Source organism: Euprymna scolopes, chromosome 46, assembly GCF_053919585.1.
Source record: "Euprymna scolopes isolate OS-2025 chromosome 46, ASM5391958v1, whole genome shotgun sequence".
Classification (NCBI taxonomy): domain Eukaryota; kingdom Metazoa; phylum Mollusca; class Cephalopoda; order Sepiida; family Sepiolidae; genus Euprymna; species Euprymna scolopes.
Genome location: NC_136527.1, coordinates 115849947 through 115994125, shown reverse-complemented (window position 1 = coordinate 115994125; position 144179 = coordinate 115849947). Strand labels below are relative to the sequence as shown.

Below are 144179 nucleotides of genomic sequence, written 5' to 3'. Positions count from 1 at the left end.
AAGTGGCAGCTGTACAACCATCACAGGTTGGATTGCAGGACCTGAGCACAGCTACAGCCTGCTATAAGTGTGGAGGACCCAACCATTTGGCCCGTGATTGTCTTTTGTCATGTCAACCAACTCGGAAACTTGATGGGCCGCAGTGCTACAAGTGCAAAATACGCGGACACCTGGCCCGCACCTGTCCGGGAAACGGGCAAGGGGAAGAAGCTACAGCGCCAGTCTTCTCCCCAGATCGTCATTGAGCAGGGCGCTACCCACTGTAAGCATACACATTAATGGAAGCGAGCGCCTCGCGCTTGTGGACACTAGGTGCACCCAGACTCTCGTAAGCAAGATATGCTGTGCCACTTGGAAAGCAGAGAGAATTCTGGTACTAACTGTAGGCGGAGGTTCACTAGCCTCTTGTGGGGTGAGCATTATCCGCGCAAGCATCAACGACGGGCCTGCAGTAGCCGTGTGAGCCCTGGTGATGGAGGGAGAGCTTCTCGGGTACGACCTACTTCTGGGTATGGACTTGATTACACAACTGGGTGGAATTACCGTGGACAGAACTGGCAAGGTACAGTTCTTCCGATGTGAGGAACATGTTTGTGCTGCCATAAATCTCGACGAGCCTGACTTTCATGCAGAGTATGATAGAAACACCAATGCATGGACGGCGTCTTGGAAGTGGTCAAACGATCAGCCACCAATATCCTTGCGAAACCGGTTACCGGAATATCCACCACCCATATGGCTAAGGGAACAGTATGAAGAAGAACTGCAAACGTGGATCGACAATGACTGGCTTCTTCCTAGACTACCGTGAGCTCAATGAGCATGTCGACCCATATACAGCAAGGGCTGATGTGTGTGCACTCAAATTAAGGGAGTGGCGACAGCAGGGATCGAACGTGGCAACTCTGGACCTACGCAGGGCCTATGTGCAAATATGCATTGAGAAGTTGTGGCCATTTCAGACTGTGGAAATTAGAGGAATCCGATATTGTCTAACCAGGCTAGAGTTCGGTCTAAATGTGGCCCCAGGCATTATGACAGCAATCATGCATGCTATCCGGCAGCAAGATGAGGCAGTGCAACAGGCAACATCCTCATACATCGATGATATATTCGTCAATTAGAACCTCATGTCAGCGCAATCGGTTAGAATGCACTTTGAAAGCTTTGGACTGACATGTAAAGAACCAGAGCGTCTGTGCGATGGAGCAAAAGTTCTCGGCCTGCACGTGCGCAATAGCAAGGAGGGACTTTGCTGGAGAAGAGGAAGTCACGTTCCCAAGGTCCCATCAAACATCACTCGACGAACAGTGTTTTCACTTTGTGGAAAGATGGTAGGCCATTTCCCTGTGTGCGGTTGGCTCAGGGTGGCCATGGCAGCCATAAAGAGACGTGCAACAGCCGTGTCGTCGGGATGGGACGATGCAGTACCCGATGTCACCCTAAGGAGCATGTTGACAGAGACTGTGTCCAGGGTGACCAGTGATGACCCCGTTCAGGGAAAGTGGTGCGTCAGCGGGAATGAGTTCACGGTCTTGGTGGATGCTAGTTCACTGGCCCTTGAAGTTGCCCTGGCAGTTAATGATTCCATTATTGAAGATGCCTGTTGACTTCGGCCAGAGAATGATTCGAGGCACATAAACCTGGCCGAACTTGATGCCACATTGAAGGGCGTTAACTTGGCGCTTCAATGGCAAGCCAAGGTTCTACATATCATGACTGACTCGGCATGCACTCATCGGTGGATAACCAATGCCTTAAGTGGAAGAGCACGGCTGACGGCACGAGCATCGAGTGAGATGTTAATTCGAAGACGACTTGCCACCTTGGTCGACACCATCACAGAGTACAACCTAACTGTGGATGTAGTGTTGATCAGGTCTGCACTCAACAGAGCAGATGCTCTGACAAGAGTCCCTCAACGATGGCTTCTGGCTGGTGCTCGGAGAGATTCTGATAATCTGCAACACACATGTGCAGCAGTTGTGTAATGTGGATGCAGCGCGCATCATGGACATTTATCGACAGTGTGGACATCCTGGCATCAAGCAGACACTGTACTTTGTCAAGATGATTGATCCAGGAGTAGAAAAAAAGATATCCGAAGAGTGGTGGAAAGTTGCTTGGCCTGCCAATCCATCGACCCAGCTCCAGCACGATGGAAGAAAGGGGAGTGAGTGGTAAGTGGCAGAGAGTGGGCATGGATATCACACACTACGGTGGCAACCACTTCCTTACCCTCATCGATTGTGGGCCTACACGTTTTGCAGTCTGGAGACTCCTCGGGCGCCATGACTCTTGCAACATTATTCGCCAGCTGTCATCCGTGTTCTGTGAAAGAGGTGCGCCTGATGAAGTGCTGACGGACAACGACCCAGCCTTTTGCAGCCATCAGATGAGGCAGTTCTTACAAGAATGGGGTGTGCGGCTTCGGCTTAGATGCGCTTATGTGCCTTCTGGCAATGGTATAGCTGAAAGTAGCCATCGCAGCATCAAAACAATTGCAGCCAGGAACAGGATGGCGTCTCTCCAGGAACAGCGCCTGCAAACGCAATCTATCAGTACCATGTCCGAGAAAAAGGAATCCACCCCGATACAACTGTGGCCACTGAGATAGAACGGAATCGATATGCCAAAGGGGATGCTGTCTGGGTGAAGCCGCCAGGAAACCGATGTACTGACAATATAAATGGGGAACAGTGACTGATGTGGTGAGTCAGCAGTGTGTCCAGGTTGATAGCGTACCCCGTCACATTAGGGACCTACGGGCAGCGACACATGTACCACCTCCAGTGGACGATAAGAGTGACTCTGACTCTGAGACGAGTGGGCCATCGCTTTGGTTTGCACCATCCCTATCAAGCAGTGACTCTGATATCAGTAGCCTCCATGGAGATGAAGCCTTCCCCAACCATCAGGCAGTGGATGAGAGCGCACGCGAAGACGAGAGCAGCACTGTCCCCTTCACAGAAGCACCCGACGGCGGCGATCGCCTCCCCCCTGCAGGCTTTGAGATCATGAGATCAGGGGGAAGTGTGGAGAAAGAAGTGGCTTACCGTTAAAGCGGCCGCGTGTTTGTGCATGCAAAGCACAAATTGAAAATCAAGATGGCGGCAGCAGGCAGCATGCGTTTATGTGGAAAAAAGTCGCATGGAATCTCGGGGAATCTCAGAGAATCTCGTACCCTGATTCCATAAATAACGAGGAAAGGAAAGCGGGAGGACAGACGATTTTTAGTCACTAAAGCGAACGGACGTGTGTAAAAGAAGAGGTAGAAGAAAAGAGTGTGGTGAACGAAACAAACAACGACTCAGTTGAAAGTAGAGTTGTAACGATCACAGTTTTTTAAAAAAAATATTTAATTCAATATCTTAGGAGTTTACTTTACTAATCATCTTTTGAAATAGACTCAGAAAACTAATATTTATCTTTTAAAGGATTTTTACAATGAATTTCTTTAACTTGTCGCGGCTTGGCCGCTAACAAACAACAACAACAACAACGACGGCATTACAAACGACCAGCAATTAATAGACTCTACCAAAATCAGCAGTAGCAAGTAAACAACAACAACAACAACGACAGCATTACAAACGAACAGCAATTAATAGACTCTACCGAAATCAGCAGTAGCAAGTAAACAACAACAACAACAACAACAACAGCGCAACAGACGACAACCAATTGAGGGCCTTTCGCCAAAATCATCAGCAGCAGCAATGTCGGCGGCTGTCACGTGATTTCAGGGCCCCGTTGTAGAAAAGAAATTTAAAAAAAACATCTTTTCTACAACAAAAACAAAAACAACAAACTTTAATTTCCTGAAAAAAACTTTGAAATACAAACAACGAAATCCTTCAGCATCGACTGCTCGTAAAGAACACATCCGGGAATTAATATTAACTGTTGTTTATAAATAGAAACAATTTCCTGCCCGTCCCCGGTATCTAGCAGCCCTCTGAATATTTTCGGCGATATTTTCGCCGCTTGTTGGCTTGGTTTCGGCAAAGCTCTGCACTTGCTCACGGTTCCCTAACCGTTCGACGCTCGCGCAATCACTGTGACTCCAGTCTCATTACTGTAGCAGTCCAGTCTACCACCACTACAGTGGCTCCGGTCTCCACGCCGTAGAAGTCCACTACCACTACAGTGGCTCCGGTCTCCACGCCGTAGAAGTCCACCACCACTACCGTGGCTCCGGTCTCCACGCCGTAGAAGTCCACATCATCACCACGACTCCGTCCTCCATGTCGTCTGTACCTTTCATACACTGACTCCTCCCTCAGTGTCAGTCCGATCCGAGCGTCCGTCCGTACTTGATAAACACTGAACCCTCAGTGTTGCTAATTCGTTCGTCTGTACCTCTCATACACTGACTTCTTCCTTCAGTGTCAGTCCGATCCGAGCGTCCGTCCGTACTTGATGAACACTGAACCCTCAGTGTTGCTAATTCGTTCGTCTGTACCTTTCATACACTGACTCCTCCTTCAGTGTCAGTCCGATCCGAGCGTCCGTCCGTACTTGATGAACACTGAACCCTCAGTGTTGCTAATTCGTTCGTCTGTACCTTTCATACACTTACTTCTTCCTTCAGTGTCAGTCCGATCCGAGCGTCCGTCCGTACTTGATGAACACTGAACCCTCAGTGTTGCTAATTCGTTCGTCTGTACCTCTCATACACTGACTACTTCCTCAGCGACTGCCCGATCCGAGCGCCCGTCCGTACCTAGTGAATGCTGAAACCTCAGTGTTGCCATTTGTCCGTCCGTTCCTCTCATAGCCTGAGGCTAACGTATCAGTAACATCCCAGTCGGACCCAAGTCAACCAATCACCCGCATCAGTTACCACGCCGATTCCTCCGACGTCATTCCAGCTTACGGCGAACCGACAAGCATCCCCCTTACAGAATACACCGGCGACGGATCCCGGACCAACGTCGCCCAGTGAGAAAATTTACATTTGCCACCCTTTCGTTTGCTTAAATAAAAGGCGAATCTTCGTCTTTAAACTAAACCACCCGAGTTTGTCATTTCTTCTTTGTCCTGTTGTTTCCTTCCTTGTCCTTGTGTCTGATATATATTTAGTTGCACGGTCAGTTGGCTAACCACCTTCAGGCCTCACCGCAACAAGTGGTGACCTCGACGTGATTACTACAGACACAGGCTTGGAAAAACAGTCAGGCAGAGAAGATGGCAGAAAGCACAGAGCCGGAGATTAACTTTTCTGCCCCGCTGGTCCAGTTACCGCCTTACAATCCAGTGAACCCCAGGAGTTGGTTCATCCAGCTCGAAGCAATTTTTGCAGCCCGGAGGGTCGTTCGCCAGGACTCGAAATACGCCTCAGTGGTGCAGGCACTACCTCCATCTATGGTAGAAGAAGTAGAGGACATCCTCCTCAACACTCCAGAGCAACTCCCATATACCTGCCTAAAGGAAGCAATCCTCAAGCGAACCGGCCGTTCAGACGAGGATCTCATCAGAGACCTATTTTCGAATGTGACTCTCGGGGACAGAACCCCATCCCAGCTCCTGCGACTGATGAAGAGCCGACTCGGCAACAACAGCATGGCAGAGCCCATTCTCCGCGGTCTTTGGTTGGATCGGCTTCCGCAAAACATTACCCAGGTCCTGGCACTAGTACCCGTAGAGACGCCCCTGGAAATAGTGGCAGACTCGGCCGACAAAGTATACTCACAGGCCCACCAACGGATACATCATGTCGAGAGTGACCCCGGGCATCGCTCACGACGATTGGAAGACGAACTTACTCGACTGCGAGCAGAGCTGAGAGAGCTCAAACTCTCCCTACGCCAGAGACAACGTAGCCCAATACCCCACACCCGGAACCGAAGCCGTACCCGCTCCCCAAGCCGAGGACGAAGGAACCTCCCAGGCACATGTTGGTACCACCAATCCTTCGGTGACCGGGCCCAAAAATGCCAACCTCCTTGCAATTACAATAAGGCCCAGGGAAACGAATAAACCGACAGACAGCGACGACTACTCCTGTCGGGACACATCCACACAGTCGTCTTTTCTATGTGTGGGACCGTAATAACGGTCTCAAATTCTTAGTGGACACCGGCGCCGCTATCAGTGTTATACCACCCACCAACAGACCCACCCTGAAACCCACCTCCTTTCAACTTCGAGCAGCAAATGGATCAACCATACAAACCTTCGGCAACAAGGAACTAACCCTCAACCTCAACCTCAGACGGGACTTCAAATGGTCATTTACATTGGCCGATGTGAAAACACCATTACTCGGTGCCGATTTCCTGGCCCACTACAACCTGTCCGTCCACATGAAGACAAGGACCCTGTCTGACGGCGTGACCTCGATAAAAATCACAGGAACCCCTTCAAGCCTCAACACGACGGGAATCAGCGTGGCAACACAACACGATCCACAGTACGCAACCATCCTGCACCGGTACAAGGACCTAACTCAGCCCATTAAATCTACCGATGCAGGGGAACACCAGACGCAACACCACATTAAGACGACCGGACAACCAGCATTTTCCCGACCCAGAAGACTACCTCCACACAAACTAGCTTACGCCAAGAAAGCATTTGAAGAGATGTTGGCGGACAACACCATCCGCCCATCGGACAGCCCATATGCTTCACCACTGCACCTGGTACCCAAACCGAACGGCGAGTTCCGTATATGCGTGGACTATCGGAAACTAAATTCATCCACGGTCCCCGACCGGTACCCCGTTCCTCACATCCATGACTTCGCCGCCGGCCTACAGGGGGCCAGAATTTTTTCGAAAATAGACCTGACTAAGGCCTACTATCAGGTCCCAGTGGCCCCAGAGGACATCCCAAAGACAGCAGTGACAACTCCCTTTGGACTCTTTGAGTTTACCAAAATGCCTTTCGGATTACGCAACGCAGCCCAAACATTTCAGAGACTCATAGACGTAGTCTTGCGTGGACTACCTTACGTCTATGCTTACATTGACGACATCCTGGTGGCTAGCAGAGATGCTGACCTACACGAGAAACATCTGGATGAAGTGTTCCGCCGCCTAGCACATTACGGCCTCCGGATCAACCCAGACAAATGTGAATTCGGAGCACAACACATTGACTTTTTAGGCCATCACACCGACGCTCGTGGAATCACCCCTCTGCCAGAGAAAGTAGAAGCTATCCAGAATTTTCCGGTACCCACATCAATCAAGCAGCTGCGACGTTTCCTGGGAATGATAAATTTTTACCGAAGATTCATCCCAGGATGCTCAAGTCTCCTCACCCCTCTGACGAATATCATACAGAGAAAACACAAACCCATCTCTCTGGAAGGCGACCAGCTGAAGTCCTTCCACACAGCAAAAGCATCACTGGCTAACTTCACGAAATTAGCACACCTTGACCAGGACGTCCGAACGCGGATATTCCTCACGACAGACGCTTCAGACACTGGAGTCGGGGCCGTGGTAGAACAAGAAATCGATAATCAGCGAAGTCCAATCGCATTCTTCTCAGCTAAATTATCGTCGGCACAGTCGAGGTACAGCACCTTCTCAAAAGAACTCCTGGCAATATACCTTGCCATCAAGCACTTCCGGCACCTATTGGAAGGAAGACATTTCACGGTTCTTACAGATCACAAACCGTTAACAACCTCCCTGTCAAACAACTCTGACAAGTATTCAACACGCGAAATCAGGCATTTGGAGTACATTTCGCAGTTCACGTCCGATATCCAATACGTGAAAGGAAGAGACAATGCTGTTGCCGACGCCCTGTCCCGCTCTGACGTCACCTCTATTGAAGACGGCCCACTCAGCCAAGAGATGATAGCGACAGCTCAGGAATCCGACACAACCCTCCCTGAGGCCTTAGAAAACACATCTCTGCAACTAAAGGAATTTCCGGCACCGTTCAGCAGTAAGACCTTGTACTGCGACACAAAGTTGAGCAATCCCAGGCCCTACGTACCACCGGCACTGAGGAAACAAATCTTCGACCACTTTCATGGATTATCACACCCCAGCAAACGGGCAACCGTTAAACTTATCGCTGACCGTTTCGTCTGGCCTAACATGAACTTCGATGTCCGGAACTGGGTAGCGACTTGCCTTGAGTGTCAGAAATGCAAGGTCCAACGACACACGAAATCTCAACCAGGCACATTCAACAACCCTGACGCACGATTTAGCCATATTCATGTCGACATCGTCTGACCCCTCCCGATGTGCCAGGACTTTCAATACCTCCTCACCATAGTCGACCGATTCTCCAGGTGGCCAGTAGCAGTACCCATCAGTGACACCTCTGCTAACACTGTAGCAAAGACAGTACTGCGAGAATGGATAGCCATCTTCGGTGTACCCGGTATCATTACCACAGACCGAGGTGCGCAGTTCCAATCCTCACTTTTCCAGGGATTTACGCAGATGCTCGGCATTAAACATATAAAAACCACCGCCTATCACCCATGCGCCAACGGTCTCGTCGAACGATTTCATCGAACACTCAAAGTTTCTCTATCTACGAAACACCCCACTAACAACTGGGTGGATGAACTCCCCCTAATACTCCTATCTATCCGGAACTCCCTCAAAGAGGATTTGGAATGTTCACCAGCGGAAATAGTATTTGGCACACCACTCTCCTTACCCGGTCAATTTTTCGATGATACGAAGCTTGACCTCACTGCTACAAACTCTTTCACCCAAGAACTACGCCATAAAATGGCCCAGTTAAAGTACTCACCGCGAAGGCAACCCACACCAAACACCCACGTTCCACAACAGCTCCGGGATTGCGAATTTATTTTCATCCGTAATGACGCGGTCAAGAAGCCCCTGACACCGACATACCAGGGTCCCTTTAGAGTCCAGAAACGCTCGGACAAGCACCTCACCATCAAGCGAGGAAATCGAACAGACACCGTCTCGATCGATAGAGTAAAACCTGCTCGACTAGGGAAATCCATACACGAGCCTGAACGCAGCTCAATCCATAGAGATCCCCCATCTGCACCAGAAAGAATCCGGGTACAACCTGCTCCACCAGAGCCAGCAGCGGATCGTGAAGCACACACCATTCCACCAAGAAAAACCCGTGTAAGAAGGAAGGTCACCTTCCCAGAAAAATACAAATCGTACATTTACTTTAATTGATAACGATCAATTATCCAGGGAGGGGGCCTTGTCGCGGCTTGGCCGCTAACAAACAACAACAACAACGACAGCATTACAGACGACCAGCAAGTAATAGACTCCGCCGAAATCAGCAGTAGCAAGTAAACAACAACAACAACAACGACAGCATTACAAACGACCAGCAATTAATAGACTCCGCCGAAATCAGCAGTAGCAAGTAAACAACAACAACAACAACAACAACAACAACAACAACAGCGCAACAGACGACAAGCAATTGACGGCTTTCGCCAAAAAATCAGCAGTAGCAGTAATGTCGGCGGCTGTCACGTGATTTCAGGGCCCCGTTGTAGAAAATAAATTTAAAAAAAAACATCTTTTCTACAACAAAAACAAAAACAACAAACTTTAATTTCCTGGAAAAACTTCGTGAAATACAAACAACGAAATCCTTCAGCATCGACTGTTCGTAAAGAACACATCCGGGAATTAATATTAACTGTTGTTTAGAAATAGAAACAACTTCCTGCCCGTCCCCGGTATCTAGCAGCCCTCTGAATATTTTCGGCGATATTTTCGCCGCTCGTTGGCTTGGTTTTCGGCAAAGCTCTGCACTTGCTCACGGTTCCCTAACCGTTCGACGCTCGCGCAATCACTGTGACTCCAGTCTCATTACTGTAGCAGTCCAGTGTCCACCACCACTACAGTGGCTCCGGTCTCCACACCGTAGAAGTCCACTACAACTACAGTGGCTCCGGTTTCCACAGCGTAGAAGTCCACTACCACTACTGTGGCTCCGGTCTCCACGCCGTAGAAGTCCACATCATCACCACGACTCCGTCCTCCATGTCGTCTGTACCTTTCATACACTGACTCCTCCCTCAGTGTCAGTCCGATCCGAGCGTCCGTCCGTACTTGATGAACACTGAACCCTCAGTGTTGCCAACTCGTTCGTCTGTACCTTTCATACACTGACTCCTCCCTCAGTGTCAGTCCGATCCGAGCGTCCGTCCGTACTTGATGAACACTGAACCCTCAGTGTTGCCAACTCGTTCGTCTGTATCCCTCTTACACTGACTCCTCCCTCAGTGTCAGTCCGATCCGAGCGTCCGTCCGTACTTGATGAACACTGAACCCCCAGTGTTGCTAATCCGTACCTCTCATACACTGACATCTTTCTCAGTGACAGTGCGATCCGAGCGCCCGTCCGTACTTGATGAACACTGGACCCTCAGTGTTGCTAATTCGTTCGTCCGTACCTCTCATACACTGACTTCTTCCTCAGTGACTGCCCGATCCGAGCGCCCGTCCGTACCTAATGAATGCGGAAACCTCCGTGTTGCCAATTGTTCGTCCGTTCCTCTCATAACCTGAGGCTAACGTAACAGATACTATCCCAGTCGGACCCAAGTCAACCAATCACCCGCATCAGTTACCACGCCGATTCCTCCGACATCATTCCAGCTTATGGCGAACCGACAAGCATCCCCCTGACAGAGTACACCGGCGACGGATCCCGGACCGACGTCACCCAGTGAGAAAATTTGCATTTGCCACCCTTTCGTTTGCTTAAATAAAAGGCGAATCTTCGTCTTTAAACTAAACCACCCGAGTTTGTCATTTCTTCTTTGTCCTGTTGTTTTCTTCCTTGTCCTTGTGTCTGATATATATTTAGTTGCTCGGTCAGTTGGCTAACCACCTTCTGGCCTCCCCGCAACAAGCTATTAATTCACAATTAGTTTCAACTTCAGACCTATTTACTAATAATGTACTATTAATCTAAAAACTAAAATTATTAGCGATTTATTTACAATTGGTTTCAACTCCAAACCTATTTATTAATAATGTACTATTAATCTCAAACCCAAAATGATTAGCGATTAATTTACAATTAGTTCCAAATCCAGAAATATTTACTATAGTTTACAATTATCTCAAAACCAAAAACTAAAATTATTAGCAATTAATTTACAATTAGTTTCAACTCCAAACCTATTTACTAATAATGTACTATTAATCTCAAACCCAAAATGATTAGTTATTGATTTACAATTAGTTTCAACTCCAGACTTATTTACTAATAATGTACTATTAATCTCAAACCCAAAATGATTAGCGATTAATTTACAATTAGTTTAATCTCCAAACCTATTTACTAATAATGTACTATTAATCTCAAGCTAAAAATTATTAGCGATTGATTTATAATTAGTATCAACTCAAATAAATGTACTATTAATCTCAAACCCAAAATGATTAGCGATTAATTTACAATTAGTTTCAACTCCAGACTAATAGTTTACTAATTATCTCAAAACGGTATTCCGGCATAAAGCTCGAGACAATAGTCTATAACCCCCTTTCACAACAAAAGGAACTAACTTCCCTATACACCGCTTTTGGTTACTATGGGAACAGCTAATTTTTGTGATGATTCGATTTTTAATAATTTTATTATTTTAAATATTAATATTTATTTTTAATAGTAAACACATTTTATTTTATTTTAAACAATATACAGGACATTTTAAAAGTAAAACAATATTTGTTTAATAGTAATTATTAAAGAAAAAGTTAAAATTTGACTTTTTTGGCCTTTTTTTATCTAAAAAATGTGGTTTTGTCTTTGAATTTGGCCTTTTTTGCTGAAATATTTGGCTTCAAACAATTATTTTAGCCTACAATATACAGGATTTTTTTAAAGTATAAACAATATAATCACATATTTATTAATTTTTGTGATTCGAGGAATAAACCAATAAAATCTATTTTGTTTTTATTATTGTTGTTGATTTTTTTTTATTAATGTTGATTTTTTTTAAATTATTATTGTTGATTTTTTTTAATTATTATTCGATCCGAAAAACCGCGCAAATTATTAGTATCCTTGCCGCTAATTAATCGAAAATTCGTACGCGTTCTGCTGCTGCACTCATGGAGAAAATTGTTGATGCTGTGTTTTTTGGAGTATTCATATTAAGCAATGTAATTCTTTGTTATGTGGCCATTTCTATACATGCAAGCAAGCGCATTGAAATTTGTCACAAAAAAGTAGTTTTTGGGATATTAATCAATGTAGTTCTTTATGTTATCAGGGGTGGGGCGTGGGGCGTGGGGCGTGGGCGTCAAAAACATGCTCGTGCTTGCGCGAATAGGAATGCCCGTCCGCCCCAATACTTATAACATAAAGAACTACATTGATTAATATCCCGAAAACTACTTTTTTGTGACAAATTTAAATGTGATATTCGTTTTCAGCATACTCCAAATTATTACTATTAAACAAATATTGTTTTACTTTTAAAATGTCCTGTATATTGTTTAAAATAAAATAAAATGCGTTTATTATTAAAAATAAATATTAGTATTTAAAATAATAAAATGTGTTTATTATTAAAAATCGAATCATCATCAAAAATTAGCTGTTCCCATAGTAACCAAAAGCGGTGTATAGGGAAGTTATTGTCTCGAGCTTTATGCCGGAATACCCTCAAAACTAAAATGATTAGCGATTAATTTATAATTAGTTTCAATTCCAAACCTTTTTACTAATAATGTGCTATTAATCTCAAACTAAAATTATTAGCGATTAATTTACAATTAGTTTCAACTCCAAACGTATTTACTGATAATGTACCATTAATCTCAAACCCAAAATGATTAGCGATTGATTTAATTTATTTTGTTGATGTTGTTGTTGTTGTTGTTGTACTCGTCCTTCTTCTTCTTCTTTTTCTTCTTTTTCTTCTTCTTCTTCTTCTTCTTCTTCTTCTTCTTCTTCTTATTATTATTATTATTATTATTATGAATTTTATTATTGGATTATTATTAATTTACAAATTTATACATAGTTTCAACTCCAAACGTATTTACTAATAATTTGATATTAATCTCAAAACCAAAATGATTAGCGATTAATTTACAATTAGTTTCAACTCCAGACTTGTTTACTAATAGTTTACAATTATCTCAAAACCAAAATTATTAGCGATTAATTTATAATTAGTTTCAATTCCAAACCGATTAATGTTCAATTCCAAAGCTACAAAGGGGGGGGGGGTGCTACAAAAATAAGTTTCAACTTCAAGCCTAGTTACTAATAATTTACCATTTATCTCAAAAGAAAAATTATTAGCAATATTTTTTTTTTATTACATTTTCACCCAATACAAGTTGCATTGCCTCTTTGGTGTAGGGGGCTACTATCAGGGGTGACAACTACTGGGGTACTATTTATGGATTTGGGCAGCAAGATGTTGGTTCACCTTGTACTTGAACTTCTGCACGTCAGTACCGTTGGGGAAGCAGGGACCTGGAATGGAATTCCAAAGTCTAGCGGTTCTGGGGAAGAATCTACCGGAGTAGAAAGATCTTTTACATCTAGGGATCTCATCAGTGTGCGGGTGGGATTTTGCAGCCTGTCGGGTCTGTTGAGTGTGTTCACGTTGTGGGGGCACAAGTGCTAGCAGTTCGTCAGAGCATTAATCATTATAATACTTGTAGAACAGGCAGAGGGATGCAACGTTTTGTCGATGGGACAGACGCTGAAGCTTAGTGCCAGTTCAGGGCCTATCAGATCTGCGACTCTCTTTTTAACCTTGTCAAGGAGCGAGAGACTAGTAGCCGATGCACCAGCCCAAATATGACAGTGATACTCCATACATGGGCGAATGGTTACCTTATAGAGGTAGAGGATACGTTTGGATTTTAGCAGTTCTCTAGCATGGTGGAGGGAGCCCACCTTCCTTGGCAATGCCCTCCAGGTAATTGTTCCAACTCATGTTTCCTGTGATTTTGTTGTTGTTGTTGTTGTTGTTGTTGTTTTACTCGTCCTTCTTCTTCTTCTTCTTCTTTGTCTTCTTCTTCTTATTATTTTATTATTATTATTATTATTATTAATATTATAATAATAATAATAATAATAATAATAATAATAATAATAATAATAATAATAATTATTATTATTATTATTATTATTTTTATTTTTATTATTATTATGAATTTTATTATTGGATTATTATTAATTTACAAATAGTTTAAACTCCAAACGTATTTACTAATAATTTGATATTAATCTCAAACCCAAAATGATTAGCGATTAATTTACAATTAGTTTCAACTCCACACCTATTTACAAATAATGTACTATTAATCTCAACCCAAAATGATTAGCGATTAATTTACAATTAGTTTCAACTCTAGACTTATTTGCTAATAATATACTATTAATCTCCAACCCAAAGTTATTAGCGGTTAATTTACAATTAGTTCCAACTCCAAATCTATTTACTAATAATGTACTATTAATCTCAAACCCAAAGTTATTAGCGATTAATTTACAATTAGTTCCAACTCCAAATCTATTTACTAATAATGTACTATTAATCTCAAACCCAAAGTTATTAGCGGTTAATTTACAATTAGTTCCAACTCCAAATCTATTTACTAATAATATACTATTAATCTCAAACCTAAATTTATTAGCGATTAATTTACAATTAGTTTCAACTCCAAACCTATTTACTAATAATGTACTATTAATCTCAAACCCAAAATGATTAGCTATTGCGTTACAATTAGTTTCAACTCCAGACTTCTTTACTATAGTTTACTATTAATCTCAAAACCAAAATCGTTTTACCCTTATCCGGGAATAGAAAGCACTGATGTTCAATATAAAAACCAGAGACACAGAACCATCGGAACATACCCTCCGCGAGTTACAGGAGGACATCGACGAAATGTTGTCGGCTATGAGGCTATCAACCTCAACAACACCCCACACAAACCGATCGGAAGGCGACTACAGTCTAGTTATATGGCAGCAGACGATACGGGACATTATGAGGCAGCAAAAGTCCTTCCGACCGGGTAACGATGTCAACCAGTTTATCACAGCACTGTCCAAGGCTTACGCCATCCACGTCGCACCGGAATTAGACAACTACCCCAGTCTAGAGGGCGAGTTTGTCAAATCTGCGAAGGATCTCCTCGACCAGGGAATCTTTCAACAAATGGTCGATTCGAAGGCTGACACATCCACGTTCAACGCGTTGAAAGACTACCTACAGGCAGCACGCGGCAGCCAGATGACGAATTTTCAACACCTTAGCCATGCCTGGGACCTGGAGCGACTGGATGGCGAGAGACTACCGGACTTCGCATCTCGCCTAGAAAGCACCCTCAGAGATGCGGCCGTCCACATTAAAAACAAGTTTAAAAAAGATAAAAACACCGAACTAACAGTGGACGGCCTTGTTTCCATCATAGGCGCGATGTTGATGAGCGAGAAGGTGAAGGCTTGGAGCCCAAGTCTTTACCCCCACTTGGTCAAAACTATGGACTCCCACTACAACGCGATCGGTATAGCTTGCGAGGCCCAAAGGTACCTCGATCGCGGTATAAAATCTGATCTCATACACGCGACTCCCCAGGAATCATTTTACACTCAAAGACCATGACAGTCAAATCGGGAGAATGCGTCACCCAAGTCGAACCTATCACCCCGATCTAGTAGGCAGCCACACCCTCAACAAACTGGCCCAACCAACCAACAACAAAGACAGGACCACCCTCAATACCACAAGAAGCGCCAGCATAGACCGCCACTGTGTCAGAATTACCTCGGAGGTCGACCCTGCTTCCGTGGGCGTGACTGCCCATTTCGTCACCCACCTCATACTTAAGCTCAAGCCCACGTCGCCATGACAGATGACGACCCATCAGCCGATAGACCCACATCGCCGCAACAATCCACAAACCTCCAGGATTTTCACTTCGGGCAGGACGAGATGTGATGGCTCGTTCACCAGACCCCCACATCAACCATCACATGTTCAATCATCAAGGACCTGACCACCAGTCACCACTCGTCCAGTCTGTTTTCAGAATCGAAGATATTTATTTCTCTGCCATCGTGATGCTAGACTCGGGATGCTCTACATGCATCATCCCTTTATGTCAGCTTCCAAAAGAAGCTAAGAAACACATTGCCCACACTGACGTTCGAGTGAAAGGCATCAACGGCAGCATCACCGCCTTCGGCGAATTAACCAGTGACGTCACTATTGGCAGTTTTGACTCCCCCACTTTTAGAGGGGTGAACGTACTCGTAACAACCCAAAACACTCCAATTCTGATCGGCCAAAATATCCTGCGCCATAACACGCTCAACTCATACGTAATTGACAACCAGAACTCTACCATAGAATTCAGACGTATACTTCCCTCGGGACACCTAACACACTCAGCGCCCATCACACCGCCGGCTTCGTTAACCCACATTTCGGCATTTGAACCCCAAACCGCTGTCTTCTGAAGTCACTTAACTATGAAACTCCAGCCCAACAACTGGACACTAGAGGAAAACCTTACCTGGCTGAAGTAAAACACCGGACTGTCATTACCAAGCCACCCTCGTCGTGACGAATTGGGGGCTACAGCTGACCTACTCATTAGATATGCAGACATCATTGGTACAAATAACAGCGAAAAGGGGACATTTATCCGACCCGTCCGCATACCAACCAACGGTCAGTCCTGCAGTCAAAAGCAACACCCGATCGCCCAGGCCTTAGAAGCGGATGTCGACGCGGAAATCAATAGCATGGCAAATGAAGGCGTCATTGAAAAATGCACCGACCCCAAAGGCTTCAATAGCCCAGTGTTCGCCGTGCACAAGAAAAACGGTTCGGTCCGCATAGTAGCCAATTTCAAAAGGACACTGAACAAAGTCTTGGTCGATCTAGACCCTTACCCAATACCGAGAATTGACCAGTTATTCAACAAGATCGGCAAAGGCAACACATACTTTGCTTCCCTAGATATACGCAGCGGATATTGGCAAATTGAAATCGACCAGCAAGACCGACACAAAACCGCATTCACGTGGAAAGACCAGTGCTACCAATACACTCGTTTGGCTTTCAGTCTTACTTTGGCCGGACAGATCTTTTCCCGCTGTGTAGCAGAAGCTCTGGCTACAGTCACGTCGCGTGATAACATCTCATCCTACATCGACGACAATTTGGTTCACGCAAGAACTTTTGACGAATACTTACTCGCTCTAGAACAACTTTTCACCACCCTCCGAAATTTTGGACTCAAACTAAACCCTGACAAGTGCTCATTCCTCACAACCGAGGCAAAATTCCTGGGTCGCATTATAACCAAGGAAGGCTTCAAGCCTGACCCTGAATACGTTCGAGCTATCCGAGAAATGAAGCCCCCAACATCAAAGAAGGAGTTACAAAGCCTCATCGGCCGACTGGTATGGATCAGACAGTCCCTTGAGACGTGCCTGCAGGAACAAATCAGGTCAGGCACATTCTCAAAACTCATGTCTCCCATACATGATCTCAACAAGATCAATAAACCCTTCATATGGACAGAGAGCGCCGACAAAGCCTTCAAAAAAATTAAAGAACGACTCTCTTCACCACCCATCATTTCATTTCCGGATTTTTCCAAGCTGTTTACACTCACCACCGACGCTAGCGACGTGGCATGTGGTGCGATACTAATGCAAGAGACTGACAACGGGAAGAAAAATATCGTCGCTGTTGCCTCCCATACTTTTAACTCCACAGAACAGAACTGGTCCACGACGGAACGGGAGGCCTACGCTGTCAAGTGGGCGATAATCAAATTCGATTATTTCCTCCGAAGCCGCCCTTTTGTTCTCTTCACTGACCATCGATCATTAACATATTTGAATCAACGAGAATTCAATAACGCCAAAATACGAAGATGGCAGGAAGAAATTTCATGCTATAAATTTGTCCTGGAATACATCGAGGGTGAATCCAACATTTGGGCCGACATGCTCAGCAGAGGTAATGGACAAAGAAAAATCAAAACTCCACACGACCCGACCCCAGCAGGCCAGACTTTCGAGTTAAGTGGATCAACCTTATGCATATACATCCCATCTTGGTGCCTCAATTACTCACACAGTCTACAACTCATTCCCAAGACACACACAACACGGGACGCCCACACCCAAGAACATATCAGCAATGCATTCTTCGCATACCACTCATCTCCCATCCCTACGGAGAAAATCTGCAACCACCTAGGCGTTGCAAACGAACAACAGAAGGATGAAACCTTAGCAAAGATCATCAGTGCCCTCCAGTCAACCAACCCCAGTGAATCATATTTTGATCCTAGCGATCACCGAGCTACGCTCTTCAAACATAACTTCCAACAATTTTTTCTGGAACCGGGTACCGTCGTGCTGATGATGAGGGATAGCAATAACTCCCCCAAACTGGTTGTGCCATATAAACTTTGTCCCAGATACCTCTTCCAGGCCCACGAGGGCAGCAACCACTCAGGCATCACTCGCATGCGAGAACTCTTGTCCGGCTACTGGTGGGAGTTCAAGCACCGCAACATTAAGGCCTATGTCGACTCTTGCGAAACTTGCGCAAAATGCAAAGGGAACTATGGTAAACGCACCCACTGGCCGATGGGTCACTGCAAACGTGGAAAAAGGCCATTCGAGCTGGTCTTTATCGACTTTGTAACAATGCCAAATTCGAAAGGAAAACGGTACATACTGACGATTTTGGACAGCTTTAGTCGGTATTTCACGGCGATACCATGTGCAAGGGACCGTGCCATTGACGCGGCCCGAGGGCTGTTTCAGTTTTTTCTTCGGCACAGGGAAATTCCAAGAATAGTTTCCTCTGATCGGGGCACACACTTCACGGGAGAAGTCTATAGACAATTCTGTGACCAGCTGTCCATCACACAGGAGCTCCACTGCCCCTGGCGTCCACAAAGCTCGAGGAACATCGAGCAGCAACATCGGACAATGAAAAATGCCCTATACATGCTATGCGAGGAGAGGAATTATGAATGGACTGATGTCCTCGAATCGGTAGTCTCATCCATGAACGCCACGACTAATAGCGCTACCGGTGTCTCCCCTCATTATGCAATCACCGGTCGTCACCCCAACATTGGTTTGCCTACGCTTCATAATAAACAAATTAAAAGCGACGACCCGGGAGCATATGGCATGCAAATCAACGCTTTGCTAAGATAGGTCCACCACCATGTCACCCTGGCCAACGACGAGGCCGATCACAAGCTTGAGAAAGGCACCCATCACCTTACCTGTCGAGACCCGATACAAGTAGGTGATAAAGTTTTACTCCATCGGCCACAATCAGCAATGGCACAATCATCTCATCTACCATGGGTAGGTGACTTCACAATCATAAAAACAAATGACATGATGTCTCAGGTGCAAAATGAAAAGGGCGATACAGCCTGGATCCACCGCGCACATATCAGACGCTTGGCCCCTCGCCCACCACATTTGTGCAAAACAAACCCCCTGCCCCCACCTTGCAACACCATCCAGCTTCACGCCACACAACATTTTCCAAATAACCCCCCACAAAATCAAAACATGAATTCCTCAACATCATCACCACATGACAATAACACTATCCCGACCCTACCCCCGGTGAGAACAACAAGAGGGAACCTCCCTACCCGCTTCAGGGACTTTGTCATGATCTATACACTACACTACTAAACCACACCCACAAATTGTAAATCTGTCTGAGATCTGGGGGAGCTTTGTTATAAAACAGAAATACAAATCTCAGACGATTTATGCGCAATTCCGCAGACATTGGCAAAATAACATTTATATTTTTTGGCCAATAACAATGCCTCCCGCCTAAATTAAACACAGGCTTTCTCAAGCCACTTTTTCATCGCGCCTCGATATAAAAAAGGGGCAGCATGTTCAAATCGGCAGTTTAGACAGACCGACCAGTCAAACACATCATGCTTCGCGTTAGTTGCCGCCTCCGCCGTCTTCGTCGCCGACGCCGTCATCTTCGCCTCGAATGCTGTCAACATCAGCCCCTTCCTCTTCTCCGACGCCGTCTTAATCGTCGTCTCCACCGTCGCCACGACTGCTACTTCACCGACGCACGAGTCAAACATTCAACCACCTCTCTTCGCACCAACGTCGCCACGGCCGATACCTTATCGTCGTCCCAGTCAACTTCGAGTAAATACTAACGATCCTTTCTTTCTTTCTTTTTTTTCTTCTAACATCTCGTTTGTCGAGAATAAATATATGCATATATATGTATATACACAATCTCCGTGTTCACGTTTTTCTTGCTACCATACGCTTGTCGTAATTACAACAGGACTTTACTTTACGAATCATCTTTTGAAATAGACTCAGAAAACTTATATTTATCTTTTAAAGGATTTTTACAATGAATTTCTTTAACTTTAAAATTTAGCTGAATTGCTTTGCTCGCCGTGAAAACATTTTCATAACTTTTTTTCTCACGTGTACAAATACTTTTTTTCCTTTAGGAAATTAACTTTAATCTTTCAAATACCATTAAAAAGTAGTCAGAAGCCTACAAAAATTATGATTAATCTGCTTTCAAAACTAGGTCTCCCTATTTTTGCCCGCTCATTTTTGCCCTGCGAATAAATAAAAAGTCGATTTGGCGTTTCAACAGTTGAACAACGGACAACGCTCGCCCATAATTGCCGATGATTGCCGGTCTCGCCCGATCCATGCTTCACGGAAATTCCCGAGAATCCAGGTCAAATTATGCAAGAGTAAATAAGAAAAAAGACAAAATTTCAGCCAATTTAAAAAAAAGTCAAATACAATTTTTTTAAAGGCTAAACTGCTTTTAAAAAAGCCAACTTCTCACAATCTGGCCATAAAAAGGCCAATCTGACATTCCAATTCAAATCAATTCAAAGAAAAAAAAAATGTCATTTTATTGTTTGTTATCTTTTAAAAAAATTAAATATTTCGATAAATAATAAAAAATAAATAAATTTACACGTAATATTCACCAAAATTACCGCATCCATCGAAACATACCTCAGTAAAAGTTTCCTCTTTTTTTCTTTTAAATATTTTCTGCGAACTAGAAACTCCTCACTAACATCGTCAGATCAATTGTTGCGGGGAGGCCTGAAGGTGGTTAGCCAACTGACCGTGCAACTAAATATATATCAGACACAAGGACAAGGAATGAAACAACAGGACAAAGAAGAAATGACAAACTCTGGTGGTTTAGTTTAAAGACGAAGATTCGCCTTTTATTTAAACAAACGAAAGGGTGGCAAATGCAAATTTGTTCACTGGGCGATGCTGGTCCGGGATCCGTCGCCGGTGTATTCGGTAAGGGGGATGCTTGTCGGTTCGCCGTAAGCTGGAAATGACGTCGGAGGAATCGGCGTGGTAACTGATGCGGGTGATTGTTTGACTTGGGTCCGACTGAGATGTTACTGATACGTTAGCCTCAGGCTATGAGAGGAACGGACGGACAATTGGCAACACTGAGTTTTTCAGCATCCACTAGGTACGGACGGGCGCTCGGATCGGACTGACACTGAAGGAAGAAGTCAGTATATGAGAGGTACAGACGAACGAATTAGCAACGCTGAGGATTCAACGTTCATCAAGTACGGACGGACGCTCGGATCGGACTGACACTGAAGGAAGAAGTCAGTGTATGAGAGGTACGGACGGCGAATTGGCAACACTGAGGGTTCAGTGTTCATCAAGTACGGACGGACGCTCGGATCGGACTGACACTGAAGGAAGAAGTCAGTGTATGAGAGGTACGGACGGCGAATTGGCAACACTGAGGGTTCAGTGTTCATCAAGTACGGACGGACGCTCGGATCGGACTGACGCTGAAGGAAGAAGTCAGTGTATGAGAGGTACGGACGGCGAATTGGCAACACTGAGGGTTCAGTGTTCATCAAGTACGGACGGACGCTCGGATCGGACTGACACTGAAGGAAGAAGTCAGTGTATGAGAGGTACGGACGGCGAATTGGCAACACTGAGGGTTCAGTGTTCATCAAGTACGGACGGACGCTCGGATCGGACTGACACTGAAGGAAGAAGTCAGTGTATGAAAGGTACAGACGACATGGAGGCCAGAGTCGTGGTGATGATGTGGACTTCTACGGCGTGGAGACCGGAGCCACTGTAGTGGTAGTGGACTTCTACGGCGTGGAGACCGGAGCCACTGTAGTGGTAGTGGACTTCTACGGCGTGGAGACCGGAGCCACTGTAGTGGTAGTGGACTTCTACGGCGTGGAGACCGGAGCCACTGTAGTGGTAGTGGACTGGACTGCTACAGTGGTGAGACTGGAGTCACAGTGATTGCGCGAGCGTCGAACGGTTAGGGAACCGTGAGCAAGTGCGGAGCTTTGCATGAGAACCAAGCCGACGAGCGGCGAAAATATCGCCGCAAATATTCAGAGGGCTGCTAGATACCGGGGACGGGCAGGAAATTGTTTCTATTTATAAACAACAGTTAATATTAATTCCCGGATGTGTTCTTTACGAGCAGTCGATGCTGAAGGCTTTCGTTGTTTGTATTTCAAAGTTTTTTCCAGGAAATTAAAGTTTGTTGTTTTTGTTATTGTTGTAGAAAAGATGTTTTTTTTTAAATTTCTTTTCTACAACGGGGCCCTGAAATCACGTGACAGCCGCCGACATTGCTGCTGCTGATGATTTTGGCGAAAGGCCCTCAATTGGTTGTCGTCTGTCGCGCTGTTGCTACTGCTGATTTCGGTAGAGTCTATTAATTGCTGTTCGTTTGTAATGCTGTCGTTGTTGTTGTTGTTGTTTACTTGCTACTGCTGATTTTGGTAGAGTCTATTAATTGCTGGTCGTTTGTAATGCCGTCGTTGTTGTTGTTGTTGTTTACTTGCTACTGCTGATTTTGGTAGAGTCTATTAATTGCTGGTCGTTTGTAATGCCGTCGTTGTTGTTGTTGTTGTTTACTTGCTACTGCTGATTTTGGTAGAGTCTATTAATTGCTGGTCGTTTGTAATGCCGTCGTTGTTGTTGTTGTTGATTAGCGGCCAAGCCGCGACAAGGCCCCCTCCCTGGATAATTGATCGTTATCAATTAAAGTAAATGTACGATTTGTATTTTTCTGGGAAGGTGACTTTCCTTCCTACACGGGTTTTTCTTGGTGGGATGGTGTGTGCTTCATGATCCGCTGCTGGCTCTGGTGGAGCAGGTTGTACCCGGATGCTTTCTGGTGCAGATGGGGGATCTCTATGGATTGAGCTGCGTTCAGGCTCGTGTATGGATTTCTCTAGTCGAGCAGGTTTTACTCTATCGATCGAGACGGTGTCTGTTCGATTTCCTCGCTCGATGGTGAGGTGCTTGTCCGAGCGTTTCTGGACTCTAAAGGGACCCTGGTATGTCGGTGTCAGGGGCTTCTTGACCGCGTCATTACGGATGAAAATAAATTCGCAATCCCGGAGCTGTTGTGGAACATGGGTGTTTGGTGTGGGTTGCCTTGGCTGTGAGTACTTTAACTGGGCCATTTTATGGCGTAGTTCTTGGGTGAAAGAGTTTGTAGCAGTGAGGTCAAGCTTCGTATCATCGAAAAATTGACCGGGCAAGGAGAGTGGTGTGCCAAATACTATTTCCGCTGGTGAACATTCCAAATCCTCTTTGAGAGAGTTCCGGATAGATAGGAGTATTAGGGGGAGTTCATCCACCCAGTTGTTAGTGGGGTGTTTCGTAGATAGAGAAACTTTGAGTGTTCGATGAAATCGTTCGACGAGACCGTTGGCGCATGGGTGATAGGCGGTGGTTTTTATATGTTTAACGCCGAGCATCTGCGTAAATCCTTGGAAAAGTGAGGATTGGAACTGCGCACCTCGGTCTGTGGTAATGATACCGGGTACGCCGAAGATGGCTATCCATTCTCGCAGTACTGTCTTTGCTACAGTGTTAGCAGAGGTGTCACTGATGGGTACTGCTACTGGCCACCTGGAGAATCGGTCGACTATGGTGAGGAGGTATTGAAAGTCCTGGCACATCGGGAGGGGTCCGACGATGTCGACATGAATATGGCTAAATCGTGCGTCAGGGTTGTTGAATGTGCCTGGTGGAGATTTCGTGTGTCGTTGGACTTTGCATTTCTGACACTCAAGGCAAGTCGCTACCCAGTTCCGGACATCGAAGTTCATGTTAGGCCAGACGAAACGGTCAGCGATAAGTTTAACGGTTGCCCGTTTGCTGGGGTGTGATAATCCATGAAAGTGGTTGAAGATTTGTTTCCTTAGTGCCGGTGGTACGTAGGGCCTGGGATTGCTCAACTTTGTGTCGCAGTACAAGGTCTTACTGCTGAACGGTGCCGGAAATTCCTTTAGTTGCAGAGATGTGTTTTCTAAAGCCTCAGGGAGGTTTGTGTCGGATTCCTGAGCTGTCGCTATCATCTCTTGGCTGAGTGGGCCGTCTTCAATAGAGTTGACGTCAGAGCGGGACAGGGCGTCGGCAACAGCATTGTCTCTTCCTTTCACGTATTGGATGTCGGAAGTGAACTGCGAAATGTAGTCCAAATGCCTGATTTCGCGTGTCGAATACTTGTCAGAGTTGTTTGACAGGGAGGTTGTTAACGGTTTGTGATCTGTAAGAACCGTGAAGTGTCTTCCTTCCAATAGGTGCCGGAAGTGCTTGATGGCAAGGTATATTGCCAGGAGTTCTTTTGAGAAGGTGCTGTACCTCGACTGTGCCGACGATAATTTAGCTGAGAAGAATGCGATTGGACTTCGCTGATTATCGATTTCTTGTTCTACCACGGCCCCGACTCCAGTGTCTGAAGTGTCTGTCGTGAGGAATATCCGCGTTCGGACGTCCTGATCAAGGTGTGCTAATTTCGTGAAGTTAGCCAGTGATGCTTTTGCTGTGTGGAAGGACTTCAGTTGGTCGCCTTCCAGAGAGATGGGTTTGTTTTTTCTCTGTATGATATTCGTCAGAGGGGTGAGGAGACTTGAGCATCCTGGGATGAATCTTCGGTAAAAATTTATCATTCCCAGGAAACGTCGCAGCTGCTTGATTGATGTGGGTACCGGAAAATTCTGGACAGCTTCTACTTTCTCTGGCAGAGGGGTGATTCCACGAGCGTCGGTGTGATGGCCTAAAAAGTCAATGTGTTGTGCTCCGAATTCGCATTTGTCTGGGTTGATCCGGAGGCCGTAATGTGCTAGGCGGCGGAGCACTTCATCCAGATGTTTCTCGTGTAGGTCAGCATCTCTGCTAGCCACCAGGATGTCGTCAATGTAAGCATAGACGTAAGGTAGTCCACGCAAGACTTCGTCTATGAGTCTCTGAAATGTTTGGGCTGCGTTGCGTAATCCGAAAGGCATTTTGGTAAACTCAAAGAGTCCAAAGGGAGTTGTCACTGCTGTCTTTGGGATGTCCTCTGAGGCCACTGGGACCTGATAGTAGGCCTTAGTCAGGTCTATTTTCGAAAAAATTCTGGCTCCCTGTAGGCCGGCGGCGAAGTCATGGATGTGAGGAACGGGGTACCGGTCGGGGACCGTGGATGAATTTAGTTTCCGATAGTCCACGCATATACGGAACTCGCCGTTTGGTTTGGGTACCAGGTGCAGTGGTGAAGCATATGGGCTGTCCGATGGGCGGATGGTGTTGTCCGCCAACATCTCTTCAAATGCTTTCTTGGCGTAAGCTAGTTTGTGTGGAGGTAGTCTTCTGGGTCGGGAAAATGCTGGTTGTCCGGTCGTCTTAATGTGGTGTTGCGTCTGGTGTTCCCCTGCATCGGTAGATTTAATGGGCTGAGTTAGGTCCTTGTACCGGTGCAGGATGGTTGCGTACTGTGGATCGTGTTGTGTTGCCACGCTGATTCCCGTCGTGTTGAGGCTTGAAGGGGTTCCTATGATTTTTATCGAGGTCACGCCGTCAGACAGGGTCCTTGTCCTCATGTGGACGGACAGGTTGTAATAGGCCAGGAAATCGGCACCGAGTAATGGTGTTTTCACATCGGCCAATGTAAATGACCATTTGAAATCCCGCCTGAGGTTGAGGTTGAGGGTTAGTTCCTTGTTGCCGAAGGTTTGTATGGTTGATCCATTTGCCGCTCGAAGTTGAAAGGAGGTGGGTTTCAGGGTGGGTCTGTTGGTGGGTGGTATAACACTGATAGCGGCGCCGGTGTCCACTAAGAATTTGAGACTGTTATTACGGTCCCACACATAGAAAAGACGACTGTGTGGATGTGTCCCGACAGGAGTAGTCGTCGCTGTCTGTCGGTTTATTCGTTTCCCTGGGCCTTATTGTAATTGCAAGGAGGTTGGCATTTTTGGGCCCGGTCACCGAAGGATTGGTGGTACCAACATGTGCCTGGGAGGTTCCTTTGTCCTCGGCTTGGGGAGCGGGTACGGCTTCGGTTCCGGGTGTGGGGTATTGGGCTACGTTGTCTCTGGCGTAGGGAGAGTTTGAGCTCTCTCAGCTCTGCTCGCAGTCGAGTAAGTTCGTCTTCCAATCGTCGTGAGCGGTGCCCGGGGTCACTCTCGACATGATGTATCCGTTGGTGTGCCTGTGAGTATACTTTGTCGGCCGAGTCTGCCACTATTTCCAGGGGCGTCTCTACGGGTACTAGTGCCAGGACCTGGGTAATGTTTTGCGGAAGCCGATCCAACCAAAGACCGCGGAGAATGGGCTCTGCCATGCTGTTGTTGCCGAGTCGGCTCTTCATCAGTCGCAGGAGCTGGGATGGGGTTCTGTCCCCGAGAGTCACATTCGAAAATAGGTCTCTGATGAGATCCTCGTCTGAACGGCCGGTTCGCTTGAGGATTGCTTCTTTAAGGCAGGTATATGGGAGTTGCTCTGGAGTGTTGAGGAGGATGTCCTCTACTTCTTCTACCATAGATGGAGGTAGTGCCTGCACCACTGAGGCGTATTTCGAGTCCTGGCGAACGACCCTCCGGGCTGCAAAAATTGCTTCGAGCTGGATGAACCAACTCCTGGGGTTCACTGGATTGTAAGGCGGTAACTGGACCAGCGGGGCAGAAAAGTTAATCTCCGGCTCTGTGCTTTCTGCCATCTTCTCTGCCTGTCTATTTTTCCAAGCCTGTGTCTGTAGTATCACGTCGGGGTCACCACTTGTTGCGGGGAGGCCTGAAGGTGGTTAGCCAACTGACCGTGCAACTAAATATATATCAGACACAAGGACAAGGAATGAAACAACAGGACAAAGAAGAAATGACAAACTCTGGTGGTTTAGTTTAAAGACGAAGATTCGCCTTTTATTTAAACAAACGAAAGGGTGGCAAATGCAAATTTGTTCACTGGGCGATGCTGGTCCGGGATCCGTCGCCGGTGTATTCGGTAAGGGGGATGCTTGTCGGTTCGCCGTAAGCTGGAAATGACGTCGGAGGAATCGGCGTGGTAACTGATGCGGGTGATTGTTTGACTTGGGTCCGACTGAGATGTTACTGATACGTTAGCCTCAGGCTATGAGAGGAACGGACGGACAATTGGCAACACTGAGTTTTTCAGCATCCACTAGGTACGGACGGGCGCTCGGATCGGACTGACACTGAAGGAAGAAGTCAGTATATGAGAGGTACAGACGAACGAATTAGCAACGCTGAGGATTCAACGTTCATCAAGTACGGACGGACGCTCGGATCGGACTGACACTGAAGGAAGAAGTCAGTGTATGAGAGGTACGGACGGCGAATTGGCAACACTGAGGGTTCAGTGTTCATCAAGTACGGACGGACGCTCGGATCGGACTGACACTGAAGGAAGAAGTCAGTGTATGAGAGGTACGGACGGCGAATTGGCAACACTGAGGGTTCAGTGTTCATCAAGTACGGACGGACGCTCGGATCGGACTGACGCTGAAGGAAGAAGTCAGTGTATGAGAGGTACGGACGGCGAATTGGCAACACTGAGGGTTCAGTGTTCATCAAGTACGGACGGACGCTCGGATCGGACTGACACTGAAGGAAGAAGTCAGTGTATGAGAGGTACGGACGGCGAATTGGCAACACTGAGGGTTCAGTGTTCATCAAGTACGGACGGACGCTCGGATCGGACTGACACTGAAGGAAGAAGTCAGTGTATGAAAGGTACAGACGACATGGAGGCCAGAGTCGTGGTGATGATGTGGACTTCTACGGCGTGGAGACCGGAGCCACTGTAGTGGTAGTGGACTTCTACGGCGTGGAGACCGGAGCCACTGTAGTGGTAGTGGACTTCTACGGCGTGGAGACCGGAGCCACTGTAGTGGTAGTGGACTTCTACGGCGTGGAGACCGGAGCCACTGTAGTGGTAGTGGACTGGACTGCTACAGTGGTGAGACTGGAGTCACAGTGATTGCGCGAGCGTCGAACGGTTAGGGAACCGTGAGCAAGTGCGGAGCTTTGCATGAGAACCAAGCCGTTTATTTAGTGTTCTGCCCCGGACCTGGCATTATCTACTGCCAGGCCCTCATTTGGGGTCCAGAGACACTTAGGCATGAAGCCAGTAGGGGGAAAGGGGGGGGTCGAGGGTCATTCTAAACTATGCTAGGTCTTTGAAGACTTTATTAAAATTCCTATGCTGAGACACTATTTTTTATATTATCATTCTTACCATGGAGTTTATCTACTTAAAATCTCCCCAGCGTATGGCGTTGGCGTTTTTAACTGAAAGAAATAAATGTTTTTATTCAACAAAACAAAATCATATGTACAAACAAAAAGAAAAGATGATTTTGGAAATAAAATTTTTTCTAAAAATGAGGGATGAGATGATGGGGAGGGGGGCAAACTAAGATACACCCAAAAAGAAAAGCAAAAACAAATTAACAAAATGCCTATGGGGTCGGGTTAGTAATGGATCCCCCCAACCTATTTCTAAATATGGAGCGCCTACTGTCTTTCGGTCCCGAGGGTCGAAAGCAAGCAGGTCGTTCCCTAGTGGGGAGTGGGGGACCTAGGGACGATATTTGAAAATAAATTAGATAGGGATGGGTTACATAAGGACTGGACGGCGTCTTCCAAGATAAATGTACGTATAGGGGCAACAGACCGGGGACAAAACAAAGGGTGGACTGGGCATCTTTTGGAAGCTCTCCTATTGCCGATAAAAATAAATTCAGGGACGGGATCAACTTTCATACTTGCCCTAGTCTAGTATCTAATAAAGAATTTTTCCACTCGTGGTGGTTAGGACCTAACTATCCCTACTCTGTTACTTTGTTTGGGGCTGGGTTCCGTAGAACCTTAGCACCGCCTGACAGATACCACTAGGGTGGGAAAACAAACTTAAACCTAGCGCCTCGTCGGATGCACAAACTAGTGTTGTGCACCCATCTCCTATCAAAGTCCATGCGGTGCAATCTTTTCCAATCGCATCTGATCTTTACTTTAAGTTGATGTTTAAAGCGACCAACCAGACCCCGATCCGAAACAGATTGCTCCTCATGGACAATTTCAAGACGTGAGATCCACGTTACTAATCTAGCTACTGCTAGGATCGCTAGAAACACCAATCGTCTCTCCCCAGTAAACGGCGGATCCATGTTGTCGACGACGTACGCCAAATCAAGTGGCACCAACCGCTCGGGGTCGATGCGAGCCGTTACCCTTCCGACGTACTCCCAGAGCCTCCGAACTCCGCTGCAAAGAAAAAAGGCATGCTCCCTCGTTTCATCTTCGTCTTCCTCGCAGCGGGGGCAGAAAGGAACGTATTCATCCTCTCTGCAGTCTCTGGCTAGTACGCCGAAAAGTGGCAGCGCATTCCGGACTAGCCTCCATGTGATTGAAAACTCTGAATTATTTAGAAAGCTACTGGCTGGCGCCCAATTCCACTGAGAGAGGACCTCCTCCCTCGACATGTGCAGCCGCTCAACCAGCGGATCTTTTGCGGTCCCCACTACTAAATCCCGATACAGTCTCCTCCTAGGCCGTGCAAGGTCACTGGACCCCGGCAATGCCCTAAGGGCGGCTCGGCATTCGGAGAGGAACCGCCGTTCCCCCGCCGGTCTTCTGCGACCTTCGGCGGCAGGGGAGGGTATGAGCTGTGGGAAAGCGTGCTCCACAACTGGTACCCAGTGCAATTCCTCAAGCAGTGTCCGACTTAGGAACGCCAATCTTTCGGCGTGCTTATGACTTAACAAGTCAGGCATTCCCAAGCCTCCATCGCTGAGTTTCTGTGTACAGACCTGTCTACGGACATACGGCTTTCCCCCTTTCCAGAGGAGTCTGAAAAGGAGTCGCTCCAAAGCCTTACAGCGGTCCGCAGGCAGGGGAAGTACTGACAAGTGGTAAAGGATCAACGGAAAGACGTAAGTTTGGCACGCCTCCGCACGACCCTTCAGGGACAAACCCCTGCGAATCCAAGTCCCCACTGACGATTCGACCTTTGTCTGTACCTCCGACCAATTTTTGTCCAGCTGGAGCCCAGGCCCGAACCAGATTCCAAGAATCTTTACCGGGCCATCTGTCCAGCCGAACTCACCTGGAAGCGAGTTTACCCCGGTCCAAGTGCCCAACCGCAGGCCAACGGACTTGCTGCGGTTGACTATGGCCCCTGTAACACGTTCATACTCATCGACCGCCTCTATCACCGCTTTAATATCGATCCTTCGCCCTACATAAACGGTGACGTCATCGGCGTACGCGGAAACCCTGGCAAATCGGCCGCCAGGTAGAGCTATCCCGCGTAGGACTGGTCTCGTCGTCTCGTCCCTTAACTTGCGAAGGAAGGGCTCCAACGCCAGGACATAAAGCAGAGGCGACAGCGGACACCCCTGGCGCACCGACCGAGAGACCCCAAAGGACTCCGACAACCTACCATTTACTTGTACCGCTACCGTGGGGTCACGATACAAAACGGAAATCCACTTGCGGAAGTCCGGACCAAAACCGGCGGTCTCCAAAACAGACTCCAAGAAACCATGGTCGACCCTATCGAAAGCTTTGGACTGATCTAAATTGATCAGCGCGGCTCCTGTGTCGTCTTCTAACCCCTCTATGATCGTGCGCACCAAGTGCAAGTTGTCTTTAATCGTTCTCCCCTTCACAGAACAAGTCTGATCCGGTTCGACCAAATCACCGATGACAACCTGCAGTCGGTTTGCAAGAACGCGGGCCAAAATCTTCAACTCTGTGTTTAGCAGAGTGATGGGCCTGTAATCATCTAAGTCCTCCCCACCATGCCGCTCTTTCTTCTTCAGTAGTGTGACCACTCCTTTGGTTACCTGCCCAGGGATGGATCCCTGGGAAAACCAGTGGTTAAACACACCCGTCAGAAGAGGAACAAACATGGGCGACAGCCTCAAATACAATTCGTAGGGCAGACCATCGAGCCCTGGAGATCTGTTCTGGCCAACCTGCTTCAACGCAGTAATGACTTCACGCTCTGTAACCACCCCATCACAGCTAGCTGCTCGGTCCGCAGTAAGGCGGGGCGAGCCGGCTAAATAGCTGCCAAACTCCTGGCCGCGGAGTCTGGGTAGTTGGGTAAAGCGTTCCTTCAAATGCTGACGAAACCCATTGCAAATCTCTCGAGTCGATACGAGGGTATGTCCTTCCAGGTTTTTCACCTTCCGAATGTACCCGTCCGAACCACGTCTTAAGGCAGCCTTACGCTCAACAGCGTCAACGTTCACGGCTTCGTTAGAGACTCTTTTTAACCTAGCCCTAACTACTTGCCCTTCGTAACGCTCGCTAGCCAAGCGCTGAAGGTCCCCCTTAACTATGTTTATCTCTAGGGGATCCCCACCAGCCACCGCCCGGGTCAATCTATCTTCTAGCTGCCTTTTGGTCCGTGCCCTAGTTAACGCGAGGCGTTGGCTGTATTGGACACAAAAGAGCCTAATGGTAGCCTTAAGTCTAACCCACCAGCTACTCCCGGTAACCGCCCCCACTAACTCCCGCTGAATTAGTGTTGTCAGCTGTTCCCGAAAGTCGTTCATCTCCAACAAGGAGGCGTTCAACTTCCAGTAGCCAGCCAACCTAGGCCTATTACCTAATCTCAAACGGGCCATTACTAATTTATGGTCCGAATGACCTAACCAGTGGAACGTGGGACACGATAAGAAATCTATGTCGCCTCTTCTAATTAACATCCTGTCCAAGTAGGTACTTGGACAGGCGGCCACGCTACTTTGCCACGTCCACATCTCCCTCCCTGGGTGATCCAGACGGAACCTGTCGACAAGATCGCACGAGGCCATCAGGTCAGACAGGCTGCTTTCACACCGATCCGACCCTCTATTCCCCCCGACCTTATCTATCTTGGGGTCCAGGATGGCATTCCAGTCCCCCATTAAAACTACTCGCTCCGGACCCGCCGAAAGGAACACCTCCACCTGCCGAAAAAAGGAAACCCTCTCCCCAGCGATATTGGGCGCGTAAACTGCCAAAATCCGGAACTTACTGCTTTTAACGGCAACATCGACCACGACCAGCCTTCCATGAGCGCACGCGTGAACTACAGTAACCGCCGCACCTAGGGTGCGACTCACTAACACAGAAACCCCACGGCTAAAGGAATTGCCGTATGCTGAATAAACGTCAAAGTCGTTCACCAGCACACTGCAATCCCCGGGCCCAACAAAGTGGGTCTCCTGAATTGTAGCTATATCTACCTCCAGGGCTATGAGATCCCTCAGCACGCGAGCAGCCTTGCTTCGAGATCTCATGCCCCTCGCATTTAAACTAGCTAGGTTCAAGTTTGCCATAATTTCCTTAACTAGAAGTATCCCTCAAAAACGGGTCTAAAGTCCTCGGGTGTTAGAACGCCGAAAGACTGACCGATGCTGCCAGTTAGCAACTCTGTTGTGAACTGACCTCCTCGGACCAGTCCCCCCACGTCTAAGGGAAAGGTTATTTTCAAGGCTCTATAAAGGGATGGGTGAACATAAATGGGGACCCTCCCTTCGCACTTGACTGCTATTTGCATTAGGGACGGGTGCTCCTCATCCACAATCTTCAGCCCCGGAAAAGCCAGTTTCGCTTCGGCAACCATCCTCCATAATGCTTTTACTCTGGCCCCCTTCTCCTTTCTCAGGAACGTGATGAGCATCGGTGCTTCACTGAAGTTGGTTGGCCTCTCCACTTCCTTCCCGTCCACTTCGGTGAGCTTTTCCAGCTTTTGGACGTGCTTCTTCTGGCCTGCGCTGAGGTCCACCGGTCCCTGGCTCACGTCCACCTCGCATATCCTCTCCCCGGGTAAGAAAGGCCTCTTCCGTGTTCGTTCAGTCCGGATCGGGGCTACCGGGGTGGTGGTGGTGCTGATCGTCTCTTTGTTCTCTTCTGCTTCCATGTCCTCTGGGGACCCGGCTTCTACGTCTTCGGAAGTTTGGGCTTCAGAGGTCTCCTCGTTGGTAGTAGGAGTAGTAGTGGTAGGGGGAGGGGTATTCTGCTCATCCATGGGGTCTGACGGTTGGGCAGGGTTTTCTTGGTCTTCTTCGTCGTCGTCTTCCTGGTCTTCCTTAACCTTCTTGTTTGTGGCTGCCAGGCTTCTTTTTTCCGTCTTCTTTTCTTCTTCTTCCTCTTCTGATTCGGGGGCCAACTTTCGTTTCACTCCCGACTTCTCTTCCTTTTGTTTCTGGTCTTTTGGCTTTTCCGGGGCCACTGTCTTCTGCTTTCCCTTCTTGGCCACAGTACTCCAGCTCCTTGGTGTCTCCGCTGTTGGTGTGACTGCTTTCTCCGTCACTTTCACCGGGGGCACCGCTGTCGGTGGGGGCACTGGATCCCTCTTCGGGCAGAACTTCGCCATGTGGCCCGGCATCCTACAGCTCCAACAGTGTGGCCTTCTGCCTTCGACGATTATGGACATTGTCCATTTCTCCCATGTCAGTTGGGCGGGGATTGTGTTGAAGCCAGCTCTGTTGACCCTCATCTTGAGCTTATAATCTCCGGTCATTATATTTTTGGGGCCTCGCGCTGCCGTCACTGCCTCCACGTCCCCATATTGTGATAAGATGGCTCCGACCTGCTCCTCTTCGAAACACCATGGGACTCCCAGAATGGTCACCGTTGTTCGTCTTTTTTCCAGGTATTCTGGCTTACACCGGATCCCCTTCCATATTGTGTCGCTTTTCGATGTTCTGATGGCGTCTTCTTCTGTGGGTAGCAGGACATCCCACATTGCGTAACTTCTACGCACTATGTAAGTTGCTGGGATGTTTGTTTCCACCAACAAGCTTATCATTTTCTCCTTGCTCAATCCGGTGAGCCCCTTTTGTTTTTCATCGAAAGTCACTAGGGACACAATTCTTCTTCTGAGGCTTTCGAGCTTCCCGGGGACTGGCTTGATTTCATTTCCGTCCGTGAGGTGCCGGTACTTTTCCTGGAAGAGTCTTCGGTATGCTTCCGGGCTCTTTTGCTCCTTCGGGCCCCAGGTCTTCTCTGGACTTGTTTGATTTGGTCCCCAGCTGCTTCCAGCTTCTGGACTCTTTCCTGGGCTCTGCTGCTGTGATCCCTCGTGACCCGTCTTCTCCGGTCTTGCTTCTGGGCTTTTTCCCGGCTTCTGCTTCTTCTCGTGAGTCATGGGTTGCCGTGCAGTAGGTTTCTCAAACTCAAGAGAGTTCCATCTCCTCAAAGCTGGTTCCCTCTTCTTCGGGCTGTTGTTTGCCGACTTGACCGCTCTGTTCGTTCCTTCTGTGGAAGGGTGTGATTTCCTGATGGGCCTTTGAGGTATGGCCCAGCCTGTCTTGATTGCTCTTTTCTCTTCCCGTGTCCGTGGTTTTCCCCCGACAACTGCCCATGGGTTGAGAAAATCTGTGTCGCTGTCCTCCCTTGGTTCAGCGCCCCCGGGCCTAGAGTCTTTTCCCTCTACTAGGTATACAGGAGGTGATGGTGAATACCCCGCGGCTAGAGACTCTATTTCTACCATGAACGCTGCAGGTGATAGTGGGATTTCACTGGGTGTGGCATCCCCTGACAACGACGACGGCACTGAGACTCCACCGGGTGTGGTATCTCTCGACGGCACTGGGATTCCATTGGGCGTGGTCTCCCCCGACAGCGGCACTGTAACGTCACTCGACGGCATTGTGACGTTACCCGTCAACGGCACTGGAACGTCACCGAATGTGACGCTCCCCCTTCTCGGCACTGGGGTGTCACCGGGTGTGACACCCCCCCTTCTCGGCACTGGGGTGTCACCGGGTGTGACACCCCCCCTTCTCGGCACTGGGGTGTCACCGGGTGTGACACCCCCCCTTCTCGGCACTGGGGTGTCACCGGGTGTGACACCCCCCCTTCTCGGCACTGGGGTGTCACCGGATGTGACACCCCCCCTTCTCGGCGCAACACCAGGGGCGTCCCCCATGGTGTTAGAGGCAGAGGCCTGCCTCTTGATTTGTTGGCCCAGTGCCCTTCCCCGACCCGCCGATTTGGAAGCTAGAGGGCCTTCACCACAAAAGGGTACGTGGGTAACCTCTAGTCCTGCCGGCTGCTTAAGTCGGTTCCAGACACTGAACAATCTGAAAAAAGAATAGAAAACGTGAACAGTTAAAGGAGCTTCGCATGAGATTATGTATTTTATTGCTTAATAAAAAAAATCTTGAAAATCCAATTAACAAAAAAATTCCTTAAACAACAAAATTAGGCACAAGGCCCTACTCAAAGTTTGGGAGGGGAAGGGTTCAGGGTCTTTGTGACTAAAGTGATTAAAAAGGTAATGAATGTAGACTTTGGAGTCTTACTCTTGACTGGCAACATTTACCAAAATACCTCATTCACTCTATGGATCTTAAACTAACTAATAAATCCCCAGCGTTTAAGAATGAAAACTATATTTACAATTGATGAACAGTTGTCTGTGTGTTTGTGTATGCATTTTTTTTTTTTTTTTTTTTTTTTTTTTTTTTTTTTAATATGGTGTGTGTGTGCATGTGTGAAAAAATAAAGTTCAATTTCATTAGAAATAAAAAGTTTTTGAATTAAGAGAAAGATTGTTCGTGGAGTGGGGAAAAAAAAAAAACTAAAAAGTGTTCGTATGAAAAACAAACAATAAGTCCTACAGAGTTGTTAGTGAGACCCCCCTGTCCTAATCTAGGTGACTAGACCCCCCACTGTTTTCCGGGGAACCGAAAACAAGCAGGGCATCCCTAATTGGGGATTGGGGAAAATATCTTAATGGCAGTGGGAGAAGACAAAGCAACGGGTGGAGGAGGGTTGGGAGGTGACCTCTGAGTAGGGGAGTGACCGGGGATGTTGAAAAAACAAGGATGTGGCACAAAGGGGATGGGCAGACTCAGAGGTTCTCTAGTACCAAAAAATAAAATCAGGAGCAGGATCTCATTTATACCACCAGTCAAGAGTCTTCTTAAGTTTTTCTTAGCTAGAACCTAAGCGGGGTGGGTTCCGAAGGCCCCAGCACCGCCCGTGCCATGCTTAAGGAGGGAACACGTATTGAAACTTGACTCCTCGACGGATGCACAAGCTAGTGCTGTGCACCCACCTCTTGTCGAAATCCGTTCTAGGCAACCTCCTCCAATCGCATCTGATCTTCACCTTAAGCTGATGTTTAAAGTAAACGATCAGATCACGATCTGGAACAGATGTCCCTTCGTGGACCAACTTGAGGCGCGTGATCCAAATCACCATGCGCGCTACTGCCAGGATCGCCAGGAAAACCATTCTTTCCTCCCTGGGGAACGGCGGCTCCATGTTGTACACAAAAAACCCTTCGTCGAGATCGAGCGGACATTCGGCATCGATGCGAGCCGTTACCCCCTCGACGTACTCCAATAAGGGCTGGATCCGGCTGCAACTAAAAAACGCGTGCCCGATCGTTTCGGGCTCGCGTTCGTCACAGCGCGGACAGAAGCCACTTGTATTTTCTTTATACCGGCGGAGTACGTCGAGAAGGGGCAGCGCGTTACGGACCAGTCGCCAGGTGAGGGAAAATTCCGAGTTGTTCAGAATCTCCCGTCCCGGCGCCCAACTCCAATGAGAGCGGACAACCCCCATCGACCATCCCATCCGCCTACAAAGTGGATCCTTCGCGGTCCCCTCCACTAGCTCCCGATATAGTTTCTTTCTTGGCTGATCGAGGACACTGGTCCCCGGCAAAGCTCTAAGAGCGGTCCGGCATTCGGAGAAGAACTTAGACTCCCCCCTCGGCCTACGACGACCTTCTACCGAGGAGTTGGATTTGAGATTGGGAAACGCGTTCTCAACCACAGGGACCCAAGGAGCGTCTTCTTCAAGCGAACGACCCAAGAAAGCCAATCTCTCGGCATTTCTATGACACAAGAGACTGGGCTGACCCAGGCCTCCCTCGCTCGGCTTCTGGACACAGACCTCTCTGCAGACATAATGCTTACCCTCCTTCCACAATAGTGAATCGAGGCACCCTTGTAAGCGGGTTAGTCGTTTTGCAGGGAGAGGAAGTACAGACAATCGGTAAAGGATGAGCGGGAAGACGTATGTAGCGCACGCCTCCGCCCGACCCTTCAAGGACAATTTCCTTCCAATCCAAGTCTTCACCGACGATTTGACCTTGCCATATACTTCCGACCAATTCTTTTCCAGCTGAAGTCCCGGTCCAAACCAGATACCGAGAATACGGACCGGTCCATCGGTCCAGCTGAAAATACCTGGAAGCGAGTTTACCCCGGTCCAGGCCCCCAACCGCAGGCCGACAGACTTGCTGCGGTTGAACATGGCCCCTGTAACTTCTTCGTATCGAGCGAGCGCCTCGACCACCGCTTGAACGTCCGTGTGGCAAGACACGAACACGGTGACGTCATCAGCGAACGCGGAAACCCTGGCTCGTGTGCCTCCAGGGAGGGCTATTCCGCGCAGGACTGGTGTGGCCGCCTCGTCCCTTAACTTGCGAAGGAGGGGTTCCAACGCCAGGACGTACAACAGAGGCGACAGCGGACAGCCCTGACGCACCGACCGAGAGACAGCGAATGACTCCGACAGCTTACCGTTGATCTGCACCGCTACCGTCGGCCTATCATACAGGACAAAGATCCACTTGCGGAAGTCCGGATTAAATCCGGCGGCCTCTAGCACAGATCCTAGGAACCGATGGTCGACCCTATCGAATGCCTTGGACTGATCCAAACTGATCAGCGCGGCTTCGGCGTCGTCTTCTGTCCCCTCTATGATCGAGCGTATCAAGTGCAAATTGTCTTGAATCGATCTCCCCTTCACAGCATAAGTCTGGTCCGGTTCGATCAAGTCAGTGATGACAACCTGCAAGCGATTCGCAAGAATCTTTGCCAAAATCTTTAACTCTGTGTTTAGCAGAGTCAAGGGCCTAAAATCATCAAAGCTTTCCCTCCCACCATGCCGTTGACCTTTCCTCAGCAATGTGATCACTCCCTTGGTCACCTGTCCAGGGATGGAACCCTGGGCAAACCAATGGTTGAACATATCCTTCAGAATAGGGACCAACATGGGCGACAGCCTCACGTAGAACTCGTAGGGTAAACCATCAAGCCCCGGGGATTTGTTGTAGCCGACCTGCTTCAACGCAGTAATGACCTCATGTTCAGTAACAAGACCATCACAGCTAGCTGCCCGAGCCGCCGTGAGGCGGGGCGAGTCAGCCAAATAGCTGCCAAACTCATCGACCCTGAGTCCGGGTAGTTGGGTGAAGCGCTCCGATAGATGCTCCCGAAACCCCTCGCAGATCTCCCGAGTCGAAGCTAGGGCGTGTCCTTCCAGGTTATGTACTTTACGAATGTACCCGTCCGAACCGCGCCTTAGAGCAGCCTTACGCTCAACAGCGTCAACATTCACAGCCTCGTTGGAAACTTTCATTAATCTGGCCCTAACTACTTGACCTTCATACCGCTCGCTAGCCAAGCGGTTGAGGTCTTGTTTAGCTAGTGCTGCCTCTAGGGGATCCCCCCTCTCCACCGCCCGGGTCAGCTTATCCTCTAAGCGCTTCTTTGCCTTAGCCTTATCTAACGCGAGGCGTTGGCTGTATTGGACAGAGAAGCGCCTAATCTTGGCCTTAAGACTAACCCACCACTTACTCCCTGTAACCGCCCCCACTAAAGCCCTCTGAATTAATTCTGTAACCTTCAACCGGTAGTCCTCCAACTCCAACAAGGTGCTGTTGAACTTCCAGTATCCGGCTAGTTTAGGCCTAGCACTTAAGTTCAAACGGGCCATAACGAGTTTATGGTCCGAGTGTCCTAACCAGTGGAACGTGGGGCACGATAGAAAGTCTACGTCACCTCTTCTAACTAACATCCGATCCAAGTAAGTACTCGGATGGGAAGGCGTTCCAAGATTCCACGTCCACATCTCCCGCCCCGGATGGTCCAGCCGGAATCTGTCGACGAGATCGCACGAGGCCATCAGGTCGAACAGAGTGCTGTCACACCGCACCGACCCACTAGTCCCCCCGACCTTATCTATTTGGGGATCAAGGATCGCATTCCAATCACCCATTAGCACTAACCGTTCCGGATCCACTAAGAAGCCCTCCAACCGTCGAAAAAAGGATGCCCTCTCTACAGCAGAATTGGGAGCATAAACCGCGACAATCCGAAACACACTACTATTAACGGCAACATCAACAACAACTAGCCGCCCGTCCTCGCCTGCGTGAACAACATTCACCGACGCTGACAGGGTGCGACTCACTAGCAAGGAGATTCCACGACTATTAGTATTGCCATATGCTGAGTAAACATCGTAATCGTTCACCAGCACCTGACAATCCTCGTCACAAATAAAGTGGGTCTCCTGGATAGCGGCGATATCTACCTTAAGGGACACCAAGTCTCTCACAACGCGCGAGGCCCTGCTTCGACACCTGATGCCCCTCACATTCCATGTAGCCAAGTTCAAAGCCATGCTCACTTACCTTATTCAGTGTCACAGACGGGTCTGAAATCCTTGGCAGTGAGGACGTGGCAGGCCTGGCCGAGGCTGCCGGTAAGTAAATCTGCTGAGGGTACTCCGTCCTTGGCCACACCTCCCACGTCCAGGGGGAAGGTTAGTTTGAGTGCCCTGTAGAATGAGGGGTGTATGTACACAGGGACTCTGCCCTCACACTTAAAGAAAAAGTTTTTCAGTGAAGGATGGTCCCTGTCCACCAGCTGCTGGCCCGGGATCGCATCCTTCGCTGCTTTTATCATGGCCCAGAGGGCTTGAGTCCTAGTGTCCTTGTTGATCCTCACAAAGGTGGTCAACATCGGCGCGTTCTTGAATTTTGTTGGGTCCGCTACGCTGTCGCCATCAACGTAAGCGAGACCCTTCAGCTTGTTATAATGGACCTTTTGCTGTCCTTTGAGGTCCGGCGTTGTGTGGTGCGGGTCCAGCTCGCATATTCTGCCCCCTGGCAGGAATGGTAATTTTTTAGTTCTTTCCGTGCGAACTGGCCTTGTTGGGGAAGGGGGGCTTTTAGGTTGGGGGTGAGGGGAGGGGGGTGGAGTGGGGGTAGTTGACACAGTTTCTTCCTGGGGTGGTTTATCACAGGATGGGGGTGGTGAAAGGTCTCTTGGGGCTTTGGGGAGATCTGGGGAGGGGGGTAGTTGCTCGGGCTGCTGAGGTAGTGGGGTGGCAGGTTGCTTAACTTGCGGGACTGCTGAGGTGTCTTTATCAGTAGGAGTTGGGGGGTCGGCTCGTGTCTTCCTGCTCTTCCTCCTTCTGGCCCTCCTGATCTCTGTGGCGCTCAGTTTGGACGGAGCTGCCGTTGCCTCCTCTTCCTCAGACACTACCTCCTCCTCAGACTCTTGTAATTTCCTCTTGTTTGAGGAGGGGGGTGCCTGTGTCTCCATGGCCTCTTGTTTTTCGGGTTGGTCTCTGGTCACCGTCTGTGGGGATGACTGTTGGGGGGTCTTCCCTTTTTTGGTGACCGTAACCCAGCCCGCAAGTGCTTCTGGGAGGCTTGTGGTCGGGGCAGGAGCGGAGGCTTTGACTGGTGCTGCTACTCCTACCTTTCCGGTTGCCCTGGGCGGGTTCCTGGTCTTCTTGGGGCAGTCTTTCGCCATGTGCCCCTGTTGTTGGCATTGCCAGCAGTGGGGCTTTCTCCCTTCCACTATTAGGGAGAGGGTCCAGTCCCCGAACTTCAGCGTCGCCGGGATTCCAAAGAAGCCGGCCTTGTCCAGGACCATCTGGATCTTGTAGTCCCCGGTCATTATATTCTTTTGACCGCGGACTGGAGTTACCTCCTCGACGTCCCCGTACTGGCTGAGGATGGCTCCCAGTTGGTCTGCATCCATGTAACAGGGGACGTTCAAGGCGGAGACGTTTGTCCTTCTCCTGTTCAGGTACACCGGCTGCAGCTTGATATTCCTGCTCTGGTGTACAGTCCTGGACAATTTGTCGGCGGCTTCTGGCGTGGGGAGCAGCACATCCCACTGTGCGTAGCTCCGTCTGCAGACGTAACTGGCTGGGATGTTCTGCTCCAGCAGGAGTTTCAACATGGTGTCTTTGTTGACCCCCGTCAGACCCCTCGTCTTGGTGTCTGATGTGATGAAGGAGAGGACTCTTTTCTCCAAGCCTTCGACCTGACCCGGGAGGGGTTTGATTGTGTTCCCCTCCGTATAGTCTTTGTACTTGGAGTCAAAGAGCCTCTTGTAGTCCTCCGGCTTCTTCTTGTTGGGTTGTGCTTTGGGGCCCCATGCTGATCCTCCCTCCGGTTGGGTGTTTGCTGGTCCGGGGACAGGAGTTGTAGGTGAGGCAGCTGGCCGCTCCGTGCCCGTTGTTGTGCCTGCAGCGCCTGGGGTTTGACCTTTACCAGTCAGAGTTGGCCAGTCCGCATTGGTCCTCGCGTGCTGGCTTACTCTGCTTTCCGGGTCGTTCCCCTTAGGTTTCTTGTTCTGCTGGATGGCTTTCGGAGTTGTAGGTGCCTCCCCTCCTGGGGATGTGTTCCCAGCAGCGGCTTTTGCAGTCTCAGAGGTGGGGGGTGGTGCTGCTACCAGTTTACGTTTGTTGGAACTGGTCAATGCGTTTACCCCCACCTGGGTATTCCTCTTCCCGTCATTACCCTCTTGGGGAGTGCTGCTGGGTGGGATGATGGTTTCCTCCTCGAACAGCGCTTTTAGAGAGGCTAGGGTTGCATCGAGTAGCTCCTCTGTTTTTCCGGCGGCGTTGTTTACCTCTGTCTCTTCAGGTGAGGGGGAGTTGCCCTGTTGGGGAGCCAGAGACAATGGTCTCGCAGACCCGTCCGCCTGTTGGGGAACTAGGGATGCTGTAGGTGCAGCTTCCATTGCTTTTCCCCCTGCCGTTCTTCCGGCATCTGCGCAATTCGACGGGCTGCCCTCATGGGGAGCAGCAGTTGCAGGTGGTTTTCCAGGGGTCGCCGCGGGCTGCGGCCCTACCCCTTGATCTGTTCTCAAGGTCGCCGCGCGCTGGGGCCCTACCTTGTCTTCTGGCGCCTTCCTGCCGGGAGATGCATTGGTTCCCTCACATGGGGAGTCGTCTGCGGGGGAGATGTTGCGCATTTGGGGTGACGTGCCCCTCCTGCCTGGCATCGTGGCGGTAGCACTGGCCGCTGCCCAAAGTGCAGCTGGTTGGCTGGGTTCTGCACTTTCCCCAGCTATTGACTTAGCGGCAGCTTTTTCTGCTGGGTTGCCCTCGTGGGGAGCGGTTGCAGGTGCTTTTCGGGGGGTCGCCGCGGGCTGCGGCCCTACCCTCCCGCTTTCTTCCAAGGTCGCCGCGCGCCGGGGCCCTACCTTGTTTCCTGGCGCTGTCTCGCCGGGAGATGCATCAGCTCCCTCCCATAGGGAGTCGTTCGCAGTTGAGATGCTGCGCATTTGGGGTGACGTACCCCTCCTGCCTGGCATCGTGGCGGTAGCACTGGCCGCTGCCCAAAGTGTAGCTGGGAGAAAAGAAAACCCAGGGGAGTGGAGGGGGTGAAGCGGACTCAGAAGGGAATAGTGTTTTTGACCTCCCCTCACGGGGATGTCGGGTTAGCAGCTCAGATCCCCCCGCGAGGGGGGAGAGCAGAGAAGAAAGACGCAGTGGGTGCTAGCGGGTCAGAGTGCCGCGTCGCAATTAAGAGAGAGAGGGGATAGGCATCCCTGCCCACAGAGGGGAGCAGAAACGAAGCACCCGCCCTACCCCACGTCACCCTACCCACTAACTACCCCAACGGAAGCGAGAAAGAAAGCCCTGTCTGCTCGATCCACTGGGAGAGCAGCGAAGATAGACAAAAGTTTGGGCCTGGCAGGTCAGAGTGCTGCTCAGGCAATTAAGTGGTGAGAAATTAGACCATCCCAGTCTCGAGAAGTGAGACCGAAACGAAGAAAAAACAACCTGCAACAACAAATGAAAAGAGAAGGTCTCAACTACCAGCGATAGTGGTGTTGGTCCCGAGATTCCAGTCTCCCAAAAGAGGGGATCGGTTTCCGGGTCCAAGCTGCCACAAATGTGGAGTCGGTCCTCTAGGTCCTGACTCCCCAAAGGAGGGGGTCGGTCCTAACTAACCAAGGTTAGTAATAAAAAACACCTTAACCTAGCCCGAGAGCCCGGTGGTGGGTCAAGTTTAGTAGAGATACTACACTTGGACGAGCTTCGCATGAGATTATGTATTTTATTGCTTAATAAAAAAATCTTGAAAATCCAATTAACAAAAAAAATTCCTTAAACAACAAAATTAGGCACAAGGCCCTACTCAAAGTTTGGGAGGGGAAGGGTTCAGGGTCTTTGTGACTAAAGTGATTAAAAAGGTAATGAATGTAGACTTTGGAGTCTTACTCTTGACTGGCAACATTTACCAAAATACCTCATTCACTCTATGGATCTTAAACTAACTAATAAATCCCCAGCGTTTAAGAATGAAAACTATATTTACAATTGATGAACAGTTGTCTGTGTGTTTGTGTATGCATTTTTTTTTTTTTTTTTTTTTTAAAACCAAGCCGACGAGCGGCGAAAATATCGCCGCAAATATTCAGAGGGCTGCTAGATACCGGGGACGGGCAGGAAATTGTTTCTATTTATAAACAACAGTTAATATTAATTCCCGGATGTGTTCTTTACGAGCAGTCGATGCTGAAGGCTTTCGTTGTTTGTATTTCAAAGTTTTTTCCAGGAAATTAAAGTTTGTTGTTTTTGTTATTGTTGTAGAAAAGATGTTTTTTTTTAAATTTCTTTTCTACAACGGGGCCCTGAAATCACGTGACAGCCGCCGACATTGCTGCTGCTGATGATTTTGGCGAAAGGCCCTCAATTGGTTGTCGTCTGTCGCGCTGTTGCTACTGCTGATTTCGGTAGAGTCTATTAATTGCTGTTCGTTTGTAATGCTGTCGTTGTTGTTGTTGTTGTTTACTTGCTACTGCTGATTTTGGTAGAGTCTATTAATTGCTGGTCGTTTGTAATGCCGTCGTTGTTGTTGTTGTTGTTGTTTACTTGCTACTGCTGATTTTGGTAGAGTCTATTAATTGCTGGTCGTTTGTAATGCCGTCGTTGTTGTTGTTGTTGTTTACTTGCTACTGCTGATTTTTGGTAGAGTCTATTAATTGCTGGTCGTTTGTAATGCCGTCGTTGTTGTTGTTGTTGATTAGCGGCCAAGCCGCGACACAATGATTGATTTTTTTCGACGAACGAACAACATAGAAGTTTCTTTTTCCCCAGTAAGTATTTTAGGTAATCGTGAAGAAAGAGAGAGCCTGTTTCCTCCGTTTGACTATAGGTGGCGTTACTGTCTGTCCACCCAGTTACGGAAGCACAAAATGTATATAATGCCACCCTTGAAATAAAAATAAATGTTTTTGTTATATTTTAATTTTAAACATGGTTTGATTTTTTGGGGTGGGGGGGTGCAAACATATTTAAGTTTTGTTTTTTGTTTTTTCAAACATATTTACGTTTTTTTGTTGTTTGTTTTTGCAAGCATATTTAAGTTTTATTTTTCCAAACATTTACGTGTTGTTGCTTGTTTATTTTAAAACATTTACGTTTTTTTTTTTTGCAAGCATAAACTAAATATTTTTGAAATATTTTTCTTTTTGAAAAGTTTGCTTATGCACTTATTGGTACCGCGCTATTTTTTAATAGTAGTTTCAAGTAAGATTCAGGTTTTACAATATCCTTTTTCAAATATATATATATATATATATACTTGCGGAAAAGGTAAAATAAGTGCAGAAAAATTAAGAAAAAAAAAGGGGGGGGGTCCATAAAAAAGATAAAAGAAAAAACGTTGATTTTTTTTATTATTATCATAAGAGCGTAAAAAATACTCGCGGAAAAACGGTTGTACCCATAAATATGTTTAAAAGAAAAATATAGCAAAAACATTTAGTTTATGCTTGCAAAAAAAAAAAAAACGTAAATGTTTAAAAATAAACAAGCATCAAAACGTAAATGTTTGGAAAAATAAAACTTAAATATGTTTGCAAAAAAATAAAACTTAAATATGTTTGCACAAAAAAAAAAAAAAGAAACACGTATAAAATTAAAATATAACAAAAACATTTATTTTTATTTCAAAGGTGGCATTATATACATTTTGTACTTCCGTAACTGGGTGGACAGACAGTAACGCCACCTATAGTCGAACGGAGGAAACAGGCTCTCTCTTTCTTCACGATTACCGTATTTTATTATTTTTAATTAATGTTATTGTAGTTTATTTGACACTAGTGCATGACAGGTGCGAGGCCACCGAGAATTATCTCTTGGAGGTCTCCCCCCCCCCCTGTTATAAAAAAAGGAACACGTTGTATATATCGTCAACGTTTATATTCAAGTGATTATTGAAAATGTAATCCTGTGATTACAATTTAACTAAACTAAACTTAACAAAAAAAAAAAAAATACAAGATAGTTTTAAAATGATTAAATGTGTTTTATTGGGTTTGTATTACTGTACACATAGATTCGAAAAAGTTGTCAAAAAAAAAACAAATATATAACAAATAAATGTTACCAAAGGCAAGATAAATTACAGGTTTGTATTACTGTACACATAGATTCGAAAAAGTTGTCAAAAAACAAATATATAACAAATAAATGTTATGAAAGGCAAGATAAGTTAGTTTTCTGCCAAACCACACCCTCTTTAACACCGTAAGTTTGGGAAAAGATGTTATATTTAAAAAACTATACAAAATACTATTAAAAACCCGCCGAATATATGTCAACCTATGTCACGGTAACATATATTGAGCGAGTTTTTAACAGTATTTTATCCGGTTTTTTATTTAGAACACCTTTTCCCAAATTCTAAACTATTAAAAAGAGTCGGGCGCCATCTTGAATTTTCGAATACATCGGTAAACACTGTATGTTTTTCGAGCTGAATAAAGAGGTTACATTGAATAAAAACACGAAAAATATATCCAGTTTGGTAGAAAAGTAACTTATCTTGCCTTTGATAATATTTATTTGTTATATATTTGTTTTTTGACAACTTTTTCGAATCTATGTGTACAGTAATACAAGCCCGTTTTATTTTATAATTTAAAAACGGCGGAGTTGTACAACCATCACCCCATGCGTAATTTCTATACTGGCACTTTTTTGAAATTTTTTTACTGGATTATTATTGATTATTGAATACTAATGAACCAAATTTTTTTACTGGATTATTATTGATTATTGAATACTAATGAACGAGATTTTTTTACTGGATTATTATTGATTATTGAATACTAATGAACCAGATTATGTGTAAAATGTTTTTCACTTCTAATGGGGTATATATTTAATTGCTACCCACATCAGCAATATGTGGCACAAGGCCGGAAAGTGGGAACCCCGCAGGCTCCCCTAAAGAAGGGGCACTCCTGCAATTTTAAAAATTGCCTGAGTAACCCCGTCGGCATTCCCAAGTCGGGGCGCCTCAGGCAGCAAGCAATAAACTTGCCCCACCGGAAAGCCCGGTGGCAAGGCCTGGGAGGGTGGACCTCCTAGGTATTAACCGGGCGGTGTACCTTAGTGCGACAGGTGCTGGGCCAGTTCCCGGCCCCTCACCTGTCGGGCTGAGTGTTAAGTGACGAATCCTTGACATGTACTACCCTGTCTCCCTGCAGCCGAAGCCGCTTGGAGACACATCCCATCACAATGGACTTCTAATGGGGGTATGAGACGAATGGATTCGTCAATCATTTTTATAACCAACGGCTGTGCTAAACAACCAATGAAAACGTCCCAAAATTATTATAAAAATTGTCGAATTTTGGATTCAAAGTTTGCCGTTTACTATGTTACGCACCACATTTAATTCTTGGCCGCCATCTTGGTTACTGATCTGAACTATGCCACCATCTTTGTTCAACACATTATCTCAGAACTTAAGAGGTTAACTACGCCACGGACCACATTTGATTCTTGGCCGCCATCTTGGTTACTGATCTGAACTATGCCACCATCTTTGTTCAACACATTATCTCAGAACTTAAGAGGTTAACTATGCCACGGACCACATTTGATTCTTGGCCGCCATCTTGGTTACTGATCTGAACTACGCCGCCATCTTTGTTCAACATAATATCTCAGAACTTAAGAGGTTAACTACGCCACGGACCACATTTGATTCTTGGTCGCCATCTTGGTTACTGATCTGAACTATGCCGCCATCTTTGTTCAACACATTATCTCAGAACTTAAGAGGTTAACTATGCCACGGACGACATTTGATTCTTGGTCGCCATCTTGGTTACTGATCTGAACTACGCCGCCATCTTTGTTCAACACAATGTCTCAAAACTTAACATTATGAAAATGTTATTTTAATATTTGTCGAAAAATTATTTTATCTGTTATTTTAATATTTGTCGAAAAATTATTTTATTTGTTATTTTAATATTTGTCGAAAAATTATTTTATCTGTTATTTTAATATTTGTCGAAACATTATTTTATTTGTTATTTTAATATTTGTCGAAAAATAATTTTAAATGTTATTTTAATATTTGTCGAAAAATTATTTTATCTGTTATTTTAATATTTGTCGAAAAATTATTTTATCTGTTATTTTAATATTTGTCGAAAAATTATTTTATCTGTTATTTTAATATTTGTCGAAAAATTATTTTATTTGTTATTTTAATATTTGTCGAAAAATAATTTTAAATGTTATTTTAATATTTGTCGAAAAATTATTTTATCTGTTATTTTAATATTTGTCAAAAAATTATTTTATCTGTTATTTTAATATTTGTCAAAAAATTATTTTATCTGTTATTTTAATATTTGTCGAAAAATTATGTTAAATGTTATTTTAATATTTGTCAAAAAATTATTTTAAATGTTATTTTAATATTTGTCAAAAAAATTATTTTATCTGTTATTTTAATATTTGTCAAAAAATTATTTTATTTGTTATTTTAATATTTGTCGAAAAATTATTTTAAATGTTATTTTAATATTTGTCAAAAAATTATTTAAAATGTTATTTTAATATTTGTCAAAAAATTATTTTAAATGTTATTTTAATATTTGTCGAAAGATTATTTTAAATGTTATTTTAATATTTGTCGAAAAATTATTTTAAATGTTATTTTAATATTTGTCAAAAAATTATTTTATTTGTTATTTTAATATTTGTCGAAAAATTATTTTAAATGTTATTTTAATATCTGTCGAAAAATTATTTTAAATGTTATTTTAATATTTGTCAAAAAATTATTTTAAATGTTATTTTAATATGTGTCGAAAAATTGTTTTATCTGTTATTTTAATATTTGTCGAAAAATTATTTTAAATGTTATTTTAATATTTGTCGAAAAATTATTTTAAATGTTATTTTAATATTTGTCGAAAAGTTATTTTAAATGTTATTTTAATATTTGTCGAAAAATTATTTTATCTGTTATTTTAATATTTGTCAAAAAATTATTTTAAATGTTATTTTAATATTTGTCAAAAAATTATTTTATTTGTTTATTTTAATATTTGATTTTTTAAAATTTTCTCCAATGTTTAAAATTTAAGAATGGGAACCTATTTCTTTTATAAAATCTACATAAAATTAACCCATTTTTATTGGCCATCACCAATTAGAAAAACTTAATATGGAAAAAATAGTTATAAAACTTTATAATCTAACCCAACGTATTTTATTCCTGTGAAAAATAAAATAAAATAAAAAATTATCCAAAAAAAATAAATAATAAATATTTACGATTTTAGAATGATGAATCAGTTTACTATCAAACTTTAACGTAAAATGAGCACCCACTTCATGGCCGGATGAAGTGAATAATATTTGTTCACAGTTTTAAAGTTTTTATCACGTTTTGCTTCCTTTTTTATCATTGGTTGAAAAAAAAACTTTGCAAAAAGTGTCATCTTTTTTGGTGGTTTTCTACCAGTGTTTTGTTTAATTATCGATTTTTGAACGCCATATGTAAAAAAAAACGTATAACCTCGTTGGTCTGGTAATGTTAGAAACAAAGTAATCTCCACTGATCACAACTTCAGAATGATTAACCGTCCATGCGACTTTTTATACCGAGTTATCCAATCAAATGAGTCGAACGTAATGGCTACCCCTATCATAAATAGAATCAATGTTCTTACAAACATTTCCTTTACTTCAGCTCTTCCAGACGTTTGCAGGTAAGTGTCGTGCGTCACTTTTCTGACAAAAGCAAGCATTTTTTTTTAATTCTAACACGATACTCGATACGAAATTTGTAAAGTAAATAAACACTTCAAAATAAGTTGAAACACAAAACAAGCTTATCCAAATAGGTAGAAGAGTTACTTTGGTTACAATCATTTGTTATATATTTGATTGTTTACAAATTTTTCATTTTTTGTCTAAACTACCCATTTAATAACTTTTTAAATAATACCATCATATGGAGGTGTGTGTTTTTTGAGTAAAAAAAATGTCCCCTTCCCTGATTAGAAATTTTAAATTATACACCATTCATTTTAAAAGAATATAAACAATAAACGAATAGGATGGCACTTTTTAAAACTATCAAATATGAATTTGAATTTTAACATTAAAAAACTCCAACAACAATGTTTTTACGGTATTTTTTGTTTATTAAATTAGTTGGTGAACATGTCGAATAGTTGATGACACGTGGGCTCTTATCCCTCCTTCTAAAACGTAAGAAATTAAAAACTTACCGCCCCCACTAATTGCTGTAAAAATTAGAAAATGCGACAAATTACATGCCTGGTTGACTGCTAACTGGCAATGAAGTCAGAGCTCATAATTTATAGAGGAAAGTGATCTATTTAAAATCTAAAATATTTATTATTTTTTAAATTCCTTCATTGCGTATCTTTTTCGAGTTGTTGAAATATAAAAGCCTAAAAAAAGTACATTTTGAACATTTAGGGGGAAAAACTATGCTGCATTAGATGGGTGTAACGTGTGTTTTTGAACTATTTGTGTTTGTGACTTATAGCAGAACATAATACACGTAACAACATACCTGTTTTCTGCTGTTTGTTTCTGGTAGCATCTTTAATCGTCGTTGGGAGAGCTGGAATCTGCTTACAAGGACACTCAAGACAGGACTAAACACCTTGTGACATTTTATGCATTATATTCAGTCTCAGGTATTCGTCATTGCAAAAGTCGAATGTCGTTGGATTGTAATGATTCTTCTATATCTTAATTCTGATTATCGGGACTTCTATCATATATCAAGCAATTTTTTCTTATTCTAACCTAAAACTGGGTACGATTTGTTGTAAGTAAACGCTTCAAAATAAGTTAGAACACAAGCTGATCCAACTAGGTAAAAGTGTTACTTATGTTGACTTTGATAACGATCATTGGTTATATGTTTGATTGTTTTTTTATCACTTTTTTGTTTTTTTCTAAAAATTTATTTCAATTGTTAGCAGAAAGTACAAATTAGTTAACAAAGGCCCCGTTTCTCATGTTAAGAATAGCTTTCTAAATAATACCATTATTCTTAATAAGTGGATGTCTCCTTTTTTTAAAAAAATAGAATGTGTGGATAAAAAATTTCCCTCACTGAATATAAAATTGAGATTTAAGTCTCTTCATTTTATAGAATGTAAGAAAAATAAATGAATGGTATCTTTTATTTAATAAATTAGTTGGTAAAATAAACCGAATAATTAACAACATGTGGGGTCTTATCCCTCCTTAGAAATTTAAGAAAGCAAAACATATATTAGTCCTTTCCACACTAATTGCTATGAAAATTGGAAACTGCGATTAATTACATTTCAGGTTGACCGATAATTGACTATCAAGTAGGTGCTTATTTATGTTTAATTTATGATCCGCTAAATGATTCCCTACTCTAAAATCTAAAATATTATTTTTTAAATTCCTTCAGTTCGTCTATTTTAATAAACTACATGTTAAACTATGCTGGATGAGATTGTAAAAATTATTTTAATTATAACTATATTTCTTATGAATTGAAATGTTCTCCTTTTTAAAAAAATATTTCTTATGAATTGAAATGTTCTCCTTTTTACAAATATATTTCTTATGAATTGAAATGTTCTCCTTTTTACAAATATATTTCTTATGAATTGAAATGTTCTCCTTTTTACAAATATATTTCTTATGAATTGAAATGTTCTCCTTTTTACAAATATATTTCTTATGAATTGAAATGTTCTTCTTTTTACAAATATATTTCTTATGAATTGAAATGTTCTAATTTTTACAAATATATTTCTTATGAATTGAAATGTTCTCCTTTTTACAAATATATTTCTTATTAATTAAAATGTTCTCCTTTTTACAAATATATTTCTTATGAATTGAAATGTTCTCCTTTTTAAAATATATTTCTTATGAATTGAAATGTTCTCCTTTTTACAAATATATTTCTTATTAATTGAAATGTTCTCCTTTTTACAAATATATTTCTTATGAATTGAAATGTTCTCCTTTTTACAAATATATTTCTTATGAATTGAAATATTCTCATTTTTACAAATATATTTCTTATGAATTGAAATGTTCTCCTTTTTACAAATATATTTCTTATGAATTGAAATGTTCTCATTTTTCAAATATATTTCTTATTAATTGAAATGTTCTCCTTTTTACAAATATATTTCTTATGAATTGAAATGTTCTCCTTTTTACAAATATATTTCTTATGAATTGAAATGTTCTCCTTTTTACAAATATATTTCTTATGAATTGAAATGTTCTCATTTTTCAAATATATTTCTTATGAATTGAAATGTTCTCATTTTTACAAATATATTTCTTATGAATTAAAATGTTCTCCTTTTTACAAATATATTTCTTATGAATTGAAATGTTCTCATTTTTCAAATATATTTCTTATTAATTGAAATGTTCTCCTTTTTACAAATATATTTCTTATGAATTGAAATGTTCTCATTTTTACAAATATATTTCTTATTAATTAAAATGTTCTCCTTTTTACAAATATATTTCTTATGAATTGAAATGTTCTCCTTTTTAAAATATATTTCTTATGAATTGAAATGTTCTCATTTTTCAAATATATTTCTTATGAATTGAAATGTTCTCATTTTTACAAATATATTTCTTATGAATTGAAATGTTCTCATTTTTCAAATATATTTCTTATGAATTGAAATGTTCTCCTTTTTACAAATATATTTCTTATGAATTGAAATGTTCTCATTTTTCAAATATATTTCTTATGAATTGAAATGTTCTCCTTTTTACAAATATATTTCTTATGAATTGAAATGTTCTCATTTTTACAAATATATTTCTTATTAATTAAAATGTTCTCCTTTTTACAAATATATTTCTTATGAATTGAAATGTTCTCCTTTTTAAAATATATTTCTTATGAATTGAAATGTTCTCATTTTTGCAAATATATTTCTTATTAATTGAAATGTTCTCATTTTTGCAAATATATTTCTTATTAATTGAAATGTTCTCCTTTTTACAAATATATTTCTTATGAATTGAAATGTTCTCCTTTTTACAAATATATTTCTTATGAATTGAAATGTTCTCATTTTTCAAATATATTTCTTATGAATTGAAATGTTCTCATTTTTACAAATATATTTCTTATGAATTGAAATGTTCTCCTTTTTACAAATATATTTCTTATGAATTGAAATGTTCTCATTTTTCAAATATATTTCTTATTAATTGAAATGTTCTCCTTTTTACAAATATATTTCTTATGAATTGAAATGTTCTCATTTTTCAAATATATTTCTTATGAATTGAAATGTTCTCATTTTTACAAATATATTTCTTATGAATTGAAATGTTCTCATTTTTCAAATATATTTCTTATGAATTGAAATGTTCTCCTTTTTACAAATATATTTCTTATGAATTGAAATGTTCTCATTTTTCAAATATATTTCTTATGAATTGAAATGTTCTCATTTTTCAAATATATTTCTTATTAATTGAAATGTTCTAATTTTTACAAATATATTTCTTATTAATTAAAATGTTCTCCTTTTTACAAATATATTTCTTATGAATTGAAATGTTCTCCTTTTTACAAATATATTTCTTATGAATTGAAATGTTCTCCTTTTTACAAATATATTTCTTATGAATTGAAATGTTCTCATTTTTACAAATATATTTCTTATTAATTAAAATGTTCTCCTTTTTACAAATATATTTCTTATGAATTGAAATGTTCTCCTTTTTAAAATATATTTCTTATGAATTGAAATGTTCTCATTTTTGCAAATATATTTCTTATTAATTGAAATGTTCTCATTTTTGCAAATATATTTCTTATGAATTGAAATGTTCTCCTTTTTACAAATATATTTCTTATGAATTGAAATGTTCTCCTTTTTACAAATATATTTCTTATTAATTAAAATGTTCTCATTTTTACAAATATATTTCTTATGAATTGAAATGTTCTCCTTTTTACAAATATATTTCTTATGAATTGAAATGTTCTCATTTTTCAAATATATTTCTTATTAATTGAAATGTTCTCCTTTTTACAAATATATTTCTTATGAATTGAAATGTTCTCATTTTTACAAATATATTTCTTATGAATTAAAATGTTCTCCTTTTTACAAATATATTTCTTATGAATTGAAATGTTCTCATTTTTCAAATATATTTCTTATGAATTGAAATGTTCTCCTTTTTACAAATATATTTCTTATGAATTGAAATGTTCTCCTTTTTACAAATATATTTCTTATGAATTGAAATGTTCTCCTTTTTACAAATATATTTCTTATGAATTGAAATGTTCTCCTTTTTACAAATATATTTCTTATGAATTGAAATGTTCTCATTTTTACAAATATATTTCTTATTAATTGAAATGTTCTCCTTTTTACAAATATATTTCTTATGAATTGAAATGTTCTCATTTTTACAAATATATTTCTTATGAATTGAAATGTTCTCCTTTTTACAAATATATTTCTTATGAATTGAAATGTTCTCATTTTTACAAATATATTTCTTATGAATTGAAATGTTCTCCTTTTTACAAATATATTTCTTATGAATTGAAATGTTCTCCTTTTTACAAATATATTTCTTATGAATTGAAATGTTCTCCTTTTTACAAATATATTTCTTATTAATTGAAATGTTCTCATTTTTACAAATATATTTCTTATTAATTAAAATGTTCTCATTTTTACAAATATATTTCTTATGAATTGAAATGTTCTCCTTTTTACAAATATATTTCTTATGAATTGAAATGTTCTCCTTTTTACAAATATATTTCTTATGAATTGAAATGTTCTCCTTTTTACAAATATATTTCTTATTAATTGAAATGTTCTCATTTTTACAAATATATTTCTTATGAATTGAAATGTTCTCCTTTTTACAAATATATTTCTTATGAATTGAAATGTTCTCATTTTTACAAATATATTTCTTATTAATTGAAATGTTCTCCTTTTTACAAATATATTTCTTATGAATTGAAATGTTCTCCTTTTTCAAATATATTTCTTATTAATTGAAATGTTCTCCTTTTTAAAATATATTTCTATAAATTGAAATGTTCTCATTTTTACAAATATATTTCTTATGAATTGAAATGTTCTCCTTTTTACAAATATATTTCTTATGAATTGAAATGTTCTCATTTTTACAAATATATTTCTTATGAATTGAAATGTTCTCATTTTTACAAATATATTTCTTATGAATTGAAATGTTCTCCTTTTTACAAATATATTTCTTATGAATTGAAATGTTCTCCTTTTTACAAATATATTTCTTATGAATTGAAATGTTCTGCTTTTTAAAATATATTTCTTATGAATTGAAATGTTCTCATTTTTACAAATATATTTCTTATGAATTGAAATGTTCTCCTTTTTACAAATATATTTCTTATGAATTGAAATGCTCTCCTTTTTACAAATATATTTCTTATGAATTGAAATGTTCTCATTTTTACAAATATATTTCTTATGAATTGAAATGTTCTCATTTTTACAAATATATTTCTTATTAATTGAAATGTTCTCATTTTTGCAAATATATTTCTCATGAATTGAAATGTTCTCCTTTTTACAAATATATTTCTTATGAATTGAAATGTTCTCCTTTTAACAAATATATTTCTTATGAATTGAAATGTTCTCATTTTTACAAATATATTTCTTATGAATTGAAATGTTCTCATTTTTACAAATATATTTCTTATTAATTAAAATGTTCTCATTTTTACAAATATATTTCTTATGAATTGAAATGTTCTCCTTTTTACAAATATATTTCTTATGAATTGAAATGTTCTCCTTTTTACAAATATATTTCTTATGAATTGAAATGTTCTCATTTTTACAAATATATTTCTTATGAATTGAAATGTTCTCATTTTTACAAATATATTTCTTATGAATTGAAATGTTCTCCTTTTTACAAATATATTTCTTATGAATTGAAATGTTCTCCTTTTTACAAATATATTTCTTATGAATTGAAATGTTCTCCTTTTTACAAATATATTTCTTATGAATTGAAATGTTCTCATTTTTACAAATATATTTCTTATGAATTGAAATGTTCTCCTTTTTAAAATATATTTCTTATGAATTGAAATGTTCTCCTTTTTACAAATATATTTCTTATTAATTGAAATGTTCTCCTTTTTACAAATATATTTCTTATGAATTGAAATGTTCTCCTTTTTACAAATATATTTCTTATGAATTGAAATGTTCTCCTTTTTACAAATATATTTCTTATGAATTGAAATGTTCTCCTTTTTACAAATATATTTCTTATGAATTGAAATGTTCTCATTTTTACAAATATATTTCTTATGAATTGAAATGTTCTCATTTTTACAAATATATTTCTTATTAATTGAAATGTTCTCATTTTTGCAAATATATTTCTCATGAATTGAAATGTTCTCCTTTTTACAAATATATTTCTTATGAATTGAAATGTTCTCCTTTTAACAAATATATTTCTTATGAATTGAAATGTTCTCATTTTTACAAATATATTTCTTATGAATTGAAATGTTCTCATTTTTACAAATATATTTCTTATTAATTAAAATGTTCTCATTTTTACAAATATATTTCTTATGAATTGAAATGTTCTCCTTTTTACAAATATATTTCTTATGAATTGAAATGTTCTCATTTTTACAAATATATTTCTTATGAATTGAAATGTTCTCATTTTTGCAAATATATTTCTTATTAATTAAAATGTTCTCATTTTTACAAATATATTTCTTATCAATTGAAATGTTCTCATTTTACAAATATATTTCTTATGAATTGAAATGTTCTCCTTTTTACAAATATATTTCTTATGAATTGAAATGTTCTCCTTTTTACAAATATATTTCTTATGAATTGAAATGTTCTCATTTTTACAAATATATTTCTTATGAATTGAAATGTTCTCCTTTTTACAAATATATTTCTTATGAATTGAAATGTTCTACTTTTTACAAATATATTTCTTATGAATTGAAATGTTCTCCTTTTTTCAAATATATTTCTTATGAATTGAAATGTTCTCATTTTTACAAATATATTTCTTATGAATTGAAATGTTCTCCTTTTTACAAATATATTTCTTATGAATTGAAATGTTCTCATTTTTGCAAATATATTTCTTATGAATTGAAATGTTCTCATTTTTACAAATATATTTCTTATGAATTGAAATGTTCTCCTTTTTACAAATATATTTCTTATGAATTGAAATGTTCTCCTTTTTACAAATATATTTCTTATGAATTGAAATGTTCTCCTTTTCTAATATATTTCTTATTAATTGAAATGTTCTCATTTTTACAAATATATTTCTTATGAATTGAAATGTTCTCATTTTTGCAAATATATTTCTTATGAATTGAAATGTTCTCATTTTTACAAATATATTTCTTATGAATTGAAATGTTCTACTTTTTACAAATATATTTCTTATGAATTGAAATGTTCTCCTTTTTACAAATGTTTTTCTTATGAATTGAAATGTTCTCATTTTTACAAATATATTTCTTATGAATTGAAATGTTCTCATTTTTACAAATATATTTCTTATGAATTGAAATGTTCTCATTTTTACAAATATATTTCTTATGAATTGAAATGTTCTCCTTTTTACAAATATATTTCTTATGAATTGAAATGTTCTCATTTTTCAAATATATTTCTTATGAATTGAAATGTTCTCCTTTTTACAAATATATTTCTTATGAATTGAAATGTTCTCCTTTTTCAAATATATTTCTTATGAATTAAAATGTTCTCCTTTTTCAAATATATTTCTTATGAATTGAAATGTTCTCATTTTTCAAATATATTTCTTATGAATTGAAATGTTCTCCTTTTTACAAATATATTTCTTATGAATTGAAATGTTCTCCTTTTTACAAATATATTTCTTATGAATTGAAATGTTCTCCTTTTTACAAATATATTTCTTATGAATTGAAATGTTCTCCTTTTTACAAATATATTTCTTATGAATTGAAATGTTCTCATTTTTGCAAATATATTTCTTATGAATTGAAATGTTCTCCTTTTTAAAATATATTTCTTATGAATTGAAATGTTCTCCTTTTTAAAATATATTTCTTATAAATTGAAATGTTCTCCTTTTTAAAATATATTTCTTATTAATTGAAATGTTCTCATTTTTACAAATATATTTCTTATGAATTGAAATGTTCTCCTTTTTACAAATATATTTCTTATGAATTGAAATGTTCTACTTTTTACAAATATATTTCTTATGAATTGAAATGTTCTCCTTTTTACAAATATATTTCTTATGAATTGAAATGTTCTCATTTTTACAAATATATTTCTTATGAATTGAAATGTTCTCATTTTTACAAATATATTTCTTATGAATTGAAATGTTCTCATTTTTACAAATATATTTCTTATGAATTGAAATGTTCTCCTTTTTCAAATATATTTCTTATTAATTTAAATGTTCTCCTTTTTAAAATATATTTCTTATGAATTGAAATGTTCTCATTTTTACAAATATATTTCTTATGAATTGAAATGTTCTCCTTTTTACAAATATATTTCTTATGAATTGAAATGTTCTCATTTTTACAAATATATTTCTTATGAATTGAAATGTTCTCATTTTTACAAATATATTTCTTATGAATTGAAATGTTCTCCTTTTTACAAATATATTTCTTATGAATTGAAATGTTCTCCTTTTTACAAATATATTTCTTATGAATTGAAATGTTCTCCTTTTTACAAATATATTTCTTATGAATTGAAATGTTCTCATTTTTGCAAATATATTTCTTATTAATTAAAATGTTCTCCTTTTTACAAATATATTTCTTATGAATTGAAATGTTCTCCTTTTTACAAATATATTTCTTATGAATTGAAATGTTCTCCTTTTTACAAATATATTTCTTATGAATTGAAATGTTCTACTTTTTACAAATATATTTCTTATGAATTGAAATGTTCTCCTTTTTACAAATATATTTCTTATGAATTGAAATGTTCTCATTTTTACAAATATATTTCTTATGAATTGAAATGTTCTCCTTTTTAAAAATATATTTCTTATGAATTGAAATGTTCTACTTTTTACAAATATATTTCTTATGAATTGAAATGTTCTCCTTTTTACAAATATATTTCTTATGAATTGAAATGTTCTCATTTTTACAAATATATTTCTTATGAATTGAAATGTTCTCATTTTTACAAATATATTTCTTATGAATTGAAATGTTCTCCTTTTTACAAATATATTTCTTATGAATTGAAATGTTCTCCTTTTTACAAATATATTTCTTATGAATTGAAATGTTCTCCTTTTTACAAATATATTTCTTATGAATTGAAATGTTCTCCTTTTTACAAATATATTTCTTATGAATTGAAATGTTCTCCTTTTTAAAATATATTTCTTATTAATTGAAATGTTCTCATTTTTACAAATTTATTTCTTATGAATTGAAATGTTCTCATTTTTGCAAATATATTTCTTATTAATTGAAATGTTCTCAAACAATCAAATGTTAAGTAACATCACAAAAATTAATTGTAAACAAGATAAGCAAGAATATATGAAAAGAAATAACATAATTTAAATATTGATGTGTAAAATTCCAAACATTAAATTAATAATCTCACAATAAAGTATCAATTTTTAACTTGTCTTTAAGTTGCTAAAAATATTTTGACTATTGTTTAATATACCTTTCTTAAAAAATAATAATCTCACAATAAAATATCAATTTTTAACTTGTCTTTAACTTGCTAAAAATATTTTGACTATTGTTTAATATACCTTTCTTAAAAAATAATAATCTCACAATAAAGTATCAATTTTTAACTTGTCTTTAAGTTGCTAAAAATATTTTGACTATTGTTTAATATACCTTTCTTAAAAAATAATATTCTTACAATAAAATATCAATTTTTAACTTGTCCTTAACTTGCTAAAAATATTTTGACTATTGTTTAATATACCTTTCTTAAAAAATAATAATCTCACAATAAAATATCAATTTTTAACTTGTCTTTAAGTTGCTAAAAATATTATGACTATTGTTTAATATACCTTTCTTAAAAAATAATAATCTCACAATAAAATATCAATTTTTAACTTGTCTTTAACTTGCTAAAAATATTTTGACTATTGTTTAATATACCTTTCTTAAAAAATAATAATCTCACAATAAAGTATAAATTTTTAACTTGTTTTTAAGTTGCTAAAAATATTTTGACTATTGTTTAATATACCTTTCTTAAAAAATAATAATCTCACAATAAAATATCAATTTTTAACTTGTCTTTAAGTTGCTAAAAATATTTTGACTATTGTTTAATATACCTTTTCTTAAAAAATAATAATCTCACAATAAAATATCAATTTTTATCTTGTCTTTAAGTTGCTAAAAATATTTTGACTATTGTTTAATATACCTTTCTCAAAAAATAATAATCTCACAATAAAATATCAATTTTTAACTTGTCTTTAAGTTGCTAAAATATTTTGACTATTCTTTAATATACCTTTCTTAAAAAATAATAATCTCACAATAAAATATCAATTTTTATCTTGTCTTTAAGTTGCTAAAAATATTTTGACTATTGTTTAATATACCTTTCTTAAAAAATAATAATCTCACAATAAAATATCAATTTTTAACTTGTCTTTAAGTTGCTAAAAATATTTTGACTATTGTTTAATATACCTTTCTTAAAAAATAATAATCTCACAATAAAATATCAATTTTTAACTTGTCTTTAAGTTGCTAAAAATATTTTGACTATTGTTTAATATACCTTTCTTAAAAAATAATAATCTCACAATAAAATATCAATTTTTATCTTGTCTTTAAGTTGCTAAAAATATTTTGACTATTGTTTAATATACCTTTCTTAAAAAATAATAATCTCACAATAAAATATAAATTTTTAACTTGTCTTTAAGTTGCTAAAAATATTATGACTATTGTTTAATATACCTTTCTTAAAAAATAATAATCTCACAATAAAATATCAATTTTTAACTTGTCTTTAACTTGCTAAAAATATTTTGACTATTGTTTAATATACCTTTCTTAAAAAATAATAATCTCACAATAAAATATCAATTTTTATCTTGTCTTTAAGTTGCTAAAAATATTTTGACTATATTTTAATATACCTTTCTTAAAAAATAATAATCTCACAATAAAATATCAATTTTTAACTTGTCTTTAACTTGCTAAAAATATTTTGACTATTGCTTAATATACCTTTCTAAAAAAATAATAATCTCACAATAAAATATCAATTTCTAACTTGTCTTTAAGTTGCTAAAAATATTTTGACTATTGTTTCATATACCTTTCTTAAAAAATAATAATCTCACAATAAAATATCAATTTTTAACTTGTCTTTAAGTTATTAAAAATATTTTGACTATTGTTTAATATACCTTTCTTAAACAATAATAATCTCACAATAAAGTATCAATTTTTAACTTGTTTTTAACTTGCTAAAAATATTATGTCTATTGTTTAATATACCTTTCTTAAAAAATAATAATCTCACAATAAAATATCAATTTTTAACTTGTCTTTAAGTTGCTAAAAATATTTTGACTATTGTTTAATATACCTTTCTTAAAAAATAATAATCTCACAATAAAATATCAATTTTTAACTTGTCCTTAACTTGCTAAAAATATTTTGACTATTGTTTAATATACCTTTCTTAAAAAATAATAATCTCACAATAAAATATCAATTTTTAACATGTTTTTAAGTTATTAAAAATATTTTGACTATTGTTTAATATACCTTTCTTAAAAAATAATAATCTCACAATAAAATATCAATTTTTAACTTGTCTTTAACTTGCTAAAAATATTTTGACTATTGTTTAATATACCTTTTTTAAAAAATAATAATCTCACAATAAAATATCAATTTTTAACTTGTCTTTAAGTTATTAAAAATATTTTGACTATTGTTTAATATACCTTTCTTAAAAAATAATAATCTCACAATAAAATATCAATTTTTAACTTGTCTTTAACTTGCTAAAAATATTTTGACTATTGTTTAATATACCTTTCTAAAAAAAATAATAATCTCACAATAAAATATCAATTTCTAACTTGTCTTTAAGTTGCTAAAAATATTTTGACTATTGTTTAATATACCTTTCTTAAAAAATAATAATCTCACAATAAAATATCAATTTTTAACTTGTCTTTAAGTTATTAAAAATATTTTGACTATTGTTTAATATACCTTTCTTAAACAATAATAATCTCACAATAAAGTATCAATTTTTAACTTGTTTTTAACTTGCTAAAAATATTATGTCTATTGTTTAATATACCTTTCTTAAAAAATAATAATCTCACAATAAAATATCAATTTTTAACTTGTCTTTAACTTGCTAAAAATATTATGACTATTGTTTAATATACCTTTCTTAAAAAATAATAATCTCACAATAAAATATCAATTTTTAACTTGTCTTTAAGTTGATAAAAATATTTTGACTATTGTTTAATATACCTTTCTAAAAAAATAATAATCTCACAATAAAATATCAATTTTTATCTTGTCTTTAAGTTGCTGAAAATATTTTGACTATATTTTAATATACCTTTCTTAAAAAATAATAATCTCACAATAAAATATCAATTTTTAACATGTTTTTAAGTTATTAAAAATATTTTGACTATTGTTTAATATACCTTTCTTAAAAAATAATAATCTCACAATAAAATATCAATTTTTAACTTGTCTTTAAGTTGCTAAAAATATTATGACTATTGTTTAATATACCTTTCTTAAAAAATAATAATCTCACAATAAAATATCAATTTTTAACTTGTCTTTAACTTGCTAAAAATATTTTGACTATTGTTTAATATACCTTTTTTAAAAAATAATAATCTCACAATAAAATATCAATTTTTAACTTGTCTTTAAGTTATTAAAAATATTTTGACTATTGTTTAATATACCTTTCTTAAAAAATAATAATCTCACAATAAAATATCAATTTTTAACTTGTCTTGAAGTTGCTAAAAATATTTTGACTATTGTTTAATATACCTTTCTTAAAAAATAATAATCTCACAATAAAATATCAATTTTTATCTTGTCTTTAAGTTGCTAAAAATATTGTGACTATTGTTTAATATACCTTTCTTAAAAAATAATAATCTCACAATAAAATATCAATTTTTATCTTGTCTTTAAGTTGCTAAAAATATTTTGACTATTGTTTAATATACCTTTCTTAAAAAATAATAATCACACAATTAAATATCAATTTTTAACTTGTCTTTAAGTTATTAAAAATATTTTGACAATTGTTTAATATACCTTTCTTAAAAAATAATAATCTCACAATAAAATATCAATTTTTAACTTGTCTTTAAGTTGCTAAAAATATTTTGACTATTGTTTAATATACCTTTCTTAAAAAATAATAATCTCACAACAAAATATCAATTTTTAACTTGTCTTTAACTTGCTAAAAATATTTTGACTATTGTTTAATATACCTTTCTTAAAAAATAATAATCTCACAATAAAGTATAAATTTTTAACTTGTTTTTAAGTTGCTAAAAATATTTTGACTATTGTTTAATATACCTTTCTTAAAAAATAATAATCTCACAATAAAATATCAATTTTTAACTTGTCTTTAAGTTGCTAAAAATATTTTGACTATTGTTTAATATACCTTTTCTTAAAAAATAATAATCTCACAATAAAATATCAATTTTTATCTTGTCTTTAAGTTGCTAAAAATATTTTGACTATTGTTTAATATACCTTTCTCAAAAAATAATAATCTCACATAAAATATCAATTTTTAACTTGTCTTTAAGTTGCTAAAATATTTTGACTATTCTTTAATATACCTTTCTTAAAAAATAATAATCTCACAATAAAATATCAATTTTTATCTTGTCTTTAAGTTGCTAAAAATATTTTGACTATTGTTTAATATACCTTTCTTAAAAAATAATAATCTCACAATAAAATATCAATTTTTAACTTGTCTTTAAGTTGCTAAAAATATTTTGACTATTGTTTAATATACCTTTCTTAAAAAATAATAATCTCACAATAAAATATCAATTTTTAACTTGTCTTTAAGTTGCTAAAAATATTTTGACTATTGTTTAATATACCTTTCTTAAAAAATAATAATCTCACAATAAAATATCAATTTTTATCTTGTCTTTAAGTTGCTAAAAATATTTTGACTATATTTTAATATACCTTTCTTAAAAAATAATAATCTCACAATAAAATATCAATTTTTAACTTGTCTTTAACTTGCTAAAAATATTTTGACTATTGCTTAATATACCTTTCTAAAAAAATAATAATCTCACAATAAAATATCAATTTCTAACTTGTCTTTAAGTTGCTAAAAATATTTTGACTATTGTTTAATATACCTTTCTTAAAAAATAATAATCTCACAATAAAATATCAATTTTTAACTTGTCTTTAAGTTATTAAAAATATTTTGACTATTGTTTAATATACCTTTCTTAAACAATAATAATCTCACAATAAAGTATCAATTTTTCACTTGTTTTTAACTTGCTAAAAATATTATGTCTATTGTTTAATATACCTTTCTTAAAAAATAATAATCTCACAATAAAATATCAATTTTTAACTTGTCTTTAAGTTGCTAAAAATATTTTGACTATTGTTTAATATACCTTTCTTAAAAAATAATAATCTCACAATAAAATATCAATTTTTAACTTGTCTTTAAGTTGATAAAAATATTTTGACTATTGTTTAATATACCTTTCTTAAAAAATAATAATCTCACAATAAAATATCAATTTTTATCTTGTCTTTAAGTTGTCTGAAAATATTTTGACTATATTTTAATATACCTTTCTTAAAAAATAATAATCTCACAATAAAATATAAATTTTTAACTTGTCTTTAAGTTGCTAAAAATATTATGACTATTGTTTAATATACCTTTCTTAAAAAATAATAATCTCACAATAAAATATCAATTTTTAACTTGTCTTTAACTTGCTAAAAATATTTTGACTATTGTTTAATATACCTTTCTAAAAAAAATAATAATCTCACAATAAAATATCAATTTCTAACTTGTCTTTAAGTTGCTAAAAATATTTTGACTATTGTTTAATATACCTTTCTTAAAAAATAATAATCTCACAATAAAATATCAATTTTTAACTTGTCTTTAAGTTATTAAAAATATTTTGACTATTGTTTAATATACCTTTCTTAAACAATAATAATCTCACAATAAAGTATCAATTTTTAACTTGTTTTTAACTTGCTAAAAATATTATGTCTATTGTTTAATATACCTTTCTTAAAAAATAATAATCTCACAATAAAATATCAATTTTTAACTTGTCTTTAACTTGCTAAAAATATTATGACTATTGTTTAATATACCTTTCTTAAAAAATAATAATCTCACAATAAAATATCAATTTTTAACTTGTCTTTAAGTTGATAAAAATATTTTGACTATTGTTTAATATACCTTTCTAAAAAAATAATAATCTCACAATAAAATATCAATTTTTATCTTGTCTTTAAGTTGCTGAAAATATTTTGACTATATTTTAATATACCTTTCTTAAAAAATAATAATCTCACAATAAAATATCAATTTTTAACATGTTTTTAAGTTATTAAAAATATTTTGACTATTGTTTAATATACCTTTCTTAAAAAATAATAATCTCACAATAAAATATCAATTTTTAACTTGTCTTTAAGTTGCTAAAAATATTATGACTATTGTTTAATATACCTTTCTTAAAAAATAATAATCTCACAATAAAATATCAATTTTTAACTTGTCTTTAACTTGCTAAAAATATTTTGACTATTGTTTAATATACCTTTTTTAAAAAATAATAATCTCACAATAAAATATCAATTTTTAACTTGTCTTTAAGTTATTAAAAATATTTTGACTATTGTTTAAGAACCTTTCTTAAAAAATAATAATCTCACAATAAAATATCAATTTTTAACTTGTCTTGAAGTTGCTAAAAATATTTTGACTATTGTTTAATATACCTTTCTTAAAAAATAATAATCTCACAATAAAATATCAATTTTTATCTTGTCTTTAAGTTGCTAAAAATATTGTGACTATTGTTTAATATACCTTTCTTAAAAAATAATAATCTCACAATAAAATATCAATTTTTATCTTGTCTTTAAGTTGCTAAAAATATTTTGACTATTGTTTAATATACCTTTCTTAAAAAATAATAATCACACAATTAAATATCAATTTTTAACTTGTCTTTAAGTTATTAAAAATATTTTGACAATTGTTTAATATACCTTTCTTAAAAAATAATAATCTCACAATAAAATATCAATTTTTAACTTGTCTTTAAGTTGCTAAAAATATTTTGACTATTGTTTAATATACCTTTCTTAAAAAATAATAATCTCACAATAAAATATCAATTTTTAACTTGTCTTTAACTTGCTAAAAATATTTTGACTATTGTTTAATATACCTTTCTTAAAAAATAATAATCTCACAATAAAGTATAAATTTTTAACTTGTTTTTAAGTTGCTAAAAATATTTTGACTATTGTTTAATATACCTTTCTTAAAAAATAATAATCTCACAATAAAATATCAATTTTTAACTTGTCTTTAAGTTGCTAAAAATATTTTGACTATTGTTTAATATACCTTTTCTTAAAAAATAATAATCTCACAATAAAATATCAATTTTTATCTTGTCTTTAAGTTGCTAAAAATATTTTGACTATTGTTTAATATACCTTTCTCAAAAAATAATAATCTCACAATAAAATATCAATTTTTAACTTGTCTTTAAGTTGCTAAAATATTTTGACTATTCTTTAATATACCTTTCTTAAAAAATAATAATCTCACAATAAAATATCAATTTTTATCTTGTCTTTAAGTTGCTAAAAATATTTTGACTATTGTTTAATATACCTTTCTTAAAAAATAATAATCTCACAATAAAATATCAATTTTTAACTTGTCTTTAAGTTGCTAAAAATATTTTGACTATTGTTTAATATACCTTTCTTAAAAAATAATAATCTCACAATAAAATATCTATTTTTAACTTGTCTTTAAGTTGCTAAAAATATTTTGACTATTGTTTAATATACCTTTCTTAAAAAATAATAATCTCACAATAAAATATCAATTTTTATCTTGTCTTTAAGTTGCTAAAAATATTTTGACTATTGTTTAATATACCTTTCTTAAAAAATAATAATCTCACAATAAAATATAAATTTTTAACTTGTCTTTAAGTTGCTAAAAATATTATGACTATTGTTTAATATACCTTTCTTAAAAAATAATAATCTCACAATAAAATATCAATTTTTAACTTGTCTTTAACTTGCTAAAAATATTTTGACTATTGTTTAATATACCTTTCTTAAAAAATAATAATCTCACAATAAAATATCAATTTTTATCTTGTCTTTAAGTTGCTAAAAATATTTTGACTATATTTTAATATACCTTTCTTAAAAAATAATAATCTCACAATAAAATATCAATTTTTAACTTGTCTTTAACTTGCTAAAAATATTTTGACTATTGCTTAATATACCTTTCTAAAAAAATAATAATCTCACAATAAAATATCAATTTCTAACTTGTCTTTAAGTTGCTAAAAATATTTTGACTATTGTTTAATATACCTTTCTTAAAAAATAATAATCTCACAATAAAATATCAATTTTTAACTTGTCTTTAAGTTATTAAAAATATTTTGACTATTGTTTAATATACCTTTCTTAAACAATAATAATCTCACAATAAAGTATCAATTTTTCACTTGTTTTTAACTTGCTAAAAATATTATGTCTATTGTTTAATATACCTTTCTTAAAAAATAATAATCTCACAATAAAATATCAATTTTTAACTTGTCTTTAAGTTGCTAAAAATATTTTGACTATTGTTTAATATACCTTTCTTAAAAAATAATAATCTCACAATAAAATATCAATTTTTAACTTGTCTTTAAGTTGATAAAAATATTTTGACTATTGTTTAATATACCTTTCTTAAAAAATAATAATCTCACAATAAAATATCAATTTTTATCTTGTCTTTAAGTTGTCTGAAAATATTTTGACTATATTTTAATATACCTTTCTTAAAAAATAATAATCTCACAATAAAATATCAATTTTTAACTTGTCTTTAACTTGCTAAAAATATTTTGACTATTGTTTAATATACCTTTTTTAAAAAATAATAATCTCACAATAAAATATCAATTTTTAACTTGTCTTTAAGTTATTAAAAATATTTTGACTATTGTTTAATATACCTTTCTTAAAAAATAATAATCTCACAATAAAATATCAATTTTTAACTTGTCTTGAAGTTGCTAAAAATATTTTGACTATTGTTTAATATACCTTTCTTAAAAAATAATAATCTCACAATAAAATATCAATTTTTATCTTGTCTTTAAGTTGCTAAAAATATTGTGACTATTGTTTAATATACCTTTCTTAAAAAAATAATAATCTCACAATAAAATAACAATTTTTAACTTGTCTTTAAGTTGCTAAAAATATTTGGACTATTGTTTAATATACCTTTCTTAAAAAATAATAATCTCACAATAAAATATCAATTTTTAACTTGTCTTTAAGTTGCTAAAAATATTTTGACTATTGTTTAATATACCTTTCTTAAAAAATAATAATCTCACAATAAAGTATCAATTTTTAACTTGTTTTTAAGTTGCTAAAAATATTTTGACTATTGTTTAATATACCTTTCTTAAAAAATAATAATCTCACAATAAAATATCAATTTTTAACTTGTCTTTAAGTTGCTAAAAATATTTTGACTATTGTTTAATATACCTTTCTTAAAAAATAATAATCTCACAATAAAATATCAATTTTTATCTTGTCTTTAAGTTGCTAAAAATATTTTGACTATATTTTAATATACCTTTCTCAAAAAATAATAATCTCACAATAAAATATAAATTTTTAACTTGTCTTTAAGTTGCTAAAATATTTTGACTATTCTTTAATATACCTTTCTTAAAAAATAATAATCTCACAATAAAATATCAATTTTTAACTTGTCTTTAAGTTATTAAAAATATTTTGACTATTGTTTAATATACCTTTCTTAAAAAATAATAATCTCACAATAAAATATCAATTTTTATCTTGTCTTTAAGTTGCTAAAAATATTTTGACTATTGTTTAATATACCTTTCTTAAAAAATAATAATCTCACAATAAAATATCAATTTTTAACTTGTCTTTAAGTTATTAAAAATATTTTGACTATTGTTCAATATACCTTTCTTAAAAAATAATAATCTCACAATAAAATATCAATTTTTAACTTGTCTTTAAGTTGCTAAAAATATTTTGACTATTGTTTAATATACCTTTCTTAAAAAATAATAATCTCACAATAAAATATCAATTTTTAACTTGTCTTTAAGTTATTAAAAATATTTTGACTATTGTTTAATATACCTTTCTTAAAAAATAATAATCTCACAATAAAGTATCAATTTTTGACTTGTTTTTAACTTGCTAAAAATATTTTGACTATTGTTTAATATACCTTTCTTAAAAAATAATAATCTCACAATAAAATATCAATTTTTAACTTGTCTTTAACTTGCTAAAAATATTATGACTATTGTTTAATATACCTTTCTTAAAAAATAATAATCTCACAATAAAATATCAATTTTTAACTTGTCTTATCTTGCTAAAAAGATTTTGACTATTGTTTAATATACCTTTCTTAAAAAATAATAATCTCACAATAAAATATACATTTTTAACTTGTCTTTAAGTTATTAAAAATATTTTGACTATTGTTTAATATACCTTTCTTAAAAAATAATAATCTCACAATAAAGTATCAATTTTTAACTGGTTTTTGAGTTGCTAAAAATATTTTGACTATTGTTTAATATACCTTTCTTAAAAAATAATAATCTCACAAAAAAATATCAATTTTTAACTTGTCTTTAACTGGCTAAAAAGATTTTGACTATTGTTTAATATGCCTTTCTTTAAAAATAATAATCTCACAATAAAATATCTATTTTTACTTGTCTTTAAGTTGCTAAAAATATTTTGACTATTGTTTAATATACCTTTCTTAAAAAATAATAATCTCACAATAAAATATCAATTTTTAACTTGTCTTTAAGTTATTAAAAATATTTTGACGAATGTTTAATATACCTGTCTTAAAAAATAATAATCTCACAATAAAATATCAATTTTTAACTTGTTTTTAAGTTATTAAAAATATTTTGACTATTGTTTAATATACCTTTCTTAAAAAATAATAATCTCACAATAAAATATCAATTTTTAACTTGTCTTTAACTTGCTAAAAATATTTTGACTATTGTTTAATATACCTTTCTAAAAAAAATAATAATCTCACAATAAAATATCAATTTCTAACTTGTCTTTAAGTTGCTAAAAATATTTTGACTATTGTTTAATATACCTTTCTTAAAAAATAATAATCTCACAATAAAATATCAATTTTTAACTTGTCTTTAAGTTATTAAAAATATTTTGACTATTGTTTAATATACCTTTCTTAAACAATAATAATCTCACAATAAAGTATCAATTTTTAACTTGTTTTTAACTTGCTAAAAATATTATGTCTATTGTTTAATATACCTTTCTTAAAAAATAATAATCTCACAATAAAATATCAATTTTTAACTTGTCTTTAACTTGCTAAAAATATTATGACTATTGTTTAATATACCTTTCTTAAAAAATAATAATCTCACAATAAAATATCAATTTTTAACTTGTCTTTAAGTTGATAAAAATATTTTGACTATTGTTTAATATACCTTTCTAAAAAAATAATAATCTCACAATAAAATATCAATTTTTATCTTGTCTTTAAGTTGCTGAAAATATTTTGACTATATTTTAATATACCTTTCTTAAAAAATAATAATCTCACAATAAAATATCAATTTTTAACATGTTTTTAAGTTATTAAAAATATTTTGACTATTGTTTAATATACCTTTCTTAAAAAATAATAATCTCACAATAAAATATCAATTTTTAACTTGTCTTTAAGTTGCTAAAAATATTATGACTATTGTTTAATATACCTTTCTTAAAAAATAATAATCTCACAATAAAATATCAATTTTTAACTTGTCTTTAACTTGCTAAAAATATTTTGACTATTGTTTAATATACCTTTTTTAAAAAATAATAATCTCACAATAAAATATCAATTTTTAACTTGTCTTTAAGTTATTAAAAATATTTTGACTATTGTTTAATATACCTTTCTTAAAAAATAATAATCTCACAATAAAATATCAATTTTTAACTTGTCTTGAAGTTGCTAAAAATATTTTGACTATTGTTTAATATACCTTTCTTAAAAAATAATAATCTCACAATAAAATATCAATTTTTATCTTGTCTTTAAGTTGCTAAAAATATTGTGACTATTGTTTAATATACCTTTCTTAAAAAATAATAATCTCACAATAAAATATCAATTTTTATCTTGTCTTTAAGTTGCTAAAAATATTTTGACTATTGTTTAATATACCTTTCTTAAAAAATAATAATCACACAATTAAATATCAATTTTTAACTTGTCTTTAAGTTATTAAAAATATTTTGACAATTGTTTAATATACCTTTCTTAAAAAATAATAATCTCACAATAAAATATCAATTTTTAACTTGTCTTTAAGTTGCTAAAAATATTTTGACTATTGTTTAATATACCTTTCTTAAAAAATAATAATCTCACAATAAAATATCAATTTTTAACTTGTCTTTAACTTGCTAAAAATATTTTGACTGTTGTTTAATATACCTTTCTTAAAAAATAATAATCTCACAATAAAGTATAAATTTTTAACTTGTTTTTAAGTTGCTAAAAATATTTTGACTATTGTTTAATATACCTTTCTTAAAAAATAATAATCTCACAATAAAATATCAATTTTTAACTTGTCTTTAAGTTGCTAAAAATATTTTGACTATTGTTTAATATACCTTTTCTTAAAAAATAATAATCTCACAATAAAATATCAATTTTTATCTTGTCTTTAAGTTGCTAAAAATATTTTGACTATTGTTTAATATACCTTTCTCAAAAAATAATAATCTCACAATAAAATATCAATTTTTAACTTGTCTTTAAGTTGCTAAAATATTTTGACTATTCTTTAATATACCTTTCTTAAAAAATAATAATCTCACAATAAAATATCAATTTTTATCTTGTCTTTAAGTTGCTAAAAATATTTTGACTATTGTTTAATATACCTTTCTTAAAAAATAATAATCTCACAATAAAATATCAATTTTTAACTTGTCTTTAAGTTGCTAAAAATATTTTGACTATTGTTTAATATACCTTTCTTAAAAAATAATAATCTCACAATAAAATATCTATTTTTAACTTGTCTTTAAGTTGCTAAAAATATTTTGACTATTGTTTAATATACCTTTCTTAAAAAATAATAATCTCACAATAAAATATCAATTTTTATCTTGTCTTTAAGTTGCTAAAAATATTTTGACTATTGTTTAATATACCTTTCTTAAAAAATAATAATCTCACAATAAAATATAAATTTTTAACTTGTCTTTAAGTTGCTAAAAATATTATGACTATTGTTTAATATACCTTTCTTAAAAAATAATAATCTCACAATAAAATATCAATTTTTAACTTGTCTTTAACTTGCTAAAAATATTTTGACTATTGTTTAATATACCTTTCTTAAAAAATAATAATCTCACAATAAAATATCAATTTTTATCTTGTCTTTAAGTTGCTAAAAATATTTTGACTATATTTTAATATACCTTTCTTAAAAAATAATAATCTCACAATAAAATATCAATTTTTAACTTGTCTTTAACTTGCTAAAAATATTTTGACTATTGCTTAATATACCTTTCTAAAAAAATAATAATCTCACAATAAAATATCAATTTCTAACTTGTCTTTAAGTTGCTAAAAATATTTTGACTATTGTTTAATATACCTTTCTTAAAAAATAATAATCTCACAATAAAATATCAATTTTTAACTTGTCTTTAAGTTATTAAAAATATTTTGACTATTGTTTAATATACCTTTCTTAAACAATAATAATCTCACAATAAAGTATCAATTTTTAACTTGTTTTTAACTTGCTAAAAATATTATGTCTATTGTTTAATATACCTTTCTTAAAAAATAAAAATCTCACAATAAAATATCAATTTTTAACTTGTCTTTAAGTTGCTAAAAATATTTTGACTATTGTTTAATATACCTTTCTTAAAAAATAATAATCTCACAATAAAATATCAATTTTTAACTTGTCTTTAAGTTGATAAAAATATTTTGACTATTGTTTAATATACCTTTCTTAAAAAATAATAATCTCACAATAAAATATCAATTTTTATCTTGTCTTTAAGTTGTCTGAAAATATTTTGACTATATTTTAATATACCTTTCTTAAAAAATAATAATCTCACAATAAAATATCAATTTTTATCTTGTCTTTAAGTTGCTAAAAATATTTTGACTATATTTTAATATACCTTTCTCAAAAAATAATAATCTCACAATAAAATATAAATTTTTAACTTGTCTTTAAGTTGCTAAAATATTTTGACTATTCTTTAATATACCTTTCTTAAAAAATAATAATCTCACAATAAAATATCAATTTTTAACTTGTCTTTAAGTTATTAAAAATATTTTGACTATTGTTTAATATACCTTTCTTAAAAAATAATAATCTCACAATAAAATATTAATTTTTATCTTGTCTTTAAGTTGCTAAAAATATTTTGACTATTGTTTAATATACCTTTCTTAAAAAATAATAATCTCACAATAAAATATCAATTTTTAACTTGTCTTTAAGTTATTAAAAATATTTTGACTATTGTTCAATATACCTTTCTTAAAAAATAATAATCTCACAATAAAATATCAATTTTTAACTTGTCTTTAAGTTGCTAAAAATATTTTGACTATTGTTTAATATACCTTTCTTAAAAAATAATAATCTCACAATAAAATATCAATTTTTAACTTGTCTTTAAGTTATTAAAAATATTTTGACTATTGTTTAATATACCTTTCTTAAAAAATAATAATCTCACAATAAAGTATCAATTTTTGACTTGTTTTTAACTTGCTAAAAATATTTTGACTATTGTTTAATATACCTTTCTTAAAAAATAATAATCTCACAATAAAATATCAATTTTTAACTTGTCTTTAACTTGCTAAAAATATTATGACTATTGTTTAATATACCTTTCTTAAAAAATAATAATCTCACAATAAAATATCAATTTTTAACTTGTCTTATCTTGCTAAAAAGATTTTGACTATTGTTTAATATACCTTTCTTAAAAAATAATAATCTCACAATAAAATATCAATTTTTAACTTGTCTTTAAGTTATTAAAAATATTTTGACTATTGTTTAATATACCTTTCTTAAAAAATAATAATCTCACAATAAAGTATCAATTTTTAACTGGTTTTTGAGTTGCTAAAAATATTTTGACTATTGTTTAATATACCTTTCTTAAAAAATAATAATCTCACAAAAAAATATCAATTTTTAACTTGTCTTTAACTGGCTAAAAAGATTTTGACTATTGTTTAATATGCCTTTCTTTAAAAATAATAATCTCACAATAAAATATCTATTTTTACTTGTCTTTAAGTTGCTAAAAATATTTTGACTATTGTTTAATATACCTTTCTTAAAAAATAATAATCTCACAATAAAATATCAATTTTTAACTTGTCTTTAAGTTATTAAAAATATTTTGACGAATGTTTAATATACCTGTCTTAAAAAATAATAATCTCACAATAAAATATCAATTTTTAACTTGTCTTTAAGTTATTAAAAATATTTTGACTATTGTTTAATATACCTTTCTTAAAAAATAATAATCTCACAATAAAATATCAATTTTTAACTTGTCTTTAAGTTGCTAAAAATATTTTGACTATTGTTTAATATACCTTTCTTAAAAAATAATAATCTCACAATAAAATATCAATTTTTAACTTGTATTTAAGTTATAAAAAATATTTTGACTATTGTTTAATATACCTTTCTTAAAAAATAATAATCTCACAATAAAATATCAATTTTTAACTTGTCTTTAAGTTGCTAAAAATATTTTGACTATTGTTTAATATACCTTTCTTAAAATATAATAATCTCACAATAAAATATCAATTTTTATCTTGTCTTTACGTTGCTAAAAATATTTTGACTATTCTTTTAATATACCTTTCTTAAAAAATAATAATCTCACAATAAAATATCAATTTTTAACTTGTCTTTAATGTGCTAAAAATATTTTGACTATTGTTTAATATACCTTTCTTAAAAAATAATAATCTCACAATAAAATATCAATTTTTAACTTGTCTTTAAGTTGCTAAAAATATTTTGACTATTGTTTAATATACCTTTCTTAAAAAATAATAATCTCACAATAAAATATCAATTTTTAACTCGTCTTTAAGTTGCTAAAAATATTTTGACTATTGTTTAATATACCTTTCTTAAAAAATAATAATCTCACAATAAAATATCAATTTTTAACTTGTCTTTAAGTTATTAAAAATATTTTGACTATTGTTTAATATACCTTTCTTAAACAATAATAATCTCACAATAAAGTATCAATTTTTAACTTGTTTTTAACTTGCTAAAAATATTATGACTATTGTTTAATATACCTTTCTTAAAAAATAATAATCTCACAATAAAATATCAATTTTTAACTTGTCTTTAAGTTGCTAAAAATATTTTGACTATTGTTTAATATACCTTTCTTAAACAATAATAATCTCACAATAAAATATCAATTTTTAACTTGTCTTTAACTTGCTAAACATATTATGACTATTGTTTAATATACCTTTCTTAAAAAATAATAATCTCACAATAAAATATCAATTTTTAACTTGTCTTTAAGTTGCTAAAAATATTTTGACTATTGTTTAATATACCTTTCTTAAAAAATAATAATCTCACAATAAAATATCAATTTTTAACTTGTCTTTAACTTGCTAAACATATTATGACTATTGTTTAATATACCTTTCTTAAAAAATAATAATCTCACAATAAAATATCAATTTTTAACTTGTCTTTAAGTTGATAAAAATATTTTGACTATTGTTTAATATACCTTTCTTAAAAAATAATAATCTCACAATAAAATATCAATTTTTATCTTGTCTTTTAAGTTGCTGAAAATATTTTGACTATATTTTAATATACCTTTCTTAAAAAATAATAATCTCACAATAAAATATCAATTTTTAACTTGTCTTTAAGTTGGTAAAAATATTTTGACTATTGTTTAATATACCTTTCTTAAAAAATAATAATCTCACAATAAAATATCAATTTTTAACTTGTCTTTAAGTTATTAAAAATATTTTGACTATTGTTTAATATACCTTTCTTAAAAAATAATAATCTCACAATAAAATATCAATTTTTAACTTGTCTTTAAGTTGCTAAAGATATTTTGACTATTGTTTAATATACCTTTCTTAAAAAATAATAATCTCACAATAAAATATCAATTTTTAACTTGTCTTTAAGTTATTAAAAATATTTTTACTAATGTTTAATATACCTGTCTTAAAAAATAATAATCTCACAATAAAATATCAATTTTTAACTTGTCTTTAAGTTATATAAAATATTTTGACTATTGTTTAATATACCTTTCTTAAAAAATAATAATCTCACAATAAAATATCAATTTTTAACTTGTCTTTAAGTTGCTAAAAATATTTTGACTATTGTTTAATATACCTTTCTTAAAAAATAATAATCTCACAATAAAGTATCAATTTTTAACTGGTTTTTGAGTTGCTTAAAATATTTTGACTATTGTTTAATATACCTTTCTTAAAAAATAATAATCTCACAATAAAATATCAATTTTTAACTTGTCTTTAAGTTGCTAAAAATATTTTGACTATTGTTTAATATACCTTTCTTAAAAAATAATAATCTCACAATAAAATATCAATTTTTAACTTGTCTTTAAGTTGCTAAAAAGATTTTGACTATTGTTTAATATGCCTTTCTTTAAAAATAATAATCTCACAATAAAATATCTATTTTTACTTGTCTTTAAGTTGCTAAAAATATTTTGACTATTGTTTAATATACCTTTCTTAAAAAATAATAATCTCACAATAAAATATCAATTTTTAACTTGTCTTTAAGTTATTAAAAATATTTTGACTAATGTTTAATATACCTGTCTTAAAAAATAATAATCTCACAATAAAATATCAATTTTTAACTTGTCTTTAAGTTATTAAAAATATTTTGACTATTGTTTAATATACCTTTCTTAAAAAATAATAATCTCACAATAAAATATCAATTTTTAACTTGTCTTTAAGTTGCTAAAAATATTTTGACTATTGTTTAATATACCTTTCTTTAAAAATAATAATCTCACAATAAAATATCAATTTTTAACTTGTATTTTAGTTATAAAAAATATTTTGATTATTGTTTAATATACCTTTCTAAAAAAATAATAATCTCACAATAAAATATCAATTTTTAACTTGTCTTTAAGTTGCTAAAAATATTTTGACTATTGTTTAATATACCTTTCTTAAAAAATAATAATCTCACAATAAAATATAAATTTTTAACTTGTCTTTAAGTTGCTAAAAATATTTTGACTATTGTTTAATATACCTTTCTTAAAAAATAATAATCTCACAATAAAATATCAATTTTTAACTTGTCTTTAAGTTGCTAAAAATATTTTGACTATTGTTTAATATACCTTTCTTAAAAAATAATAATCTCACAATAAAATATAAATTTTTAACTTGTCTTTAAGTTGCTAAAAATATTTTGACTATTGTTTAATATACCTTTCTTAAAAAATAATAATCTCACAATAAAATATCAATTTTTAACTTGTCTTTAAGTTATTAAAAATATTTTGACTATTGTTTAATATACCTTTCTTAAACAATAATAATCTCACAATAAAGTATCAATTTTTAACTTGTTTTTAACTTGCTAAAAATATTATGACTATTGTTTAATATACCTTTCTTAAAAAATAATAATCTCACAATAAAATATCAATTTTTAACTTGTCTTTAAGTTGCTAAAAATATTTTGACTATTGTTTAATATACCTTTCTTAAACAATAATAATCTCACAATAAAATATCAATTTTTAACTTGTCTTTAACTTGCTAAACATATTATGACTATTGTTTAATATACCTTTCTTAAAAAATAATAATCTCACAATAAAATATCAATTTTTAACTTGTCTTTAAGTTGCTAAAAATATTTTGACTATTGTTTAATATACCTTTCTTAAAAAATAATAATCTCACAATAAAATATCAATTTTTAACTTGTCTTTAACTTGCTAAACATATTATGACTATTGTTTAATATACCTTTCTTAAAAAATAATAATCTCACAATAAAATATCAATTTTTAACTTGTCTTTAAGTTGATAAAAATATTTTGACTATTGTTTAATATACCTTTCTTAAAAAATAATAATCTCACAATAAAATATCAATTTTTATCTTGTCTTTTAAGTTGCTGAAAATATTTTGACTATATTTTAATATACCTTTCTTAAAAAATAATAATCTCACAATAAAATATCAATTTTTAACTTGTCTTTAAGTTGGTAAAAATATTTTGACTATTGTTTAATATACCTTTCTTAAAAAATAATAATCTCACAATAAAATATCAATTTTTAACTTGTCTTTAAGTTATTAAAAATATTTTGACTATTGTTTAATATACCTTTCTTAAAAAATAATAATCTCACAATAAAATATCAATTTTTAACTTGTCTTTAAGTTGCTAAAGATATTTTGACTATTGTTTAATATACCTTTCTTAAAAAATAATAATCTCACAATAAAATATCAATTTTTAACTTGTCTTTAAGTTATTAAAAATATTTTTACTAATGTTTAATATACCTGTCTTAAAAAATAATAATCTCACAATAAAATATCAATTTTTAACTTGTCTTTAAGTTATATAAAATATTTTGACTATTGTTTAATATACCTTTCTTAAAAAATAATAATCTCACAATAAAATATCAATTTTTAACTTGTCTTTAAGTTGCTAAAAATATTTTGACTATTGTTTAATATACCTTTCTTAAAAAATAATAATCTCACAATAAAGTATCAATTTTTAACTGGTTTTTGAGTTGCTTAAAATATTTTGACTATTGTTTAATATACCTTTCTTAAAAAATAATAATCTCACAATAAAATATCAATTTTTAACTTGTCTTTAAGTTGCTAAAAATATTTTGACTATTGTTTAATATACCTTTCTTAAAAAATAATAATCTCACAATAAAATATCAATTTTTAACTTGTCTTTAAGTTGCTAAAAAGATTTTGACTATTGTTTAATATGCCTTTCTTTAAAAATAATAATCTCACAATAAAATATCTATTTTTACTTGTCTTTAAGTTGCTAAAAATATTTTGACTATTGTTTAATATACCTTTCTTAAAAAATAATAATCTCACAATAAAATATCAATTTTTAACTTGTCTTTAAGTTATTAAAAATATTTTGACTAATGTTTAATATACCTGTCTTAAAAAATAATAATCTCACAATAAAATATCAATTTTTAACTTGTCTTTAAGTTATTAAAAATATTTTGACTATTGTTTAATATACCTTTCTTAAAAAATAATAATCTCACAATAAAATATCAATTTTTAACTTGTCTTTAAGTTGCTAAAAATATTTTGACTATTGTTTAATATACCTTTCTTTAAAAATAATAATCTCACAATAAAATATCAATTTTTAACTTGTATTTTAGTTATAAAAAATATTTTGATTATTGTTTAATATACCTTTCTAAAAAAATAATAATCTCACAATAAAATATCAATTTTTAACTTGTCTTTAAGTTGCTAAAAATATTTTGACTATTGTTTAATATACCTTTCTTAAAAAATAATAATCTCACAATAAAATATCAATTTTTAACTTGTCTTTAAGTTGCTAAAAATATTTTGACTATTGTTTAATATACCTTTCTTTAAAAATAATAATCTCACAATAAAATATCAATTTTTAACTTGTATTTTAGTTATAAAAAATATTTTGATTATTGTTTAATATACCTTTCTAAAAAAATAATAATCTCACAATAAAATATCAATTTTTAACTTGTCTTTAAGTTGCTAAAAATATTTTGACTATTGTTTAATATACCTTTCTTAAAAAATAATAATCTCACAATAAAATATAAATTTTTAACTTGTCTTTAAGTTGCTAAAAATATTTTGACTATTGTTTAATATACCTTTCTTAAAAAATAATAATCTCACAATAAAATATAAATTTTTAACTTGTCTTTAAGTTGCTAAAAATATTTTGACTATTGTTTAATATACCTTTCTTAAAAAATAATAATCTCACAATAAAATATAAATTTTTAACTTGTCTTTAAGTTGCTAAAAATATTTTGACTATTGTTTAATATACCTTTCTTAAAAAATAATAATCTCACAATAAAATATCAATTTTTAACTTGTCTTTAAGTTATTAAAAATATTTTGACTATTGTTTAATATACCTTTCTTAAACAATAATAATCTCACAATAAAGTATCAATTTTTAACTTGTTTTTAACTTGCTAAAAATATTATGACTATTGTTTAATATACCTTTCTTAAAAAATAATAATCTCACAATAAAATATCAATTTTTAACTTGTCTTTAAGTTGCTAAAAATATTTTGACTATTGTTTAATATACCTTTCTTAAACAATAATAATCTCACAATAAAATATCAATTTTTAACTTGTCTTTAACTTGCTAAACATATTATGACTATTGTTTAATATACCTTTCTTAAAAAATAATAATCTCACAATAAAATATCAATTTTTAACTTGTCTTTAAGTTGCTAAAAATATTTTGACTATTGTTTAATATACCTTTCTTAAAAAATAATAATCTCACAATAAAATATCAATTTTTAACTTGTCTTTAACTTGCTAAACATATTATGACTATTGTTTAATATACCTTTCTTAAAAAATAATAATCTCACAATAAAATATCAATTTTTAACTTGTCTTTAAGTTGATAAAAATATTTTGACTATTGTTTAATATACCTTTCTTAAAAAATAATAATCTCACAATAAAATATCAATTTTTATCTTGTCTTTTAAGTTGCTGAAAATATTTTGACTATATTTTAATATACCTTTCTTAAAAAATAATAATCTCACAATAAAATATCAATTTTTAACTTGTCTTTAAGTTGGTAAAAATATTTTGACTATTGTTTAATATACCTTTCTTAAAAAATAATAATCTCACAATAAAATATCAATTTTTAACTTGTCTTTAAGTTATTAAAAATATTTTGACTATTGTTTAATATACCTTTCTTAAAAAATAATAATCTCACAATAAAATATCAATTTTTAACTTGTCTTTAAGTTGCTAAAGATATTTTGACTATTGTTTAATATACCTTTCTTAAAAAATAATAATCTCACAATAAAATATCAATTTTTAACTTGTCTTTAAGTTATTAAAAATATTTTTACTAATGTTTAATATACCTGTCTTAAAAAATAATAATCTCACAATAAAATATCAATTTTTAACTTGTCTTTAAGTTATATAAAATATTTTGACTATTGTTTAATATACCTTTCTTAAAAAATAATAATCTCACAATAAAATATCAATTTTTAACTTGTCTTTAAGTTGCTAAAAATATTTTGACTATTGTTTAATATACCTTTCTTAAAAAATAATAATCTCACAATAAAGTATCAATTTTTAACTGGTTTTTGAGTTGCTTAAAATATTTTGACTATTGTTTAATATACCTTTCTTAAAAAATAATAATCTCACAATAAAATATCAATTTTTAACTTGTCTTTAAGTTGCTAAAAATATTTTGACTATTGTTTAATATACCTTTCTTAAAAAATAATAATCTCACAATAAAATATCAATTTTTAACTTGTCTTTAAGTTGCTAAAAAGATTTTGACTATTGTTTAATATGCCTTTCTTTAAAAATAATAATCTCACAATAAAATATCTATTTTTACTTGTCTTTAAGTTGCTAAAAATATTTTGACTATTGTTTAATATACCTTTCTTAAAAAATAATAATCTCACAATAAAATATCAATTTTTAACTTGTCTTTAAGTTATTAAAAATATTTTGACTAATGTTTAATATACCTGTCTTAAAAAATAATAATCTCACAATAAAATATCAATTTTTAACTTGTCTTTAAGTTATTAAAAATATTTTGACTATTGTTTAATATACCTTTCTTAAAAAATAATAATCTCACAATAAAATATCAATTTTTAACTTGTCTTTAAGTTGCTAAAAATATTTTGACTATTGTTTAATATACCTTTCTTTAAAAATAATAATCTCACAATAAAATATCAATTTTTAACTTGTATTTTAGTTATAAAAAATATTTTGATTATTGTTTAATATACCTTTCTAAAAAAATAATAATCTCACAATAAAATATCAATTTTTAACTTGTCTTTAAGTTGCTAAAAATATTTTGACTATTGTTTAATATACCTTTCTTAAAAAATAATAATCTCACAATAAAATATAAATTTTTAACTTGTCTTTAAGTTGCTAAAAATATTTTGACTATTGTTTAATATACCTTTCTTAAAAAATAATAATCTCACAATAAAATATCTATTTTTAACTTGTCTTTAAGTTGCTAAAAATATTTTGACTATTGTTTAATATACCTTTCTTAAAAAATAATAATCTCACAATAAAATATAAATTTTTAACTTGTCTTTAAGTTGCTAAAAATATTTTGACTATTGTTTAATATACCTTTCTTAAAAAATAATAATCTCACAATAAAATATCAATTTTTAAGTCGTCTTTAAGTTGCTAAAAATATTTTGACTATTGTTTAATATACCTTTCTTAAAAAATAATAATCTCACAATAAAATATCAATTTTTAACTTGTATTTAAGTTATAAAAAATATTTTGACTATTGTTTAATATACCTTTCTTAAAAAATAATAATCTCACAATAAAATATCAATTTTTAACTTGTCTTTAAGTTGCTAAAAATATTTTGACTATTGTTTAATATACCTTTCTTAAAAAATAATAATCTCACAATAAAATATCAATTTTTATCTTGTCTTTACGTTGCTAAAAATATTTTGACTATTGTTTAATATACCTTTCTTAAAAAATAATAATCTCACAATAAAATATCAATTTTTAACTTGTCTTTAAGTTGCTAAAAATATTTTGACTATTGTTTAATATACCTTTCTTAAAAAATAATAATCTCACAATAAAATATCAATTTTTAACTTGTATTTAAGTTATAAAAAATATTTTGACTATTGTTTAATATACCTTTCTTAAAAAATAATAATCTCACAATAAAATATCAATTTTTAACTTGTCTTTAAGTTGCTAAAAATATTTTGACTATTGTTTAATATACCTTTCTTAAAAAATAATAATCTCACAATAAAATATCAATTTTTATCTTGTCTTTACGTTGCTAAAAATATTTTGACTATTGTTTAATATACCTTTCTTAAAAAATAATAATCTCACAATAAAATATCAATTTTTAACTTGTCTTTAAGTTGCTAAAAATATTTTGACTATTGTTTAATATACCTTTCTTAAAAAATAATAATCTCACAATAAAATATCAATTTTTATCTTGTCTTTAAGTTGCTAAAAATATTTTGACTATTGTTTAATATACCTTTCTTAAAAAATAATAATCTCACAATAAAATATCAATTTTTAACTCGTCTTTAAGTTGCTAAAAATATTTTGACTATTGTTTAATATACCTTTCTTAAAAAATAATAATCTCACAATAAAATATCAATTTTTAACTTGTCTTTAAGTTATTAAAAATATTTTGACTATTGTTTAATATACCTTTCTTAAACAATAATAATCTCACAATAAAGTATCAATTTTTAACTTGTTTTTAACTTGCTAAAAATATTATGACTATTGTTTAATATACCTTTCTTAAAAAATAATAATCTCACAATAAAATATCAATTTTTAACTTGTCTTTAAGTTGCTAAAAATAATTTGACTATTGTTTAATATATCTTTCTTAAACAATAATAATCTCACAATAAAATATCAATTTTTAACTTGTCTTTAACTTGCTAAACATATTATGACTATTGTTTAATATACCTTTCTTAAAAAATAATAATCTCACAATAAAATATCAATTTTTAACTTGTCTTTAAGTTGCTAAAAATATTTTGACTATTGTTTAATATACCTTTCTTAAAAAATAATAATCTCACAATAAAATATCAATTTTTAACTTGTCTTTAACTTGCTAAACATATTATGACTATTGTTTAATATACCTTTCTTAAAAAATAATAATCTCACAATAAAATATCAATTTTTAACTTGTCTTTAAGTTGATAAAAATATTTTGACTATTGTTTAATATACCTTTCTTAAAAAATAATAATCTCACAATAAAATATCAATTTTTATCTTGTCTTTTAAGTTGCTGAAAATATTTTGACTATATTTTAATATACCTTTCTTAAAAAATAATAATCTCACAATAAAATATCAATTTTTAACTTGTCTTTAAGTTGGTAAAAATATTTTGACTATTGTTTAATATACCTTTCTTAAAAAATAATAATCTCACAATAAAATATCAATTTTTAACTTGTCTTTAAGTTATTAAAAATATTTTGACTATTGTTTAATATACCTTTCTTAAAAAATAATAATCTCACAATAAAATATCAATTTTTAACTTGTCTTTAAGTTGCTAAAGATATTTTGACTATTGTTTAATATACCTTTCTTAAAAAATAATAATCTCACAATAAAATATCAATTTTTAACTTGTCTTTAAGTTATTAAAAATATTTTTACTAATGTTTAATATACCTGTCTTAAAAAATAATAATCTCACAATAAAATATCAATTTTTAACTTGTCTTTAAGTTATATAAAATATTTTGACTATTGTTTAATATACCTTTCTTAAAAAATAATAATCTCACAATAAAATATCAATTTTTAACTTGTCTTTAAGTTGCTAAAAATATTTTGACTATTGTTTAATATACCTTTCTTAAAAAATAATAATCTCACAATAAAGTATCAATTTTTAACTGGTTTTTGAGTTGCTTAAAATATTTTGACTATTGTTTAATATACCTTTCTTAAAAAATAATAATCTCACAATAAAATATCAATTTTTAACTTGTCTTTAAGTTGCTAAAAATATTTTGACTATTGTTTAATATACCTTTCTTAAAAAATAATAATCTCACAATAAAATATCAATTTTTAACTTGTCTTTAAGTTGCTAAAAAGATTTTGACTATTGTTTAATATGCCTTTCTTTAAAAATAATAATCTCACAATAAAATATCTATTTTTACTTGTCTTTAAGTTGCTAAAAATATTTTGACTATTGTTTAATATACCTTTCTTAAAAAATAATAATCTCACAATAAAATATCAATTTTTAACTTGTCTTTAAGTTATTAAAAATATTTTGACTAATGTTTAATATACCTGTCTTAAAAAATAATAATCTCACAATAAAATATCAATTTTTAACTTGTCTTTAAGTTATTAAAAATATTTTGACTATTGTTTAATATACCTTTCTTAAAAAATAATAATCTCACAATAAAATATCAATTTTTAACTTGTCTTTAAGTTGCTAAAAATATTTTGACTATTGTTTAATATACCTTTCTTTAAAAATAATAATCTCACAATAAAATATCAATTTTTAACTTGTATTTTAGTTATAAAAAATATTTTGATTATTGTTTAATATACCTTTCTAAAAAAATAATAATCTCACAATAAAATATCAATTTTTAACTTGTCTTTAAGTTGCTAAAAATATTTTGACTATTGTTTAATATACCTTTCTTAAAAAATAATAATCTCACAATAAAATATCAATTTTTAACTTGTCTTTAAGTTGCTAAAAATATTTTGACTATTGTTTAATATACCTTTCTTTAAAAATAATAATCTCACAATAAAATATCAATTTTTAACTTGTATTTTAGTTATAAAAAATATTTTGATTATTGTTTAATATACCTTTCTAAAAAAATAATAATCTCACAATAAAATATCAATTTTTAACTTGTCTTTAAGTTGCTAAAAATATTTTGACTATTGTTTAATATACCTTTCTTAAAAAATAATAATCTCACAATAAAATATAAATTTTTAACTTGTCTTTAAGTTGCTAAAAATATTTTGACTATTGTTTAATATACCTTTCTTAAAAAATAATAATCTCACAATAAAATATCAATTTTTAACTTGTCTTTAAGTTGCTAAAAATATTTTGACTATTGTTTAATATACCTTTCTTAAAAAATAATAATCTCACAATAAAATATAAATTTTTAACTTGTCTTTAAGTTGCTAAAAATATTTTGACTATTGTTTAATATACCTTTCTTAAAAAATAATAATCTCACAATAAAATATCAATTTTTAACTTGTCTTTAAGTTATTAAAAATATTTTGACTATTGTTTAATATACCTTTCTTAAACAATAATAATCTCACAATAAAGTATCAATTTTTAACTTGTTTTTAACTTGCTAAAAATATTATGACTATTGTTTAATATACCTTTCTTAAAAAATAATAATCTCACAATAAAATATCAATTTTTAACTTGTCTTTAAGTTGCTAAAAATATTTTGACTATTGTTTAATATACCTTTCTTAAACAATAATAATCTCACAATAAAATATCAATTTTTAACTTGTCTTTAACTTGCTAAACATATTATGACTATTGTTTAATATACCTTTCTTAAAAAATAATAATCTCACAATAAAATATCAATTTTTAACTTGTCTTTAAGTTGCTAAAAATATTTTGACTATTGTTTAATATACCTTTCTTAAAAAATAATAATCTCACAATAAAATATCAATTTTTAACTTGTCTTTAACTTGCTAAACATATTATGACTATTGTTTAATATACCTTTCTTAAAAAATAATAATCTCACAATAAAATATCAATTTTTAACTTGTCTTTAAGTTGATAAAAATATTTTGACTATTGTTTAATATACCTTTCTTAAAAAATAATAATCTCACAATAAAATATCAATTTTTATCTTGTCTTTTAAGTTGCTGAAAATATTTTGACTATATTTTAATATACCTTTCTTAAAAAATAATAATCTCACAATAAAATATCAATTTTTAACTTGTCTTTAAGTTGGTAAAAATATTTTGACTATTGTTTAATATACCTTTCTTAAAAAATAATAATCTCACAATAAAATATCAATTTTTAACTTGTCTTTAAGTTATTAAAAATATTTTGACTATTGTTTAATATACCTTTCTTAAAAAATAATAATCTCACAATAAAATATCAATTTTTAACTTGTCTTTAAGTTGCTAAAGATATTTTGACTATTGTTTAATATACCTTTCTTAAAAAATAATAATCTCACAATAAAATATCAATTTTTAACTTGTCTTTAAGTTATTAAAAATATTTTTACTAATGTTTAATATACCTGTCTTAAAAAATAATAATCTCACAATAAAATATCAATTTTTAACTTGTCTTTAAGTTATATAAAATATTTTGACTATTGTTTAATATACCTTTCTTAAAAAATAATAATCTCACAATAAAATATCAATTTTTAACTTGTCTTTAAGTTGCTAAAAATATTTTGACTATTGTTTAATATACCTTTCTTAAAAAATAATAATCTCACAATAAAGTATCAATTTTTAACTGGTTTTTGAGTTGCTTAAAATATTTTGACTATTGTTTAATATACCTTTCTTAAAAAATAATAATCTCACAATAAAATATCAATTTTTAACTTGTCTTTAAGTTGCTAAAAATATTTTGACTATTGTTTAATATACCTTTCTTAAAAAATAATAATCTCACAATAAAATATCAATTTTTAACTTGTCTTTAAGTTGCTAAAAAGATTTTGACTATTGTTTAATATGCCTTTCTTTAAAAATAATAATCTCACAATAAAATATCTATTTTTACTTGTCTTTAAGTTGCTAAAAATATTTTGACTATTGTTTAATATACCTTTCTTAAAAAATAATAATCTCACAATAAAATATCAATTTTTAACTTGTCTTTAAGTTATTAAAAATATTTTGACTAATGTTTAATATACCTGTCTTAAAAAATAATAATCTCACAATAAAATATCAATTTTTAACTTGTCTTTAAGTTATTAAAAATATTTTGACTATTGTTTAATATACCTTTCTTAAAAAATAATAATCTCACAATAAAATATCAATTTTTAACTTGTCTTTAAGTTGCTAAAAATATTTTGACTATTGTTTAATATACCTTTCTTTAAAAATAATAATCTCACAATAAAATATCAATTTTTAACTTGTATTTTAGTTATAAAAAATATTTTGATTATTGTTTAATATACCTTTCTAAAAAAATAATAATCTCACAATAAAATATCAATTTTTAACTTGTCTTTAAGTTGCTAAAAATATTTTGACTATTGTTTAATATACCTTTCTTAAAAAATAATAATCTCACAATAAAATATAAATTTTTAACTTGTCTTTAAGTTGCTAAAAATATTTTGACTATTGTTTAATATACCTTTCTTAAAAAATAATAATCTCACAATAAAATATCTATTTTTAACTTGTCTTTAAGTTGCTAAAAATATTTTGACTATTGTTTAATATACCTTTCTTAAAAAATAATAATCTCACAATAAAATATAAATTTTTAACTTGTCTTTAAGTTGCTAAAAATATTTTGACTATTGTTTAATATACCTTTCTTAAAAAATAATAATCTCACAATAAAATATCAATTTTTAAGTCGTCTTTAAGTTGCTAAAAATATTTTGACTATTGTTTAATATACCTTTCTTAAAAAATAATAATCTCACAATAAAATATCAATTTTTAACTTGTATTTAAGTTATAAAAAATATTTTGACTATTGTTTAATATACCTTTCTTAAAAAATAATAATCTCACAATAAAATATCAATTTTTAACTTGTCTTTAAGTTGCTAAAAATATTTTGACTATTGTTTAATATACCTTTCTTAAAAAATAATAATCTCACAATAAAATATCAATTTTTATCTTGTCTTTACGTTGCTAAAAATATTTTGACTATTGTTTAATATACCTTTCTTAAAAAATAATAATCTCACAATAAAATATCAATTTTTAACTTGTCTTTAAGTTGCTAAAAATATTTTGACTATTGTTTAATATACCTTTCTTAAAAAATAATAATCTCACAATAAAATATCAATTTTTAACTTGTATTTAAGTTATAAAAAATATTTTGACTATTGTTTAATATACCTTTCTTAAAAAATAATAATCTCACAATAAAATATCAATTTTTAACTTGTCTTTAAGTTGCTAAAAATATTTTGACTATTGTTTAATATACCTTTCTTAAAAAATAATAATCTCACAATAAAATATCAATTTTTATCTTGTCTTTACGTTGCTAAAAATATTTTGACTATTGTTTAATATACCTTTCTTAAAAAATAATAATCTCACAATAAAATATCAATTTTTAACTTGTCTTTAAGTTGCTAAAAATATTTTGACTATTGTTTAATATACCTTTCTTAAAAAATAATAATCTCACAATAAAATATCAATTTTTATCTTGTCTTTAAGTTGCTAAAAATATTTTGACTATTGTTTAATATACCTTTCTTAAAAAATAATAATCTCACAATAAAATATCAATTTTTAACTCGTCTTTAAGTTGCTAAAAATATTTTGACTATTGTTTAATATACCTTTCTTAAAAAATAATAATCTCACAATAAAATATCAATTTTTAACTTGTCTTTAAGTTATTAAAAATATTTTGACTATTGTTTAATATACCTTTCTTAAACAATAATAATCTCACAATAAAGTATCAATTTTTAACTTGTTTTTAACTTGCTAAAAATATTATGACTATTGTTTAATATACCTTTCTTAAAAAATAATAATCTCACAATAAAATATCAATTTTTAACTTGTCTTTAAGTTGCTGAAAATATTTTGACTATATTTTAATATACCTTTCTTAAAAAATAATAATCTCACAATAAAATATCAATTTTTAACTTGTCTTTAATTATTAAAAATATTTTGACTATTGTTCAATATACCTTTCTTAAAAAATAATAATCTCACAATAAAATATCAATTTTTAACTTGTCTTTAAGTTGCTAAAAATATTTTGACTATTGTTTAATATACCTTTCTTAAAAAATAATAATCTCACAATAAAATATCAATTTTTAACTTGTCTTTAAGTTATTAAAAATATTTTGACTATTGTTTAATATACCTTTCTTAAAAAATAATAATCTCACAATAAAGTATCAATTTTTGACTTGTTTTTAACTTGCTAAAAATATTTTGACTATTGTTTAATATACCTTTCTTAAAAAATAATAATCTCACAATAAAATATCAATTTTTAACTTGTCTTTAACTTGCTAAAAATATTATGACTATTGTTTAATATACCTTTCTTAAAAAATAATAATCTCACAATAAAATATCAATTTTTAACTTGTCTTATCTTGCTAAAAAGATTTTGACTATTGTTTAATATACCTTTCTTAAAAAATAATAATCTCACAATAAAATATACATTTTTAACTTGTCTTTAAGTTATTAAAAATATTTTGACTATTGTTTAATATACCTTTCTTAAAAAATAATAATCTCACAATAAAGTATCAATTTTTAACTGGTTTTTGAGTTGCTAAAAATATTTTGACTATTGTTTAATATACCTTTCTTAAAAAATAATAATCTCACAAAAAAATATCAATTTTTAACTTGTCTTTAACTGGCTAAAAAGATTTTGACTATTGTTTAATATGCCTTTCTTTAAAAATAATAATCTCACAATAAAATATCTATTTTTACTTGTCTTTAAGTTGCTAAAAATATTTTGACTATTGTTTAATATACCTTTCTTAAAAAATAATAATCTCACAATAAAATATCAATTTTTAACTTGTCTTTAAGTTATTAAAAATATTTTGACGAATGTTTAATATACCTGTCTTAAAAAATAATAATCTCACAATAAAATATCAATTTTTAACTTGTCTTTAAGTTATTAAAAATATTTTGACTATTGTTTAATATACCTTTCTTAAAAAATAATAATCTCACAATAAAATATCAATTTTTAACTTGTCTTTAAGTTGCTAAAAATATTTTGACTATTGTTTAATATACCTTTCTTAAAAAATAATAATCTCACAATAAAATATCAATTTTTAACTTGTATTTAAGTTATAAAAAATATTTTGACTATTGTTTAATATACCTTTCTTAAAAAATAATAATCTCACAATAAAATATCAATTTTTAACTTGTCTTTAAGTTGCTAAAAATATTTTGACTATTGTTTAATATACCTTTCTTAAAATATAATAATCTCACAATAAAATATCAATTTTTATCTTGTCTTTACGTTGCTAAAAATATTTTGACTATTCTTTTAATATACCTTTCTTAAAAAATAATAATCTCACAATAAAATATCAATTTTTAACTTGTCTTTAAGTTGCTAAAAATATTTTGACTATTGTTTAATATACCTTTCTTAAAAAATAATAATCTCACAATAAAATATCAATTTTTAACTTGTCTTTAAGTTGCTAAAAATATTTTGACTATTGTTTAATATACCTTTCTTAAAAAATAATAATCTCACAATAAAATATCAATTTTTAACTCGTCTTTAAGTTGCTAAAAATATTTTGACTATTGTTTAATATACCTTTCTTAAAAAATAATAATCTCACAATAAAATATCAATTTTTAACTTGTCTTTAAGTTATTAAAAATATTTTGACTATTGTTTAATATACCTTTCTTAAACAATAATAATCTCACAATAAAGTATCAATTTTTAACTTGTTTTTAACTTGCTAAAAATATTATGACTATTGTTTAATATACCTTTCTTAAAAAATAATAATCTCACAATAAAATATCAATTTTTAACTTGTCTTTAAGTTGCTAAAAATATTTTGACTATTGTTTAATATACCTTTCTTAAACAATAATAATCTCACAATAAAATATCAATTTTTAACTTGTCTTTAACTTGCTAAACATATTATGACTATTGTTTAATATACCTTTCTTAAAAAATAATAATCTCACAATAAAATATCAATTTTTAACTTGTCTTTAAGTTGCTAAAAATATTTTGACTATTGTTTAATATACCTTTCTTAAAAAATAATAATCTCACAATAAAATATCAATTTTTAACTTGTCTTTAACTTGCTAAACATATTATGACTATTGTTTAATATACCTTTCTTAAAAAATAATAATCTCACAATAAAATATCAATTTTTAACTTGTCTTTAAGTTGATAAAAATATTTTGACTATTGTTTAATATACCTTTCTTAAAAAATAATAATCTCACAATAAAATATCAATTTTTAACTTGTCTTTAAGTTGCTAAAAATATTTTGACTATTGTTTAATATACCTTTCTTAAAAAATAATAATCTCACAATAAAATATCAATTTTTATCTTGTCTTTACGTTGCTAAAAATATTTTGACTATTGTTTAATATACCTTTCTTAAAAAATAATAATCTCACAATAAAATATCAATTTTTAACTTGTCTTTAAGTTGCTAAAAATATTTTGACTATTGTTTAATATACCTTTCTTAAAAAATAATAATCTCACAATAAAATATCAATTTTTAACTTGTATTTAAGTTATAAAAAATATTTTGACTATTGTTTAATATACCTTTCTTAAAAAATAATAATCTCACAATAAAATATCAATTTTTAACTTGTCTTTAAGTTGCTAAAAATATTTTGACTATTGTTTAATATACCTTTCTTAAAAAATAATAATCTCACAATAAAATATCAATTTTTATCTTGTCTTTACGTTGCTAAAAATATTTTGACTATTGTTTAATATACCTTTCTTAAAAAATAATAATCTCACAATAAAATATCAATTTTTAACTTGTCTTTAAGTTGCTAAAAATATTTTGACTATTGTTTAATATACCTTTCTTAAAAAATAATAATCTCACAATAAAATATCAATTTTTATCTTGTCTTTAAGTTGCTAAAAATATTTTGACTATTGTTTAATATACCTTTCTTAAAAAATAATAATCTCACAATAAAATATCAATTTTTAACTCGTCTTTAAGTTGCTAAAAATATTTTGACTATTGTTTAATATACCTTTCTTAAAAAATAATAATCTCACAATAAAATATCAATTTTTAACTTGTCTTTAAGTTATTAAAAATATTTTGACTATTGTTTAATATACCTTTCTTAAACAATAATAATCTCACAATAAAGTATCAATTTTTAACTTGTTTTTAACTTGCTAAAAATATTATGACTATTGTTTAATATACCTTTCTTAAAAAATAATAATCTCACAATAAAATATCAATTTTTAACTTGTCTTTAAGTTGCTGAAAATATTTTGACTATATTTTAATATACCTTTCTTAAAAAATAATAATCTCACAATAAAATATCAATTTTTAACTTGTCTTTAATTATTAAAAATATTTTGACTATTGTTCAATATACCTTTCTTAAAAAATAATAATCTCACAATAAAATATCAATTTTTAACTTGTCTTTAAGTTGCTAAAAATATTTTGACTATTGTTTAATATACCTTTCTTAAAAAATAATAATCTCACAATAAAATATCAATTTTTAACTTGTCTTTAAGTTATTAAAAATATTTTGACTATTGTTTAATATACCTTTCTTAAAAAATAATAATCTCACAATAAAGTATCAATTTTTGACTTGTTTTTAACTTGCTAAAAATATTTTGACTATTGTTTAATATACCTTTCTTAAAAAATAATAATCTCACAATAAAATATCAATTTTTAACTTGTCTTTAACTTGCTAAAAATATTATGACTATTGTTTAATATACCTTTCTTAAAAAATAATAATCTCACAATAAAATATCAATTTTTAACTTGTCTTATCTTGCTAAAAAGATTTTGACTATTGTTTAATATACCTTTCTTAAAAAATAATAATCTCACAATAAAATATACATTTTTAACTTGTCTTTAAGTTATTAAAAATATTTTGACTATTGTTTAATATACCTTTCTTAAAAAATAATAATCTCACAATAAAGTATCAATTTTTAACTGGTTTTTGAGTTGCTAAAAATATTTTGACTATTGTTTAATATACCTTTCTTAAAAAATAATAATCTCACAAAAAAATATCAATTTTTAACTTGTCTTTAACTGGCTAAAAAGATTTTGACTATTGTTTAATATGCCTTTCTTTAAAAATAATAATCTCACAATAAAATATCTATTTTTACTTGTCTTTAAGTTGCTAAAAATATTTTGACTATTGTTTAATATACCTTTCTTAAAAAATAATAATCTCACAATAAAATATCAATTTTTAACTTGTCTTTAAGTTATTAAAAATATTTTGACGAATGTTTAATATACCTGTCTTAAAAAATAATAATCTCACAATAAAATATCAATTTTTAACTTGTCTTTAAGTTATTAAAAATATTTTGACTATTGTTTAATATACCTTTCTTAAAAAATAATAATCTCACAATAAAATATCAATTTTTAACTTGTCTTTAAGTTGCTAAAAATATTTTGACTATTGTTTAATATACCTTTCTTAAAAAATAATAATCTCACAATAAAATATCAATTTTTAACTTGTATTTAAGTTATAAAAAATATTTTGACTATTGTTTAATATACCTTTCTTAAAAAATAATAATCTCACAATAAAATATCAATTTTTAACTTGTCTTTAAGTTGCTAAAAATATTTTGACTATTGTTTAATATACCTTTCTTAAAATATAATAATCTCACAATAAAATATCAATTTTTATCTTGTCTTTACGTTGCTAAAAATATTTTGACTATTCTTTTAATATACCTTTCTTAAAAAATAATAATCTCACAATAAAATATCAATTTTTAACTTGTCTTTAAGTTGCTAAAAATATTTTGACTATTGTTTAATATACCTTTCTTAAAAAATAATAATCTCACAATAAAATATCAATTTTTAACTTGTCTTTAAGTTGCTAAAAATATTTTGACTATTGTTTAATATACCTTTCTTAAAAAATAATAATCTCACAATAAAATATCAATTTTTAACTCGTCTTTAAGTTGCTAAAAATATTTTGACTATTGTTTAATATACCTTTCTTAAAAAATAATAATCTCACAATAAAATATCAATTTTTAACTTGTCTTTAAGTTATTAAAAATATTTTGACTATTGTTTAATATACCTTTCTTAAACAATAATAATCTCACAATAAAGTATCAATTTTTAACTTGTTTTTAACTTGCTAAAAATATTATGACTATTGTTTAATATACCTTTCTTAAAAAATAATAATCTCACAATAAAATATCAATTTTTAACTTGTCTTTAAGTTGCTAAAAATATTTTGACTATTGTTTAATATACCTTTCTTAAACAATAATAATCTCACAATAAAATATCAATTTTTAACTTGTCTTTAACTTGCTAAACATATTATGACTATTGTTTAATATACCTTTCTTAAAAAATAATAATCTCACAATAAAATATCAATTTTTAACTTGTCTTTAAGTTGCTAAAAATATTTTGACTATTGTTTAATATACCTTTCTTAAAAAATAATAATCTCACAATAAAATATCAATTTTTAACTTGTCTTTAACTTGCTAAACATATTATGACTATTGTTTAATATACCTTTCTTAAAAAATAATAATCTCACAATAAAATATCAATTTTTAACTTGTCTTTAAGTTGATAAAAATATTTTGACTATTGTTTAATATACCTTTCTTAAAAAATAATAATCTCACAATAAAATATCAATTTTTATCTTGTCTTTTAAGTTGCTGAAAATATTTTGACTATATTTTAATATACCTTTCTTAAAAAATAATAATCTCACAATAAAATATCAATTTTTAACTTGTCTTTAAGTTGGTAAAAATATTTTGACTATTGTTTAATATACCTTTCTTAAAAAATAATAATCTCACAATAAAATATCAATTTTTAACTTGTCTTTAAGTTATTAAAAATATTTTGACTATTGTTTAATATACCTTTCTTAAAAAATAATAATCTCACAATAAAATATCAATTTTTAACTTGTCTTTAAGTTGCTAAAGATATTTTGACTATTGTTTAATATACCTTTCTTAAAAAATAATAATCTCACAATAAAATATCAATTTTTAACTTGTCTTTAAGTTATTAAAAATATTTTTACTAATGTTTAATATACCTGTCTTAAAAAATAATAATCTCACAATAAAATATCAATTTTTAACTTGTCTTTAAGTTATATAAAATATTTTGACTATTGTTTAATATACCTTTCTTAAAAAATAATAATCTCACAATAAAATATCAATTTTTAACTTGTCTTTAAGTTGCTAAAAATATTTTGACTATTGTTTAATATACCTTTCTTAAAAAATAATAATCTCACAATAAAGTATCAATTTTTAACTGGTTTTTGAGTTGCTTAAAATATTTTGACTATTGTTTAATATACCTTTCTTAAAAAATAATAATCTCACAATAAAATATCAATTTTTAACTTGTCTTTAAGTTGCTAAAAATATTTTGACTATTGTTTAATATACCTTTCTTAAAAAATAATAATCTCACAATAAAATATCAATTTTTAACTTGTCTTTAAGTTGCTAAAAACATTTTGACTATTGTTTAATATGCCTTTCTTTAAAAATAATAATCTCACAATAAAATATCTATTTTTACTTGTCTTTAAGTTGCTAAAAATATTTTGACTATTGTTTAATATACCTTTCTTAAAAAATAATAATCTCACAATAAAATATCAATTTTTAACTTGTCTTTAAGTTATTAAAAATATTTTGACTAATGTTTAATATACCTGTCTTAAAAAATAATAATCTCACAATAAAATATCAATTTTTAACTTGTCTTTAAGTTATTAAAAATATTTTGACTATTGTTTAATATACCTTTCTTAAAAAATAATAATCTCACAATAAAATATCAATTTTTAACTTGTCTTTAAGTTGCTAAAAATATTTTGACTATTGTTTAATATACCTTTCTTTAAAAATAATAATCTCACAATAAAATATCAATTTTTAACTTGTATTTTAGTTATAAAAAATATTTTGATTATTGTTTAATATACCTTTCTAAAAAAATAATAATCTCACAATAAAATATCAATTTTTAACTTGTCTTTAAGTTGCTAAAAATATTTTGACTATTGTTTAATATACCTTTCTTAAAAAATAATAATCTCACAATAAAATATCAATTTTTATCTTGTCTTTACGTTGCTAAAAATATTTTGACTATTGTTTAATATACCTTTCTTAAAAAATAATAATCTCACAATAAAATATAAATTTTTAACTTGTCTTTAAGTTGCTAAAAATATTTTGACTATTGTTTAATATACCTTTCTTAAAAAATAATAATCTCACAATAAAATATAAATTTTTAACTTGTCTTTAAGTTGCTAAAAATATTTTGACTATTGTTTAATATACCTTTCTTAAAAAATAATAATCTCACAATAAAATATCAATTTTTAACTCGTCTTTAAGTTGCTAAAAATATTTTGACTATTGTTTAATATACCTTTCTTAAAAAATAATAATCTCACAATAAAATATCAATTTTTAACTTGTATTTAAGTTATAAAAAATATTTTGACTATTGTTTAATATACCTTTCTTAAAAAATAATAATCTCACAATAAAATATCAATTTTTAACTTGTCTTTTAGTTGCTAAAAATATTTTGACTATTGTTTAATATACCTTTCTTAAAAAATAATAATCTCACAATAAAATATCAATTTTTATCTTGTCTTTACGTTGCTAAAAATATTTTGACTATTGTTTAATATACCTTTCTTAAAAAATAATAATCTCACAATAAAATATCAATTTTTAACTTGTCTTTAAGTTGCTAAAAATATTTTGACTATTGTTTAATATACCTTTCTTAAAAAATAATAATCTCACAATAAAATATCAATTTTTAACTTGTATTTAAGTTATAAAAAATATTTTGACTATTGTTTAATATACCTTTCTTAAAAAATAATAATCTCACAATAAAATATCAATTTTTAACTTGTCTTTAAGTTGCTAAAAATATTTTGACTATTGTTTAATATACCTTTCTTAAAAAATAATAATCTCACAATAAAATATCAATTTTTATCTTGTCTTTACGTTGCTAAAAATATTTTGACTATTGTTTAATATACCTTTCTTAAAAAATAATAATCTCACAATAAAATATCAATTTTTAACTTGTCTTTAAGTTGCTAAAAATATTTTGACTATTGTTTAATATACCTTTCTTAAAAAATAATAATCTCACAATAAAATATCAATTTTTATCTTGTCTTTAAGTTGCTAAAAATATTTTGACTATTGTTTAATATACCTTTCTTAAAAAATAATAATCTCACAATAAAATATCAATTTTTAACTCGTCTTTAAGTTGCTAAAAATATTTTGACTATTGTTTAATATACCTTTCTTAAAAAATAATAATCTCACAATAAAATATCAATTTTTAACTTGTCTTTAAGTTATTAAAAATATTTTGACTATTGTTTAATATACCTTTCTTAAACAATAATAATCTCACAATAAAGTATCAATTTTTAACTTGTTTTTAACTTGCTAAAAATATTATGACTATTGTTTAATATACCTTTCTTAAAAAATAATAATCTCACAATAAAATATCAATTTTTAACTTGTCTTTAAGTTGCTGAAAATATTTTGACTATATTTTAATATACCTTTCTTAAAAAATAATAATCTCACAATAAAATATCAATTTTTAACTTGTCTTTAAGTTGGTAAAAATATTTTGACTATTGTTTAATATACCTTTCTTAAAAAATAATAATCTCACAATAAAATATAAATTTTTAACTTGTCTTTAAGTTGCTAAAAATATTTTGACTATTGTTTAATATACCTTTCTTAAAAAATAATAATCTCACAATAAAATATCAATTTTTAACTTGTATTTAAGTTATAAAAAATATTTTGACTATTGTTTAATATACCTTTCTTAAAAAATAATAATCTCACAATAAAATATCAATTTTTAACTTGTCTTTAAGTTATTAAAAATATTTTGACTATTGTTTAATATACCTTTCTTAAAAAATAATAATCTCACAATAAAATATCAATTTTTAACTTGTCTTTAAGTTGCTAAAAATATTTTGACTATTGTTTAATATACCTTTCTTAAAAAATAATAATCTCACAATAAAATATCAATTTTTAACTTGTCTTTAAGTTGCTAAAAATATTTTGACTATTGTTTAATATACCTTTCTTAAAAAATAATAATCTCACAATAAAATATCAATTTTTAACTTGTCTTTAACTGGCTAAAAAGATTTTGACTATTGTTTAATATGCCTTTCTTTAAAAATAATAATCTCACAATAAAATATCTATTTTTACTTGTCTTTAAGTTGCTAAAAATATTTTGACTATTGTTTAATATACCTTTCTTAAAAAATAATAATCTCACAATAAAATATCAATTTTTAACTTGTCTTTAAGTTATTAAAAATATTTTGACGAATGTTTAATATACCTGTCTTAAAAAATAATAATCTCACAATAAAATATCAATTTTTAACTTGTCTTAAAGTTATTAAAAATATTTTGACTATTGTTTAATATACCTTTCTTAAAAAATAATAATCTCACAATAAAATATCAATTTTTAACTTGTCTTTAAGTTGCTAAAAATATTTTGACTATTGTTTAATATACCTTTCTTAAAAAATAATAATCTCACAATAAAATATCAATTTTTAACTTGTATTTAAGTTATAAAAAATATTTTGACTATTGTTTAATATACCTTTCTTAAAAAATAATAATCTCACAATAAAATATCAATTTTTAACTTGTCTTTAAGTTGCTAAAAATATTTTGACTATTGTTTAATATACCTTTCTTAAAAAATAATAATCTCACAATAAAGTATCAATTTTTAACTGGTTTTTGAGTTGCTTAAAATATTTTGACTATTGTTTAATATACCTTTCTTAAAAAATAATAATCTCACAATAAAATATCAATTTTTAACTTGTCTTTAAGTTGCTAAAAATATTTTGACTATTGTTTAATATACCTTTCTTAAAAAATAATAATCTCACAATAAAATATCAATTTTTAACTTGTCTTTAAGTTGCTAAAAAGATTTTGACTATTGTTTAATATGCCTTTCTTTAAAAATAATAATCTCACAATAAAATATCTATTTTTACTTGTCTTTAAGTTGCTAAAAATATTTTGACTATTGTTTAATATACCTTTCTTAAAAAATAATAATCTCACAATAAAATATCAATTTTTAACTTGTCTTTAAGTTATTAAAAATATTTTGACTAATGTTTAATATACCTGTCTTAAAAAATAATAATCTCACAATAAAATATCAATTTTTAACTTGTCTTTAAGTTATTAAAAATATTTTGACTATTGTTTAATATACCTTTCTTAAAAAATAATAATCTCACAATAAAATATCAATTTTTAACTTGTCTTTAAGTTGCTAAAAATATTTTGACTATTGTTTAATATACCTTTCTTTAAAAATAATAATCTCACAATAAAATATCAATTTTTAACTTGTATTTTAGTTATAAAAAATATTTTGATTATTGTTTAATATACCTTTCTAAAAAAATAATAATCTCACAATAAAATATCAATTTTTAACTTGTCTTTAAGTTGCTAAAAATATTTTGACTATTGTTTAATATACCTTTCTTAAAAAATAATAATCTCACAATAAAATATCAATTTTTATCTTGTCTTTACGTTGCTAAATATATTTTGACTATTGTTTAATATACCTTTCTTAAAAAATAATAATCTCACAATAAAATATCAATTTTTAACTTGTCTTTAAGTTGCTAAAAATATTTTGACTATTGTTTAATATACCTTTCTTAAAAAATAATAATCTCACAATAAAATATAAATTTTTAACTTGTCTTTAAGTTGCTAAAAATATTTTGACTATTGTTTAATATACCTTTCTTAAAAAATAATAATCTCACAATAAAATATCAATTTTTAACTCGTCTTTAAGTTGCTAAAAATATTTTGACTATTGTTTAATATACCTTTCTTAAAAAATAATAATCTCACAATAAAATATCAATTTTTAACTTGTATTTAAGTTATAAAAAATATTTTGACTATTGTTTAATATACCTTTCTTAAAAAATAATAATCTCACAATAAAATATCAATTTTTAACTTGTCTTTTAGTTGCTAAAAATATTTTGACTATTGTTTAATATACCTTTCTTAAAAAATAATAATCTCACAATAAAATATCAATTTTTATCTTGTCTTTACGTTGCTAAAAATATTTTGACTATTGTTTAATATACCTTTCTTAAAAAATAATAATCTCACAATAAAATATCAATTTTTAACTTGTCTTTAAGTTGCTAAAAATATTTTGACTATTGTTTAATATACCTTTCTTAAAAAATAATAATCTCACAATAAAATATCAATTTTTAACTTGTATTTAAGTTATAAAAAATATTTTGACTATTGTTTAATATACCTTTCTTAAAAAATAATAATCTCACAATAAAATATCAATTTTTAACTTGTCTTTAAGTTGCTAAAAATATTTTGACTATTGTTTAATATACCTTTCTTAAAAAATAATAATCTCACAATAAAATATCAATTTTTATCTTGTCTTTACGTTGCTAAAAATATTTTGACTATTGTTTAATATACCTTTCTTAAAAAATAATAATCTCACAATAAAATATCAATTTTTAACTTGTCTTTAAGTTGCTAAAAATATTTTGACTATTGTTTAATATACCTTTCTTAAAAAATAATAATCTCACAATAAAATATCAATTTTTATCTTGTCTTTAAGTTGCTAAAAATATTTTGACTATTGTTTAATATACCTTTCTTAAAAAATAATAATCTCACAATAAAATATCAATTTTTAACTCGTCTTTAAGTTGCTAAAAATATTTTGACTATTGTTTAATATACCTTTCTTAAAAAATAATAATCTCACAATAAAATATCAATTTTTAACTTGTCTTTAAGTTATTAAAAATATTTTGACTATTGTTTAATATACCTTTCTTAAACAATAATAATCTCACAATAAAGTATCAATTTTTAACTTGTTTTTAACTTGCTAAAAATATTATGACTATTGTTTAATATACCTTTCTTAAAAAATAATAATCTCACAATAAAATATCAATTTTTAACTTGTCTTTAAGTTGCTGAAAATATTTTGACTATATTTTAATATACCTTTCTTAAAAAATAATAATCTCACAATAAAATATAAATTTTTAACTTGTCTTTAAGTTGGTAAAAATATTTTGACTATTGTTTAATATACCTTTCTTAAAAAATAATAATCTCACAATAAAATATAAATTTTTAACTTGTCTTTAAGTTGCTAAAAATATTTTGACTATTGTTTAATATACCTTTCTTAAAAAATAATAATCTCACAATAAAATATCAATTTTTAACTTGTATTTAAGTTATAAAAAATATTTTGACTATTGTTTAATATACCTTTCTTAAAAAATAATAATCTCACAATAAAATATCAATTTTTAACTTGTCTTTAAGTTATTAAAAATATTTTGACTATTGTTTAATATACCTTTCTTAAAAAATAATAATCTCACAATAAAATATCAATTTTTAACTTGTCTTTAAGTTGCTAAAAATATTTTGACTATTGTTTAATATACCTTTCTTAAAAAATAATAATCTCACAATAAAATATCAATTTTTAACTTGTCTTTAAGTTGCTAAAAATATTTTGACTATTGTTTAATATACCTTTCTTAAAAAATAATAATCTCACAATAAAATATCAATTTTTAACTTGTCTTTAACTGGCTAAAAAGATTTTGACTATTGTTTAATATGCCTTTCTTTAAAAATAATAATCTCACAATAAAATATCTATTTTTACTTGTCTTTAAGTTGCTAAAAATATTTTGACTATTGTTTAATATACCTTTCTTAAAAAATAATAATCTCACAATAAAATATCAATTTTTAACTTGTCTTTAAGTTATTAAAAATATTTTGACGAATGTTTAATATACCTGTCTTAAAAAATAATAATCTCACAATAAAATATCAATTTTTAACTTGTCTTAAAGTTATTAAAAATATTTTGACTATTGTTTAATATACCTTTCTTAAAAAATAATAATCTCACAATAAAATATCAATTTTTAACTTGTCTTTAAGTTGCTAAAAATATTTTGACTATTGTTTAATATACCTTTCTTAAAAAATAATAATCTCACAATAAAATATCAATTTTTAACTTGTATTTAAGTTATAAAAAATATTTTGACTATTGTTTAATATACCTTTCTTAAAAAATAATAATCTCACAATAAAATATCAATTTTTAACTTGTCTTTAAGTTGCTAAAAATATTTTGACTATTGTTTAATATACCTTTCTTAAAATATAATAATCTCACAGTAAAATATCAATTTTTATCTTGTCTTTACGTTGCTAAAAATATTTTGACTATTCTTTAATATACCTTTCTTAAAAAATAATAATCTCACAATAAAATATCAATTTTTAACTTGTCTTTAAGTTGATAAAAATATTTTGACTATTGTTTAATATACCTTTCTTAAAAAATAATAATCTCACAATAAAATATCAATTTTTATCTTGTCTTTTAAGTTGCTGAAAATATTTTGACTATATTTTAATATACCTTTCTTAAAAAATAATAATCTCACAATAAAATATCAATTTTTAACTTGTCTTTAAGTTGGTAAAAATATTTTGACTATTGTTTAATATACCTTTCTTAAAAAATAATAATCTCACAATAAAATATCAATTTTTAACTTGTCTTTAAGTTATTAAAAATATTTTGACTATTGTTTAATATACCTTTCTTAAAAAATAATAATCTCACAATAAAATATCAATTTTTAACTTGTCTTTAAGTTGCTAAAGATATTTTGACTATTGTTTAATATACCTTTCTTAAAAAATAATAATCTCACAATAAAATATCAATTTTTAACTTGTCTTTAAGTTATTAAAAATATTTTTACTAATGTTTAATATACCTGTCTTAAAAAATAATAATCTCACAATAAAATATCAATTTTTAACTTGTCTTTAAGTTATATAAAATATTTTGACTATTGTTTAATATACCTTTCTTAAAAAATAATAATCTCACAATAAAATATCAATTTTTAACTTGTCTTTAAGTTGCTAAAAATATTTTGACAATTGTTTAATATACCTTTCTTAAAAAATAATAATCTCACAATAAAGTATCAATTTTTAACTGGTTTTTGAGTTGCTAAAAATATTTTGACTATTGTTTAATATACCTTTCTTAAAAAATAATAATCTCACAATAAAATATCAATTTTTATCTTGTCTTTACGTTGCTAAACATATTATGACTATTGTTTAATATACCTTTCTTAAAAAATAATAATCTCACAATAAAATATCAATTTTTAACTTGTCTTTAAGTTGCTAAAAATATTTTGACTATTGTTTAATATACCTTTCTTAAAAAATAATAATCTCACAATAAAATATCAATTTTTACCTTGTATTTAAGTTATAAAAAATATTTTGACTATTGTTTAATATACCTTTCTTAAAAAATAATAATCTCACAATAAAATATCAATTTTTAACTTGTCTTTAAGTTGCTAAAAATATTTTGACTATTGTTTAATATACCTTTCTTAAAAAATAATAATCTCACAATAAAATATCAATTTTTATCTTGTCTTTACGTTGCTAAAAATATTTTGACTATTGTTTAATATACCTTTCTTAAAAAATAATAATCTCACAATAAAATATCAATTTTTAACTTGTCTTTAAGTTGCTAAAAATATTTTGACTATTGTTTAATATACCTTTCTTAAAAAATAATAATCTCACAATAAAATATCAATTTTTATCTTGTCTTTAAGTTGCTAAAAATATTTTGACTATTGTTTAATATACCTTTCTTAAAAAATAATAATCTCACAATAAAATATCAATTTTTAACTCGTCTTTAAGTTGCTAAAAATATTTTGACTATTGTTTAATATACCTTTCTTAAAAAATAATAATCTCACAATAAAATATCAATTTTTAACTTGTCTTTAAGTTATTAAAAATATTTTGACTATTGTTTAATATACCTTTCTTAAACAATAATAATCTCACAATAAAGTATCAATTTTTAACTTGTTTTTAACTTGCTAAAAATATTATGACTATTGTTTAATATACCTTTCTTAAAAAATAATAATCTCACAATAAAATATCAATTTTTAACTTGTCTTTAAGTTGCTAAACATATTATGACTATTGTTTAATATAACTTTCTTAAAAAATAATAATCTCACAATAAAATATCAATTTTTAACTTGTCTTTAAGTTGATAAAAATATTTTGACTATTGTTTAATATACCTTTCTTAAAAAATAATAATCTCACAATAAAATATCAATTTTTATCTTGTCTTTTAAGTTGCTGAAAATATTTTGACTATATTTTAATATACCTTTCTTAAAAAATAATAATCTCACAATAAAATATCAATTTTTAACTTGTCTTTAAGTTGGTAAAAATATTTTGACTATTGTTTAATATACCTTTCTTAAAAAATAATAATCTCACAATAAAATATCAATTTTTAACTTGTCTTTAAGTTATTAAAAATATTTTGACTATTGTTTAATATACCTTTCTTAAAAAATAATAATCTCACAATAAAATATCAATTTTTAACTTGTCTTTAAGTTGCTAAAGATATTTTGACTATTGTTTAATATACCTTTCTTAAAAAATAATAATCTCACAATAAAATATCAATTTTTAACTTGTCTTTAAGTTATTAAAAATATTTTTACTAATGTTTAATATACCTGTCTTAAAAAATAATAATCTCACAATAAAATATCAATTTTTAACTTGTCTTTAAGTTATATAAAATATTTTGACTATTGTTTAATATACCTTTCTTAAAAAATAATAATCTCACAATAAAATATCAATTTTTAACTTGTCTTTAAGTTGCTAAAAATATTTTGACTATTGTTTAATATACCTTTCTTAAAAAATAATAATCTCACAATAAAGTATCAATTTTTAACTGGTTTTTGAGTTGCTAAAAATATTTTGACTATTGTTTAATATACCTTTCTTAAAAAATAATAATCTCACAATAAAATATCAATTTTTAACTTGTCTTTAAGTTGCTAAAAATATTTTGACTATTGTTTAATATACCTTTCTTAAAAAATAATAATCTCACAATAAAATATCAATTTTTATCTTGTCTTTAAGTTGCTCAAAATATTTTGACTATTGTTTAATATACCTTTCTTAAAAAATAATAATCTCACAATAAAATATTAATTTTTAACTTGTCTTTAAGTTGCTAAAAATATTTTGACTATTGTTTAATATACCTTTCTTAAAAAATAATAATCTCACAATAAAATATCAATTTTTAACTTGTCTTTAAGTTGCTAAAAATATTTTGACTATTGTTTAATATACCTTTCTTAAAAAATAATAATCTCACAATAAAATATCAATTTTTATCTTGTCTTTAAGTTGCTAAAAATATTTTGACTATTGTTTAATATACCTTTCTTAAAAAATAATAATCTCACAATAAAATATAAATTTTTAACTTGTCTTTAAGTTGCTAAAAATATTTTGACTATTGTTTAATATACCTTTCTTAAAAAATAATAATCTCACAATAAAATATCAATTTTTAACTTGTCTTTAACTTGCTAAAAATATTATGACTATTGTTTAATATACCTTTCTTAAAAAATAATAATCTCACAATAAAATATCAATTTTTAACTTGTCTTTAAGTTGCTAAAAATATTTTGACTATTGTTTAATATACCTTTCTTAAAAAATAATAATCTCACAATAAAATATCTATTTTTACTTGTCTTTAAGTTGCTAAAAATATTTTGACTATTGTTTAATATACCTTTCTTAAAAAATAATAATCTCACAATAAAATATCAATTTTTAACTTGTCTTTAACTTGCTAAAAATATTATGACTATTGTTTAATATACCTTTCTTAAAAAATAATAATCTCACAATAAAATATCAATTTTTAACTTGTCTTTAAGTTGCTAAAAATATTTTGACTATTGTTTAATATACCTTTCTTAAAAAATAATAATCTCACAATAAAATATCAATTTTTAACTTGTCTTTAAGTTGCTAAAAATATTTTGACTATTCTTTTAATATACCTTTCTTAAAAAATAATAATCTCACAATAAAATATCAATTTTTAACTTGTCTTTAAGTTGCTAAAAATATTTTGACTATTGTTTAATATACCTTTCTTAAAAAATAATAATCTCACAATAAAATATCAATTTTTAACTTGTCTTTAACTTGCTAAAAATATTATGACTATTGTTTAATATACCTTTCTTAAAAAATAATAATCTCACAATAAAATATCAATTTTTAACTTGTCTTTAAGTTGCTAAAAATATTTTGACTATTGTTTAATATACCTTTCTTAAAAAATAATAATCTCACAATAAAATATCAATTTTTATCTTGTCTTTAAGTTGCTAAAAATATTTTGACTATTGTTTAATATACCTTTCTTAAAAAATAATAATCTCACAATAAAATATAAATTTTTAACTTGTCTTTAAGTTGCTAAAAATATTTTGACTATTGTTTAATATACCTTTCTTAAAAAATAATAATCTCACAATAAAATATCAATTTTTAACTTGTCTTTAACTTGCTAAAAATATTATGACTATTGTTTAATATACCTTTCTTAAAAAATAATAATCTCACAATAAAATATCAATTTTTAACTTGTCTTTAACTTGCTAAAAATATTATGACTATTGTTTAATATACCTTTCTTAAAAAATAATAATCTCACAATAAAATATCAATTTTTAACTTGTCTTTAAGTTGCTAAAAATATTTTGACTATTGTTTAATATACCTTTCTTAAAAAATAATAATCTCACAATAAAATATCAATTTCTGAGAACTTCGACTGAAGTAAAATAAAACAAAAAAGGAAAAGTATGCAATCCCTACAGCCACCTACCTTGAAAATGCTGCTGTGAAATCTGACATAGTTATATGGAATAAGTCAAAGAGAATTGCAACCTTGATTGAAGTGAGTGCCCCTACTGATGGCGGTCTGAACAGAGCTGAAAGAGAGAAACAGACCAAATACCAAGGTCTCATGTATGATATGAAAAGAAACTGGAATCTTAAGGAGATATCAATAACACCCGTTATTATATGTGCCACAGGGCTTATGAAGAAGAACCTGATGTCCTACATTACTAATGGCCCATACCCAGCATTACAAAGTATTTAAGTACCTCCATAGGAAAGTCTTTGGAGAGATGCAACTTGACAAGTCGTGGAACATCTGGAAACATGAACCACCACCGATAACATAAAACAGAAAAATTAGTGTTCTACAAAGACATACAGATTGGCAGATACATAAAATACAAGGCCATCAAGCTAGATAAATACGGAACAAGCTCAAAAGACTGATTATCGACGTCACACTTTGTCCTTAATAGAGCTGCACTCATTATCGACGTCACAGTTCCAAACGACTTTGTCCTTAATAGAGCTGAACAGGAAAATAGAGCTAACTTCATTAGAAAAAACATCATGGGTTGTCACCAGTGATTTTATTTATGCTAACATTTCGCTGCAAATGTGGTAGCGAAATGGTTTTTTTTTTATTCTACACAAAATAAAGTAAAAGAAATGTCAGGGTTAGTTAATGATAAGCTTAGTACCAAGAAATAAGCACAGAAAAAGGAAAAGAAAGATACATTTGTTGATATTGTGACGATTGGTGAATTTGTTGGTTCATTTTGTTTTATGACATATCAACACTATATCAGGTTATTTCATGCCAAATCCAGTGACATTTTTTTCCTAGAATATATTTGTTTATTTAATGTCGGTTTTTATTTAACTCATAATTGGGACCCTAACAGGTACTACCACTCCAGATCAGAGTGGACCTGGTAGCAATAGCAATTAAATGGTGGCTTCACACTTCACAAAGCCCCACGTTTGGATACAGTTTATGGTCATATCCAGGACCTGGTGAATTTGTAAATAATTGAAGCGATCAACACTGGCGAGTTAGAATTCTACATACCTATTGTTATAAAGTACCAATTTATGTTTTACATATCACGCCACAACGTTGCTGCAGAATCCAGACAGGTGAAAGAGTCTCAAGAAACTTTGTCCTTAATAGAGCTGAACGGGAAAAGATAACAAAATATCAGGATCTCAAAAAATGATCTAAAATAAACATATTAGTTGTGATAGAAGCAACTGGTTTAATAAAAAAGAATCTTCGGAAATACTTAGAAGCAATCCCTGGAAAACCAACTTGTAGAGAAATACAAATAGCAGTCAAAAAAGAACAGTGTCTATTCTTAAGAGCTCTCAGATATAAATTTAAATTGTAATAAAATCACGTGTTCGCCCCAGGAGAGAGCCCTTAATCTTTTCAACCTAACAAAAGTAAAATAAAAAAATAATAATAATCAATTGACCACAAAACTGCATCAATAGCATTGACTCAAATGTTTGCCCCAGCAGACTTCAACTATAAAGCTTGGTGAAAATTTTAGTGATAACACACTGGACAACACAATAGAAGAATATGACAACCCAGCAACCCTAATCGCCCGAAAGAAGAGAAAGAAGTATAAAAAAAGGGAACTGAAGACAAAACTAGAGGGATGGCAACAACATAAGAGAGCAGGCAGGTTCATGGAAGAACTGAACCAGAGCTACATTCACAAGGAGGCCTCAGTACAATGACTTAAAATGATGAATTTCCATTTGATGAAGAACGATTAATTATAGCTTCACAAGACCAAGTCTTACTCACAAATGGATTTTAGAAAAAACCGACCAATGCAGATTCTGTCACTCAGCTGTTGAAAGCCACCTAATGTCTGGATGCAAGATCCTTCTAGCCGATGGTCATTATACTGCTCGCCACAACAAAGTATGTAGATACTTACATTGGAAAGTCTGTTGAGAGACGCAACTAGATAGGTCGTCGAACATCTGGGAACATGAACTACCAGATGACATGAAAAAACTGTTCTTGTGAAGTGTTCATGAATTATTCTTCTGAAAAATAAACGTTCGTAAATATACGTTAGTAACACATATGAGAATTCAGTCTGACAAAAAGTGTGTGGAAATTCTTTTTAAAAAATCAAACTGGGTAAAAACATTGCTGTGAAAAACCAATGTTAGTGAATCATGACAACTCACACTGAGGAAAGGCCACATTGTTGTGACGTGTGTGGATATTCCTGTTCTCAAATATCAGGATAAAAAGATCCCCTCAGCATGGCTAGGCACTGAGCCATATGAGGAAAATAACGGTGCACCTTCTTCTTGTGATGTTTCCACAATTGAAAACACTAAGCTGGACATTGCACCAGACCAGTAAAATTCTAGTCCTGGAACCCGGCAAAACCAAACAAGAACCACTAAGAAAAGACACTATAACCAAGTCAAGTGGTTTCTTGAGAAAAAAATGATTCTTCATTGTTTTGCATACTCCAGATATGAGAAATGGGGTAGGAAAAGAAACACAGTATTCGAGGCTCAAAAGAAAAAAAAACAAGAACCACAACTAAGAACTTACTTTCAATTGTATCGCAAATACATAAATATCTCCTAAAAGATGTTAGAGAGTCAATTGAGAAGAAAGCTTTTAGTGAAGCAGCTAGTGATTTTACCAAATCTAACACTGCTGAATTTGCCCAAACTCAGTGGAATAGGGAGGAAAAATGGACATTGATTTGGTCAATGGAATACGCAAAAATAAAATACCAAAACCTCACAGACAATTGTAAGGAATGGCAAAAGATTTTTAAGCACCACTGCCCAAACAAGAAGTGGATTGAGAAGGAAAAGTTAACATGCCAGAAATCTAATTTTCTGAGAAACGAGGTTTTTTCTGGTGAGCAAATATCCCAGCTAAAAAAAGATGTCCATGAAATGGCTAAAAACAATATTTGCCCAATCAGCAATCCTCTCCCTATACCCAAGACCTGCCAAACCAAACAAGAGGACACTACAACAAATTCTCAGCTGGCACAGCTCCCTGAGACAGTACCAAAAAGTCCAAAGCTTAGATTTCTATCAAAACCAAAGCAGAAATATACCCGACATGCCACGCCATCAAATAATGCAACATCTCCTCAGGAATAACTCCCAACAGACCCAACACAATTTAAACATGGGCAGACATACCAACAGTATGTCCCACCTCAACATGTGACATTTGACGCGGACCAATTGGAACTAGAGGAAGAGCTGGCAAACAGAATAGAAATAGCACGATGTCTAGGTGCTGAAGATCGGCCCAGACTGGTAAAAATTAGTATGAATAAAGCCTTCAAGGTGCTTGTTTTAAAAGTCAACGATGCCCTGGAAAGAATCACTCCGATTAAAGCACTATTGAGTGAAATAAATCATACAACATACGGGGCAGCATGGTTTATCCAAATAAAACTCTTACCCAAACACCAGGAGAGTAAAAGAGAAAACATGAAGGCTGAATTATATAACCCAGGCTGGAAACGTAAATCAAATTTAGTGCAACATATCAGAACTCACAACATAAACTCCAGCAGAAAATAGACAGACTCCAAAAGGAAACTGCCCAAATATATGCATTCCTATCCTGTGAAACCCCAGGCAAAAAACTAAATAAGAAGGTGAATAAGTTGAAAACTTCTTATTCCCTCCAAAACCAAGCTCAGCTAAGAGCTAAGATGGCAGAACATCAGGCTGAGATAAAAGCCTTAGTTGCACAAATAAAAAATAAAACCAAAAACTTTGAAGCAAAAAGGATAAACTTTTTGTGACAAACCCAAGAATTATCTATAGGCGCCTCGTTAAAGATGAAAGAAATGTGAGTTACGCACCAACACAAGAAGAAGTTGAAAACTTCTGGAGGCCACTCTATGAGGACACTAAAGTATATAAAGAAAACAATTGGATAAATATCATCAAAGAGAAGAACAAGGAGAAAGAAAAGATGGCAGCTCTAAAAATTACCAAGGAAGTTGTCTGCAGGAAGGTAGCTCAATGCAGCAACTTCAAGACCCCAGGAATAGACCAAATACCAAATTTCTGGTTGAAAAGACTGAGCGCATTTCATCATCACTATGCCAAGGCATTCAATAGAATCATCAGTGGAGATGAAGAGCCGCCTGAGTGGCTTACTATAAGCAGTACATCACCTATTCCCAAAAATGAGCCCATCCACATGGCTAGCAAATATAGACCAATCTGCTGCCTCACAACAACCTACAAGCTCCTAACAGGGATAATTGCTGATGCAATATACAGCCATCTGATTGCTGGTGATTACCTCGAAAGTGAGCAGAGGGAGTGTTTGAGGAAAAAGCTTGGCACAATTACACTACAGCATATAGGAAGAAGGTTACAGACCTCAAACATAAAGATCAAGCGAGGAACATTCGAGGGAGACAGCCTCTCACCGGTCCTTTTCTACCTCACAATGGATCCACTAAGTAAGCTACTTGAACTGCTGGATACAATCTCAGCATGGGCAGAAGCAAGTTGGAAAATAAAAGACTAAACCATTTACTCTTTATAGACGATCTGAAACTCTGTGGCTCTCTTGAAGACCTAGAATAATATGTTCTCTATAAATAAAAAAAAAACTTGACTGAACAGCAAGTCTTAAAAAACTTGTACTTACACCTAGAAGAATATGCTGTCTATAAGTAAAAAAAAAACTTGACTGAACAGCAAGTATTAAAAAACTTGTACTTACACCTAGAAGAATATGCTGTCTATAAATAAAAAAAAACTTGACTGAACAATTCTTTAAAAAAAATTGTACTTAAACCTTACAATTTACGGTTAAAAAAGTAAGACATTCATCTTGTCTTGATGAAAAAGTAAACAAATTTATTGATAAAAATTTTGAAAAAAAAACATGATTAAAATAATTTTTGTAAAACTTCAGTTTTTTTATGTTTTTGTTATTTTTTTATTATTTGTGTTCCCCTGTGTACTTGATATCCATTTGCTTGTAGTGCAAATATATTAAATCAGAAGTAAATTGCTTGCAAAGACATAATATATTAATTGATTAGCTTGTAGTGCAAATATATTAAATCAGAAGTAAATTGCTTGCAAAGACATAATATATTAATTGATTAGCTTGTAGTGCAAATATATTAAATCAGAAGTAAATTGCTTGCAAAGACATAATATATTAATTGATTAGCTTGTAGTGCAAATATATTAAATCAGAAGTAAATTGCTTGCAAAGACATAATATACTATACTTTATTGAACATAATCGTTTAACCAGTAAATGGTACGTTACAGTAATTAAATATTTATATCTCTGGATTATGAAAGTTAATATTAAAAGTACTGTATTCAAGAAAATCTAAAATCTGTTGAGTCTGATCTAGGCGGAAAAATCGTTACTTCCAAAAGTTTCAATTTTTGCAATTTCAAATTTATCATCCTAACACTACTATATATATATATATATATATATATATATATATATATATATATGTAGCAGAAGTAGCAATAACTAAAATGAGGGGAAAAAGAGCTTACCTCGGGTACGTCTGTTGTGTCACCAGTTGGGGGGAAAAAGAGAATTCCAAGATGGCGTCCGGGGGTTTTTATTAGCATTTACCCCATGCAACTCTCGGAAAATCACGTTTCTTTCTCATGTGATTATGCAAATGGATAATTCCCGGCCACTATAAAAGCAGGAAGCTAGAGACGAGTCGGAGTGTCCTGCAAATTGTGTGTCGGTGTTTCTGGCGATTGGAGTGTGTCTTCTTTTACCACGGTTATCACGGACAGGAATTCTTTCTCTTCTGGAGGTGGGCGATATTGACTATTTTGAAGTTGTACTGTTGCTGACAGAACATTTATATTTTTTTTGGCCTGCTACATTTTTGTTTCAATATATATATATATATATATATATAAGTACTGTTGAATAACACAGTGTCCTTGCTTAATTAGCTTTTTTGTAATTTTTCAAATTGTCTTTCTTGTTTCCTTATTTCTAGATTGATACAATCTCAACATGGGCAGAAGCAAGTTGGAAAATAAAAGAGTAAACCATTTACTCTTTATGGATGATCTGAAACTCTGTGGCTCTCTTGAAGACCTAGAATAATATGCTGTCTATAAATAAAAAAATTGAGTGAACAGCAAGTGTTAAAAAACTTGTACTTACACCTAGAAGAATATGATGTCTATAAATAAAAAAAACTTACTGAACAACAAGTCTTAAAAACAACAAGTCTTAAAAAACAACAAGTCTTACAAAACTTGTATTTACACCTAACAATTTACTGGACAAGTTTAAAAAGAAAAAAAACTTGTACTTACACCTAAAAGAATATGATGTCTATAAAAAATAACGTGACTGAAAAACAAGTCTTAAAAAAACTTGTACTTACACCTTACTAGAATATGATGTCTATAAATAAATAAAAACTTGACTGAACAGCAAGTTTTAAAAACAAGTCTAAAAAAAATCTGTATTTACACCTAACAATTTACGGTTAAAAAAGTAAGGCATTCATCTTATCTTGATGAAAAAGAAAACAAATTTATTGATAAAAATTTGGAAAAAAACATGATTAAAATAAATGTTAAAACATTCAGTAATTTTAAGATAGGTTTTTGAAATTTTTTGCATTTCCCCTCGGTTTGTTTGTTATGATATGATATTGTGTCTGTTACAACGCTCAGCTGAAACTGATGATTCTGGTCTCACCCAATCCATGCTTGACAGGAATTCCTGAGAATTCGGGCCAAATTATGCAAGCGTGCCTTCATATCGTTTTGTTTTTATGGAGATGGTGCATCATAGAATATGTGTTTGTTTCACGTTCATGATCACCAACTTGTTTCACATTCAGGATAAACTTGTAAGGACCTTTTGAATGGCGGGTGTCACAAACTTGTAGTCGTGTGTGTTTGTTTCACATTTCCGGTCATCAACTTGTAGTGGTACTCTTTTCCCACCACAAATAAAATAAAAATAAAATAAAACATGTGAAAGTAACGGTGTTTACTTACACATGTCTGGGTAGACAGTTTTTGCAAATTTCAAAGTTATTGAGACTGTTATTTTAATAAGAAAAAGCAGAGAGTGTCCTTTGTTTTTCTCGCTTATTTTTTGTGTAATACGATAAAGAAGATAAATGTCCTTGCATGTGGCCGACTGTCTGCATTATTTACCATGTGCATGCATGCATGTGGATGAGCGCTTCTCTGTCTGTGTGTGCATGTGATAATCATGTTTTGTCATGCTGGCGAAAAAATACAGAGCATGACATGAATAGAAAAATGAGTGAAGAGTGAGCATGAATTCATTTAAGTATTTCCAGGCGGTGTGAAAAAAGTTTTGAAAATTAAATCTTTTTTGAGCATGAATTGGTAGAGCCGTACACCCTATTATCACGTGGTATGCTTTTAACTACGTTTGCGAAAAAAAAACACAGTTTAAGTTTTGTTCCTTGCAGAATTTGCATGGGCGTATTTTTTAAAGCTTTGCGCCTCTGAATTTTTTTTGTTTGCTCCGTAATTGGGTTTTACTTAAATTATTTGTTATTTTTAGAACAAGAAGTGGATGAATTTTTAGGGGTGTTTAACCGCACAAGTTACAACACCATCTTGAAAGTCAGTCGAGTGTCTAGAAAATAATCAAGTGAATTTTACATTCGTCGAGTACAAAAAAAAACGGAAAACTCATGAAACAAATAATTACCCAAGAACACCAGAGAAAAAGTATTATTCGTTTTAAAAAAGGTAGACACATACATATTGAGTAATTACTTGATGACTTTATATTCGTTGATTAGCTTGTAATGCAAATATATTAAATCAGAAGTAAATTGCTTGCAAAGACATAATATATTATACTTTATTGAACATCATCGTTTAAGCAGTAAATGATATGTTACAGTAATTAAATATTTATATCTCTGGATTATGAAAGTTAATATTAAAAGTACTGTATTCAAGACAATCTAAAATCTATTGAGTTTAATCTAGGCGGAAAAATCGTTACTTCCAAAAGTTTCAATTTTTGCAATTCCAAATTTATCATCCTACTATATATATATATATATATATATATATATATACATTCAGACAAGTACTGTTAAATAACACAGAGTGTCCTTGCTTTATTAGTTTTTTGTAATTTTTCAAATTTGCAAATTGTCTTTCTTGTTTCCTTATTTCTCGATTGAATCTGTGTAAGAGTCGTCTTTTTGGTTGTTTGTAGCAAGCACTTTCTACTATGTTTCATCAGTCGTCTCCGGGCAGGTTTAATTATTGTCCGTTTAAAATCTGGATGCTTTTATACGCTTCAATTAAAATTATATTTAAATTTATTGAACTGGGGAAGAATCTCAAGTGTTAAAAAGATCATTTTTAACGTGTAAAGAACATGGCTACAATAAATATATAATGGTTTTAAAGTAAATTATTTGCAAAAACATAATATATTATACTTTATTGAACATCATCGTTTAACCAGTAAATGGTACGTTACAGTAATAAAATATTTATATCTCTGGATTATGAAAGTTAATATTGAAAGTATTGTAGCCAAGAAAACATACGAACTATTATGAGTCTGATCGAGAAAATCGTTATAAGTTCAATATATTTGTCTTCAGCACTTCATACATGTTTTTCTTATGTAAATACGAATATCATTTAGTTTTTAATAATAATTTGTAAGGTTACATTAAAGCATGTGTGTATATATATGTATATATATATATATATATGTGTGTGTGTGTGTGTAAAAATTAATAACTAATATGTATAACACAGGTCCCCTTTTATGATCATAAAGGCAACATTTGCACACAAATCGATGAGGTAGCAATGGTGTCCGTATTGGGATCAACCTTTAGCAACTTTTATATGTTCAACTGGAGAATAAACTATTTAAAAAAACGTCTATTTATGTTAGTGACGGTTACGACATTTTTATTCCTGCTGACAATAACAACCAAATTAAATTCAACCTATAGTATTCCATTTTGTGACGTTCTCATAGACTCCAGTTAAAATGAATGAATTACTTCTCCATATAAAAAGACTATTGCAACCAATTCCTGCATCGTAAACTTTAAAAGTGAATATTCCTACCGATACAAAACTACCATTATAAAAAACATTATTAATCGAGTCAAATAGATTTTTCAAAGAAAAGTTTAAATATATTATCAGTGTTATTTTATATAGACAAAGATTAAAAATAAAAATCGTTATAAGTCCAACATATTTGTCTTCTGCACTTCATACACGTTTTTCTTCCATATGTATACGAATATAATTTAAAGTTAACTTTTGTCTAAATGTGATTTGTCTCTATTTTTTCATTTTTCTTATCATTTTGTTTAAGCCAGGGATGGGGCATCCTACCAGATGCCAAACATACACCTGCTATTTTAGACACTCCAACCGAGAGATCTTTTTAAAATTCTTACCGTCCCTTTAAGTGCAATTGTTTGAATCTCCTTTGCACTTGGTTTACCTGGTATATTTGTAAGATAGTTTGTAATATTCTTTTTCATAAGTCTGGTTGCTCCTATAATTACTGGAATGATAGAGATCGTCTTAAGGTTCCAGTTTCTTTTCATGTCATACATAAGACCCTGGTATTTGGTAATCTTTTCCCTCTCAGCTCTGTTTAACCCAGCATCATTCGGGACACTAACTTCCCTGTATGTGTTTGCATATGTCGCAACATATGTGACTTCTCTGTAAAAGAAGAACCACATTCTACACAAGTATATGGTTTCTCTCCTGTATGTGTTCGCATATGTCGCAACAAAGATGATTTTCGTGCAAAAGAAGAACCACATACCTCACAAGAATGTGGTTTTTCACCTGTATGTGTTCGCATATGATTCACCAAATTTGAATTACATCTAAAAGAAGAACCACATACTTCACAAGAATGTGGTTTGTCTCCTGTATGTGTAAGCAGATGTTGCATTAAAGATGACTTTCGTGCAAAAGAAGAACCACATACTTCACAAGAATGTGGTTTGTCTCTTCCCTTTTTTTTTCATTTTTCTTAAACTTTTTTCTTCTAGGGGGTGGGACATCCAACCAGATGTCTGACATTTACCCCTATTTTAGTGAGTCCAACCAAGAGATCTTTTCAGGATTCACCGGGTATGCTTGCTATGTACTTTTTAAAGTTCTTTTTCATAAGCCCAGTTGCTCCTATGATGACTGGTATAATTGAAACGTCTTTTAATTTCCAATTTCGTTTCATATCATACATAAGTCCTTGATACTTTGTAATCTTTTCCCTCTCAACTCTGTTAAGCCCTGTATCATTGGGTACACTGACCTCTATTACGGTCGCTTTTTTGTTTGCTCTGTCCCAAATCACTATATCTGGTTTAACAGCTGCATTTTCAAGATATGTAGCAGTAGGGATTATGTAGTCATAGTGAATAGTGTAGTTGTCATTCCCAACTGTTCGTTCGGGTGTATGTTCCCAGGAGTTTTTACTACACTGAATGTTGTCTGTCTCCTGTATGTGTTTGCATATGTCGCAACAAATGTGACTTCTCTGTAAAAGAAGAACCACATACTTCACAAGAATGTGGTTTGTCTCCTGTATGTGTTCGCATATGTCTCAACAAAGATGACTTCCATGTAAAAGAATTACCACATACTTCACAAGAATGTGGTTTGTCACCTGTATGTGTTAACATATGTTGCAACAAAGATTATTTCTGTGCAAAAGAAGAACCACATACTTCACAAGAATGTGGTTTGTCTCCCGTGTGTTTTTGCATATGTCGCAATAAATTTGACTTCTGTGTAAAAGAATAATCACATATTTCACAAGAATGTGGTTTTTCTCCTGTATGTGTAAACATATGTCGCAATAAACTTGTCTTATGTGTAAAAGAAGAACCACATACTTCACAATAATGTGGCTTGTCTCCCGTATGTATTAACATATGTTGCAACAAATGTGGTTTCTGTGTGAAAGAAGAACCACATACTTCACAAGAATGTGGTTTTTCCCCTGTATGTGTTCGTATATGGTTTAACAAATGTGAATTACATATAAAAGAAGAACCACATATTTCACAAGAATGCGGTTTGTCTCTTTTTTTTTCATTTTTCTTAAACTTTTTCTTCTAGGGGATGGGACATCCAACCAGATGTCTGACATTTACCCCTATTTTAGTGAGTCCAACCAAGAGATCTTTTCAGGATTCTAGCCGTCCCTTTCAGTGCAATCGTTTGTATTTCACTTGCACTTGGTTAACCGGGTATGCTTGCTATGTACTTTTTAAAGTTCTTTTTCATAAGCCCAGTTGCTTCTATGATGACTGGTATAATTGAAACGTCTTTTAATTTCCAATTTCATTTCATATCATACATAAGTCCTTGATACTTTGTTATCTTTTCCCTCTCAGCTCTGTTAAACTCTGTATCATTGGGTACACTGACCTCTATTACTGTCGCTTTTTTGTTTGCTCTGTCCCAAATCACTATATCTGGTTTAACAGCTGCGTTTTCTAGATATGTAGCAGTAGGGATTATGTAGTCATAGTGAATAGTGTAGTTTTATTTCAATGTTTGTTTTCCATATTACTTTGTATATAGAAAGACAAACTTTATTTCAATGGGAAAAAACACAATTAAATAAAATTATTAATCTATAGTACGTGTTCGAATGTTCCACCATAAAAATGAGTTTTCACTAATAAAAACCACCTACATTTATTGCAGATATTTTTTATTTCTTTTCCCTTTGTTTCTATTTTACTTAAGCGTTGGTCTTTGATTTGTTAGTAAAATATGTTTTCATTTTATCAACTCGAATTTGTGCTGATTTTAGTTTTAGTGAATGTTTATTCTGTTGAGATAATAAAATTTGTATTCTTCTTAAACATTATCGATGTAGAATTTATTTGCATTTTTTATATTCCATGCATTTTCTTCCAAATATGAAGATCCATTCTTATCAAATAATTGATTTCTGTTGATTGCTGAAAACTCTGAAAATATAAAATGAATATATGAAATAGATTTCATGTGATATTATTTAATTTTTTTAACATATACTTATAAAAATGTGAACAAATTAGTTATTGTTAAAAAAAAATATAATTAGTATTTCTTCATGTAATATTTCTTTGTAAACAAAATGGATTTACAATTCTGAATTTTGGAGATGAGTTATGAATGCTTGTGTTATTTTGATTAATCAGACTATTATTCTTATCTATGTGTTATTAGCACAACGTTACGGTCGCTACACTCTGTAACCTTCTTCAGGTGTTGAAAGCATGATACTTTTTCTCTACTAAGAAAAAATGGGTTGGCTCTACATTACAGGAATTCTTACTGTGGGTTTGAGGGTGGGTGTGTAAATCATAAAAAATGTTCAAACATCATTATTATTGAAAAACAAAATATAATTAGTGCTTTTCCATGTAATACTTTGTTTGTAAAAACAAAAATATAATTAGTACTTCTACATAAGACTTGTTTGTAAACAAAATATAATAATTACTTCTTAATGTAATATTTGTTTGTAAACAAAATGAATTTACAATTTTAAATATTTGTGATGAGATGTGAATGCTTGTGCTATTTTGATTAATTGGACGTTTATTCTTTTCTTGAGTGTTTTAAGCACGACGTAAGTAAAAGATAAATTATATTTGCTTAAGTAAAAAATTAACTATATTTGCTAACGTAAAACATTAATTATATTTGCTAAAGTAACAGATTAATTATATTTGCTAAAGTAAAAAATTATTATATTTGCTGAACTAAAAGATTAATTATATTTGCTAAAGTAAAAAATTATATTTGCTAAAGTAAAAATAGTTTAATAATATTTGCTTAAGTAACAGATTAATAATATTTGCTAAAGTACAGGATTAATAATATTTGCTAAAGTAAAAAATTACTTTTATTTGCTAAAGTAAAAGATTATTAATATTTTCTAAAGTAAAATATCAATTATATTTGATAAAGTAAAAGATTAATTATATTTGCTAAAGTAGAAGATTAATTGTATTTGCTAAAGTAAAAGATTAATTATATTTGCTAAAGTAAAAGATTAATAATATTTGCTAAAGTAAAAGATTAATTATATTTGCTAAAGTAAAAGATTAATTATATTTGCTAAACTAAAAGATTAATTATATTTGCTAAAGTAAAAAATTATTATATTTGCTAAAGTAAAAGATTAATTATATTTGATAAAGTAAAAGATTAATTATATTTGATAAAGTAAAAGATTAATTATATTTGATAAAGTAAAAGATTAATTATATTTGCTAAAGTAAAAGATCAATTATATTTGCTAAAGTAAAAGATCAATTATATTTGCTAAAGTAAAAGATCAATTATATTTGTTAAAGTAAAAGATTAATTATATTTGTAAAAGTAAAAGATTAATTATATTTGCAAAAGTAACAGATTAATTATATTTGCTAACGTAAAAGATTAATTATATTTGCTAAAGCAAAAGATTATTTATATTTGTTAAAGTAAAACATTAATTATATTTGCTAAAGTAAAACATTAATTATATTTGATAAAGTAAAAGATTAATTATATTTGTTAAAATAAAACAGTAATTATATTTGCTAAAGTAAAAGATTAATTATATTTGCTAAAGTAAAAGATTAATTATATTTGCTAAAGTAAAAGATTAATAATATTTGCTAAAGTAAAAGATTAATAATATTTGCTAAAGTAAAAGATTAATTATATTTGCTAAAGTAAAAATATTTTAATAATATTTGCTAAAGTAAAAGATTGATTATATTTATATTTGCTAAAGTAAAAGATTAATTTTATTTGCTAAAGTAAAAGATAATTTAATTTGCTGAAGTAAAAAATTAATGATATATCTAAACTAAAAGATGAATAATATTTGCTAAAGTAAAAGATTAATTATATTTGCTAAAGTAAAAGAATGATTATATTTGCTAAAGTAAAAGATTAATTATATTTGCTAAAGTAAAAGAATGATTATATTTGCTAAAGTAAAACATTAATTATATTTCCTAAAGTAAAAGATAAATTATATTTGCTAAATTAAAAGATTAATTATATTTGATGAAGTAAAAGATTAATTATATTTGCTAAAGTAAAAGATAAATTATATTTCCTAAAGTAAAAGATAAATTATATTTGCTAAATTAAAAGATTAATTATATTTGATGAAGTAAAAGATTAATTATATTTACTAAAGTAAAAGATAAATTATATTTGCTAAAGTAAAAGATAAATTATATTTGCTAAAGTAAAAGATAAATTATATTTGCTAAAGTAAAAGATTAATTATATTTGCTAAAGTAAAAGATTAATTATATTTGCTAAAGTAAAAGATTAATTATATTTGCTAAAGTAAAAGATTAATTATATTTGCTAAAGTAAAAGTAGTGGTGGGACGATTAATCGGAATCGGAATCGTTAATCGTAAGAATCGTGTATTTTGGGAGGTATCGGAATCGGAATGTTAAAAATACCTTAATTTTCCGATTCCTTCATTACGATTCTTTTAGTCTGATTTTGAAAAAAAGAAATTCATTATTAACAGGGCAATGCTTAGTGCCCCTCCCTTACAAGGTTCATTCATTCAGATCTATTGTAATCAAAACTACAAAAGAGTTAACTTGAAAAGAAGTATGCAGGGCTCTACATTGCGAGTAAAAATTAAAAAAACGCTTATCTTTTTGGCGATTGTTTTTTTTTACTGACAAATCTTCTAATAGTGAGTGAAAATGCTTTTTCAACTTATATTTTCTTAAATTAAAACGAGCAAAGTCAAATTATTTAAACAGTAAAAGGTTTAATAGAACAATATACTTTTTTTCTTTTTTTAAAAGAAAGCTTTTGAAAGAAATATCTCTAAAATGAAATTGATCACGTTGTATTATTTCGCAAAGTTTTGACAGTAGTCGGTTTCTTTTGAAGTTTAAAAAAAATCGACCCCATACCTATCTCTTCCAAACCTAAAGTTATTAAATAACCCCTTCGTTAATTTAAAGGGTAATTAATTCAATTCAGTCAAGTTTTTTTTTAATTTCATTGAAATAAAATCCATTATTTTTTTTTTCTCCAGAAAGATAAAACCCTGAATTTGATTATATTAAAAGCAGAATAATATAATCTTTTTTCTAGAATTTTAAATTGAAAATTAAAAGTGTTTTGCGCAGGTTTTTGCCGAACGAAAAAGAAATTAATATATATATTTTTAAAAGGTTTTGTAATCAATTAATTTTTATGTCTAAATAATATTTACGATTAATTAAATAATTCCATTTAAAAAAGTATTTATAAATAGAATTTTACTAAGGACTTATAGTTTAGCAATATTGAACCGCATCAACCATGTGTGAATTGAACACAGTCAAACAAAAAAAAAATTCAAAAGAAAATGCGGGTTTGTATTACTGTACATATAGATTCGAAAAAGTTGTCAAAAAACAAATATATAACAAATAAATGTTATCAAAGGCAAGATAAGTTATTTTTCTACCTAACTGGATATATTTTTCGGGTTTTAATTCAATGTAACATGTTTATTCAGCTCGAAAAGCATACAGTGTTTACCGATGTATTGGAAAATTCAAAATGGCGCCCGACACTCTCTTTAACACGGTAAGTTCAGGAAAAGATGATATAAATAGTAAACTATACAAAATACTGCTGGAAACTCGCTCAATATATGTTACCGTGACATATTTTGACATATATTCGGTGTTTTTTTAATAGTATTTTGTCTAGTTTATTATTTATAACACCTTTTCCCGAACTTACCATGTTAAAGAAAGTGTCGGGCGCCATTTTGAATTTTCCAATACATCGGTAAACACTGCATGTTTTTCGAGCTGAATAAACATGTTACATTGAATAAAAACAAAATAAATTACCCAGTTTGGTAAAAAAGTAACTTATCTTGCCTTTGATAATATTTGTTTGTTATATATTTGTTTTTTGACAACTTTTTCGAATCTATGTGTACAGTAATACAAACCCGAAAATGCATATTTGCATTTCATTATGTAAACTTTTATACATTGGTTTCAAAAATTAAATTCTATAAGTTTTTTTTGTTAACTACCGGTTGGTACAATTTACCGCCCCATCCCTTTATATTTTTTCTTTTTGTCTTTTTTAGCGGATTATTTTCAATTAATTATCCAAATAAGTGACTAGCTTTAAAACAAAATTTAATAGTAAATTATTTGTTTACAGATAAACTGAATTTTCTAATATGGCCCAAAGTCCAAAAAAAAGTCTTTTTGAAGATGATGAGCTGAAAGCCATTTGCAAAGTCTGTCAAATTAAAATATCGTGAGGAATAAAACTAGGCACCGCCAAAACTGGGGAGGCAGGTCAGTACTTTTTGACGGACCGTCTTTTTAAAAATCTACCAAAAATCAGCTAATTATCCGATCAATACGAAATTTTCAGCGATTATTAGGAGAAGAATGAACTTTATAACAGTGTACTTATTTTTCATAAACGATATTTATATATATATTTTTTTTGCTTACAAAACCCCCCCTTGTTTTGAAGTGGGAACAAATATGCTTAAAATAATCATCTGAAACTGAACAAAACATATTGTGTTGTTGTAAGGGACAGAATTATAGATTAAAAAAAAAATTGTTTGCATACCTTATTTTGACGTCTGAATATCAGAACTTTGATTGTGTTTAATTATCCCGCTTTTGAGTTTTGAAGTGTGAAATTCGGTGAATATGTTAAGTAAAATAATTAATTTAAGTTAAGCAAAACAAAACAAAAATTTTTTTTAATATTTATACGAAAAAAGCCATTTTAAAATTTTTGATAAATAAATTAACAATTTTTTTTTAGCGAGCCGAATAATGCATGACCATTATTAAACAGGGCATGCTTTGAATAATCGATGTAAAAAAAAAAATTCGATAAATATTGTGCCGTTTGTGTTAAAAATAGCATCATTTTTTTCGATCTCGTTTGAAAACGTTTGCCGCCTTTCGACTACGGTGGACCAAACGCGCTGAAATAATTTTTTTTATTCTGCTTTAAATTGCCCCCCCCCATTTTGGGGAGCCTGGCCCCCACACACATACACATTAAAAACCAAACTCATACAAATGGTCACCCGTCTGGTACTGGCCAGCCTCAGCTTAATCATACATTGAAATTTTCGTCACTGAAAAATAAGTTTTTTTGGCCTGTTTGGTCTTCCATAGTTTTCTTATCATCAAAAGAAAACGTAAACAGAGTCGATCTGAACTCTACGTCGACGCGAAATATTTGGTTACCTATATGAATAAGTGGAATTATTTGAAATTCAGGTACTTATATTATAATATTTTTGCATATTCTCTTAGAAAATCATCCTAAATCTTAGTTAGACAATAAATAAATAAATTAATTATTTCAAAACCCCTTTTTTTTAAAATATTTAAGTACGTTTTTTGTGCAAGACAAAAAATGTCAATTGTTAACTTTTTGGGAAAATTTAACATTTAAAATTGAATTAAAAATAGTAGAAAAAGTTTTACATTATTCTGTTTTCTATATGATAAAATTCAGAGTTTTATCTTTCTGGAAAAAAAAATTACTCAGAAATAATGGATTTTAATAAATGTAATTTAGTTTTAAAAAACAACAACAACTTGATTTTGTGGCCATTTTTGGCGGTGCCTAAATAGAACCATCTAACATGACCACAACCAACAAACATTTAACTATGAAGCATCCAAATAAATTGGAGGAGCAAAATAAAAAAGAAAAGGAACAAAAAATTAACAACTAGTCACTCAGAGCAGTTTTATTAGTGAGGGTCGAAATCGCAGTGTCTTTTTTTTTTTTTTGCCTACGTCACCATCTAGGTGTCACCATTTTTTTAAACCCTCCTTAAATTCAAAGAGTAAATACAATATATACAACTAAAAAAATAATTTTTAAAAATGCTGATCCCATTCATGAAAAATTCTTTTAACTAGAAATTAAAACTTAGGTAAAGATAGCTGACTGACAGCAACAGGAGCACTGGTTAACTACTGAACCACGTGGAAAGGTGTGGGGGGGAGGAAAAAAAGGAAATTAAATGATGATAATAAATTATGATAACCGTCTTTGAAAGGCACTAAACTCCTAAAATTTACTTCTTTAAAATTTTAGGCGGCACTCCTCGGCGATTTTAAAGCACTCTCTCTCTCTTTCAAAAAAAAAAAAAAAAGATTTAATTTCTAAGTTTGGGAAAGATATATTTATTATAACCAAATTCCTGTATGAAGACTGGATCTACTTTATTGGACGTTAATTTGTGAGATAAGTAATTTTTCAATGTTTAATATGTTTTTAAAGTTTCAATTATCAATTAAATTTTTTTAATTGCATTTATTTTTCAATTTATTTAAAAAAAAACAGGGTTTTAAATGTATTTTTCAAGGTAACAAGCTTCGAAAGAAGTCTAATAAAAAAAAATCACTTAATTTTTAATTTCGACAACCCTGAGAATTTAATTATTAAAAAAATATTGAAATGTGACATTTTTTTATTTAACATTTCTATTAGTTCAATTAATTTTCTTTCAATAATTCATTTCACTCAACAAACTTCACCATTTTTTTAATTTTTTTTTTTATCTTTTTCTGTAATTTTGGTAATTATGTTTGCTCAATTTTATCTAGTATTTCATTTGTTTTTTATAGTGGTATCATTTTTATATGTGTTCCTTTGATATACCCTATTTCAAAATTAGTTTGGCTAAACTTATTCTTCACATTAGAAACAACGTGTAAACGCAATGAAAAAGTAAGAAAAAATAATAGGTGTTAACTACTCCTTGTGAATTATGGAGGTCTGGAGAACTGCCGTCACAAATACAACTATCAATAGCTAAACAAAAAAATCGTTTTTGAAATTCCTTTAATTGTAACTTTTCGCTATACCTACCTTTTGGTATAAAACACAAAAACTTTCGATTAATGGTATTTCTCATATATGGTCGTTAACTTTGGAAAGGTTATTTTGTATCTACGGCGCCATGTCACGTGGTATATTGTTTTATTTTTCATTACGCACGTTCATTTATAAATTATTTAATTAAATATTTATCTTTTTTATATTTAATTAGTATATATTTTCTTTCTCTTCCGCTATATTTTTTTTTTATTTAATTCATTAAATCTGTTAATTATGAGGACCAAAATAATGAATCGTGTGTATTTATTCTCTAATTTTCTTGTTTTTGTTCTGTTATATAAATTCTATTTTATTTGTTTTTTCTCTGAAGGATAAATTCTATTTTCTTTGAGTTTTTTTTCTGTATTCCAATTAAGTAAAATTAATTTTCTCTAAAATAAATTTTGCTAATTTTTCCGTTTAGTTTACTATATAATAATTTTATTTAAACCAAAAAACGACGGTGTAGACATAAAATATCTCTTTCAAAGTTAGGGAACATATTTGGGAACTACCGACCATAAGTATAAAACTACCTGGTATATTTCAAAACAATAAATTATCTAGGAATCGGAATCGTACTTGGTATCGGAATCGTTAATCAATATTTTCCTGGAATCGGAATCGTATAAAAATTAGGAATCGTCCCAACACTAAGTAAAAGATTATTTATATTTGCTAAAGTAAAAGATTAATAATATTTTATAAACTAAAAGATGAATAATATTTGCTAAAGTAAAAGATTATTTATATTTGCTAAAGTAAAAGATTAATTATATTTGTGTAAGTAAAAGATTAATTATATTTGCTAAAGCAAAAAATTAATATTATTTTTTCTAAAGTAAAACATTAATTATATTTGCTAAAGTAAAAAATTTTTAATTATATTTGCTAAAGTAAAATTTTTTATTATATTTGCTAACGTAAAAATATTTTAATAATATTTGCTAAAGTAAAATTTTTAATTATATTTGCTAAATAAAAGATTAATTATATTTTCTAAAGTCAAAGATTTATTATATTTGCTTAAGTAAAAACTTTTAATTATATTTGTTTATGTAAAAAAACTTTAATCATATTTGCTTAAGTAAAAATGTTATAATATTTTATAATAAGTATTTTTATTCTGGCAGATTTCGTGTATATTATTCTAGAGTTAATGTTCTATCGATTTTATATATTATAACGTTTCGATTTTAAAAATAAAAAAATATATCCATAGGACTTGGGTGCATCAGCTTGAATTGAAACTGCAAATATGAAACCAAAACTTATGAAGAATATTTGATAAAATTATTTATAAAAAATACATTACTGGAGTGCGATCAGCTATACTCAAAACCGAAACCAAAACTTATGAAGATTTCTTGATAAAATTATTTATTACAAGAAATGGAAGTCTGTAACAATTAAACAACAGTAACCCGGATGTAAGGATGACACAGAAAATAATACACATGCTATCGTATTAATATATAGATAATAATAATAATAATAATAATAATAATAATAATAATAATAATTTCAGCTGACCACAGGGTGAATATAAAATGATAATAATAATACAAGATTGCGTAATAATTAATAAGAAAGAAAAATTCTGTCAATTCTAGCTGACCACAGGGTGAATATGAAATAATAATAATAATAATAATAATAATAATTATAATAATAATAATAATAATAATAATAATAATAATAATTTCAGCTGACCACAGGGAAAAGAAAAGGAGAAATAGGGCAAATACACAGAGCAAGCCAGAGAGCTGAAATAATAATAATAATAATAATATCGTACAGTATATCGATACACTAAGGCTGACTGGGATAGCTTCCATACATTTATATCTGATCTACCTCTGCATTCCATGTTTAAAAAGGATGTGTCCTCTATAGTATTAGACCTAACTGAATGGTTAATTGTAGGTATTGACCATTTCATACCCTCTAAAAAGTTTCAGCAAAAACCTAACAACCAGCCATGGTTCTCTCCAGAATGTGCTGCAGCCATTGCGCACAGAAATCACTTTTTCCACTGCTTCAAACGTAATAGATGTATGGAAACTAAAGCCGTTTTCAGGACTGCCAGCAACCATTGTAAGAAAGTAATAAGGAACGCAAGAGAGTTGTATGCTCAATCTGTTAAGTCCAAAGTAGCTCAGCAGCGGCTTGGTTCCCACCAGTTTTGGCAAATAGCAAACAGAATCCTGAACAGAAGCGTGTGCTCCATCCCAACTATTATCAATGGACCTGAGGTAATCTCGTCAGCATCAGACAAATCCAAACTCTTTGTCAAGAACTTTGCAGCTAATTCTACCCTTTGCAACCAAGACCGCCAACCCCCAATATTTCCTCTTGTATCAGAAAACACGCTATGTGATATACGTATATCTGTACGTGATGTTGCCAAGCTAATCAAAAACCTTGATTCGAGTAAAGCAACTGGCCCTGATGGTATTCCAATTATAGTACTCAAAAAACTTCAACCTGAACTAGCGCCCATACTTACAAAACTGTTCAAACGTTGTCTTAAGGAGAATAGTTTCCTATCTCCCTGGAAAATCTCATCAGTATGCCCTGTATTTAAGAATTCAGGTGATCGCTCATCCCCCTCTCAGTACAGGCCAATAAGTCTCCTGTGCGTCATGAGTAAGTTGCTGGAATCTGTATTAAATACAGAAGTAATCAAACATCTCAACAAAAATAACCTTCTTAGTGACACTCAATATGGTTTCCATTCTGCTAGATCTACAGCAGATGTCCTTACAGTTATATCGCATAGAATTAGCAAATCTCTCGACGGTGGCAATCTTTCTAGGGCAATTGCTCTTGACATATCTAAAGCCTTTGATAGGGTATGGCATAAAGGTTTACTTCATAAGATCGCTAGCTATGGTATAGCTGGAAATGTCTTCTCAATTATTAAATCATTTCTTTCTGATAGGTTCATAAGAGTAGTAGTTGAGGGGCAAAAATCAGAAGCTCACAGTATTAATGCCGGTGTCCCTCAGGGATCCATCCTGGGCCCAACTCTTTTCCTGATCTACATTAATGATCTTCCAAATCATATCCTTACATCATTTGTAGACATTTATGCTGACGACACTACCATTTATGGTACCACATCTAAGACTGTAAACGAGCAAGTTCTCTCCAATTCTCTCTCCTCTGATCTTGAGCACGTAGTACAATGGGGAAAGGAGTGGCTGGTTACTTTTAATGCATCTAAAACCAAGCTTCTCTCTTTACATCATCAACATTCTAATCCACATTTGTCATCAATTGAAATGAATGGCTCTCGTCTTCAGGAGGCCTCAAGTTTTGACAAGCTTCTGGGCTTGACCATTACTCCTGATCTTAAATGGAACACGTATATCAAATCTGTTGCCAAGGCCGCTGGAAAAATGGTGGGATCTTTCTATCGATCCAGTAGATATCTCACTGCTGATGCTATTCTCTATCTATATAAGAGCCAGGTACGTCCAAGGATGGAATACTGTTGCCACATCTGGGCAGGAGCTGCTAGAAAGGACTTGTCCTGCCTTGATAGAGTTCAAAATAGACTTCGTAGCCTCGTAGGAGATGTCCTTTTCTCCTCCTTGCAACCTCTATCTCACAGAAGAGATGTTGCGAGTTTGTCTCTGATGTATCGTTATTTTCATGGAAAGTGTTCAACTGAGCTTCAATCTATGGTCCCCCCTCGCCAAACTTTCACAAGAAACACTCGTCTAGCTGTAAACACTATCAATAATTTCCCCCACTCTTTATCTGTGCCTAAACCTAAACGTAGATTCCATGAACAAAGCTTCTTTCTTAGAACTGCACGCCTGTGGAATTGTCTTCCGTTTTCCTGCTTTCCGGCTGACTACAATATGGTTTTGTTCAAGTCTAAAGTAAATAAGTTCTTGATGAGCCGTTCCATATAAGTTATTAAATTTACCAAATTTTCATTACTAATGATTACTATATTGACCAACTTATACTGTACATACACTCTTTAACCCTTATCCTTGAGTGGCCTCTGGGCCTTGATAATGTGGTGATGCCTTTGTAAAAAAAAAATAAATAAATAATAATACCATATAGATGATGATAATGAAAATAATAAAAATAATAATAAAAATAAAAATAATAATAATAATACCATATAGATGATGATAATGAAAATACTACTACTACTACTACTACTACTAATAATAATAATAATGATAATAATAATAATACCATATAGATGATGATAATGAAAATAATAATAATAATAATAATGATAATAATGATAATAATAATAATAATGATACCATATAGATGATGATAATGAAAATAATAATAATAATAATAATGATAATAATGATAATAATAATAATAATGATACCATATAGATGATGATAATGAAAATAATAATAATGATAATAATGATAATAATAATAATAATAATACCATATAGATGATGATAATGAAAATAATAATACTACTACTACTAATAATAATAATAACATTAATACCAGATGCAGTAATAATTAACAAGAAAGAAAAATCCTGCCAAATCGTAGACTTTTCTGCTCTAGCTGACCACAGGGTGAATATGAACGAAAAGGAGAAATAGGGCAAAAAGAGAGAGCTGAAAGGGATATGGAAGATGAAGAAAATAAAAAAAAATTCTCCAACAAGAAATCAATAACATTAAACAAACCCTAGTTAACATCTGAGTAAATTGACCATATACTGTCTGCTCACCCTTCGGCTAACATTCACATTTGCGGTGTCTTCAATGTCTATAATGTGGAATGGCTGACTCACTCGAATAAGACCGAAAAGGAGAAACGGATCAAATACACAGAGCAAGCCAGAGAGCTGAAAGGGATATGGAAGATGAAGAAAATCAAAATAATACCTATAATAGTAGGAGCACTAGGAACAATCCCGAAAAACTTTGAAAAAAGAATGGGAGAAATTGGAATCAAAGGAATAACTAAAAAAATACAACAAACAACAATAATGAAAACAGCTGAAATATTAAGAAAAACCCTTGAATGTAGAGCATAACACAGATGAACCAAAAGTGTAGACCAGACAAACTTCTACAGAGACAAAACATGAAGTGCTACATGGAACCAAGAACATTGAAGCAGCATACATATACATTCTCTAACTCCATACCCATACCCCATTACCACATCACTGTTCCCCCCCCAAAAAAAAAGAGTGAAACGAAATAGTCAAGTAGTCAAGGAAGAAGGAAAGATCTAGGAGTGAGCACTTACAAGACCTCCACTCTGTAAGTGCGAAAAGAACTGGAACCTTGGCGAGGCTTATTGCCACTCAAATTCCAGTAAATACCAATGGGCACTGCCAATGAGAAATCAATGGAAAGCAGCTGTTGCGATAATGCAAATTGATTTGTAAATGTTATCGAACGTGGAGAGTACTAGAAAATCTGGGGAGACTTGTTGTCACTCAGCTTCCAGGGGACACCACAGGTTGTATTAAATATCTTTGATAACCCGTGTGAAAGCTCCTTATGAGCCCACAATAATAACTCCTGACACAGTTCGAAAGTGCTTAACTTTAAAAACCTCAGATCTTTCAGACCGTGTTTATAACGCAGTGCATAAAGGCGCTGATTCAATGCATGTATGCAAGTTAATTCACAAGAGCCCACCATTATATAATAATATTTTTTCAGATACTCTTTTGTAGGGACCCCCACCTCAGAAAGAAAACGGGAACTTGTGCATTACTGTTAGTTGGACAATATATTTGTTTTCATTTTTAAAGAACCTCTTTTAAAGGTGAGTCAATTCAAGATCACCCTATTCAAAAGATTTGTGTAACTTTTAGTTAAAGAAAAACTTATTTAGAAAAGCATTCGGACATGTGAAGGGAATTTGTTTATAAAGTCGAACAGAATGAAGAAAGAAAGCGACCATGTGTCTGCGTGTGTTGTCTTACCTGCTGGGAGGATCACAGGGAGGGAAATAACTTTTAGTTAAAGAAAAACTTATTTAGAAAAGCATTCGAACATGTGGAGGGAATTTGTTTGTAAAGTCGAACAGAATGAAGAAAGAAAGCAACCACGTGTCTGCGTGTGTTGTCTTACCTGCTGGGAGGATCACAGGGAGGGAAATAACTTTTAGTTAAAGAAAAACTTATTTAGAAAAGCATTCGGACATGTGGAGGGAATTTGTTTGTAAAGTCGAACAGAATGAAGAAAGAAAGCGACCACGTGTCTGCGTGTGTTGTCTTACCTGCTGGGAGGATCACAGGGAGGGCAGAAATTCAAAATGGCGACTGTGGTTTTTGTAAGATTATTGAGCAATGACGTCAGGCCTCACGTGACTGTTTTCTGGCCAATGATTCGCTAATGACGAACGCTTGGACAATAAAAGGAGTATGTTCAGAAGATCGAGGACAGTGTGTATCAACTGCATCAGTGTGATTAGAAGTTCGACGTGTGTGTTAATCAACTGCCATAGTTGCGAAATTCAAGCTATTTCGGCGAAATGGGGGAAGAAATTGACCTCAAATTAATGCCAGAGTTTGATGGATCGCCCCCGGTACTTGACTGGGTGGAAAAGGTTGAATTACATTGCCTTTTGTCTGGCATAAAAACTTTGAACATGTTGTTCCTCTGCGTTTGTCTGGTGGCGCCTTTGCAATGTATCAGCAGCTCAGCCATGAGGGCAAACAGGACTACAAGAAAATCAAGGCGGCGCTGTTCAAGGCGTTTGCAATTGACCCCACCACTGCTTGAGAGCAACTTGAGGCAAGGACCTTACATCCAGGCGAAACGGTCAACGTGTACTTGGCAGAGCTGACAAAGTTGACAGTGTTGTTTAGTGGACTGCCTGAGCGGGCCTTAGCATGCAAATTCCTAGCAGGACTCCCGATAGGAGCAAAGCAACTACTACGAGCTAGCTCAAGTGCAGATTCGTTGCCCCTTAATGACCTAGTAGATCGGGCCAGGACTGTAATGAAGAATTACTCCGAGATGAGGGAACCAGTAATTGCTGCTGCTCAGTCCACACCGAATGATAAGAAACCGTATCAGGGACCCGGTCCACGGGGTGGAATCATATGCTACAGATGCAATGGACAGGGCCACATTGCAAGGAACTGCCGGCAACAACCAACGGCTGTTCGCTGCTACCGGTGTAAGGAAACTGGCCATATAGCTCAAGACTGTCCGGAAAACGGAACCGGGGACAAGGTGTCAGCATCGACCTCTTCCCCATGTAGAAATTAAATGAGACGCTGCGGATCATCCCGATATATTTCAATGAAACACTGTGCTCAGCACTCCTCGATTCTGGGTGCTCCTGCACTATCGTATGTGCAAATCTCTGAAAATTTTGGAGAAAGAAGAATGTCAGAGTGACTACCATCAGTGGAGAGATGCGCACATGTTACAGGGTGGGCAATGTAAACATTCGGATGAAGATGGAGCACAGACGGATAGTAGGACTGTGGACACTGACCCAAGCAGCTCTGATGAAGATGAAGAAGTCCAGCTAATCCCCCTCCATAGGAGTGCCCATAACAAACGACCGCGGCCGCAATGCCGCATGTGTGATCTTGAGACCAGGGGGGGTGTAAAGTCGAACAGAATGAAGAAAGAAAGCGACCACGTGTCTGCGCATGTTGTCTTACCTGCTGGGAGGATCACAGGGAGGGCAGAAATTAAAAATGGCGACTGTGGTCTTTGTAAGATTATTGATCAATGACGTCAGGCCTCACGTGACTGTTTTTCTGGCCGCCGATCCGCTAATGACGAACGCTTGGACAATAAAAGGAATGTTCAGAAGATCGACGACAGTGTGTATCAACTGCATCAGTGTGATTAGAAGTTCGACGTGTGTGTTAATCAACTGCCATAGTTGCGAAACGAATTCATTGTTAAAAATATTTTTGAGGATTTGTAAAAAGTAAAACATTTCAATTAATAATAAATATATTTGCAATTAAAATAAAATTCAAATTTTAGTGAAAGAAATCACATACAATATTATGTGTTGTTCTAGAAAGTTGTACATGCAGGAAACTTATTTTTGTAATCAACCATTGACTGCTGAAACATTTTTAAACTGACGTGCAATTCTTTGTCATTAAACAATTGTAACCAAACTAATTACATAAGTTCTGTTGTACAAGTAGTTTAGAATTTTAGTGACTAATATATATATTGGCTTTTTTTAAGTTCTGTTGTACAAGTAGTTTAGAATTTTAGTGACTAATATATATATTGGCTTTTTTTAAGTTCTGTTGTACAAGTAGTTTAGAATTTTAGTGACTAATATATATATTGGCTTTTTTTAAGTTCTGTTGTACAAGTAGTTTAGAATTTTAGTGACTAATATATATATTGGCTTTTTTTAAGTTCTGTTGTACAAGTAGTTTAGAATTTTAGTGACTAATATATATATTGGCTTTTTTTAAGTTCTGTTGAACAAGTAGTTTAGAATTTTAGTGACTAATATATATATTGGCTTTTTTTAAGTTCTGTTGTACAAGTAGTTTAGAATTTTAGTGCCTAATATATATATATTGGCTTTTTTAAAGTTCTGTTGTACAAGTAGTTTAGAATTTTAGTGACTAATATATATATATTGGCTTTTTTTAAGTTCTGTTGTACAAGTAGTTTAGAATTTTAGTGACTAATATATATATATTGGCTTTTTTTAAGTTCTGTTGTACAAGTAGTTTAGAATTTTAGTGACTAATATATATATTGGCTTTTTTTAAGTTCTGTTGTACAAGTAGTTTAGAATTTTAGTGACTAATATATATATTGACTTTTTTTAAGTTCTGTTGTACAAGTAGTTTAGAATTTTAGTGACTAATATATATATTGGCTTTTTTTAAGTTCTGTTGTACAAGTAGTTTAGAATTTTAGTGCCTAATATATATATATTGGCTTTTTTTAAGTTCTGTTGTACAAGTAGTTTAGAATTTTAGTGACTAATATATATATTGGCTTTTTTTAAGTTCTGTTGTACAAGTAGTTTAGAATTTTACTGACTCATATATATATTGGCTTTTTTTAAGTTCTGTTGTACAAGTAGTTTAGAATTTTAGTGCCTAATATATATATATTGGCTTTTTTTAAGTTCTGTTGTACAAGTAGTTTAGAATTTTAGTGACTAATATATATATTGACTTTTTTTAAGTTCTGTTGTACAAGTAGTTTAGAATTTTAGTGGCTAATATATATATTTACTTTTTTTAAGTTCTGTTGTACAAGTAGTTAAGAATTTTAGTGAGTAATATATATATTTAGCTTTTTTTAAGTTCTGTTGTACAAGTAGTTTAGAATTTTAGTGACTAATATATATATTTAGCTTTTTTAAAGTTCTGTTGTACAAGTAGTTTAGAATTTTAGTGACTAATATATATATTGGCTTTTTTTAAGTTCTGTTGTACAAGTAGTTTAGAATTTTAGTGACTAATATATATATTTAGCTTTTTTTAAGTTCTGTTGTACAAGTAGTTTAGAATTTTAGTGGCTAATATATATATATTTAGCTTTTTTTAAGTTCTGTTGTACAAGTAGTTTAGAATTTTTGTGGCTAATATATATATTGGCTTTTTTTAAGTTCTGTTGTACAAGTAGTTTGGAATTTTAGTGACTAATATATATATTGGCTTTTTTTAAGTTCTGTTGTACAAGTAGTTTAGAATTTTAGTGACTAATATATATATTGGCTTTTTTAAAGTTCTGTTCTACAAGTAGTTTAGAATTTTAGTGACTAATATATATATTGGCTTTTGTTAAGTTCTTTTGTACAAGTAGTTTAGAATTTTAGTGACTAATATATATATATTGGCTTTTTTTAAGTTCTGTTGTACAAGTAGTTTAGAATTTTAGTGACTAATATATATATATTGGCTTTTTTTAAGTTCTGTTGTACAAGTAGTTTAGAATTTTAGTGACTAATATATATATATTGGCTTTTTTTAAGTTCTGTTGTACAAGTAGTTTAGACTTTTAGTGACTAATATATATATTGGCTTTTTTTAAGTTCTGTTGTACAAGTAGTTTAGAATTTTAGTGACTAATATATATATTGGCTTTTATTAAGTTCTTTTGTACAAGTAGTTTAGAATTTTAGTGACTAATATATATATATTGGCTTTTTTTAAGTTCTGTTGTACAAGTAGTTTAGAATTTTAGTGACTAATATATATATTGGCTTTTTTTAAGTTCTGTTGTACAAGTAGTTAAGAATTTTAGTGACTAATATATATATATTGGCTTTTTTTAAGTTCTGTTGTACAAGTAGTTTAGAATTTTAGTAACTAATATATATATTGACTTTTTTTAAGTTCTGTTGTACAAGTAGTTTAGAATTTTAGTGACTAATATATATATTGGCTTTTTTAAAGTTCTGTTGTACAAGTAGTTAAGAATTTTAGTGACTAATATATATATATTGGCTTTTTTTAAGTTCTGTTGTACAAGTAGTTTAGAATTTTAGTGACTAATATATATATTGGCTTTTTTTAAGTTCTGTTGTACAAGTAGTTAAGAATTTTAGTGACTAATATATATATATTGGCTTTTTTAAGTTCTGTTGTACAAGTAGTTTAGAATTTTAGTAACTAATATATATATTGACTTTTTTTAAGTTCTATTGTACAAGTAGTTTAGAATTTTAGTGACTAATATATATATTGGCTTTTTTTAAGTTCTGTTGTACAAGTAGTTTAGAATTTTAGTGACTAATATATATATATTGGCTTTTTTTAAGTTCTGTTGTACAAGTAGTTTAGAATTTTAGTGACTAATATATATATTGGCTTTTTTTAAGTTCTGTTGTACAAGTAGTTAAGAATTTTAGTGACTAATATATATATATTGGCTTTTTTTAAGTTCTGTTGTACAAGTAGTTTAGAATTTTAGTAACTAATATATATATTGACTTTTTTTAAGTTCTGTTGTACAAGTAGTTTAGAATTTTAGTAACTAATATATATATTGGCTTTTATTAAGTTCTTTTGTACAAGTAGTTTAGAATTTTAGTGACTAATATATATATATTGGCTTTTTTTAAGTTCTGTTGTACAAGTAGTTTAGAATTTTAGTGACTAATATATATATTGGCTTTTTTTAAGTTCTGTTGTACAAGTAGTAAAGAATTTTAGTGACTAATATATATATATTGGCTTTTTTTAAGTTCTGTTGTACAAGTAGTTTAGAATTTTAGTAACTAATATATATATTGACTTTTTTTAAGTTCTGTTGTACAAGTAGTTTAGAATTTTAGTGACTAATATATATATTGGCTTTTTTAAAGTTCTGTTGTACAAGTAGTTTAGAATTTTAGTGACTAATATATATATTGGCTTTTTTTAAGTTCTGTTGTACAAGTAGTTAAGAATTTTAGTGACTAATATATATATTGGCTTTTTTTAAGTTCTGTTGTACAAGTAGTTTAGAATTTTAGTGACTAATATATATATTGGCTTTTTTTAAGTTCTGTTGTACAAGTAGTTTAGAATTTTAGTAACTAATATATATATATTGGCTTTTTTTAAGTTCTGTTGTACAAGTAGTTTAGAATTTTAGTGACTAATATATATATTGGCTTTTTTTAAGTTCTGTTGTACAAGTAGTTTAGAATTTTAGTGACTAATATATATATTGGCTTTTTTTAAGTTCTGTTGTACAAGTAGTTTAGAATTTTAGTGACTAATATATATATTGACTTTTTTTAAGTTCTGTTGTACAAGTAGTTTAGAATTTTAGTGACTAATATATATATTGGCTTTTTTTAAGTTCTGTTGTACAAGTAGTTTAGAATTTTGGTGCCTAATATATATATATTGGCTTTTTTAAAGTTCTGTTGTACAAGTAGTTTAGAATTTTAGTGACTAATATATATATATTGGCTTTTTTTAAGTTCTGTTGTACAAGTAGTTTAGAATTTTAGTGACTAATATATATATTGGCTTTTTTTAAGTTCTGTTGTACAAGTAGTTTAGAATTTTAGTGACTAATATATATATTTAGCTTTTTTTAAGTTCTGTTGTACAAGTAGTTTAGAATTTTAGTGGCTAATATATATATATTTAGCTTTTTTTAAGTTCTGTTGTACAAGTAGTTTAGAATTTTTGTGGCTAATATATATATTGGCTTTTTTTAAGTTCTGTTGTACAAGTAGTTTAGAATTTTAGTGACTAATATATATATTGGCTTTTTTTAAGTTCTGTTGTACAAGTAGTTTAGAATTTTAGTGACTAATATATATATTGGCTTTTTTTAAGTTCTGTTGTACAAGTAGTTAAGAATTTTAGTGACTAATATATATATTTAGCTTTTTTAAGTTCTGTTGTACAAGTAGTTTAGAATTTTAGTGACTAATATATATATTGGCTTTTTTTAAGTTCTGTTGTACAAGTAGTTTAGAATTTTAGTGACTAATATATATATTGGCTCTTTTTAAGTTCTGTTGTACAAGTAGTTTAGAATTTAAGTGACTAATATATATATATTGGCTTTTTTTAAGTTCTGTTGTACAAGTAGATTAGAATTTTAGTGACTAATATATATATTGGCTTTTTTAAGTTCTGTTGTACAAGTAGTTTAGAATTTTAGTGACTAATATATATATTTGCTTTTATTTAAGTTCTGTTGTACAAGTAGTTTAGAATTTTAGTGACTAATATATATATTGGCTTTTTTTAAGTTCTGTTGTACAAGTAGTTTAGAATTTTAGTGACTAATATATATATTGGCTTTTTTAAAGTTCTGTTGTACAAGTAGTTTAGAATTTTAGTGACTAATATATATATTGACTTTTTTTAAGTTCTGTTGTACAAGTAGTTTAGAATTTTAGTGGCTAATATATATATTTACTTTTTTTAAGTTCTGTTGTACAAGTAGTTAAGAATTTTAGTGACTAATATATATATTTAGCTTTTTTTAAGTTCTGTTGTACAAGTAGTTTAGAATTTTAGTGACTAATATATATATTTAGCTTTTTTAAAGTTCTGTTGTACAAGTAGTTTAGAATTTTAGTGACTAATATATATATTGGCTTTTTTTAAGTTCTGTTGTACAAGTAGTTTAGAATTTTAGTGACTAATATATATATTGGCTTTTATTAAGTTCTTTTGTACAAGTAGTTTAGAATTTTAGTGACTAATATATATATATTGGCTTTTTTTAAGTTCTGTTGTACAAGTAGTTTAGAATTTTAGTGACTAATATATATATTGGCTTTTTTTAAGTTCTGTTGTACAAGTAGTTAAGAATTTTAGTGACTAATATATATATATTGGCTTTTTTTAAGTTCTGTTGTACAAGTAGTTTAGAATTTTAGTAACTAATATATATATTGACTTTTTTTAAGTTCTGTTGTACAAGTAGTTTAGAATTTTAGTGACTAATATATATATTGGCTTTTTTAAAGTTCTGTTGTACAAGTAGTTAAGAATTTTAGTGACTAATATATATATATTGGCTTTTTTTAAGTTCTGTTGTACAAGTAGTTTAGAATTTTAGTGACTAATATATATATTGGCTTTTTTAAAGTTCTGTTGTACAAGTAGTTAAGAATTTTAGTGACTAATATATATATATTGGCTTTTTTTAAGTTCTGTTGTACAAGTAGTTAAGACTTTTAGTGACTAATATATATATATTGGCTTTTTTTAAGTTCTGTTGTACAAGTAGTTAAGAATTTTAGTGACTAATATATATATTGACTTTTTTTAAGTTCTGTTGTACAAGTAGTTTAGAATTTTAGTGACTAATATATATATTGGCTTTTTTAAGTTCTGTTGTACAAGTAGTTTAGAATTTTAGTGGCTTATATATATATTGGCTTTTTTTAAAGTTCTGTTGTACAATAGTTTAGAATTTTAGTGACTAATATATATATTTGCTTTTTTAAATTTATGTTGTACAAGTAGTTTAGAATTTTAGTGACTAATATATATATTGGCTTTTTTTAAGTTCTGTTGTACAAGTAGTTTAGAATTTTAGATGCTAATATATATATTGGCTTTTTTTAAGTTCTGTTGTACAAGTAGTTTAGAATTTTAGTGGCTAATATATATATTGGCTTTTTTTAAGTTCTGTTGTACAAGTAGTTTAGAATTTTAGTGGCTAATATATATATTGGCTTTTTTTTAAGTTCTGTTGTACAAGTAGTTTTGAAATTTTGTGACTAATATATATATTGGCTTTTTTAAAGTTCTGTTGTACAAGTAGTTTAGAATTTTAGTGGCTAATAAATATATATTGGCTTTTTTAAACTTCTGTTGTACAAGTAGTTTAGAATTTTAGTGACTAATATATATATTGGCTTTTTTAAAGTTCTGTTGTACAAGTAGTTTAGAATTTTAGTGGCTAATATATATATTGGCTTTTTTTTAAGTTCTGTTGTACAAGTAGTTTAGAATTTTAGTGACTAATATATATATTGGCTTTTTTCAGGTTCTGTTGTTCAAGTAGTTTAGCATTTTAGTGACTAATATATATATTGGCTTTTTTAAAGTTCTGTTGTACAAGTAGTTTAGAATTTTAGTGACTAATATATATATTTGCTTTTTTTAAGTTCTGTTGTACAAGTAGTTTAGAATTTTAGTGACTAATATATATATTGGCTTTTTTTAAGTTCTGTTGTACAAGTAGTTTAGAATTTTAGTGACTAATATATATATTGGCTTTTTTAAAGTTCTGTTGTACAAGTAGTTTAGAATTTTAGTGGCTAATATATATATTGGCTTTTTTTAAGTTCTGTTGTACAAGTAGTTTAGAATTTTTGTGACGAATATATATATTGGCTTTTTTTAAAGTTCTGTTGTACGAGTAGTTTAGAATTGTAGTTACTAATATATATATTGGCTTTTTTTAAGTTCTGTTGTACAAGTAGTTTAGAATTTTAGTGACTAATATATATATTGGCTTTGTTTAAGTTCTGTTGTACAAGTAGTTTAGAATTTTAGTGACTAATATATATATTGGCTTTTTTTAAGTTCTGTTGTACAAGTAGTTTAGAATTTTAGTGATTGTTATATATATTTTCTTTTTTTAGTTTAGAATTTTAGTGACTAATATATATATTGGCTTTTTTAAGTTCTGTTGTACATGTAGTTTAGAATTTAAGTGACTAATATATATATTGGCTTTTTTTAAGTTCTGTTGTACAAGTAGTTTAGAATTTTAGTGACTAATATATATATTGGCTTTTTTAAAGTTCTGTTGTACAAGTAGTTTAGAATTTTAGTGGCTAATATATATATTGGCTTTTTTTAAGTTCTGTTGTACAAGTAGTTTAGAATTTTACTGACTCATATATATATTGGCTTTTTTTAAGTTCTGTTGTACAAGTAGTTTAGAATTTTAGTGGCTAATATATATATTGGCTTTTTTTAAAGTTCTGTTGTACAATAGTTTAGAATTTTAGTGACTAATATATATATTTGCTTTTTTTAAATTTATGTTGTACAAGTAGTTTAGAATTTTAGTGACTAATATATATATTGGCTTTTTTTAAGTTCTGTTGTACAAGTAGTTTAGAATTTTAGTGGCTAATATATATATTGGCTTTTTTTAAGTTCTGTTGTACAAGTAGTTTTGAAATTTTGTGGCAAATATATATATTGGCTTTTTTAAAGTTCTGTTGTACAAGTAGTTAAGAATTTTAGTGGCTAATAAATATATATTGGCTTTTTTAAAGTTCTGTTGTACAAGTAGTTTAGAATTTTAGTGACTAATATATATATTGGCTTTTTTAAAGTTCTGTTGTACAAGTAGTTTAGAATTTTAGTGGCTAATATATATATTGGCTTTTTTAAAGTTCTGTTGTACAAGTAGTTTAGAATTTTAGTGACTAATATATATATTGGCTTTTTTTAAGTTCTGTTGTACAAGTAGTTTAGAATTTTAGTGACTAATATATATATTGGCTTTTTTCAAGTTCTGTTGTTCAAGTAGTTTAGAATTTAATTGACTAATATATATATTGGCTTTTTTAAAGTTCTGTTGTACAAGTAGTTTAGAATTTAAGTGGCTAATATATATATTGGCTTTTTTTAAGTTCTGTTGTACAAGTAGTTTAGAATTTTAGTGACTAATATATATATTGGCTTTTTTTAAGTTCTGTTGTACAAGTAGTTTAGAATTTTAGTGACTAATATATATATTGGCTTTTTTAAAGTTCTGTTGTACAAGTAGTTTAGAATTTTAGTGGCTAATATATATATTGGCTTTTTTTAAGTTCTGTTGTACAAGTAGTTTAGAATTTTTGTGACTAATATATATATTGGCTTTTTTTAAAGTTCTGTTGTACGAGTAGTTTAGAATTTTAGTGACTAATATATATATTGGCTTTTTTTAAGTTCTGTTGTACAAGTAGTTTAGAATTTTAGTGACTAATATATATATTGGCTTTGTTTAAGTTCTGTTGTACAAGTAGTTTAGAATTTTAGTGACTAATATATATATTGGCTTTTTTTAAGTTCTGTTGTACAAGTAGTTTAGAATTTTAGTGACTAATATATATATTGGCTTTTTTTAGTTTAGAATTTTAGTGACTAATATATATATTGGCTTTTTTAAGTTCTGTTGTACAAGTAGTTTAGAATTTTAGTGACTAATATATATATTGGCTTTTTTTAAGTTCTGTTGTACAAGTAGTTTAGAATTTTAGTGACTAATATATATATATTGGCTTTTTTAAAGTTCTGTTGTACAAGTAGTTTAGAATTTTAGTGGCTAATATATATATTGGCTTTTTTTAAGTTCTGTTGTACAAGTAGTTTAGAATTTGAGTGGCTAATATATATATTGGCTTTTTTTAAAGTTCTGTTGTACAATAGTTTAGAATTTTAGTGACTAATATATATATTTGCTTTTTTTAAATTTATGTTGTACAAGTAGTTTAGAATTTTAGTGACTAATATATATATTGGCTTTTTTTAAGTTCTGTTGTACAAGTAGTTTAG

At 30.6% G+C, this 144179-nt stretch overlaps 1 long non-coding RNA gene across 1 annotated transcript; it reads left to right on the top strand.

The window, feature by feature from the left end:
• Positions 1-44275: 44275 nt before the first annotated feature.
• Positions 44276-114905, top strand: LOC145270606 (uncharacterized). Its single transcript, XR_013865466.1, has 2 exons — positions 44276-44476; positions 114293-114905. It is a non-coding gene; the product is annotated as an uncharacterized LOC145270606 (long non-coding RNA).
• Positions 114906-144179: the final 29274 nt, after the last annotated feature.